Consider the following 128198-nt stretch of genomic DNA (forward strand, 5'->3'; position numbering starts at 1 on the left):
TATAACGAATATATAGGTACATATGTATGTACACATATCGCACCCAAACAGGGGTTTGGCTGTTGTTCAGATATTTTCCTCAGTGTAGCCGGGATTGCACCTACACCTACAGACGCCTTGCCAGTGTCGCCGGGGCCCCAGTTATTGTTGCAATTAATAAGGATGTCGCCAGCGGGCAAAAAGCAAGCGGCGTCTGCCGTGCGTTGCCACTTGGTCGGGCGGCAGGCAGCCACTCGTCGGGGGGCTGCCCCACTGACTGACCCCAGTATTTCTCCTGCCACACAAGAGGAGGGGGGAGGGAAAGACCGTGAAATGTCCTTTGCACATTACATTTGCATTGCAGTTACAAGAATTTCGCATTTATCGCTGCAGCAGCAGCAACAACAATAACGAGGCAAAAGATGAACATGCAACGCAGAGGAGATGCAGGAGCAGATGCAAAATAAAGGGGCATGGCCGGTAGGAGGAGCAGAAGCAGAAGCAGAAGAAGAACCAGAACCAAGAGGTTCTCAAGAGAATGCGACAACAATGGACACTGGGCCAGAAATCTCGTCGCCAGCGTCGCTAACAACTCGTGGCATTGCAGCTGCCAGATGTGGCAGGAATAGAGATGTGGCAGGCGGGGGGCGGGTGGCGAGGCGGGTGGTGAGGCGCAACATTTATTGTTTGCAAAGCCTTGTTTATTATTTTACGTGCAGTTCTCTCTGTTGCCATCTTCAGCTCCAACAGGAGCATGACGCAGGGGCAGAGGCAGGCAGCAAGGGCTGGAGATGCAAGGACTCTTTATGATTCACTCGGTGGCTCCTTTTTGGTCGAGGACATTTTGTAAATAGCAATGCCGTGCCCCGGCACAGAGGCTTGGCTTGGCTTGGCCTGTACTGGGATTTTCTCATCGTTCTCCAGGACTCCACCTCTTCCTCTCCCGCAGTCTCTGCCCCACCTACTAGCTGCGATTTTATTCACTCTCCGCGGTTTATGTGTGGCCCCTGCCCGTGCCTCTGCCGCATTCTCCTGACCCGGAACCTCCGTATAGCCCCCACACCCGGTTGCACCTCGTCCGTCACTCGTTGGAGGAGGCTGGTGCTGCTGCTGCGTCTTGGACTTGGGCCCTGGGTCCTGGGATGCGGTTTTCTTTATGTTTTTTAATGCCGTGCGCCAAAAGTCCTTTTGTTTGTACACTTGTACTTTATGTACCGAGCGAAATTTATGCGCCTCTAAGTGGATTCGTGGATTTCCATCGCTCCACCGCACCGCACAAAACCCCACCCCATTTCTCAGTTTCCTGTTCCTGCATTTGTGCCTGCCAAACAGGAAATGCAATCCTTAGCATCCATAAAACTTGTCCAAATTCTTGGGCCCCGGCCCAAGGCAAATGGGCAAAAGGGTCTCTCGGCCTTGTTCCCTCCAACGAACAAGCCCCAGTCTCTCCCTCAAGACGTCCCAGCATCCCACCATCGGACATCCAGCCAGGCCCTGCCGTCTTCTGGTTTCGTCCATCCATCGAATCCAACGATTATTCGGCGCGTGTAAAGGCCCTTGGCTGACTCCTCATCTGCACATTTAATCGAAGAAGTTTGCACGATATTAAAGATGCCCCAAGCCCCGGCCTACGCTCGTTGAAATCCCACTATGTTGCACAAAACGGACATACAAATGGAGGCCTGTTCAAATCCTCAATTAACACGAAAACAAAACGAAACCAATCGCAGGACAGACGCGGGTGGGGGATAAAAAAGGACGAAAAGGTAATTTCTGTTGCTAATTGGAAATCGAGGGGAGTAAACGGCAGAAAGACATCGCGGGCGAGTGCAGCCAGATGGAAATCAAGGGAAAGACTTGCGCCACAGGGAAACCGGAAGCAAAGACACTCCTCCCACCACCAGGAAAAGGCTCAACGTTGGTCAGTGCTCAGGAAAGCGTCGCAAAATGTTTGCCCATTTTGAAGGAAATTAATGCGAAACGTAACAATCGAATTAGGCTCCAAGGAACAGAGCCCAAGAACCCATCCGTACGAACCGCTCCGAAACCGATTCGCCACGAATCGTTACACGATTCAAAAGGTGGGGAAAACGAGAAGACCTCCCCCATGACCTTCACAGACTGGGCCATACTCAAAATTGATTTTAGGTATTCATTGGCAATGGGATGGGGGAGGATTTCAGGGCAGGGCAGATGCTGGGTACCAGCAAATTCTCATAAATTAAACATGGCCCCACACATAAACTAACGTGAAAAATGCCAGAGCAGTGCCGCATAAAAACGCCAATGGGGGGAAGGGGGCTTGGTGGTGGAAAAACTCAGCATTTAACTGTATATTTGAAATATTTTAAATATAAATTTCAATATTTAACTGCGTTCGCCGACAGGAAACGGTTGCCAGGCCAACAGCCAACAGCCAACGAGCGATGGTAGCAGCGGAAGAGGAAAACGGTGGCAGCCGGACGGGCGGGACGGGAAGGATGGGAAGGACGGGCAGGACGGGAAGGACGGGCAAGAGAGCGGAAATGATCCATCGACGCTCGTGTTGCTGTCCCAAAACGGTCCCATCCAGTTTTTGGGCATTGGTCATGGGTTGGACTCCCAAAAAAAAAAAAACAAGAACCAAAAAAAAGCACTAGCCGATGGTTGATATACACTTTAAAAATACACTGAAAATTGTCTGAAATTGAAGATGGAAATCCGCCGATTCCTGCTCATCAAAAATATCAAACCAGAATGAATAAATATCAATACTTTAGGAGCCTATGAGATGCTTCAATCGCTCTGCATTGCCAAGCCTTTTAGCAGAATAGGTTATACCCTCTGGAAGGGCATAAAAAGGTCTCTCGTTCGTTGTTGCTGCTGACTTTCGGCCACAAAAACGTTGAAAATATTTGTGTTTCCACTTATTTGCATTAATGCCACGAACCGATTTACTGTCTCTCCATCTGTCTGTCTATCTGTGGGTGGATTTCGGGGCACATAAGCCCGAGCAGACTGAACCAATTCCGCTGAGCGGGTGGGAGCAGAGTGCTCTCCCTCGAAGGGGTCAAGCCAATAAATAAATAAATACATACATACGAGTACGCGTACGAGTATGAATTTTGATTGGGGAACTGGGACAACAGTGCTTTTGCCTTCTTTTCGTTTGTACTTGTAATTCACACACATATTTTTGAAAAGGTAGGGGAATACACAGAAAAACCAGTCTAAATCGAGGAAAATGTATTTGGAATTGTATAAATTGAAATAATACTTAAGGCAGCGAAATGTGGCATCAACGAGAGTTGAAGAAACCCAATTGGGCGAAAATACTGGGGTCCAACCATGCCCTAAGGAAGTTCCTTTGTCCCACCCATCCAACCAGATCTGTGGCAGCCACTTCGAACTGCCCTAAGTCTAGTCTGCTCTCCAGAAAACCGATCAAGTCCGCAACTTCTAGTCTACAATCCAGAAAACCCGCACGTCCAGCGAAACTTAAGCTTAACAAGTGCTGGCAAATGGCCACAGATCCCGCCAATCTTTGTGCTTCCAGCCCAGAGGAGGCCGATAAGATAGATAAGGCCGAGCCTAAGGAGAAGTCCAAGACGAAGCCAAAGGATAAGCAGGAGCCCAAGTCGTGGGACGAGCTGGAGCGCAGGCCGAGCGATGATCTGGAGCCCAAGTCGCAGGATGAGCAGGAGTCCATTGGGGATGCAAAGCAAACTAAGAAGAAGCCCCTGGATAGGAACCGGCCGTCGAGGAGTCCATTCTCGGCACACCGAAGGCAGTCGCCCCGCAGGTCCATTGATTTCACGAAGATAAAATTCTTAGATGCCAGAACGGGGCTATGGGACACCCCAACGACACCCACCGACGAGGGGGATTCATGCTCGATGATCAAGCACAATCGTCGTCCGCGGCTGAAGATCGGGCCGGTCACATCGAGGAAGTGGTATGGGATTCCGCTGTGCGGTCGTCCCAGCCTGATCATGGGCATGCCCTGTCCGACGTCCAAGGAGACACAGCTGCGGCAGGAGCAGCTCTACCAGCAACCTGAATATCGGGATCAGCACGCACTCATGCTCCAGTCGCAGCTGCGCCAGCAAGAGGACTTTTATGACAAACAGACCATGCCCAGAACACTGCGGTTCGTACTCGGAACAGAGCCGTACGGGGTGCCCTCGAAAAAGCAGTTCCAGCGTGTGCAGAAGGGCCAGCGGTATTGCGGAAACTTTTACTACAACTAAATTCAAGGCTACTGAGCTGCAACTCAATAAATATTTGGCAATCGAAGGCTGTACATGTGCTGTACTTGAGTGGAAGAACTTTCAGGTATAGGGGGAATAACTGCTTGCCAGAATAAATTTAACAGCTTAATAGTTCAAAACGTCTTACGGATCTACGGTCGGTCAGATGGTTCTTCAAACTGCTTGCCTGACTGCTTTTCCTATTGCTTGTCATAGTAGGTTTCTGTTAACTGCTTGCCTGATGGCCATTGCTGTTTATTAAATTCTATCAGTAGGCTAAGGGATCTACTGCTTGCCAGATGGTTCTTACGTACTGCTTGTCCGACGCCAGCGGCTCTCCCACTGCTTTGAGCCAGCTGTTCTCTTCTCTCATTTATTCACCTGCTAGCCCACTGTTTTCCCCTGGGCCCGTAGCCCTTCAATGACCTGAGCGAACTTTTTGGTATTTAATATACCCCTGAAGTTGGGGTAGGGGCAACAGTGGGTAGGGAGGGGGGGGTGGGGGAGCAGGCCTCGCACGCAGACACAATTAAAATCGGGGGAAACGAGGGGCGGGGCAGCCAACACAAACACAGACCAAAAGGCGAAAACAGCGAAACAGCGCAATGGAAACGAGCAAATAATGAAGTGGATAAACTTTGCTGAAACATTGAGTTTTCGAACCGAAATCCAAATACAAAATTGAACAGTGGGAGAGGGAGGCAGAGAGAGGGAGACTGTTAGCCATGAGAATAGAGCAGAAGTAACGGAAAAGCAGTGGAATGAGGGGGGAATGCTATTTTCCTGTATTATTCAAAGGTATCATGGCATCGTGAGGCGTGCGTACACACACACACACACACACACACACAACCTTTTAGAAGGGCCAGGCAGACGGGAAAAGCGTGGCGGAGCAGCATGGGAAAACTTTTGTAATTACAATAAAATTTTCACAAATAACTTGCAATTGTTTGTGCCGTAACTGGGAGCCAGGGAGAGGACGGTCGAAGTTGTCTGAAAAGTGGGGAGGGACGTTAAGCAGCAGGTCCTTGAAGTCCCAATGCGAATGTGTTAATATTGTTGTGCCCTGCTCTTCCTTCCAACCACCGCCCCCCCCTTCCATCTATGATGCAAAAGTGACAAAAATACAAAAGAAAATGAAAAGAAAACACCGCAAAAATGTCTCCTTGAGTTTTCCCCATTTCGCCCGACCCCGAAATAAATTAAAATATAATTAAAAATAAGAGACACACACAGAGATAGATAGATACAGAAAGAGAGAGAGAGAGAGAAAGTTTATTCAAAAACGTGGACCGGAATCGAATGGAGTCGTCTCGGGACAGGGGAACCATATCCTACTGTACCCGTCCTCTGGTCAGTCCCACCGGAGATTGCGTGCCTGGCCAATCCTGGCTGAATCCTGGCTGAATCCTGAATTCTATACCGAACATTGTCTTGCAAATTAATCTTCCAAAAATGTCTAAGTGCCATGCGGGGAATGGGGATTTTTTGGGGCTGAGTTCTCTTGTTTTCCATCTTATTTATGAGCTCAAATTCGGACTGGCTCTCTTTGCATGCAAATATTTATGATACGATTGTATGGAAATATTTGTATTTAATTTTTTGAAAAGTGTTGCCCAAGAAGCAAGTGCTGCACTTTTAGGTACGAAGTGGTATGAAGTAGGGGCAACGGCAGCATAAGAACTCTGAAGAGAATCAACATCAACAATGTGTGCGAGAAAACTCTAGTTAAACCAGAAACGAAAACATCCTCAAGGAAATACGGAAACACCCACAACATCCCCATTCCCATCCCCATCCCCATCCCCATTCACACAACAAACACCATGGGGGGAGGAGAGCTCAAGGAGGGTGGGGGGAAGGCAAATGAATCTAAAGATTACGAATGTCTGGTACATCTTCAAAATAAGAGTACAATACATACTATGAACGCTACGCTTCGACTGTAGGATACCCTCTACTTGCACTCTGCGAATGAATCGCTCTCCTAAATTTCTCACTTCAAGATACCCTACAAGCCCCAGGAATATGCATATACCCTTTGCCACCCTGTACTATGTACTTAGTAAGGAAATAGACGAGCTGTGAGAGAGAGAGAGATGAAGGTGGTAGGAGCGTGGTCGGAGGTGCCTGGCAGACTCGATTCACGATTGATGTGGCGGATCCTGCGAGTGTGAATGGTCGCCCCAGAGGACGAGCGGAAGAGGCGCAGCATTGGAGCCTTGATGGATGGATGGATGGATGGATGGATGGATGGATGGTTGGAGGCTTAGTCTAGAAGCAATGTAGCTTAAGCTCGAAGCTTTCAATCGGACGGGGGTGAGGGCACATAGCTCTTGTTGTATTTTATTGATTTGTTTTGCCTTCAACAGCTTTCCCCAGCTGCCCAAGCGACAGGGGCAGGGGCAGATGCAGAGGAAGAGAGTGAAAAGAAGCGGCAGGATAGGCGAAAAGGGACTACCTCTAGGTGCCGACTAATAAAGTTCATCAAAGAGGAGAAGTTTTTTTTATTTGGGGGAAACTGTGGCTGTGGACTCGCTCACGTAGCTCCCTTCTGCTCCCGCCGCTCACGTTGCATCCGACGAACGAAAGAAAAGTTTCTCGAGGACACGGAATGATGGCCTAAATGAAATTAGAAAACGAATTTATCTTAGCCTCGGTTACGGTCTCTCGATGTCTTCCGTATTTTCCTTATTTGTTTCGATTTTTATGAAGAGCATTTAAATAAATTCTTGCATCCTGCAGTGTTTCCCGATAAACCTTTTTTTTTCCTGTTTATAAATAGATTTCACTCTCTACATCTGTTCGGTACAAACATCTGGAAATCGGAAATTGGTAGACTGATTCCTCGAGAATTAGGGCAAATGTTATGAAATGATTCGCGTGGGGCTCTGGGCCTGGAAGCGAGGGGGAATCGTTGAGTCTGTCTTCCTTTGAATTCGCACAATATTGTGCGGAATTAGATTTAATTACGCTTCTCGCTCTCAAGTATAATAAGGTCCCCTCCTTAGAGGAAAAAACAGGTAACGAGGAAGTTACAACGAAAAGGAATTCCTTAAAATTCACATTTTTCGCTCCCAATTGGCATTTACCTGGAAAATTGCAGGCCAAGCGACCCCAAGGGGATTCACAGTGTGGCGTGTAACAAGTGTTTGTGGCGCAACGGAGCTTCCACCCCCTGAGGGGCACATATGGAGTCTTTTAAAAGGTAATACTCTAAAAAAATTATATGGCGGAATGGTGCACACAGAAACAAGGATATGTAGATTTTTATTTGAACTGCGTTCTAAGTATGACGAAAGACATTTGGCCCAACATACCCCAAAATTACGGAATACATAGACGGAATCTGAAATTAAATTTTAAACAAAACAAACAAAAATGCTTCGAACCTTGGAGTTGGCTTCGAACTTATACACATAGTAGGAGGTGTATAACAGTTTCACTGAGAAACGCAGTATGAGCAACAAATAGAAGACTGATGATGGCACTTCTACTGCTGTGTGATTGCTTCTACCCAGTACTTATATTGTAGCAGTAGTAGTAGCGTACGCATACTGCTTGTAGTAGACTTGCTCTCGGCCACTATGTACGTATACGAACTTATACCATGCAGGCTGCTCTGCTTGGTATTTAGCTTGTACTTCTACCACGCGTTGTATGCGCTCTAGCATACCGTGAGAGATTATACTGTGAGAGAGTGACTCGCACTTATATCACCCCAACTTGGTATTCTTGCATTATTTCCACCCTACGTTGTATGCGCTACGTACGCTCTTTACTTCTACCACGCGTTGTATGCGCTCAGATCAACATTATACTCGCATATGAGTGTACTTATACTCTTACTTCTACAAGGCGTTGTGTGCGCTCTCACTCAATCTACATACGTATACTCCTACTAGCCAGCTTATACTTATACCTGAGCGCGTGAGAGAGCTTGTTCGCGTATAAGTAGGTCTTGGAGCCATCGAAAACCGGCTTTTGATCGACTGGGGGACTCCAGCCAACGCACCTGCAGCATTGAAGTGGCAAGTGGTAGCAGTACGACTGGCTGTAGTAGTAGCAGCAATAAACAATGTGCTCCAACTGTTTACAGACAGCCACATGGGCTCTCTCTCGCTCTCTCTCGCTGTCGCTCTCATACTCTCTATGTTGCCACATGCTGCATGCCACCGAACAGTGGGCATCGCATCGTTCTTTGTCTTCGTCTTTTGCCGTCGTCTGGTGTCGTTGTCGTCGTTTGGCTGCTGCGTTGCCGGAATCGAGGTTTTAGTTCGGTTTTAGCTCTGATTCCGTGTGGACGCTTCGCCCTCGACCAGCGTCTAGTATCCGTATCGGTCCGTTTCTTCGATTTGCGCGTCGCATGGAGCCCCGCATACATATATCCGAATACGCACACGCACACACGCACACCCGCACACAGATAGAGTGTATGCACAGTGGAGTCGGCAGCAGCAGCAGCAGCAGCAGCCGCGACAGCGACAGCGACAGCGACAGCGACAACAACGCCAAATTATCGAGTCTGCGCCAAAAGTGATGGCAATTGCGAATCTTAAAGAGGTTCCCGCTTATCCCTAAAAACCGCCCAAAAAAAAAAGTGGAAAGAACTGTCCCCGCCAGTGCTCGTGCCCCCCTCCGTCACACGCACACCATTTCGGTTACGGGTTCGGTGCCCCTCGTCGTCCGCTGTCGGTACCTCCATCGCCATCGTCGTCGTCGTCGTGGTCGTGGTCGTGGTCGTCGGGGGTCATGTCACATGTCCTGGTGGCTCCCGGTGCTGTCCTGTGCCTCTGACGCCGCCGCCACCGTTTCGGGGCGGCAGCCGGGATAATGCGGCGTTAGGCCCAGAGACTCTTGCGCGAGAATTGAAATTCGAAATTGTTGTGGCAAAGGCAAAGGCAAAGTGGTGCGAGGGTAACACGCCGAGAAACCAAAATAAATGTGTGGCAGAGGCAACAGCGGTGACTGCTGCTAGTTATAGCTTCTAGTTCCAAGTGCAACGCGACAACAGCAGCAACATCTGTAGAGACAACAACAGAAGCCATCACTAGTGTTAGAATAAATGGCCTGCAACATGGCTTTGAATCCGGTATTAACAAAAGAAGAGGAACACCAGCAACAGCAACAGCAACATCTGCAACACCAGGAGTTTCAACAACTTCAATTGCAGCAGGAGCAACAAACCAAATGGCAGCAACATGCAACGAAACGTCGACGATGCCATCAACATTGGATTAAAAATCTTCAAATTCTGGGAATGGGTAAGTCTTCAAGCAGTCAGGAGAGCGGCAGGACAACCATAGGAGGGTAACCATGGCAACAGCTGTTGCACCATTTCATATTGTATATTGCATGCCAGTTGCATGCGGCCCATTTCGAATTGACGAGCCTAAACATGCGCCTAATAGACGTTTGCGGTCCGAGATGTCCAAAAGGGATTGCATTGATGAGAGATCATTCGGCTCCCTCCCCCCCGGACCCCTGTCCACCAGCTAATGGGTGTGGTTACGTGGATGGCATCTGGAACTCCGCCCTCGGTGGTCAGCAGCCATTCGCTCTAGTAGGAACAGCCACAGCTTGCCTTAGGGCTGTCGTAGAATTGGAAACTAATTAATAATTATACAATACTATGAGGAGCAAGAACCCGGCACCACAAACCGGACACACGTACAGCAGTCCAGCAATCGGCCCCAGCGCTCGACTTCCGCTGCAATCAGACGCATTATCGCCGGACAGGTTGGAACTGGTATTGGAACTGGCATAGGGAACGGGAATTGGCTGGGACTGGGACTGGGACTGGGACTGAGAATCGGTTCTTGTGTGCATGTCATGCACTTGTGGTCTTATCGAGAGCTTCCGCCCCCCAATCCCCAATCCCCAATTCCCAATCCCCAATCTGCTGCTTTTTTGCCTCACAGCAAAACCAAAACCAAAACCCTGAGTAAATCCAAACGAAAAACCAACAATCAAAAATAATTTACAAAATACAAAATACTACCACTGTTCGGTTTTTTGTGGTTTTTTGCCTCGACATTTGTGGGCGTGTGCCAGAGAGAACGCCCATCATTAAAAGCTTCAGTGATAGGGCCCATCGAGGGAGGGCATCATAGGAGGGTTCTAGACCAATTAGTTGAAGAGGAAAGCACCTGCTGGAAAGCCCACAGCGGAATGGAACCACAAAAAAAGAAAGAAGGAAAACAAGTAAAGCAAAAAACAGAATCAAAATCAAAATCAGAAACGGAAGTCCATCTATATATGTATCTACATAGATCTATGTATAGGTGTCTGAGTGTGTGTGTATGCGTGGATGTGTTTGTGCGAAAAGGAAAAAGGAAAAGCATGTATTTGTCAGCACAAAATAATCAAGGATCATAATATGTCAACAAACAGACAGGCAGCGGCAGCGGCAGAGACACAGAATCCGAGTCTGAGGACAGGAGGACAACATAGGACCAGGACAGGACCAAAAAAAAAACAAGCACAAGGACACCCCAAACGCAGAAAAGTTGCGTACGTCAAAGTGTTTGTATCAGTGTGTGTGTGTGTGTCCATGTGTGTGGGTGAAAGCATAGAAATGTGTGCCACCAGAGCACCAGCAGCAGCAGCAGCAGCAGCAAACTGAAGCCAGAATCTGAGGCAGCGGCAGCAGCAGCAGCAGGAAAAGTGTAGGACAAACATTCCGTAATAGATATAGCGGACAGCCGTAGAGGAGGTGGTAGATATGGGGGCATGGGGGCATGGGGGCATGTGGGCCCCCCACCCCCCCTGGAAAAGTCGACGCGTCGCGACTTGTCGTTTTTGTGTCTTTGACAGTTGGGCAAATGTGCTGAAGTGCATTGACAATACCACGATCCAAGTACAGCGCTTGACCAACCAAAACCAATAGCAAAAGCGAAAAGGAACAGAAAGGATAAGGGCTGTGGGGGAGCGGGATGGGGCCACTTGCCACTTGAAGCGCAGAACCAGAGAAAGCGCACTGCTTGCCCCTCCATTCAAGGGGGCAAAGTGTTAGGCACACACAAAGAACGGAGAGAGCGAGTGCGAGTGCGGACTGGCAGCATATCTCGATAGATAATCTTGCCCCACACTCGAGTCCGGGGGCACAATCTGCAGGCAGTATCTTCAGGGCATTCTCCCTCTCTCACACTCTCTCTCTCTCTCTCTCTGTGCCACACTGACTGCAACTGACTTTGTGTGCGGTACGCTGTCATTCCCTGGTCTCTGGCTGGCAAAAGTTAATTGCGGATCCAGAGAGCCAGAAAGCGAATCTTTTGAGAGATTGCTCCACGGCTAAAACGCCCTCCATAGTGCGGCACTCTCTGTTTCCGTCTCTGTATCTGTGTGTGTGTGGTGTATCTGTGTGGGCAGCTGAAACTGAAAGAAACGCTTGGCAAAAAAACAAAAAAAAAAAGCAGTAAAAGAAACGCCCATGTTTGGCCAACACTGACTTGCAGCTACTACTTGTCGATGGCTTAACGAGTGCCAGAGCCAGAGCCAGAGCCAGAAACAAAAACAGAGCCATAGCCATAGCCAGAGGCAACGACAGTTTATAATTTTGTGCGGCCCCCCTTTGGCCGTGCAACGCCCCTGCGGGCACCTTGAGACGATGGCTCCAACCAGTTTAGCGGCAGCCAGCCACCCACGCGGTCTGCTCGAAGCCGATTGACACACTGGCCACAAGTGGAAGCCACCGCAAGTGGAAGCTCAGTCTCAAGTGGAGAACAGCGGGGAGGGGGGCTGGCCCAGAAGGAGCGTGGGCTTAAGACGCGTCTGATAACTTACGTAATTATAAACCAAATATCTAAAGCTGTTGCATGGGGGACACTGGAGCGGCAAAAGGGAATCGAATCCAGTTTCCGTATCAGATTTATCAGATCAAATTTGAAATCGAACAAGTCATCCACAACCGTTTGCAAATCAAAATCTGAGGCGCATGGCAATTCCATAGAGGGATTCCAGTTTTTTTAAGTTTTTGAGGTTTTTTCTGTAAGTCCAGATATGAATGATACCTTGTCTTAGGTCAGATTGTTGTTTTCCTAGTCCTTCTAAAACCCGTTTAAATACTGGAAACCATCTAATTTTCTCCCCCATTTCTAGTCCTATGATAAACCTCCTAAAATTGCTGCCTTATGCTTCAGTTTGAGATCATATTCATGCTCTTAGAATGTTTTATTTTCCGGTCTATAGTTCTAGGAACATTTTCTTTCCTTATGCCTGTTCTTTCTCGCAGTGTTGGCTGGACCCAAAAATAGACAGTTAGACATTGCATTGGCCAAAGAACCAAAAACAAACGAAAATATTTGTGGAAGGGGAAAGCTGACAACTGAAACTGAATCTTGTTTAGCATAGGCCATAAAAATACCCATATGTTTATAAATACAATCGCCAGCATGTGGCAAAGGTGCAGCAGTGCAGCCAGTGCCAGTGCCAGTGCCAGTGCCAGTGCCAGTGCCAGTGGCAGGGGCAGTTGTCATACAGTTGCACTTGAAGTCGCCACACCAAGTGGATGGCAGAGAAGTCCCTCCCGCTGCGTCCGCCCTCGGTCGCATATCGTAGCATGTGGTAATTGGCCCCGAGGCTGCGTCTTCTAGGTGCCCCTGCCACACCACAGATTTATGTGGTTCTCAACACATGCCACCATTAGATGGCCCCTTGCTACGGTTCAGCTCTCACACACGTGAAATTGTTGTAACTGTTTGTCTGTTTTCAAGAGCTGCAAACGGCAAACGGCAGGGAAAAACTATTCTCGATGAGAATTGGCTCAGAATTTCAATTATCGGGATATCAATTGTATACAGAGCGGCAGGGTAAGGGTCCAGGGGCAGCGGCCGTGGCAGGATATTAGCAATGTGCAGCCTGGCGTGCTTCCTACGCAGAATATCCGCAGACCCCAGAAGGATGGGGCTGCCACATAGATGATTGCTCCCTTCACTGCCGCCCGCCGATGACTGGCTTTGATGGGTTTGCCTCCGACATTGATGCGAATTGATTTGGTTAGTCAGATGTCGGACAGTCGTGGAGAGCAGGGGCGGCAGTGGTGGCAGTGGTGGCAGTGGCGGCAGGGGCAGCAGGCAGTTCAATGAATAAATAAAAATGGGGCAAATCAAGCAAGATGCCAAATGAGGCTCGTCATAGACAGAACCAATAGATGAAGGAGACAGACACAGACACAGAGACAGAGACAGAGTCTTCCTGCGGTTGATACGATGGTTGGCACTTTTCTTTTTTAGAGGGGAATAAATTTAATGGCCCTCCCATCCCTGCTGGGGTCCTGCTGCTTCGCCGGCTCTCTTCGGGCTCACTTCGGGCTCACTTCAGTTCCTTGCGGTTCAGTTGAGTAATTGAAAAACCATTTCAAGGTGAGAGACCCAATGGACGGATGGCTTCATCGCAGGCCATCTCCACGAGCCCTCTCCGGGTTGGCTGCTAATTTAAATTTATGAATTTTAGAAAAACATCTCAATATAAGAGGGATATATGTATATCAATCTATACATATACAGCCACAGCCGCAGCCACATCGATGCCGGGGAGCCGTCCTTCCACGCACTTTCACTTTTCTTGAGTATTTAATCAAGTGTGAATAATTGCATCATTCTGCCTCAAAGAGAGTCGATTTCCTTTTGTGTTTGTGCGCCAGCCAGCACTTTGTGTGTGTGTTTTTGTGCGGGAGGGGGGAGTGTGTGTGTGGCAAGACTGATACCGATATGTAGGCCAACAGAGGATGGGCCTGGGGAGAGCCTTCCCCAGTCCCAACAGTCCCAGTTTTACTTGAGACACTGTTTCGGTTTCAGCAAATCAAATTCAAAGAAAGTTTGGATGAATTTTCACTTCGGTAAGCGGCAAGTGGCTTCATTGTCTGTGTGGCGTGTGTGTAGTGGGTGTGGCACGGTTCATGTGGCAGGCAGGCAGAAAGACTTGCATATTTTGAGGCTGTTGATACAACGATATTGAAAAATGAATATTTGATCGGGCAAATGTTTATATTTACGAGCATGTTGAGAAGTAGTGCCAGTGCCTGCCAGAGCAGGCTTTTGTGGCATGCATCATTCATGCGGCACTTAATTGAAGTGTGTTCCTGGCAGCTGCTGCAGCACGAACAGGAACAGCAGCATCTCAGCATCTGCCTTGCCTAATTCTGGCCAAAATTCCCTTTCAAGTCAGTCGCGTGTTCAACCGGTTGGATGTGCCACTAGCTCGTGGCTGTGGCTGTGGCAGCGGCAGCTTCGACAGCTGCAACCTGTGCAACTGTCGCATCAAAGCCGCGTATCCGTATCTGTATTCTGTCTGTATGTGTGTCTGTATGTGTGTATTGTGTGTGTGTGTGTGTGTGTGTGTATGGCTGATGACTTCTTGGCTTTAACGTGTGAACCGTTCGCGGTCGGTCCATGTCCATTGCACGCTTCAGTAATCCCCGTTCTCTCTCTCTCTCTCTCTTCGACCAGCCAGGCGGCCCTCGTCTTGTCCGAGTCACTTGCACACCTTTTGTGTGGATGGGGATGGGGATAGGATTGGGGCACATTATGTGTGTGTGTATGTGTATGTGTGAGGGGGCGGGTTGTCCAGTTGTCCGGTTGACGTGTGGTTCCGCTTCGACGGTTCTTTCTCTCTCTTTCGCTCCCCCGTCGTGTGAGTGTGTGGAAATCTGTGACGCGGCATTTGGCTGGGAAAACTTTAACTTTAACGACTCCACTTCGTTTAATTGCGACAGAGAGAAAAATTCGTTTTCCCCTGCAACATTCTGCTGGGAACCATTCGTTGCGCTGCCTCACTCCCCTGCCCCACTCCCCTCACCGTAAAACCCCCTCAGCAGATCAGGTTTCATACGCAGACATGCCTCATTGGTTCAGGCCATCCCCCCGAGCCGCTGGAGCCTGTCCAATCCTCATCGCATTGTCATTCGATTGCGCAAACATTATTTCATGAACGAGAAAGCATTTTGCATTCCACATGCCCCAGGCCTCCAGCCTGCAGCATCCAGGCGGGAGGGTAGAGCAGGTTAGGGTAACACTTAACCCTTATCCAACCAGCAGCATCGAAGCATTGTTCACCCCCTCCTCGACGGCTACTTCTGGAAGGCTACCCCTGGCTGTACAATTTGGACGAACAATGCCTCACTCCCACTGCCAATGCGAATGCGAAAAGACTTGAGGCAGGAGCTGGAGATGAAGCTGAAGATCTGTGTGAACGAGTGTGTGTGCCCCACCACACACGCTTTTGCAGCACAAACGGCAATTAAGCCAAACAATAAGCTGACAAACACTAGGGGCTGGCAAAAGTGGATGGGGAGGAGGCTGCGGGATGTACAGGAGCCAGGAGCTGCCCATCCATGTCTCAGCTTCTAATTTGTTTTGGCTGTACTTTATTTACATTTATACAACACTCTCTACTCTACGAAAACCAGGGGTTACAAAGTGCGGGATTCATTCCGAAAATATATCGAATGAAAGGATCCTCCAGGGACATCTCACGATAGGGAAAACTAACGAAAAAGGATCCCCCTAAGTCCCGAAAACATAGCGAATGAAGAGACTGCATCTCAAGCAACGAAAAAGATCCAAAAATAACCATATTCTAAAGCCAAACTAGGCCTTGGAGGTCGACAAATTTAGGAAGAGATTTAAAATGATGTCCTCCCAGAGATTGGGGTTCGTTTTTTAGAAATCAAATGCACATAAAATAAGGGCAAAAAGATCTTTTGAAATGTACATTTTTGAAGCTTTATTTGGGGGATCTTTTAAGAAAAAAAAAAACTCCTCAGGTAATCCATTGAAATCTCTGTCTATCAATGGGCAAAATCAGAATTAAACATAACAATTAATTCAATTAATTAATATTCTATCGAAATTCGTTCCTATACATACATACATTGTTTGGATGAAATTGGGCAATTTCTGAATCAGAATGGATATATCTATTTCTCTCACACAAAAGGGGGGCAGCAAACGTCCATCCTCTGTTATTGGGGATACACATCATTTTATTGAATACAATAAAATATAGAATTTATTCGCTTTATTTTGTTTCTGATTCAAAGTATTGATGACGTTCAGGCAAACTGCATTTTCAAGTTGAATGCAACTTTATGTCTCCCGCCGCCCACTCACTCGTTTATCTGTGGGGCCATAACTTTGGGGCTTCCCAACCTCCCCATCCCCCTCCCCCTTATAAACAGTAATAGTTTGGCTTTATGCCTGAGTGTGCGTGTGCGTGTAATGAAGCAACTGTCGCATACTCGCACTCAGAGTCCGACATCAGAGAAACTTCCTATCTAGGAGGCAAACAAAAAAAAAAAAAAGAGGAAAATGCCAGAGAGAAGCCCAAGAAAATGTATGAATATGCGGGAGAAGAGTGGACGGATGGCAATTTTCTCTTCTGTGAATGTCAGATGCGGGAAAGCCGAATGGGAAAAGCCGGATTTTTTAGTGTCCAATGCTGGATACAGTGCTCAAAGAGATACCATTCGAGTAGCCGGATATTTGCTGCATCAGCGTATAGGAATTTTTGGTTTATGTCCTCCCACATACACGTACACATACACACATTCCCAGCACAGCACCCGCCGCTCGGCCAGAAGGACACCAGGACCAACCCACCTCAAGACTGGAGGACTGGAGGATCCACACTCGTATTAGCCATGTAGGTTTATTTTGGCCTTGGATATTTTTGGTCCTGGCCGGAATGTGGCCGCTTTCTGTGCGGTGTAGGGGGGGGGGCCTTCAAATATGAAATTTATTCAAGTCACTCTGGTTTAATGTTTGGAAATGGACAGCAAATAACTTTGGAGTTGAGCGTTTACAATAACAACACGGCAGGGGAATTGTCCCTGTGTCCCAGGACCTGCCTCTATTTCATAATGACCCTCCTGATGATGATGATGATGATGATGATGATGATGGTTTCCTTAACCATTTTGTAGCCCCTTCGGTCCAGTGATGGGTGGGATATGAATGCGTTGGCTACCTACCTACCATAAGAATGCCTTCCAATTACCTCCAGCTTCTCGGTCCCATTCTGACAGAACGAATCCTTTCCGTTCCGTTCCATTCCTTTCCTTTTTTTGTGTCTGTGTGTGCCATTTTCGCTTCAATTTCGATTTTTACTGAAATGATTTTTTAAAGATAATATTAGGAAAAACCCATCAAAGTAAAAGAAAATCCTGCCGAGCCATTCCCTGTCTCCACCTCCACCTCCAGCTCCTCCACCACTTCAGCCCCAGAGCCTCATCCTTTGCCCCACTTCCAATTATCCATTTTCCAATATCTAAACCCACTTGGGCCCGAAGCCTGCAGCCGCTGGAGGAGACAGCAGACAGGAGACAGTGCCGCATAAATTGATTGGATGATGTCGCTTTTTATGTCGTTTGTGCTCATCCCCCCCGTCCGACATTGTACCCCCATCTCTGGTTGGCGTTTCCTTGAGATTCTGTGAATTTCATAAGTTGATGCGATGCGTAGCATGTGTTATAAATAAATCAAGCATTCTGGGTGGCAATCTCTTAGAAATTCGCTGCCAGGGAAGCTCCATTCACCATAGTCCTCCCCCCTGAGTTTTTTATCTTTCTGTTTGGTTTTCTCTGGAATTCTCATTTAATTCAAATGGAGCTTAGAATTGATTGGAGCAGTGGACCGTCCCCTGGGTAACCAAGCAGTAGACTGGAGGGATGGTCACTTTTAAACAGTGTTGGAGAGCGTAATGCAGAGTTGGGGGTAGATGGGTGTAGATGGGTGTAGAACAATGACAAAATTATTGGAATGTGGTTAGGGAGGATTATATGTAGTCTTGAGCGGGTCTGTACGTGAGTAGTATTGGCGAGCGGAATGCAGTGTTGGATAGTGCAATGTAGTGTTGGACAGCCTGGGAATTCGTGATGTTTGATTATGGGTAATTCTTTGAGAATGGAAATGAATCTCTTGGGACAGTGGTAAGATGAAGGAGAACTGTGATGGAGAGCAAATCAGTTGGGGGACTGTCTGCATATTAAGTAAATTACATTGCAACATGCGTCCAAAGCATATCGAAATCTCTGTGTATCTTTGTGTGTTTGTGGGAGGTCGGGTCAACGGAGGTACAAACAAACAATGCCAGAAAGCTTCCCACCAGAAACCGCAAGTCAAGAGAGAGCGAAATCTCCCCCGAACGTTACAGCTAATTGCAACGCAACTGCACCACCTTTACCCCCATCCCTGTCCCCATCGCTATCGCTATTCCCAACCTGCCAGCAGCAGGCATTGCGTGCGGCTGCTGTGTGAGAACCCTCTGCCACAATTAGAGGCCAGAACAAGGGCCCTGCACCGAGCTCCCGACTTGCAACAGGTACAAACAGCACTGTCTAAAAAACCTAACGAGTCAACGCGATGACCACCAACAAAACCACTTGCCACTGCCACACGGCCACACTTCAACTCTTCAACAAGTTTCGCAGTAGTTCTCACAGCAATTTTTGAGCTCCCCACCGTAGCGCCTACAATTCGCCAATTAGAAGATGGAAGAGTAATCAATAGGAAGAGGGCCAAGGGCTTGCCAACGAATGGAATGGTTCGAATATATGGAATGTTGTGAGTAGCCAAAAGTTCTCCAGATTTGGCCAAATTTTTCGTGGATTTTCAAGGGTATTTCAAGCGTCGAACCTCTCTATATAGTGGGACTGCGGCTGCTGAAATATAGAGATAATCAAAAAGGTCCTTGGTGGGTACTTCCTTGCGATTATGGAAACAGTTTGGTGCCCAGAACAACCGCTTCCTGCGGGTGACTCTACGACAGTATCCAATTAAAACTTCTCCGAATACTATTCGTATTGGTCTTCTCTAAAGCCCAATTATCATTTTCATCTGTATGCCAAGTCTGCGCAAAGCTCAACTGATTTTGGTCATGATATAACCACTGGAAGATTGTTTTGTTATGGCGGAAAGTTTGTCAGCCGCGGATTTTGCACCACAGAACACGGAATCATATTTGAATTACGAAAAATAGCCCCACAGCCCCCCTCTCCAGCTGTACACGTGGCAGGTAATAAACACTCGCAAAACTGGGCTGCAGCATTATTAACAAAACTGTTGCCGCTCCACGCAGTAAGTTGCAAATTATCTGCCTCCACTCGTAATCCTACAACTGTTGTACATAGGTAGTTGTTTCTCGCTGGTCGCTGCTCCTGCTCGTGTCCTTGGGTGTCGCAGGGTCGAGAGGCTGCAGGTGCACGATCCACTGCGCTCGACCAGCAGGTGGCGCGTAGCTCCTTTTACTCACTTTTAATAAACGCTCCATCGTTGATGATGTTAATAATGCTCTTGCTGGTGGTGGCTCCTCCTCGTCCTGCCGCATTGTTAACGGTGATAAAGAGGGAAAGGGGGAGAGAGAGACCGAAGCCCGCTGCCTGCTGTGCGGCAAAGTGTTGCCAGTAATTGCAATTTGTTGCTTGCCAGTGCCGCCGCAGCAGTAGCAGTAACAGCAGTACAACTGAAAACAATCTAACTTGGATTTCCATTACGGCCCACAGACAAATCATTTCGAATCGCACCTTCTCCCTCTCTGTAACGCGATGCCGCAGCTCAACCCTCAATCGAGGAGGAGCCAAGTAGGATGCAGTTCCTGTCACTCTTGTCATTCAGAGACCACCCCGATTTAAGATCTTGAAAACAAGAAAAAGTCTACTCGAAATTAAGCAGACGAGAGGGGATTGATGGGGGATCTCCTTCGATCCGATGGACTTTAAACTCGATTCAAGATTCGATTCGCCTCTTGCCGCAATTGTCGTGCGGCAGGGAGATCGATGATGATGCTGATAGGGAGTGGCACGTTCCACGTAGCCAATGCTTTTGCTGGCATTGAGCAGAATGCGTCATGCAGCATGCAGCATGCAGCATGCACCATTAGAACGGAAATGTCGCTCCGTCTATTGTTATATCGTATTTGAACAAATGCGGCGCTGGAGCACGACTCCTTGTGCGACTTCCCATGCAAATGCCAAGCACGTTGCTGACAAGGGGGCGTGCCGCAAGCAGCCCCAAAGCCAAAAAGGAAGCGCCAGCCAAAAGGTGGCAACCCCCAAAAGACTCCGCAGCCACGCGGCTACGTTCGATTGATGATGGAGGAGCCAAGCGGATGTACTGCGACAATATGCTGAGGCAGCGCTATTATTTTTTTGTTGTATTTTTTCTTTTTGGCAGCCTACGTGTGGCCACGCCCACAGCGCACACAAGAAAAAGACCCGGAATGAGAGGGAATGTCTATAAAAATAAAGTCCATGGCTATGTCTATCTCTATCTCTATCTTTATCTGTTCTCTCCTCTCTCTGGGAAAATCATAATCGTCAAATTAATACGCGTCGGGAATTTTCGCCATGCTCCAAAACGGTGCTTGGCAACCCTCTAGGGTTGTCATCGTCATATCCACCAAAATCCGGCAAACGTGAGACCATTTAAAGCCAAACGCAAAAAGCAAGAAGCAAATAAAACTCAAGTGCTAAAATGAGTGAAAATGTGTGGCAGAGAGGCGGCTAAAGATCCCCGCGTGTGCCTCTGTGCGTGTGGCAACCGGATACGGTGCAAGGCCACTCAGGTGTCACTCTGGTTAATCCGATGCCGGGCGGCTTAATCAGCACAGGCCATGCCCAGATAACTGCCTGGAACGAATCTTATCAAGGGACCAGGATATATGTGGAGGGCTGGGTCCGTTCACACATCACTCTTGACTCGGGCTGGGGCTGGGGCTTGGGCTGGGGCCCAGAGAGTGGTTGGGGCCATCAAATTTCAGTCATAACAATAACACTGATAGTCCTTTGCTCGTAAAACAAGACCCAAGCCAGCAAACCCTTTTTTTGGGGGAACGGGAGGGGAATGGGGGCTCTGGCCGGGATTTGTCTTCGTCCAAGCGTGTGTGGCCCCATTCGTTCGCATGTGCTGTTGTTTTAGCCCCAGCCTGGGAAACAATCAAGAGAACGCGACACTAAAAACCACGCACGTCCTGCCCAAGCACCTCCCGCCCCCCACCATCACACACACACACAAACACACGCTCGAGAGTCAGAGAAATTCGACAATGGCACTTGACGTTACCCAGGAGAAGGAGGCAGCAGCAGCAGCAACAGAAACAGGAGGTGTCAGGGAGGCAGGTCAAAGGGCGGCGCCTAAAGCATTTAAATCCTTTTCGCACATTCGGCTGTCTGAAGCGTTCTTCTGGAGGCCACTCCTGCTCCTCCTCCTCCTACTCTTCCTTCTGGCTTGTTGCGTGCGAATTTCCATTTCGACTATTTCCGGGGGACAACACTGCGTATGACGTATGGAATGGTGTTGCATGGATAAATCAGGAGTTGGGGGGACCGTCTCGCTTTAATTTCAAGTTTATGGTGGGGAATGGCAGCTCTTCTTTTAGAGGGGCACAAGGCCGTAAAATAGGAATTTGCTTTATTAAAATATTTCGCTTGAAAAATATGAGAGACAATGACGACGCAGAAGAAAGCCAAAATAAGGAGCGTAGCAAATTCGCACTCACGGACCCAAGGGCGCCATGGAACAATGTTTGGTGCGGTGGTGCTGGTGGGGGAAGGGGCCAGGGGGGGTTGGGAAGTATTCTGCCAAGAACGAGGTAAAAATTTACTCAACTATGAACTCTCGCTCCCCCCTCTCATGTGTGTGTGTGTCTGTGAAATAGGCAAAAATTTGCGACAGGCCAAAGGTTATGTTGATCCTTGTCTGCCGCTGTTGCTGCTTCTGGGAAGGGTTCCCGGGTCCTTCAGTTTGCTCTCTGTCTGTGTTTGACATACCTCCCGCCCACCGCCCTCCTCTGCAACACCCATTCGTAGAAAATTTATATAAATTGCCCGTAATGCTGCTGGCTGGTTCGACAACATCTATCGTGGGGCACAGACTCGTGCGGCGGTCTTGAGCGTGGGGGTGGGGTGGGGATGGGGCGAAAGTTGTTGTTGATTCCCCGAACTTGTTCTTGCCACATTCTTTTGCCAAACAAATTATGTTGGGCGGGGAGGGAGTGAAAAAAGGGAAAATAATGAAATCGTAAAGAGGTTGGCAACGAACGAGGGGAGTTGGGGTAACGTCAGACTACGGGTGGGTGGGGGGAGGCCTGACGTCCTGGAAGATATTTTCCTTATTTAAAATTCATTTATGTCCGCTCTCCGCTCTCTGCCCTCCACTCTCCAGTGGTAACTCATCACTGTCTCTCCCACGCACACACACACACCCTCTCTCTCTCTCTCTCTCTCTCTCTGTCTCTCTGGGTTCCCTCCTCCTCCCAGACAAACCCACCATTCAGACATGATGCGTATGCAAATTGTGAACCATATTAATCATTGCCAGAGTTTAGTTTTTTTTCCCCCCCTCTGAGGGGCCTGCCAGATGGTGGGAAGGCATAGTAGGCGAAGGGGGGGAAGTACTAGAGTGTTGGCCAGATTTAATAGTACTGCATTTTGTAGCTTATAAATAAACAAAGAAAGAGATGGCCAGAGACACAGCGAACGGGAGAGAGCAAGACAGAAAACTATGGTCTCTGCTGGAAAATTTATGAAAACGCGAATGAAATGCTCGCTCCAAAGAATGGCTTACGGGTTCCCACCAGCCAGTCCCCTGTAGGAATATGGCCAGGAAAAGTGGGTGCTGACAGGGGGTGGGTAGTGGGCAGCGTCGTTTTAGCGGACTTTTTGTCAGGACACTAAAAACAACTGCCACTGCAGCGTCAGGCCCGGCGTTAAATGCTTTTGTTGACTCTAGATGCGCGACTAGAACCGCAATCCTGCACCTGCCCCTGCCCCTGCCCCTGCCCCTCCCTCATGCTGCAACCCTGCCCCGCGCACAATTTAATAGTTTCGGCGGCGGCCAGAAGAAATGAACTCCAAAACTGCAGACTGCAATGTGTCTTGGCAAACAGACAACGGACACGGACGCGGACACAGACCACACCCACAATTGGCTTTTGTGGAACGTCAAACGGTTTTTGTGTTTGTTTTTCATTAAAAAAAAACGGACCCCGGGACCCCCTGTCCGTGGGGCGATAGAGGAAAAACTTCACCATTGCGGGAAAATGGTCAAAGTTCGGCTGAGGCTGAGGCTGGGGCTGGGGCTAGGGCTGGGGCCTCGGGACTTTTGGGAGAGTGTAAGCGCTGAATAGGGTATGTGGTGCAGGGGGTTGGGCCTTCGTGGTCTTGTCTGCGGGAGGACAGAGGAATATCCCGTTTTATTGCGGTCAGGATACGCTTTGAGCGGGACTCCATTGCCTGGCCTGGCCTGGGCTGGTCTCGTTCTTTGAGTAAACATATATTTCATAATTCATCAGGCGACGGAGTCGTCGTGATAGAAAGTCACGTTTTTAATAGAGCACAGAACGGAACCCAGTCCGGACCGGAGTCCTGAATAGCCGACCACGGACCAAAGACAACAAATGACCCCAAGGACAATTAATTAACTGCATCTCTAATGAATCTCTCTCTCTCTCTTGCTCTCTGTGTGCGTTTCAGCTGTCATCGCCCTGTCCCTGACCGGCCCCGGCCCCGCCCCCTGCCATGCCCAGCAGCAAAAGTTCCGCACCACGCCCCACGATCTGCAAGTACTGGAGGGCGCCGAGGCCATGATGCGTTGCGAGGTGACCAATGTGGCCGGAGCCGTGCAATGGACAAAAGACGGCTTCGCCCTGGGCTTCTCCGCCGTGATCCCGGGCTTTCCGCGCTACTCTGTGCTCGGCGACCGGAAGCAGGGCGTCTACAATCTCCGCATCTCGAATGCCTCCATCAACGACGACGCGGAGTACCAGTGCCAGGTGGGACCCGCGCGCCTCAACTCCGCCATCAGAGCGAATGCCAAGCTGACTGTCATATGTAAGTACGCTAATTGCCTTCTACACTGAGGAAAAACTTTCCAAAACATCGAGGCCGTGAAGGAAGGCCTCCAGATCACTCGGGCTACGCGTTTATCCTGATTGTCCCATGAAAGATCCAAAAGTGGTCACAATCCGAACATTTTTCAGCACTGGCTTATTCTGGAAAGTAAATTCCTTTTCGGTACGATAGGTATCCTTCCACTCCTGTTTGTTAGAGGGTTGCCTGATCTCACCTAATTCGTAGATTTCAGGTATTTTAACATCCAAAATTAATTTCAATAAAGATGAGAGCTCGCAGCAACAGAGTCCGTAACTTTTCTTTCTGGGTCACTCTTTACATCTCTCTCTCTTTTTCTCTCTCTCTCTGTCACTCTCTGTCCCGTTCCATTCGACTGTTTTCTGGATCTGCAATTAATTTAAGTAATAAATACAAATGAATTTGTCACCAGGGGGCGCCACACCAGCACACACACACACACACACGCGCGCGTGTCGTGCTCTTTCCTGCTCATTGCACCTAGAGAGAATTGTCGCTTGTGAAATTTAAATGCGATGCTCTGCTCCCTTTTCCACCTTTCCCGCTCCAGCACTCGGCGCTGTTGCTGGCTGCGATGCCAGCAGCATTTATTGTCAGCAATTTGCGAAAGCAACAGCAACAACGGCACGGGAGGAGAGGAGACGAGAGGAATGGAATTTAGCGCAGTTTATTGCTCCAAGGAGCTAACGAATCGAGGAGGAAAGGGAAGACGAAAACTGTACGGAACAGAACTGAGGTGCGGTGAGGTGAGCGCGTGAGAGAGTACCAGCAAGATAGCGCTCTCTGGCTGCAGGCAAGGTACATCTAATAGAAGGTAAGGCAGTTGCGTAGCCCAGCTAGATGGCAGGCCGGCCGTGAACACTACACCTCAAGGATATGTGGTTTTGCACCAGAGATAAGGCGGAAATTGAGAGGAATGGAGACACAGATGGAGTTGTATTAAACGACCCGCCAGCAGTCCTTCTTCTTTTCGTCCTTGTTCTTTACCTTCTGTTGTCTGGAAGCTTCCGCACTTCCCAAATTCTGAAACGTAATTGAAGAAATACAGGATTGCCTTACCTTTTATTTAAGAAGCCTTGAATGCAATCGCGAAACTGAATTGAAATTAATTTTCATGTTTTTGGGTGTTCTGTCTCGCTGTCTCGCTGTCTCGCTGTTCCTGTTTCATTTTGTTTGTTAGTTTTTTTGGGCCTTGTTGTTGCATTGTCGAGTAATCACTTGGAATGTACACATCCCCACCTGTCTTGGTGTTGTTGTTATTGCTGCGCTGTTGTTGTAATCACTCAAGAAATTGCGCTACATTTGATGACAGCGATACTCATTTGCTGCGCCTCGTTTGTCTTATTCTAAAGAATTTCTTTGACAGACAGGGAGAGAGTAAGAGAGAGAGAGGTGACACATGTACTACGAGAACGTATCCAGCCCAAGGCTCGCTAGCACACAACACACTCGACCTAACAGTCACCCAGCCACCCACTCACGCATACAGGCGCATGCCTAATGACGTTTGTTTAGTTAATTACGCGCCATGAGCTGTGACAATGTGTGTGTGTGTAATAGCAGCACAAGAAGCCTCGAAGGTGAGTAAAAGAAATCAAGAAAAACGTTACTCACATTTATCTCGATTGCACCGAAGTTCGTACACCCTTCCCTTGAATATCTGTACAACGAAAACCGAATGTCTACCAAATGACCAGAAAAGTAGTGCCCCTCTGCTAGGGTATACTCCCTTCGTAGACGATGGGAAGAGGAAGTTTGGGTGTCGTTGGTTGATGTGTCTTGGGCTTGTTAGTAATTGTGCTGCTGGTGTTGTTGCGGCAAAAGGTCGCCTCCTCCTGCATCCTCACACGGAATTTTTGTCATAATTGTGGATACTTGTGCCCCGGCAACCCCTCCCTTTGCCACACCCTTTCGCCTTTGCTTTGTAATGGAAGGAATGCTTGTCTGGCTCTGGCTCTGGCTCCAGCCCTTGCTCCTGGGTCACAGTGGAGATGACATGAGTCTGTCCTCCCCTCCCGGGGAGGGCATTCGGTCCTACAAAGTAGGCGAATATGTGGCATGGGGCACGTGCTACATTATTGCAGCAATTAGCCAAAGGGAAATGGGGACAAATGCGTAATAATTCAATTAAGTTCGAATTACATTTATTTGATTTATCCCCAAAGGTGATTTTCATTCATTTCTGTAACCGAACGGGGTGGTCTGGTGGGGAGTCTAAGTGAATTCCCTCCGGCCACACGAAGTAACCGCAAGAATTTTTCATTCCATCGAGTCCGCAATGCAGTTCTGAGACTAGACTCTGAGTTTTATATGGGAACATATTCCATTTATTGTAGAAAAAGTGCCCAACAAGGTGACCGAGAAATGCAAAAAATATTTGTAAAATATTATGTGGATGGAAAGTGTGTTTAGAAAATGTGCAGAAGCTCCGATTGATTTATACCAATTAGAGAGAATTTCGAATTTATTTGTTCTGCTATTACCCATATTCGGTTCCCATAATTAGTCAATTCATTCTTTTTTTCATTACAACTTTTGCCCAGATGCTGCATTAATATTTAAATTCATTCACCTTTTGTCCCTGACCAAAATTTAATTTGTGGACGAAGTTCTAAAGCTACTGTGGGAGCCAATTTGGATGTAACCTGGTCCCGTGCTTATGTAAAAGTTTTGAAATTATTCTGCCCACGCACACACACACATATGTACATGGTATATATAGTGTATATGTATGTATGTACGTGAGGGTGCAATTAGATTATAAGTTTGGCAAAGTAAAGAACTTTTGCACACAAAAGTCCACCTGCAAATTTATGGAAATTTACAGAACATTTTCGCATGCCATTAATTTTAAAATAAAAAATTCAAAAAATAACAGAAGACACACAAAAAAAGAAAAAGGATAAAAAGCCAGTGGAATAATGGAGCCAAAAACACATATGCCGCAAGGCTCTCCTCTCTACGGCCCAGGTCCATGTCCATGTCCAGTGCGAGGAGACCTGTAGTCCAGGGAAGAGTTTAAACTTTTTACTGCAGCGGGAGGTACGGGTGGCAGGGGTGGCAGGGGTGGGCTCCGGGCCACACAATGGCAATACGAAATCCAGGCAAAGAATGGATACTTCTACGAGATCCAGAGCCACCTCCCCGATTCAAACCGCTCTCGGCCTCTTGAAAGTTATATATTTTTGAATACAAAGCTGCACAAATTTAAGACCCACTCGGAGGAGTTCTACCGAATGCGGATTTTGGCCAATAGACGCACTTCATTGATTCTCAAATGTCTGCACATTTTTCACACACACACACACTCTCTCCCTCCTGCCTGCCCTCCGAGGGCTGTCCCCTGTCTTGTAATTGAAGTGCAAATGAGGAAAGTTTTCATCTCTCAGCTTTCCCCAAGAAATATCGCCCGGCATTTGTTATGTGAAGCTGACCTTAAAGCCAGTCCACTCCACGGACCCAGCCGTCTTGGGGCCCGCACTTCGGGTGTGACTGTGTCCCGCAATGGCTCAAGCATTGGCTAGCCACCCGCCCTTCCGCCACCCGCCACACGCCACCCACCTCCCACCTCCTGCCTCCCGCCTCAAGCTGTTGCCTTCAAAAGTTGACGTCAAACGAAAAAAATGGCCAGCTCTGGCTTTCGTTTCGGGCGATGGACTGGGACCGGGTTAAACGTGGATTGGCGGAGGACATGGAGCAGGGCTTGGAAAGTATTTCAGCGCATAAAACTTTTATGAGGCGTACTATTAGTGGGTTAGCGCTGGTGTGTCCTCCCCCTGGAGGAGAGGGTAGAGTGAGAGTCCAATGTTCATGGCAAATTGCACTTTGTGTACCTCCTTCCCAGGCAGGAACCCGGCGGAGATGGTGCTCTAGTAGCTAGAAGCTAGAAGCGCTCTTGCATCCATTGTTGCATAAATTATTTGATGCCCTGCCAAAGAAACTTAGTCACTGAGAGGCTGTCTGGACTGCCCACTGGCGATCCAATAGGAGGGCACAAAGGCTCAATGGTTTCGATGTGTGCCACTATCTAATAGCACGTAAGCTCGGATTGAATAAAAGGCCATCACAGCCGGGCGACACTAGAGTCTCCATTGCCTTGCCACCTGGGCAACAATCAAGACCAGAGGCAGAGCCAGTAGCAGAGGCGGTGCTGGCAAGCCCTGGCACTGCCATTAGCAATGGGCCGTGACTTAGCGAGCCTTAGGGAGTCTCTGGACCTGCCCACATCCGATCAAATATAAACAAAGGATCCCACCTTAGCAGCCATCAAAGACCGGAAACAAAGGCTGACTAAAAAAACAGCTACCTGGAGCCAATAGCATGCACTACTGGCTAATAGGATCTGGGGAAGCTACAACTGGACTCCTCCAGTGCATTGCCTCGGGGCAGGCACAAGTTCTCCATCGAATGATTGTCTGCAGAGGGTAGATAGCACCTACGTATTGTCCATTTTTTTATCTCTATTGTCCTTTGGCAAAACTCCTAACAGTCCTGTTCCACACTGCACCGCAGCCCCGCCCCGCCACGCACCCAAACACACCCCAGCCGTAGTCATGCATATGTCAATAATCAAATACAATTTGCATACCAATCAAAAATGCACACACACCAATGTGTTTGTATATCCGTGACCCTGCCACAGGTTTTGTTACCTTGCAGCGCCTCCTCAGGAGTGCAGGACACGCTCCCTGGCATAAATCGAGTTGCATTTGCCGGGACTAGGTGCACGGAAAAATCATATATTGTGCATACATTTTGCTTTTTAACTATGCAACACACACCGCTGTACCGCCGCATCCTCCTTCACCCCTTCGCCGATGTGCCAAATATGAATTTTCAATGCACGTAACCCCATCCCACGCCCGCGAGGGTTGGTATCCGTACCCATACCCGTACCCGTACCCGTACTCTGGTGAGGCGACACCAATTTTGGTGGCACAAAGCCTTTAGTCAGGGCTGCCTGGAGATGCCTGGAGATGCCTGCCTGATGATCTCATGTTGCCACTGGCATTACCTCAGGCAGACAGCAGAATAACCAGAGAAGTGCATCCCCATATCCTGCTGAACTCTGCAGCAGGGATGCAGGAGTACTTGCAAGGGAGTGCCAGATAATTTGAAATGAAAGCTGGCTTTCCTGTACATAAGAAAAGCGTGTGAGGAATGCTTCAAAATAAAGAGAAACTTTCTTGCTTTCGATGCTGAAAGATATATATTTTTGGTAAGATTGAAAAGTTCCTTCATCTAGTGATAGAGCTAATTTTATTAGAGAAACTTTAATCAAATCAATCAACTTCCTTTGCCCCTTCCCCCGCACAATTCCTTCGTAAACAAAACTGTCTTTAGGCGCCGCCAAAAGTTGTGCAGCAGCCGCAGATGGCCGCCCCTTGAACGGAAAACTATGTAAAGCTTATTAAATATATACATTCCACCTTTTGGGTGTCCTCAAGGGACACTCTCGTGCGGTGCGGTACGGTATGTGAGTGTACAATCAGCAAACAGTCCTCGGAAAAGGACCCCAAAAACCACGGTAGAGCGACACAAATTATGCTTATGAGAGCGGAATGTTGTGCTCCAAGAATCTGCCTTTGTCTATGTGTGTGTGTGTGTGGGGGTTCCTTGATTGCGGAATTTCATTTATCTATTTGATTTGTGCATAATAATTTTGTGCACAAAAGCCGCCGATGGCGATCCGAAAACAAATCAAAGGCATACGGCTGGTCCCTTTTGGCGGTGTTGATTTCATTTGCGGCTCCCACAAAAGCAATTACCTCAACGCATGGCAACGCTTCAGACACCAGACCGAGTAAAGCACCCTACACTCTCTATTCCCATGCTCCAAGCCCCATTCCCAGCCAGTAGTACAGTCTTCCCTACCCACTCCTTGTGCGACATTAAGCATTCATCTAGCATGCAACAACTTCTCGAGCGGAGTTCGCGGAGGCAACAGACGGCAACATATGTTGCATGTCAAATGCAGGACTTGCTTCACTTGAGGCAAACAGCAGCAGCCTGGCTTGCTTTACACTGAGCGAAGCTAAAAAATGCTCCAAAAACAACGTTTCTGTGGCTGCCAGTGTACGAGCTGCTGGAAGGAGGAGTGTGGGGGCGGCGGCGGCGGCGTAGGCCCTTGCTTAGTGCTGCACAAGGAAATGCAATGGCAATGGCCAGGTCCTGAGTCCTGCGTCCTGCGTCCTGCGTCCTGGTACCCAAAACTCCTTCAGGTGGCATTAAAATAATGCACACGTGCACTTAACTTTATCCACGTTCCCTCCGTGTTTGTGTTTCCATCCCCCCATCCCGCCACCACCTCACCCCCTCGTTCATTCGTTCGTTTGTTTGTTTCTGGATCTGTGCTGCATTCGTACGCGTGCAACCACCCACTCTCCGAGCCAACGACTCGACTCGGGGCATTGTTTCGCTGCCTCGTCGCCTCGTCGCCTCGTCGTGTATATTTCAACAGTTTGCCAAGGCTCCCACTCGGGGACCCCACTCCTCTTCGGGTGTGCAAATATTGAAACTCATATTTGAACACATTAACGAGGAGGCCAGGGGAGGAGGGCAGGGCAGAGCATGGCAGAGCATGGCAGAGCGAGACTTGGCTGGCTTTTCTCTGGGTCCTCCATGACATGTTCCAGTCACAGGCTGCCACACGGCCATTCAACCTGGGCTTTCAACAACAATGTCGTCTATGTTCCCGCAACACACACACATACACAGACAATGCATTAGGCACTGCCACGCCCATGCCCATTCCCATTGCCATTCCCGTGGCAATGCCATTGTGACCATAATAAGCAAAGCTCTGTAGTCCTTTGTTTTGGTTCCAATACATATACAATACTCTTACACATACACACTCTTATATACTCGGTACAGCCTGTTGTTGCAACCTCTAATTGTTCTCACTCCCACTCTCTCTTTCCGCTTGCAGCTGCACCCGCCTCGATCGAGATCAAAGGTTACGCCCATAATTCCAAGGTGGAGGTGCGTGAGAATCAGGACCTGCAGCTCAAGTGTATTGTGGCCAATGCAAAGCCGGCGGCTCAAATTGTCTGGTATCGCGGCAATGTGGAATACAAGCCAGGTTAGTACTAGTCCCCGATGGTGTCCCCACGGGGACAACTAATAGAATGTGTCTACGCCAGAAATGCGAAAGACTGGACTCCGCGGCAAGGGCTGCGGCTCTACCTTTAGATCCGCTGCTCAGTAAAAAAAATATATATATTTTATAAGTAATCGCACCGGAAGCCGCATCGGAGCCGATGATAGCCGATTATCGAGTAGATAATATATATCTTAAATCTTAAAGATATATTCCTACGATTTTTCCTCTACCACGCAGTTTCTAAGAATAAGGGATTATGCTTAAAATTAAGTGGAAAATGAAATTTAATCGGACAACAACAATGGCATTGTTCCGGATGCTAATTTCGCACCGAACACGGAAAACAAGGGGCAGGATTATATGTGTGGCGTGGGAGGGGGCAACTTCTATTAGCGCAGGCAGGGATATAGAATATGGAATACAGAATACGAAATGTGTAAATGGGTTTTTGGGGCATTCCCTGCCCCTTTCTCCACCCTGTCCGCCATCTGTTAGGTATAAGTGCGGATGAACCGCATTCCCCGTGAAGGTGGGGCAAATGCTGTCAGGCTGTCAACCGCTCGGCCATGCCACATGTGGAGGCGATGAGGGTAGGGTCTGACAGGGGCAGAGAGTCAGGGAAATGGACGTTGACTTTCGGCTTGATGACGGTGCTTAAATAATAATTTTATACTCCAACAAAGCGTCGACTGTCGATGTTTTGCCCTTATCTGCTGTGCGGCTCTGCGGCTGTACGGCTGTACGGCTGTGCGGCTCTGTGGCATGGGGATACCCGTGTTTTCTTGCCTTGTCATTTAGCCGCTGCCGGGCAGTTGGCAAATTGGAAAACAGAGAGCCTGGCTGCCTCGGAAAATATGGAAAAATGCAAATGTCAGCATGGCTGAAGGATCCGCCGCCGACGCCACCGACGCCACCAGTGTTTGGGGCACCATCACACGGCGTTTAGCCGCCGCCTTCACGACTTTTAATTTTCATAATGATTATGGGTATGTGGCCCCCTACATGTGGTTGCTGCCCCTTTTTGCGGGTGGCTGGAGGCGGAGGTGGAGGCCAGGGGCGACTGTCATTTGGCGACTAACGAAATCATTTTAGCACAACTGGCGCGTTAAAAACGCTCCAAAATGTGAAGCGTAGACAACGATGGCCGCCATAAGAGGATGATGATGATGATGGAATTTTCTTCTTCTTTTTTTTTTGGGCAAAACATATAAAAAACAAAGGGCCCGGACATAACAACAACAAAATAAAAGAAGAAAATTCGCAAAACGGCGTTAAAATGTAGGAAAATCCGCAAGGAAATGTGGGCAGCGGAAGGAAGCCGAGGAAGCTGCATGATGAATTATGTTTATGACGCAATATGTTGCGGCAGGCAGGCAGGCAGGCAGGATCTCCAACCGGACCGGACCGTACTGAACCCGAGTCCTGCAACAGGACTCCATTCTCCCGCTACGCAAACGAGGGTTTACGACAATGGGCAGTTTTGTAATGTGGGGGGTTCTGGTTCTTGTATCATTTGCAAGCTGTCAGAGAATGGTGGGTCATGTGCCTCTGGGTGGGTGGGTGTGCGTGTGTGTGTGTGTGTGTGTGTGTGTGTGTGGCAGGGAGACGCGTAAATGGCGGTTAATGTGGGCAGACGGCCATCTTTGTGGTGATTACCCCCAGACAGGGGCACGGACAGTGGCACATCCACGACGATAGTTTGGTTGGGGACACACTCATTTTTGAGGGCCAATATTTTCCAGCGCAGATGCGGCCCACATTCACAATTTATAACTGAAATGAAAAAAATGATGTCAGAAATATTGTATGTACTCGTATGTTAAGCCGCAAACCCAAAGGGGGGCAGCCCTGATGATGATCTGTGACTTAAAAATTGTCTCTTGTGTCTTGTGCTTGCAGAAAAACGCGACGATCTGGTGGAGGAAGCCATACCGAAACGTTGGACAACTACGTCCAGCCTGAAGCTGAAGCCGGGACCCGATGATGACTACACGGAGTACACGTGCCAGGCCAAGCACAAGGCCCTCTCCCCGGACATGCCCATGCGTGCCACCGTTCAACTGTCCGTGTTGTGTGAGTAGCCGCCACAGCTTCCGCATCTAACGATTTGGGTGGGGTTGGAGTGGAGTCCTGGAGTGTCCTGGGGTTGCGACCTCATTAGCTGTCTCGATTTGAAATACAATTGAACAAACGTGCATGCCTATGCTTGTGTGTGTGTGTGTGGCAGCGGCAGGCTGTGCTCCATGGTGATTTTTTGCTCCACCTCGGGCCTGACGCGGACACGGTACCCCATGCGGCTGCCATTTTGCCATCAAGGCCGCTAATTGCGCAATTGGCACGCGTATTAATTAGTTTTTAAATTCTAATGTGCCTCACAGCTGTGCCACAGCACGGCACACATACACACACACACAATCTCACGCATTGTGGGGCTGCCAGGAGTTCTCTTATTGATTGTTGCCTCCACCTGCACAGCCCGCCCAAACGTACATTCAAATTAATTATGTTTTGTTATTTATGCATAGCCAGCTGGCAAATGGCAAATGGCACTGCTGACCCCCCCCCCCCCCCCCATTCCACTCCTGCCATCCTTTCGGCCGTTTCGAATGTGCCTCGTGCCACCGTGCGTCGCACGTTGTAATTGGAGGGGGGAAAAAAACCCCGGGAAGAAATCGCTTCACGCTATCTGCATCGCCTGGTGGAGTGGGGGCGCAGGGTGTACAGCAGAGCTTTATATTCTCTCTCTCTCTCTCTCGTTTTGGGCCTTAATTATGCCGCTATTATTGCATCTCTCGGACCGGTCTGGTTTGGTCTGGTCTGGTGTGGTCTGCTTTCCTTGCTGCCCATCCTTCCTGTCCTTCCCTTCCGTCCTGCAATATTTCAAGTGATTTTAATTTCATTTTCCGCTGCATAACTGCATCTGCCCCATGTGTCCGCCTCTACGCGGGTGTGTAATTGTGTGGCAGCTTATATGCCTCACCTGATTGCTGCTGCTGCTGTTTGGGCTTCTGCTGTTGATTCAACACGGTTGACCGCCTGTCAAATTCTGATAAAGGACACCTGTAGCGAAAAATATGTATTAAGAGAATTGTGCGGAAAGCTGATTGCCATTTTCCGTAAAACGCCGGATAAGAGCTGGCAGTTTTGGGAAAATATTCGACCCCACGGAGCGTATTGATAACGGAATTTATCTCCGTAGAATTTCCCTGTGACACACACAAATTTCCCTTCGGCCAGATACAGCCTGCTGCTCCCGCCAACTGTCCGTCCGTCCCCCTGTCGGTGTCCCTGTATTACTGCACTGTTTTGCGGCATTTTACACTATTATTAACCGCCCAGCGTGACGCCCCCACTACAAGTGAAATTACAGACGACGCCCCCCCCCCCCCCCTCCCCCCCCCCCCCCCCCGGAACAAAGAAAAAACCACAGAGAAAAAGACAACCATTCAATGGCCGAAGCTTTTGATGCTCTTACGCAAAGAGTGATTTCTTCGAGTCTCGAAGCAAGCCCCCTGCAGATTACAATCAGATAAATTCCTTTATTCATTCACTCAAAGAACATTCAATGCATGCGAATCTAAAGAGAAATCTGCATGTGCACGACTGCAGAGGTGAGAGACGGCGAAGAGCAAACAATGAAAAGTTGTTTGCTTGTTCAAGCAACTCAACTCCAAGAAACGAAGTCGAGCAAAAGGGAATCGGAAGATCAGGCGAGCGACGGTCCGAATGCAAAAAGCGAAGGCATTGCTGTATTCGTAGGCAGCTGCGGTTTAGGCAATGCATGCGAGAGCTTTACAGTTAGTTTTCGGACGGCAATAACAACACAATTGTGAGCATAAAAATAGGTGCTTCTGCATGCAAGTACTAAGATGTACATATGAATAGGAGTGAGAGTATGAAAACTATTCAAGTATATTCGGATTGTTGGAGTATTTTCGAGGCTCCGTTTTGCCAAAATCTTCCACAAATCGTAGGACTCTTTTATCAAGAGTGAAATATAAACGAGGGAAATCGGAATATAATGCATATGACCGCACAAGCGGATTACATGCAAACACAGCAATTAAAAATTGCACACAAATTCTGTTCTCTCTCGCCTCTGACCACATTTTGCTTTTTACATTTGGTGTAAATTGAATTTATTTGCGGGACAGCAGCAGCAGCAGCAGCAGTTGCAATTAAATATGCCAACTGTAAACACAGCAATCCATTTCGATTTCGATTTCGACTTTGTAGATCCCCCTGGGCCGCCCTACATCGAGGGCTATTCGCAGGGCGACACACTGAGGCGTGGCCAGAGCGTGGAGCTTATGTGCCGCAGTCGCGGTGGCAATCCGCCCGCACAGCTCATTTGGTACAAGAACGGATCCCAGATACGCATGGCCTACAGGTGAGTAGCAGGAATTCCCTGCGATGTAGATATCTATATATGTGGTATGTACGTAAATCCCCCCTCTCCTAGAACCGCTGGCCGATTGTCGGAGAATATATATGCGTTTACCGCTGAGGCTGGCGATAACAAGGCCCGTTTCCGTTGCGAGGCGAGCAACGTCATGTCGCAGACGCCGCTCAAGGCGGAAGTGGATCTCTCTGTTTTGTGTAAGTAGAGCCCCGCGTAACGCTGTAATGGAGCCATCAAAGGATGTCGTCTCCTGCAGGCGGCTACGGGGTTAAATGCCTAATTGCACATGGGGCTCGGCTCATATTTATACGCACAGAAAACGCGAAGCGAGGCGGGGGAGGCAATCAAATACCAGGGGATCGTGTACACAGGATATCTGATAGTTCACAGGCTCTCAAAGCTCCCCACCCCACTCTTCATGCATATTTGTACAGACCGACAGGAAAGGAGGACTCGCCTGTGTGTGTGTGTGTGTCTGTCAACAGCCTGGGATGACTGCAACATCCTCTAAATTCCACAAGAGCCCAAGCACAAGACCCCGTACAGCATTTTGGCACGCGACACACACACACACACACACACAAAGAGAGGCAAGCAGGAGAGGTGGATGGATGACTGAAATAAGCCTGGCAACAGCCTGCACCACTCCGCTCCGTTCCGCTGTTGCTTTCTTTTGCAATTAAGCTTAAGTTTGCACTTTGAAAGCCTCTCTCTCCCTCTCTCTCTGTCCCCCTTCGCCACTTGGCTTTGTCAAATCAAGCAATGCAAATTCTTTTCAAGTGCCAAATAGCGTTGGCAACCCTGGCTGCTCCAGCAGCTTGTTAGAGTTACAACAATTGCAATCAGGCGACACAAAGCCAGGCAATGGGTAGAGTGGGGTGGTGGGGTGGTGGGAAGACGCGTTGCCAAAGTCGTTAGCGACACTTCGGACAGACAAAAGTCCCTCCGACCCATGCATGCATTTGCATGCCCCGTCCTCAAGCACATATGCATCTGCATCTTCTTCCTGCTACTGCTGCTGCTGCTGCTGCTGCTGCTGCTGCTGCTACTTCTGCTTATGCATATGTATGCGCGTGTGTGTGAGTGCTTTCTAACATGTAAATGAATGAGGAGACTGAAGACCGAAGACTGGAGGCACTTGGGGGCCTAAGCAACCGCTCAACGGGTGCCGCGATATTCAAATCTCAAGTATCTCCGGCAGTCGCCACTGAAATTGGCATCTTTTACCTGAAGAACAGGGTCTTTAAGCACATGCGGCATGTGGCATATGGCATATGGCATATGGCATATGTGTGTGCTTCGCTTATCAACGCTACCCTTCTTTAAGTGGCCAACTCGAGGGAAGCGAAAACTTGTCCAGTTTCTGTTTATGCGCATACCAATCAGAGTGTGGAAGCAGGTCAGGCCTCCCCCATCTTGCCCCAATAAGTATGCCACATTTGGTGGCAGAGATCCGGTAGCCAGCATCAGATAGCGGATGGCTCACTTCTGGCTTCTAGCGCACACACACGCATTATTTATGTATAACGAATGTGGCACACAACTCCTCGACAAAAGAACAAAAAACCGAAGACGTGGCAGCAAGACACACACATTCGGCATCAGCAATCCTGCTGCCACACCTCCCACTAGCGGCCCCTACCCCACACGATATCTCTGTCTAGAATGAAGATGTATGGAGCATCGCGGACTGACGAAGGATGCGAGAAGTTAAGAATTCATAATGTTTATTTATATGCGGAACATCTATCGAGAGTCCAGGAGGAACCTCCCCACCATCTCCCTCTTTGAAGACAACGAACGGCAAACGCTGCGTATGCGTAATATATGCACTTATCCATCAAGAGCGGAGGCAGCAGCAGATGCTGCAGCTGGCACTTCTCCATTTCGAGACTGGCATTAGGTAATAGCTGCTCGACGCAAACCGGCGCGGCACAGCAGGGTAGGGACACGGAAACACTCCCGCAGTACGGACGGACGGAAGGACGGACACCTGTCAGTCACTCAGTCATAATTTGCATACAGGAGAGGTAGCAGCATCCGCAGCAGCAGCAATCTCCCTGCCCCTTCAAAAGCTATTAGAGAAACAGCAAAGAAAGGCTTAGTGGTACGAAAGTAACGAAGTGTTGCCTACCCTTGATATTTAATACAGAGATAAAGTTATAGAGATACTGGGCCTGACCTCAAAAGATATACAAAAAGTGGGCTGGGAAGAGGTCTGTCTGTGCAGCACCAGAGTTAGTTGTCTCCGAAGAGGCACTGAAAACATGCTTATAGTTAGGTTCATAATACCCTCAGGAAGTATATAGAGCTCTAAGGGGCGTCTGATTTGCCAAGGATACTCTCCATAAGTAGAAGTGTCTGAGGCAGCGCTTCTGTGGCACATCTACTTGTGAAATATTTATGCGACGCGTTGTGGAAGCCTTCTTCATTATCCCATTCTCCCATCCCACACACACACACACAGTTGCACCCACCCATGTCACCGTGATGGGACCCACAGAGGCGCGCGTCGGCGATATTGTGCCACTAACATGCACCACGGCACCATCGAATCCACCCGCTGAGATCAAATGGATGGTGGGCGGACGGCAGGTGCGCAACACCACCTTCAGCAAGACTATCAGCCCCGAAGGTAAGTGGCAACAGCTGGCCCCCCTGTTCTCATATAACCATTCATCTACATCTCTGTATCTGTCTCTGTCTCTGTCGTTGTCGCTGTCGCTCTCTGTCATTGCAGGCGGCTGGACGAGCACCTCCAACATCACCGCCATCGTGGAGCCCCATAAGCGGTCCCTGGTCGTCATCTGCCACGGCCTCAATATGCAGCTGACGGAAAACGTGGTTTCCACCCACACGATCAATGTTCTGTGTAAGTCCCCCCCACAAAAATCCCCAGCTTACAGCCAAACTATCTGCATTTCTAGTCGTGTTGCTGTTATTGTTGTTTTGTCCTGTTTAATGCCTTTCAACAGGATGAAATCAGATTGTGTTTTCCCCACACTTCACTTTTATTCGTGTAACTTTTTTGGCGTAAACTTTTCTTTCGTTTAGTTGTTCTTTTTTGCTATTTTGAGTTTTGTTTCGATTTTTTGCAATGACATCAGAGCATCCGCAATATTCCGAGTTTCCGCTCTGCTTGTCCGACTCGACACGGGAGCTGATGAAAATGACCCAGGAGGTGAAGCAGGCTGCCGATCTGGAGGCCAGCAAGAAGAAGAAGGCGGTCAGGAAGGCGGTGAAGGCGCAGCATGTGCCGCATGAATTGGCCATGCACAAGAAGATGTGGAGAACGCACCGGGAGCGGGTGAAGAATGCCATCAGCAAGCTGGACGCAGAGCCGCCCACGTTCCAGGCCGCCCGCGTCACCGGCATCAACGGACTGCGGGACGAGGCGTATGTGTTCATGAACCGCACCAAGCAGAATATCCAGCTGCTGGTGGAGATCTCGCGCATCATGCGCACCCACGGCGCCGTCAATCCCTTCCGCTACGAGAAGGTGTACGCCATGTCTGGCCTTCCGGTGGCCATTGCCAATTTGGAGCGTCTGGAGCGCGAGAACAAGGATCTTGGCAAGCGCCTGCTGGACGTGCATAGCATTGTGGACACGGGCCTCGGAACGGAGACGCGGCGCGGCCATAAGCGTAAGAAAATCGAAGAGATACCGCTGCAACTACCGGTGGAGGCGCTGGCCAAGTACAAGGACTTTGAGATCAAGCTGCCGGAAACGGATGCGGAACGCAAGCGCCTCTTCCGGCCACGCATCTACCTAGACATGTACCTGAAGGATGCCCGACCGCTGGGCAGGATCGTGGTGCAGCTGTACACGGAGGCCGCCCCCCTCGTGGTCCTCCAGATAGTGCGCTCCTGCATGTGCAATCAGCCGAACAAGTTCCTCGTGAGGCGTCTCTTTCCCAATCTCTGGCTGGAGGCGGAACTCCAGCTGACGGAGGACTCGCTGCTCCATCAGCCGATCGAGTACGACGCCAAGGTCATGGATCATGGCCAATACCATCATGTGCTGTCCTTCAGCAAAACGCACTGCTCGGGCTTTCCCGAGCGCCTGTCCTTTACCATATCCTTCAAGCCGCTCACGGTCGTAAATGGCACGCGCGTGGGGTTCGGACGCATTGTCAAGGGCAGCAAAATCTGTGAGTGCATCCAGAGCTACGGCACCAAGAACGGGAAGCTCAGCCGTGGTCTACTCTTCACCAACTGTGGGCTGCTTTAGGGCTGACTTTCGGGATCCCCCAAAATCTCTCTGTGTATGTCTTTCGCTCGTGTCGCTCTCTTTACGAAATTGTTTGTATAATAAATCCTTCAAGTGCACACACAAACATAGACACTCTTCATGCTTCGAAGGACACAAATAAAGGTCCAATTAGATGACAGGGCTCAAACCTGACATGGCCGTCGCCACGCAACAAATGCAAGTGTCCTGCGACTCCATTATCCAGTGTTCGACGTCAATCTTTATTTGGCTCAATTATGTGCGGCATTCGTAAAGGAAAACATACGGAAAAGAGATAGCAAATACGAGATGGAGTGAGGGATCAGAGGTTACCTGGAATGGGCGGGGTGAAAATCTGGTTGAAGGGGGAGTGGTACAGCGCTTATGGGCGGGGGGTGACGTGGCTTATTAATAATTGCGATTTCTAGTTTCGGCTTATCCAGTCAGCCAGTCATCCGAGTCCAGTCCCCCGCCCCGTGCCGTTGCTGGTCCCCGGCACAGCCTTTGTGAGCGCTCTCGGCCCTCCTGCAGCGCTAATTAATTTCACTGGCCAACATCACAGAGTGGCAGCAAGAAAGAGAGGGAGAGATTTACATTTATTGCCCATTCCCATACACAAAAGCACTGTGAAAATGACTAACAGGCCCCGAAGGTAATGAGCAAAGGACCCCATGGCCGAGCCTGTCCTGCCTCGGACAGCGTACTCACAAGGCACATTCAAGGACGCCTTGAGGATGCGGACACCCTGCAGATATTTGTACTTTATGCGCGGCAAATTAAATAATTTTAATTTTTATTGTTTGGCCGCTTGGCAATCCCCCCCCCCCCCCCCCCCCCCCCCCCCCCCCCCCCCCTTCAGCTTCAAGCACAAGCAGGACACAGCGGTGGTTCCTGGGCGCCTAGTCCTTTGCTCTTGTTGTAGGCCATAATTTTCTGGCCCCGTGGCCAAGTTTTTTTTTTCCGCGGACGGGGGTGTAGCCACAATTTGTTCGTTCCACCACATTCTGCTCTTTTGTTTGGCTTTTTGTCGCTGTGTCTCTCTTTCGGCGGCAGCAAACGTTTTTCTTATGTCACTTTTTTTTTGTGTTTGTCTTCTGCAGATCCTCCCGCACCGCCATTAATTTCCGGCTATATAGAGGGACAAATTATCCCGGCTGGCTCTGTGCAAAAACTCCTTTGCGTTTCATCAGGCGGCAATCCGTTGGCGACGCTCACGTGGTACAAAAACGACAAGAGGGTGAGTGTTATCCCTTTGTTTTCCCCCCTTTTACTGCAGCACACAAATATACACCCACACACTCACACACACGGAGCAGTCGCAGCAGCACGAAAGCACTATCAACACCAGGCCACAGCAAACATCCGCAAAACAATAATGGCGCTTTTGTTGACCATTTCCGCTTCCGCTTTATGGGCTTAAAGTGCTAATGAGGCCACCCTGCGACCGCGCCACATTCTATCTGTGGGCCCCTGGGCTCTTTGTACGGTTCTGTATGCCAGCAGAACCACGGCATCCATTGGGGGTTTCACACCTTCCATCTCTATCTCTATCCGTATCCAATGAAAGCGGGGCACAAACTATCAGGGCAAACTATCATGGTGTACGTATGTAGTTATCAGATACAAAGCGAGATAGAAAGAGAGAACAAGTCGAACCTTTAAATGCAGTCTGTTTCTAATACATAATATATATGAATCGATTTTGTATTAATCCAATCTTTATTCTTATCTAATGAGAATTGTGACCGAATAGCTATCCTGTAGGCTCCATCAAAGATTGAAGCTCGAGTTAAGCATCAATGTGCCGCGTCATGCACAGGACATGTATTTGTACCAATACCGAAATCTGTAAGCTTTGGTTGGTCTTTTGGTAGCTTAACAGAAATAAATCGATTTCCATGAGAATAATCGATTATTTCCACCTCAAACTGTGGCCTTAAGTGCTTCTTTACTCATATTTAATGAGAAAAATCATTTAAATATGCTGTGACTGGTTAAATCTTTATCAAAAATCGTTACACTTTTCATATCTTGTTATCATAGCTATCATGTCTGCCCCAAGTGCAGAGCATATCCATTCAAAGCACCAGCTGCTACTGCTGCTGCCGCATACTTTTGTATAATTTTGTGTGCGGCAGTTCCAGGTGCGGCTTCCTGTTTTTGTAAGCCGCCCTTGGGGATTCACCTGTGCCCAGTGTCCTGCTGTTTGCTGCTCTCGCAGACCACAGCCACAGATACGATTGTATTTTAGCCACAAAATGGAAAATGCATACCCCACAGAGAGACTCTGCCGTACCTGTACCGTTTTGCCCGTTTTGTCCGATTTGCAGATCAATTCCGTAATACGCGCGGCAGACAAGTCCGTTTCGGCCGAAATCACCATCCTGGCGAATGTGACGGACAATCAGGCGCAGTACCGATGCGAGGCCTCCAACAGCGCCACAGAAATTCCGCTCTTTCAGTCGACCACGCTAAGCGTTCATTGTGAGTAGATTGTGGGGCTCCCATGCCCATTCCATTATGCCGCTCCCATTATTATTCCTGTCTCCATATCCATCCCCTCTTGCAGTTGCCCCCGAGACGGTCAAAATACGCATTGAACCGGAAGAGCTGCGACCTGGCATGCAGGCGGCCATCATCTGTGACTCCAGTTCCAGCAATCCGCCTGCAAAGCTGTCCTGGTGGAAGGATGGCATACCCATTGAAGGTATGTACGATGCGCTGTGTACTATGGCGATTTTGGCAATTGGAAGTTTGCCCATTCGCCACGGACTTGGCGGCGCCTATAATGCACTTTCCACTCCCTGTCTGTCTGTTTTTGCTGCTTCTGCTGCCGCTGTGAGGCGTTGCCACGAGACAGCATCCGGTTCGCTTGCCAGTCACTAAAATTACGCCCATTTCTGTTCGCTTCTCGGTTGTAACAATGCGCCCTGTGCCCTCTGACCTGTGCCCGTGCTCTATCTGCCCATCCACCGACACACAGGCATTAATAACACGTCCAAGCCGGGCCTCTGGGGCGGCACAGTATCCACGCTGGAGTTCAGGGTAAACATCACACAGGAAATGAACGGCGTGGTCTACACTTGCCAGAGCGCCAACGAGGCGTTGCAGCGGAGCGTCCACGAGGCCGTCAGCCTGGATGTCCTGTGTAAGTTCGCTAATTAAGCAATTAGATGAGAGCGAGATCCAAATCTGACCCTCCCCCTAGATCGGCCCAAGTTCGTGCCGCCGCCCTCATCGACAGCCGTCGGCGTGGAGGGCGAGTCGCTGCAGGTGGCGCTCCAGACGAAGGCCAATCCGACGGCGGTGGAGTACAAGTGGACCAAAGATGGAGCCACGATCCCGCAGGGCGGCGAGCACCGCATCTTTGCGGACGGCGGCAGTCTCAATTTCTCGCGGCTGCATCGCGACGACGCGGGGGTCTACTCGTGCAGCGCCAGCAATACGCAGGGCAAGGCCACGCTGAACATCACCGTGGTGGTGGAATGTGAGTTGTCCGGCTCTCCAACGAGCGATTGGGGATGCCCCTCAATAATCGTGCTCTCCATTGTACCAACAGATGGCACCAGCATCAAGACGGTGTCGGAGAACATCATCGTGAATCCCGGCGAGGAGGCGATGCTGTCGTGCAGCGTCGAGGGCAAGCCGCTCACCGAGGAGCATGTCAAGTGGGAGCGCGTGGGCTATGACATGACCGTCAAGACATCGACGACCTTTGCCAACGGCACCTCCTACCTGCACCTCAAGGATGCCCAGCGCGAGGATGTGGGCAATTTTCGTTGTGTGGCCGACAATCGCGTGGCCAATCCCACCAACCGCGATGTCCTGCTCGTGGTCAAGTGTAAGTAGTGGTCGAATCAATGCCACCGGGTGCACTTTTCACTCCCCCCTCAATCTTGCGTTGCAGTTGCACCGGAGATTACCAAGTCACCGACCATGATGCGGGCGGCCAGCGGCACGGGGGAGCGGGGCAGGCTGCCGTGCCGTGCCCAGGCATCGCCAAAGCCGCAGTTCATCTGGCGGCAGGACAAGAAGGATCTGCCCATCAATCGCACCTACAAGTACGAGGTGGAGGAGCGAAAGATAGACTCCCTGACCTACGAGTCCACCCTCATCGTCGACAAGGTGGCCCCCGCCGACTATGGGGCCTACGAGTGCATTGCCCGCAACGAGCTGGGCGAGACCATCGAGACGGTGCGGCTGGAAATCACCTCCCAGCCGGATCCACCGCTCAGCCTCAACATACTGAATGTGACCCATGATGCCGTCACTGTGGCCTGGACGCCTGGCTTCGATGGCGGTCTAAAGGCCTCCTATCGTGTGCGCTATAGGTATGTGCCCAAATGAAATTGCGCTCTACTCTACATACCATCCATTCCGCATGCTGCAACTGCAACTGCAACTGCCACTGCAACAACATCTCATTTCTCATTTGCAGAATCGTCGACCGTGAGCAGTACAAGTACATTGATGGGCTGCCGAATAGCCACAAACTGACCATCGCAGGACTACGCATGGATACGCTCTATCTGTTCTCGGTGATGGCATGGAACGAGCTCGGCCAGAGCGCCTACCTGCCGGACCTGACGCGGGCCCAAACCAAAGGTAAGCGCCGCCCCACTGGGACTACGAGGAGTGCTATTCAAATTAGCCGCGAGTCCTGTGCTCGAAGTCCTGTCCTGATGCTGACATTGATTTATGCAAGTCCGCCATTCGGCTTTTATGGCAGCTGATTTTCGCTGGCTCTAGGCTCTAGGAATAGGCCACCGCACGGTTATCCCATGGTTTAGGTCTGGTCTGTTGTCATGAAATGGTTCACCAGATTCAGCCGAGGAATCAGTTAGGTATCCCACAAGGGAGATAGTCAGCAATCAGCCTAATTAGTTGCCAGGAAGCATACATATTTATGTGTTAGCCCCTGGAATTGTGTTATCTGAGAATGACAATAGGATGCCACAGAACTCCCCTAATTTGATTGAAATGTGAATAGATGCTGGCCGTCTAACATGTAAAACCAGAAGGAACCAACAAGCCAATATACAAGTTAGAACTATCGCAAGCTTAAAGCGAAGCCAGGCCACTTTATAATATATCTGCCATAGTAAAGAAATATGGATGGTAAATATCAGCAATCAGCTTTCTGAAAAAACAAACATGATTGATCGATCAAAGCTGAGCTGATTTCAGCGAGCTTTTTAAGCTTTCAGCTTTCAGCTTGCACCGCTGCAGTGTATTTGTTTTTTCAGAGCTCCGATTTCAGCAACAGTAGGCGCGAGCCCTAAATTCGCGATGTGTCAGTGGAAGAAGAATTTCTTGAGCAGCAGAACCGAATAATAGTCGTCTAAACGAACGACGCTGGAGACGCTGCAGCTAGCAGAAAGCAACCGAAATATAGAGAGAGCTAGAGCGCGAGAGCGAACGAAAGCTGCTGCCAGCAGAAAGCAAGCGAAAAGGGCGAGGTAGACAGACGAAAAGAACGGTACAGATTAGACTGCTTAGACCACGTACATAATATGTACATATGTACATATATATGTATATAATATGTAAAAATGTTTGTAAGCTAATATTTAGGGTCAATTAAGCTCAGAGAATGAAACCAATTCCTCAAATGAAAACAGAAAACAATTCACAAGAGATGCAACCTCTGAATGAAAGGAAGTTCTTAGAATCAAATGAATACAGTTCTTAGAATGAGCTCAAAGGGACCTCACAGAATGGAACATTATCCCACCCGTATAATTGTAGGGACTCGTGATTCTTTGCCTTGCTATTTTTTGCCATTATTCCCGCATTGTACTCAACGAACGATCTCCATTTAACCCATTTGCTGCACTTAATTGTAATCTACAACAACAACAACGACGACAACATCCGATGGTCACCGCTGGAAACTGGAAAATGGACATCAACGAGCAGAGGCGCCACCGCCCTCACAGCCAGCATCCTCGTTGGGTGGCGGGCCGCCTACCACCAGTCAGACCCCATTGGGCGGTACATCGGCCATGCTGCTGGTCGGAGTTGGTGCCGGCATTGTTGTTGTGCTGCTCAACGTGTTTGTCATCGGCTGTTGTCTGCACAAACGGAACGAGAAGCGGCTCAAACGTGGTATGCGGATGAACAGAGGAGTAGCCTGCTCCTTGCTGCTGTTGTTGCTGTTTTTTCTGTTCTGGAGGACAGGGTTAGGGGAAATTAGAATTTACAATAGCCGCGACCCGATGCCGCTCCTTTGTCGGTGCACGGGCACTCCTTTTAATTTTGTGGGCGTTGCCCGGGACGCGTACACGTGCGCCCCCTCGTGGTCAAACGTTGGCCCGGCCATTGCGATGACGATGGCGATGGCGATGGCGTCGCTAATTTCATTTGCCATCACATGTACGGAAGAGGATGGGGGAGGGGGGGCATCTACTACGTGATTTGCGTCACTCGTGGACTTCTTTATTTGATTTCGCTGCCGCTGCCGCTGCTTGCGCCTCGCCATGGCAACCAGATCCCAAATCCGAGATGGGGGAAATGGAAGTCCGATGGGCATCCATTTGAAACTATGTACGATGTCGCATTCATTTCTTTTTTTATTCCCTTTCATATACTATTATATTTTTCTCTTTTATTTACTTTTTTTGTTTTCTGTATTACAATTTTTCATTATGTAATTATTTATTGTTTTATTTTATTTTTGCAAGCATCTCTTTTATTTGTTTTTTGTACTTTTGATTATTTTCATGGTTTTTTGTTTGGTCCCAAGGACTTGAACTGATGCCAGCGGAGTTAACCGAGGACTCGGCGACGGGCAATATACCGAACCTGGTCATAATTGGCATCTCTCTGGCGGCCTTTGGGTTTCTTCTGGTGAACGCCGCACTGGTTGCCTGGTTCTTTGTGCACCAGCGTCGCAAGAAAGGTTCGTTTCATTCCTCTTTCTTATATAATTTATGTTATTTATATATGTATTTGCTGTTGCCTGTTGTTGCCTCTTGATTATATTATATTCCGTTTAATTTGGGTTCCTACGAAAGAGAGAGACAATGAGAGAGGAGAGGCACTTGCCACTTGGGCTTCGCTGAAACATCATCCATGCCATGTTGCAGCTTCCCCGGCAGACGGCAGCAGTTCCGTGACACCGCCGGATGCGGATGAGATGGGAATGCGAGCGCGTTGTGCAGCTTCCGATGGCCGACTAAGGATACGCAGATATGCATGCACTAAACAATTTCCTGCACACAATCCTTTCTGCTGAGGGTCAAAGGGATAAGGCTCATACCCGCTCATACCGCCGCATATGCCAGAGAGAAGTCTTGTAATTTCCGTGGGGGAAACCATGGCCGAGAACGTGGCAAGAAGTCTGCTCTGCTTTGCTCTGCTCCTTCGAACAGACAACGCAAGACAAGAATATAATGATGACAGAAAATAATGATGCATCCTGGTCCCCCAGACAGACAAGGAAAGGAGGTTTGAACAGTAGCTCAGACCGAAGAAGTTCCTTGCCACTCCACTGTTTCACTCCGGGAGCAAGACAAATGTGCATCGTTTTCTTAGCTGAATGCACAATCTTTCGGAAATCAGATTGCTTTCTCTGCAGACAGCAGGACAGACAGACAGAGAAAGAGTGAGCGGTGGGGCAAAGACCGTACAGCAAGGAGCACGTGTCGACAAGTGTTGGACATGTTTGGCCAGGCTCCACAAGCCCCGGAACCTAGTCTTGAGTTGAGGATTGTTTATTAATATGAAATTATATTTCAAGCGGGCCAATGCCAATCCCTTAAAGCAGAGGCACACACCAAATTCGACCCAATTCTTTGGCTGATGTGGCATGCCTGGCGTATACGCGATATGCCAGGCTACGATCCGGTAAGACGTGCCGCATGCCAGCACCCAACATCGCTAACCAAATTATTTCCCCAGCCAGAAAGTGGCAAGACGCACAAAGAATGAGGCAACATTATGCACATGCACGTGTTCGTTTAGTATACATATGTGTGCGTTGCAGCTGCAAATGAAAGTCCTTTCCACCAAAATTTTGTTAGTTTTTGTGTGTCTTTCCCGCTTGAGATAAGATACATACATATTTGTCACCCCCAAAGACATAGAGTTTATGCAAACGTTTGACTTTTAGTCAAACTTTTGATTCATTAAGTGGGGAGAGAGGAGTGGTACAGAGGGGTGGCAAGCCCCAACCCGAAATAGACTTAATCGTAGGCAGCAGTGGAAAATGTGGGCCAACAATTTTTTGACATTTACAAACGAATAGGCAACGCACGAGAGAGAGTGCTGCAGTTGCAGCTGAGGCTGCAGGGCATAAATAAGATATTTTCCCTAAGAATCCCCAAGCACAGCACAGCCCAGCTCTTCTTCTCCCGCTCAGACGAGAACCAGTACCAGGCATAGACTCCATTATTTCTGTCTTTCATTTCCAGTAGCGTCAGTGTGTGTGTGGCACAATGGAAATGTTGCTGCTGCAGCTGCTGAGGGGCACGAATGCACACTCCCGACAATCCAGAGAAAAGGAAAATTCATATTTCACAAATGCTACAAAAACAAAACATGAAAGGAACTAGCCGAGGCTTTAGATGCCCTTTAAGGGTATCCAAAGAATTAAAAGTGGAAGAAAAAGAGACATTCGACTCTGTTTTTGTTTCGTTTTCTTTTCGATCACTCTCAGCTTTTGCGTAAGCCTGTGTGTGCTTGTGCTTGAGAGAAAAGCTCTGCAAAGAGATAAAGCTGGTTTGATCGAGCGGCTTGTGTATCTCTCTCGCTCAGACACACATGCATCTGTTTAAGTTGTTGTTGTGAGACTAGGCACATTCGGGTGTGCGCTCGGCCCAATCAGCCGAAAGAGAGTGCACATGTTCGTGCATGCTTGGTTTTTTTTCGTCTACTTTATCAGTGTGCACTATCAGTCGACTCTGTAAGCTCTGCAATATAATAATAATCCTACTGATGTAAGGGTATACAAACGGAGGGGGTTTCTCCTCCCAACAAACATTTTTGTGACAATGCACGAAGAGTTGAGTAGTGGCGCTCAACCCCTAGGCAGAGCCCAGATCCCACAACCCTCTCTCTCTCGCTGTCTCTCTCAAAAGCCGATAACTGACAATGCCCAAAAGGATTTTTTTTACTTTTCCCTGTTCCAGTTTTGTCATATTTTTTGTATATTCTGTGGAGCTGTCAGAGAGAAAACTGTTGGTGCGTTGGCCAGCCAGCCAGCCATCGGGTGTGGGCGGCGAAGGCAAGGTCTTTCGTTGAGAATATTTCTCTTTGCATATTTCAATGTATTATTCGCTGGCGAAAAACTTGACTGGTGTTTGCATCCCCTTGGATGTGCATTTTTAATGTGCATTCGTGCTTTTGTGTCGAAAATTCATCCTCCTACTCCAGCTCCAGCTACGGCTCTTCTTTGGTCCAATCTCATCTCATCTGGGGGGCGGCCTCAGGCCATCTCCAAACGACCAAACGACCAAACGACTGACCGCAATGGCTGCCTAGGCTAAGAAGCCTTTCACTGTACTTGTCGCTCTCTCTTCCATCTCTCTCACTCTCTCTCGTCGTGTCCCGATAAACTATGCCAAAAGTCTGCGGTTGGCAGCTGGTCCAGTGGTCCGGTCATCGACCACTGCCACCGCGCCATGGCCGCCGCGAACAAGTGAACACACGCTGCCACACTGCCACACAGCCACAGCCTCCCAATCGGAGTTAGTGTCGGTGTCGGTGTCAGTGTCGGTGCCGCTGCCGGTGCCCACTGCCACATATTTCATTTTCGAATGTGCTGGACCCTGATCCTGAGCCTGAGCATGAGCCTGGCCCATCCTGAATAGCGTCATTTCTAATGTTTATGGCCATTCGCGGGGCCTCTCAAATCTATAGGCATCTGCACTGGCAGAAACGGGAGGTTCTAAGATTATTTAGCTAGACAAAAAAAGGGCCCTCTTCAGTGCAGAATGCTGACCTATATTTGGGAAAAAATTCAGGATGAAAGATGCTCGTCAGACCCGGAATATGTTCAAGTCAAGCCTCTTTGGTGTGCCTATTCCTGCCTGGTGTAAGCTAATCAAACTAAAAAATTGTCCGAGTACTCGAATTTCCACCCAGCTTCGAGTTCGAGTATTATCTTTGGGAAAACTCACTTTCTTTTAGAGTTTTTGGCTGCGCAAAAAGGTAAAAAGCCCCATTTGGCGGAGAGTGTCGGTTGAGTGGCGCAAAAATAAAATTGCAAACAACCCGATCCGTGGATTTTGAGAGTTTGGGAAAGTGTGCGACACTTTTACGACTTGGCGAGTCGAAACTTTTATGCCAACGTTGCTCCTAGCGATAAGGCATCCCTCAGCCCCAACTTCGAAACTCTATTCAATCCGATGGACCGCCCCAAAGTCCAGCACTGGAAAGCACTTGACTTTGACACTCTTTAAACAATTGACGGGGGGGCTTGGGGAGCGGAAGTGGAAGTGGGTTTGGGGCGTGCGTAAGAGAGAGAGAGAGAGCTGTGACATCGAATCTGAAGAGATAAGCGCTCGGGCCGAGAGCACAGCAAAAGCAAAAGCACAAGCAGAGGGCTGGGTCAGCAATGTCGAAAAGTTTGCCGCTTAGGACATTGTCCGTGGACACCTTCTGCACGGAGGAGCCACCTCCACCGCCACCTTCAAGGCGGCATTCTCCATTCCATCCATTCGAGGAGGGAAATCATAAATTTCTGAAGAGCAGAGACAAAAGCAAGAAATAACTCAAGTCGATTGCAATGCACTCTGCCATTCAAATGACCGAATGGAAAATGGCAGAAGAGCAAAACAGCGAATAATAGAAGTTTCTGCGAGGACTTCTGGCGACTGCTGGCGACTGCTTCCAAGGACGAACACGAGATTAAATGAAAAGACCTTCAAAGCAGACGTTTTCCTGCCGCTGACGGCGGCGTCATTAGCAACCACAGGATCTTCCGTAAGCCGTGGCCCACACACACATACAAAAACAGTGCAACAACAAGTGCAAAATATGTAATCTCTATGCGGGCGGTGTGCAGCGGGCCAGTGTTCCCAGACGCTGATGCGGATGCGGATTATTTGGCACATCTGTGCGCGCCGCTTTACCAATGTGCTGGGCCGTTTGTCCTCCCAGAGGATTTGCAGAGGTCTGCACACATCTGTCTGTCCGTCTGTCACATCTGGGATTTACCTGTAAAGAGGACCTATCAGCCAGGGTACACTCGCGGGGATGTACCTCAATCGTTCGACGGCTTAAAGAATTATGATAGCAAATATTCTGGCTAGTGCTTAGCTTCCGTAAAGAACAAAGTTTTGTAACCCATAAACGAATAGAGCAACTCCTTACAGGGTATCCGCCTGGTCGTATGCCTACAGTTACTACAGTATTTATATTCAAAAAGGGAGCTTAGCAACCATTCGGCTTTTGTTGTTTTATGTTGTTGATTCGTTATATCTCTCTCTCTCTCTCACCCACCTTCTCTCTGGGGCCAAGGTAAGCGGTTTTTGGCTTTAATTGCATTAATTGATTAAAGCCAGGTCTATTGTTTTTCCCTTCCCTTCAGGAAACCGCACGTTTCACCATCATAAATAGAATACACAAAATACATATGTATTTATACATATGTCGGTTTTAAATGGTCATTTGTCAGTATTCAGTTTGAAGTTTCAACCGTTATTGGTTTTCCTTTATACAGAGAAAGCAAAGAGTGAGTTCCTCCCTGGTGTTGCTCTCTCGCGGTTGAGAGAAGGACGGAGAGAGATGCTCAGTTGCGCTTCGGCTATGTTCGGCTGCCTTCCTCTCTCTCTCTCTCTCGGCTCTTCTGGGATCGGTACCGAGATAGAGCTATATATTATTATAAAGAATAACGGCCATCAAAGTAACGGATATACAAGAAAATACTATGCACAATCAGGGAACCGAAGATCATCTATATTAACATCTGCGTTAGGCAAGGATTCTATATCTTTTAATTTATAACAAATTTCTCCCAAAACGTTTAGTAGGTTTCAGAATAGGCTATTAAGTATTTTTCAATGTTTCCTTCCCATTTTTTAATCGGGATTTTAGTATTTTTTGTATGAACAATATCCAAACAACCCACACAAAACCCTTACATACCGATTTTCATCAGTACCTGCTAGTAGTATTTAATTTATAGTACACCTAAAGACGGTATAGTTAGACGATTCTTTATGCATCAGATCTTTGAAGGAAAAACTTGTTAGCTTCTGAAGATAAGCCTTATCCACTATAAACAATCCACAAGCAATATCAATATCGACTATAGCTACTACAGCACGAAGGGTATTCGTCAAAAGTTTTTTTCCGCAGATAGTTTTCCTGCGGCATATAGTTTTTCCTTTGTTATACATTTCCATATACTCGTATATGTACGTATGTATGTATGTACATTTGTACATAATTCAATGCAGGCCAACGTTGTTAAAATCATAAAAAATGCAGATGAAAGCCGCCAACAAATAACCAAAAACGGGTAACTGGAGAGGGGGGAAAACAGCTCTATGGAAAATGCGATATGTGTATGTACATATGTGCAAATGTCATGGGATTTGGTAAACTGAAACACAACTGAAAAAAAACACTGAACAAACAAAGCAAAACGAATTTCATTTTCAATTTGTTAAATATTTATTACACTCGTGCAACACACGTGTAGCCGAAATGGCTCTCCTCTCTGTGGTGCCTAGTGCTCTCAAATTAACAAAATACCTAAAACAATTCCGGACGAGATGGGCCTAATAGTCCCCGAATGTCACGTAAACGGAAAAGGGAGAAGGGAGAACGTGTGCCCTCTCCCTCGCGCCGGAGAATGTATTATTAAGAAACCATTTGGCTATAATCTTTGCCGGGAATGGCCAGGACAACGACAACGATGATGCTAATGATGATGCTGATGATGGCGATAGGCGACAGAGTAGTGTCCATTTACCTATCGGCAGCACAGTGGGGCCTCTACCTTACATTGGGGCATGTAGTATGGGGCACACGTGTCAATGGCTTTCTCTCGGAATTGAAAAACAGCAGGAACAGCAAATAGCAGCAACAATGGCAGTTTCCAAATGAAAATTGTTAATAATATTTACTATATCATATGAATTTCTTACAACTCTTTTTCATATCCTGCAACGCTGTAATGGAATGGAACAATAACAACACAATCTGTGGCATGTGGCACACACACACACACACACAAAAATTGTTAATCATTGCGGAAATTGTGTCATAAATGATTTAATTGGAAATTTACTCTTTTCGTCGAAATGCCGCCTGGATCTCATCACGATGTTATTTTTTTGGCCCACTCGCTCTTTTTATACCCTTCATCTCTGTTCTCATTTCTGGCTCTCTCTCTCATCGAACTGCAACGAAATGCACAACAAATGTGAATAATTTAAAACAATGCCCTCACTCCATGCCTGCACCACACCACACCCGCCCCCACCACCCCATCAATCCCTGTCCCACGGCACTGCTCCCATTAACCCGATTGAACCCCCTTTAAACCACTCTCATCCCCTCGACTCGTCTGGTTCAATGGCATTCTTGGCTATTTGCATTTGATTTGCATTGCCTGGAACCAACATACAATTGGCCCCAACGCCCCCTCAAAACTCCATCGCCTTTCAATTGGACCTGGACTCTGGACTCTGGACCTGGACCCGGCACTGGCTCTGTCTCTGTCTCTGGACGGTGTTCCACCTTTGCTTTTGTTACCTCCATTGCTCCATGATGTCGTTCCCAATCATCAATTTTCGGAATGTCACTGCCAATTACACCTTTTCAATATTTGTGCACTGCCGCCGCCGCCGTCGCCGTCGCCGCCGCCATCAACGGTTGAACTTTTTGCTTCACGTTTTTTCCAACCTTTTTTCGCCCGAATTTTTGCTGCTGGCAGTGTCGGAAACTACAAATCAACCAGGAAAAACGGCAACCATCGAGATGTACGCGCCCAGCTCGTATAATGACACCGTCACCGGCGAGACGCTGTCCAGCGTTTCGGAGAAGAGCGAGTCCTACTCGAATGAGGGCGGCAGCCAGCCGGAATATATTGTGAGTACACCACCGGAGTCCCCTCCACCGTATACATACATATATATAGACCCAGACCCAGCCCACAAAACTATTTTTTAGTTCCATTTTTTCCAAGGGGCGGGGGGGGAGGGGATGCATGAATATGCAATTTGTGAATGGAACAAAAAAAGGGGAAAAGCAAAATATGAAAAAGAATTCTGTCATTTTTAGGCAGTTTCTCCATGATGCCGAAATGGATGTCCTGCTGAGAGGCAGGAGCGTGCCTTAAAAGGGGTTAAAGGAGTGCCATCTTTCGAGTTGGTTGCGCCACTGGCTTTTAAGCTATTACCAATGCTCGAGATGAAAGATTCAAGGACCAACGGCAGGAAGTGGCAGGCCAGAGAGCCACAGAAGGAGAGCCCAGCGAGCCGGAAACGGAAGCGGCATGCCTCGACGTCGTCGGCGCTAAGACGTCGTGATTAATTACGCGACGTTGATGATGATGATAATGATGAGCCCCCCGAGAGTGGACCAACTCCGTGAAGAACCAGACAACGACGCAGCTTTCGGCTGCTCCAAACAAATCGTTTCAAATTATTAAAATCATTTATTATCGCCCGTAATCTTGCAGCGGCAGGAAAACCGCAGAAACTGCCTCGAAAACCCACCGCCAAAAGCTAAAGCAAAAGAGCTTGAAACTGGGGGTCTGGCGGAATGGGGGTCCACGATTTGGGCCCGATTTGGCGCCTGAAAAGTATGCAAACTGCGTTAACTGCGACCGCGCATGTTATAAATCAGACAGATCCCGGCCGAATGCCATGCCCGATCCCTTAGTATCCTCCGCCGTCGTCCTTGCTGCTGTTCCGTGTGTCGCCGCTGTCATTGCGGCTGTCAATTACGGGCCAACGACTTTCAACGCCTTTTTGCCCAGAAACTAAATGCCACAAGGCAAAATGTGTGGAGTAATTACGGGGCATTACTCAAACGGGGAATGGGAATATAATATATCTATATACCACGCATACAATACATCTCTCACACTCTATATTTCTCTTCTCTCCACCCTCTCTCTCTGTGCTCAGGATGAGGCACGCAAGAAGGCTGCATCAACGTATCTGGTGGAGGGTGCGGATATGCCACCGCCCAGATATCAAAAGGATGGCACACTGCCAGTATTATATCCGAACAATATTGGTAAGTCAATGGAAATACCGCCAGCGAAAAAAAATACGCTGTAGATAATTAACTTTTGAGCAAAACAAAGTTCGTGAGTTGTGCACATCAATGCAGAGCCCCTGACCCCTGACCCCTCCTACCACCCCCCGCTCATTCCGACCGACCACTCGTTTCGGCTTGATTTTTATGCCACGATTGCAGCGCAATCAAAGCAAATGTAAGAGAGTGAAAAAAGGGGCAGGATGGGAGCGGCGATGGCCAGATGCCCTTTGCCGAAGTATTGAAAAAGAGCAGGAATCAAAGGATCTAGTTCTTAGAATTCCTCCATATACATAGGAGACATGCACTGAGAGAAAAAGGGCATGGTAACAAGAAACATACCCATATTTCTCTTAAACATTCGGTTTTTAAATATAAATGTATTTAAAAGTCTTTTTAATGTGGGAAATATGAAAGGCTTAAACTTAAAATAATCGGCAATCGGAGCCGTATCTCCTTTTTCTTCAGATTTAAGCTCGAAGGACACATGGACTGCATTCCGAGGATCCGAAATATATATTTCTTGAGTGTTACCTTCAGACAAAGCGCACAACTTTTCGAAAGGGTATCCGACTGAAACGAAAATCGCAAAAACTGAATAGGATGAAATACCAAAATACCAAAAAAAATACAGATAAATAAACCGAAACCGAAACAGGACCGAGGAATCGAAGAAAGAGTTGGCCCAGAGTGTGTGGGGAGGGGAAGGGGATGGGGAAAGGGGGTATGATGAAAATTCAATTTCAGCACAGCATCTCCATCTTAATTGTAATTGAGCAGCAAAGTTTTTGTCAGAGTCTTGATTTTCAATTGATGTATGCCTCTTCTCTCTCTCTCTCTCGCTCTCTCTGAGAGTGTGTGTGTGTGTGGGTCTCGGCCACATGCCTCGCAGGCAGATGCTACCAAATCACGTTCATGTCTGCGCTAATTTAAGGAAAAAGCAACACACATCTTTCAAAGTTCGGGAATTTAAGAAAAGCACAAATGGAAATGAAAGAATAATAGCCGAAGAGCCAGCAGACAGACACCTACCCATCGAAGAAAGATCCCCCCACATTCTGCATGTAAAATCAATGGAAAAGCTGAGGGCCAGGGGCAGGGAGCAGAGCAAAAGACGACGGAAAGTAAAGACAAAGATAGACATCTCGGCGGGTGCCACAAGAAGTAGCAAGAATTGAATGCATTTGAAATGCAAAAGCGTAGAAATAATAAAAATACATTAGCTGCAGAAAAACTTATCCCCAACGGGAGACCCCATGCCGTAAGCCAAGGGGGGATGAGTTTAGGGCGGGGTGGCGTACAAAACACAATTACCTTATGTCAACGAAATGGAAAAGAAATTTCCCTGGCCAGAGAACGGTACAACTGGAGGAGAATAAGAGAGATACTCTACGAGCAGTCGCTAGGAAATTCCCGCAAATAGATAGCCGAAGTGCGTGCGGTACACCTCTTCTCACGAAAACTTTCTGAGGCGACACGCATAATTATGTATGTGTATGTATGTGTGTGCGCTCTTTCTTCTTGCAAGAGAGAAAAACAGGGCAGGCGAAGAACAGAAAGAAAGGAAAACACGCCATAGGAGAAATCAGACTCACACACACACACACACACACGCACAAAAAAGGAAAGCAAAATAGAACAAGGGAGAAAGTACGAGAGCAACTTTTTTTGTGTCCTCGATGCATTTGATACCCTTGCAAGCTCCAATGTCTCTTTGATGGATATCTATGTACATACATGTGTACTTAGATGAGCTTCATTCCTGTGCTATGTATTTGATATACATATGTATGTAGCTTCTCATCCTTGATATGTTCACATATGCATTGCTGATTGATCAGGTTCTTCGAAATTTCCCATAAGCGAAGGGATACATAAGTATGTACCATGTATTGGCCGCTAGATTTACAGAACAATGCTTAAATATATCAATTCAGTGGTAAAACAGCGATTCGAATGTTTCTTTACATCTGTGTCAATAAATATGAATACTATGAATATATCTACATAGATACTATGAATATGAAATATTTACTAACCAAAGAACGTTACGTTTACATTCTCTTTGAATAATTTAATTTTTTACAATGGAAAAAAATACCCACAAGCCTGGCGAACACTTTTAAAAAATATACACAAAAAATTGGGGTTTAGAAGATATATTTCGCAGAAAAATACAACTGATTGGTAAAATTGAGAGTCACGCGTGTTCATGGTGGCTGGAACAGGGAATTGTGATATTACTGATATTGAATCGTGAATAGTCAACCTAAGACTGGACTATGGAGGCCCGATTTCAATCAGATCTCTACAAATTATAACCACAAAATCGATAGAAATCGGATTTTGTGTTGGTAAAAAGCATAATACTCTTTGCGAGGGTATAAACCACTGCAAAAACAAAACAGAATGAAAGAAAGAAGCATAAAAAGCACCAAAAAAGGCAGATAGACAGAGGGGGAGATAGAGAGAGAGAGAGAGGGACAAAGGGGGGTGGAGGATAGCGAGGGAAGTGCAAAAGAATCCCCCACGTGGCACAAAAAATTAAAATGCTTGCCGGAAGCTGAATCTCAAACAAGAGAGCGCCCAAGGCTGTTGTTTCAAGCGTGCAGATTGGGGAGCGGGAAAAAGAGGGTACAGGAGTAGGAGGGGGAGGAAGAGCAGGAGCTGCCGCTGTGGCATGCCAGGCACATAAGCTTAAGGGGGCGTGCCGGTCGGTCGGTGGCTGGCTGGGTGTGGGCGGGGGGGCAAGCGGAAATTGTTTTTGTTAGTTGGCGTCAAATATCTTTTTTTTTTTATCTGCCATCGTTGTTTTTGTTGGATGGGATATTTTTGTGAATATAAATTTTGGGAAGCCGCTGAGCGGCTGCCCCCGCCCTCCTCTCCTCTCCTCCTTTGCCCCAGAAACGGGGAGCTGCAAATGCATTTATCCAAAAACAAAACAAAAAGGGAAGAGAAAATGGAAAACCGAGGCAGTTGCACCGCACTTTTAATGAGATACTTTTCCACGCGCTGCCTTGTTAATGAGCAGACACGAACGTGCCGTCAGATGTGGCAACGAGAACGGGGGTAGGGGGTGGGTGGTGTTGGGCGAGGCAACAAGTCAACTAAATCTGTGACTCCGTTGTGACCTTGCGCCTTCCGCCTCGCTATCTCTAAGGAGTGCCTCTGCTTTTGTTTTTCTGGGTTTTCTGGGTTTTCTGGGTTTTCTGGGTTTTCTGGTTTTCCCCGAATGTTATTAATAACAAATGAACGAAAAGAATGAAATGTGGGGCTATTCCCCATCGCGTCCCTGACCCTCGCAACAATTATCCAACAAAAGCTGGCATCTTGGGGGAAAAGAAGAGATCCATTGCTTTGTTTCGTATTCGTTTGTTTTGCGCTGATCGAAAAATCAATAATTCATGGCTCACACATACACGCACACATGCACATATGCAAAAGTAAGCAAGCCACAAGATGAACATGGCCCAAAAGGAGCTTACGGTCGGGTCCTCCCTTCGATTTGTCGCCGCCACCGCAGCTTCTGCTCGAACTTTTGGCAAACGAAATTATTGTTGCCTACTTTTGCGGGCAGCCCGAACAACAGGAAATTCAGCTCCCTATCTACAGGAGTCCATCCTCCCCCCCGTCTGTCTTTGGAAGTGGAGTGTGCCTTGTTCTATTTTGGAAAATTACAATCAAATTTGTTACGTTTGCGGGTTAAACGCCCATCCGTATGACAGCATCTCACTTGCGGTGGCAGGCAGGCAGCAGCAGCATCTCCGTGATGTGGCTACAACTCCTAGTGGAACGATGTGTTGTGCGGCAGGGCGACGTGGGAATATGTGTGTATGTCGGAGCAATTTGTCACGCCCCAGAAAAAGGTGGCAGCAGCCGCCACAGCAGCCAGCAGTCATGGCCAGCCAGAAAGACTCCATTGACATTTGCATATTTATTGGGAAGGCTTATCAGGCAGTGGCCTACACCCATGCACCCACACTCGCAGCCCCCACTCGTATCCATTGCAATTAATGGCCTTCGCTTTCAGTTTCTTTCCAAACGTTTGCACATGAAATCGGGCAGAACCAAGCAGCAAAGTGTTGCATCTACATTGAATATGTGTACACTGCTGTGCTAAAGTACGACTACGATGGAGCATCTTGCCATTGAAAGAAATTTTTGAATTCAATGGGTAAGCCTCGCACATGACACGGCTCGTTGGTTCTGGACTCGAGACACACAAGCGAATGCACTATGGTCCGAACGACCACTTTTGTTGGCCAAAATTAATAACTCCCGAACGGAACAAGATTTTTTCATTTAGTTTTTTGTATTGGATATATATAATCAATAAGAAATGGATTTAAGAAAAAAAATGGGTGTGGCAACGCCCCTTTTTTTAATAATGCATATTTAAATTTTTAGTTATAGTGAAAAAAAGTATTAAGCATATTTTATTTAAGAAAACGGCGTTGCACGACTAAAAAAAATTTTGATTTAAATAAAAATAAAATCGTTTAAAGGTTTCCGTAAATTATTGCCGAAATCCTTGTCTAGAAGCAAGGTTAACGCCTCGTTAAGTGAGATATGTGCCGGCTTTCCGACTGGGTCCTGTACAGCCTTACGAACTTAGTTAGCATATTTGGACATAAAGATAAATGTATTGAAAAAAAGGCTTGTGGCCAATCCACATATTTTCGTTCAAACATCTTTGAATTTTACCGGCATTTGTTCCGGTATGTTGCCAAACGGTAACAAATTTTCTTGCTGGTATCTTCAAAAGCTTTATTAATTTCATATGATATGTCGCGTTAAGATCCGTTTTCAAATAATTGATAATTTTACCCTTCTCTGAATTCCATTCGGCAAACAAATCTGCATTTTCGAATTTGAGGTTATGCTCTATTAATGCAAATTCCAAGAATTGTGGTAAAAAGTGGCATATCTAACTATATACATTTCAAAAAGAATTTATTAATCTACGACACAGAAAAGGTTTCAGGGTGGGACTAGGTAGGACTCACTTTGTACACCTTTTCAAAAATTAGTTTTCATTACAAGTTGGCACATGTTGAAGGCCTCACTTTAACCTTCAATTACGAAGACATCACAACTACTAGAGACAGTTAAAAACTCAAAACACGTAGTAAGAACCCGACAGATTAAGATTCATCAAAAAAATTTAATCACGTCTTGGCGTTTTTCAATTTTTGAGATATCTAAAGTGGTTATTAATTTGCCACTTTTTCCCTTCACGTGCTTTACTATAAAAACAGTTGGGTTGCACAGCTGATTTTGCGAATGTGGCGCCATCTATGGAAATTTCTGGTACGCAGATTTAATGGTCGATCTTTTTCTAATGCAGAGCGATCAAAACCAGGTTTCAGTTTTGACTTTGAAAAATTAGGTTTTGGCCAACAAAAGTGGTCGTTCGGACCATAGTGGAATGCTTCGAAAGCGAAAGCTCAATAGTTTCAAAAACAACATACATTGCGTGTGAATGAATTTTTCTTAGCGGTTCCTTAGTACTAAAAAAGCCTGCTCACCGCTGATCTATGTAAATCTATTAGTTTTTAAGGGAAATTAATGAAAAAGAGAACATTTTGAGGCAGATCTCAATCTCAAGTTCTTATAATCCGAATTTATAATGATTATAACCTCTTAGAACCGATAATAAGTGCCGCATTTGATACATTTTCACCTCAAATGAAATTTCGATTGATATTACCCATCCTTTCTGAGCGTTTCTTCACTATTTGAGGGTTTAGAAACATTTTTTCACTCAGTGTAGATATTTACGAGTACGAGTACGTGCCGGGGTGTACTTTTGAATGTGGAATCTTCCGGCACATCTCCTCCGAATGCCAATACATAAAATCTGTCATTGGCAGTTTTAAAAATTCGAAATTGAATTTTCGTTTTGCCTCTTGCCACCATTTGCGGTCCAGAGATAGAGAGGGTCCGTGCACCGCTTAAGGCCGCAATCAAAGCTTAAGTACTCGGCCAGCAAAAACGATGTGGGGGGGGGAGGAAAATATACAAAAAATAATCAACAGCCCCATTCGAGGGGGGGTTGAAATGCTCCCTTCGACAAGTGGAGTACAAAAAACTGACAGAAATGAATTTTAAAGGTAGCTTTTAAGCCCTATATTAACTGGAAATACATTCTCTTTATCCCTTTACTCTGTGTTTTTCTGTTTCCAGTGAATGCCTGCACTTTGCCACATCCGAGGCACAACAATGGGAACGCCACCGCCATCCACATGAGCCGGGATGATCAGATGCTAATCAGCAAGGGCATTTATATACCGTCCCCGTCGCCAGCGCTGCCGCCAGATGGCTCCTACTATAACATGAACAGCGACAGATATCTGTCCTATCCGCCGATGGTGAGTGCCACAGAACCTATGCTCCTCCTACTCCCCCTCGATACAGGGATCAATGAACCGCCCATGGGGCGGAGTGGCACCCCAAACGGGGTGGGGCTGGTAGGAGTTGGCTAAGACCCAAGCTTAACCAAACAGCTGCTGCAGTGGCAGTGGCAGTGGCATCAGCAGCGGAAAGCTTAATTGCCCGCATCTGCAGCTACCTTCTATGATCCGTGGCCATCTTCCCCCCACCACGCCCCACCCGTGGATTATTTCGCTCAATTAACCCAAGTTTTATAGAGGAAGACTTGGCATTTTGCATCCTGCCATGCGATGCCTTGCGAAGGGGGTGGGGGTGTCCATAAATACATGGTATCGATCAGGGAGTGTGCCACTGCTGTGGCATGGGGAGGCATCTGCCACACCATATCGCTTGCTGTGGCATTTAACGCGCTTCGACTTTTATAATCCCCAGCTTCAGATTCATCTTCTCTGCAACAGCAACAGCAGCAGCAGCAGCAGCAGCAACAGAGTAAAGACAAATGACAAACTTAAAAGCATTATAAGTAAGCTCCTCCCAGCCGGAGTTCAGCTCCAGCCCACGACGGCCAAAAAGTAAACAGCATTTCCCAAAGATAATTTAATATTGCGCATACGCAGCGTGTGGCAGTCAAAGGATAAGGCATGCCATAGAGGGCCAGCGGTATGTCAGCAACCATCAGCCAAAGGGACACGAACACCCACATGTTATGTCCACACATTCGATACCTTCTTTGGGTCCTGCTGTCGCATTGCAAGCCAATATAAATTCCACAGAAAATTTCACAATAAACATGAGAAAATCAATTTTAGGAATTTATGTATTGACTTTTCCTGGCCCCAAGATTTCTACTTCGCCCGCCGCCCATTTTTCTCTCATGATGATGACTTCTGGCACTAAAGGGGTGCAAATGCGACAGCATAAGACGACACGCGATGGGGGGATGACAGTCAGCCGCTGTCCTGCGATGTCCTGGGATGTCCTGCTATGTCCTGCGTGGTCGTTTCCATTTATGTGTCGTATCAACTGTGGCACTGTCTCTGTCGCTGTCGCTGGCTCTGGCGCTCAATAATTGTATAAATTAGATGACGGAGAAGCAGAGGGGGAAAACTGCAGATGCCACATGGCAGATGGCAGCAGTGGCATGCCACATGGGACACACACATTACACACGCTTTAACTTGGCTAATATAATAATATTTATGCTTTAGCAGTCGACCACACTCGAATTTATGGGCCTTCTACGATTTGTTATTCAATTGTGTCCCAGTTTCAGTTTCAATTCCCATTCGGGATCCCCCTGCCCCCATCCTGTCCCAGAGCGAGAGATCGCACTATTAAATGATGTGGCCAAAAGTGTCCTTTCAGTGGTCCTTCCTTTTCGGCCAACGGACTTGCGGGACTGTATGGGGACTCTAAACCTTTTGTTTGCGGTTTTTAGTCAACGAGGGAGAAAAATTCAATTTCGGTTTAGTTTGGTCAACAATGACACTCCACTATATATATATATATATATATATTTCTCTGTGTGTGGGCCACTTCACATAGCTGGAAGGTCCTTCCGCACATAAGAAATGCTTTGTGTGGAAGCCAAATTGAATTATTTGATAAACATCATTAGAAAAATTACAAAATATACTAGAGAGGGAGAGAGAGAGTGGCAGCATGGTGCCGAGAGGGTGGGGCAGCCAGCCAGCGGTTTGGCCAAAAACATTTGGCCCAGCACTAAATTACTTTTCGAAGAGCAGCTGTCTTCTCTGTGTGTATCCCTGTCGTATGGCCAGTAAATGAATAAGGACAATTTATAACAGTAAATCAAATTAAATTTCAATTGGAAAACTTGACAAAATACACCCCCCCCCCACACACACACAGAGAGCGGGAAAAACAAAAGAAAAGCCCCCCAAATGGCAATCCAACAAAAGTTTTGAGAATTGTTTTCCACACGACAAGGGGGAGGGAGGGAGGCAGCTGGGAGCCGTGCCCATCCATTGCCCGGGAGACCGCAATCGAATTATTCGTATCAATCGTATCAATTTCATCGTTTGATTGAGAGCGTCCTCCTTTCAACTGAATTTTCCATTTATGATGGCCAAATGAATGAACGAATGAACGGGTCCTAAAGCAAGTGAGTCCTTAATTAACTGTCGAAGAATGCCACTGACTACTGACTGCTGACAGAGATTGAATTACCAATGAAACATTGCATAGATATTCAAAGACTGTGCCAATCGATCAATGCTAAACTTTACACTTCCTGGCAGCATAGTCCATTCCCATAGGCACTGAGCAAAAAATGGCATAGTAAAAAGTAGCCCTATATTCGGTTTATAAATAATAACATAGTGGCATTAAATAGAATTAACTTTGATTTAAATAAACAGTCCCTTAAATATGGTCCATCTTTGAAGTGAGGTCAAGACCCCACAGATCACTTGGGCCTGCTGTTGGTCCCTTGTGGTGCCACTCCTTTCCTCTGCCTGTCCCGTGGGGATCAACTTATTGCGGTTTAGGGGCCATCCCCACCAGTGGTTTGAATGTAACATATTTTGACACAATCCCTGGTTTGGTTTCGGATAGATCCGAAATATCTGTGTTCCAAGGGCCGGGACGTCCCGGTCATATCGATCGCGAGAATTTGCAGGTGATCGTTTGCCGCCATTGCCGGTTAACAACCTGCACGTAGCCAAAGGCATTAAACCATCTAAATATGAAACACTTTAAAAAATAATTAATAAATAATAAAGTACATATTTTTTTGGAAATTTATATAATTAATACGCACAAAATAATCAATTTTAATACGAAATATATTTGTTTTAAATTTGTATTATATTTCGATAAAATATTTTCCCTCTCGTTGCAAAATTAAATGGCATAAATATTTTATTCTGGGCGTTTACATTTTCCATCTTTCGTCTTAGTTTCCATTTGAACCCCACAATCAGACAGCAACAGGGCGAGAGAGGTCACAAAAATTGGCCCCCGAAACTAAATGCAATTTAAAACAAGTTGTGGTCACACCCCCCCGTCTTTCAGGGCACCCCCTGGACACCCATCCAGTTGTTGGGAGGAGTATTGTGTTTCAAACCATCTTGTAACTATTTAAGCGGCAATTTGTGGACGTGGACTTCATCTGTAGTAGTACGTAGTACGTGCATTCACATGTGGAGGAGCACACAGCCGCTGTCGGGGTACGGGGAGTACGAGCAGCAAGGATGAGCAGCACGGGTCAGCACCCTGAAGGGTGCGGGTCTGTGTCCGGGTCTGGGCTCTGTCCCTGACTCTCGTTGGACAACTTAACTACGGTTCACTTTGTTAAGTTGAGTTTTGCACAGTTTTAAATTCAATTAGTTGTTGCGTGCCACTCCCCGACCCGCCCCTGCCAGACAGCACCCATTGTCTGAAATTCTGTGACTGTGGAATCTGGGAAATGTCAGCTACAGCAGCAGCAGTAGCAGCAGTAGCAGCAGCAGTTTCCAACCAACCATCCGACATTCGTCAGATACTTTACGCATTCGAGATACAAAATTGTTTGGGTTCTTTTTTTTTCTGCTTTAAAATTCATGGAGGAGCGAGTAAGTGGCACAGCAGCTGATGCGACGATTAAATAAATAAGGGGATCCCACATCCACTTCCCTAGCAGGGCTCTCTGTACCATAATTTAATTTCCACCCAACGCCGCACACCCGCTCCGCATTTGTAACTGTAGCTGGAGCTGGAGCTGTATCTGTGGATATTCTTCATAGAGTTTGGCGCCGCTCGAGTTTAGGGGCTTAATGCGGAAAGTTTTGCGCTCTTTTTATGTGGCGCTTGTGCTCGAGAGTGTGTCGAGTGCCCCCGATGCCAATTGGTTATTCTATTTACACAAAATGAACTTCTCGCCAGAGCCCACAATAGCAACAGCAATAATGAGGCACGGACACGGACACAAACCACCCCGGAGCCTGGCAGCCGACCTACAAACATGGAGAATTAGCGAACGCGGCATACAAAAGCCTTTAAATGGCCAAAAGTTTCGGCCAAAACCCCTTTACAGTGGCAGGGTCCCTGTCCCCAAACTACCCACAGGACATAAGAAAACCCGTCCTCCCAACTCCAGCCTCGGCTCAAAGTTTTGGTTAAAGACAATTTAACTTTGCAAACTGATACAAAATGTCCGCCCGTAGGTCCCTCCAGCCCTGCGCCATGTTAATCAGTGCTGAATGTGGCTCTAATGTGTTGTTCAGAGCGCAGCACCGCGGTATCGCTGCTCCTCCCTCCAGGATAATCCTTGTCCTGGCGGCTGGTGGCTGGTGGCTGGCGGCTGGCGGCTAGCGGCATCCGTTCTTCAATAGATACTACAATTGAAGGTGCCACGCAAGGGTGTTCGATTCACTTTGCTCTTGTTAATATTCCAATTAGGTGCACAAGTTGAGAGAGTTTTGCAACTGGAAACTTGAAAACTGCTACGTGGCCTCGCGTGGGGGTAAACTTCTTGCACGGCTGCTCGTCGGTCAGGGTCCTGGAGGAAGGTGCTGCTGCCAACATGACAAAGTGTCATGTCAATTGAACTAGAAATCCACTCGTAGACAGTTCATTTCTATCTTTTTCATGCTTCTGCCCCTCTCCCGCGCACAGCCAAACAGGCAAGCCAACAAGCAGCAGCAATGAAATACTAGTCTCCTAGTTTTTCCTCGGAAAAGTTTGCAGGAAGTTATGCTTTCCACAATTCTTTGTGTTGGGCTGAAAAGCTGTCATAATTATGGCATCGTTAGAGTCAATTTTTGCCTGAGTTCACGGACTTTTGAATCATACAAAAGCAAACAAAATAGCACGGGGCAAGCACTAGTCAGAGGATGGATACTCTAACGATAGAAAGAATTGTGTGCTCCCATAGCTCGTGCACATTACAGACGTAGCTGGACTGACTCCAGTCCGATCACTCGCTGCTCTCTTCGTTTTCTGGTGCTCTCCCGGCACTCTTAGAACCCTCGCAGCTTGTGCTCTCAGCAAGAGGTGGTCCGCCCCCGCAAAAAACTCTCTTTTATGGTCTAATTTTTCTCAGCTCAACAGAATACTTCGTTCTTTCTCTCATCAAACACCTAAAAGCGCTCGTAGTAGAACTGAGCGTAAAATAACACCCGAAGGAGAGTTGGCGGACCACCGCTTATCTCTACTCGATCTTTGACTTAAAAGCACAAACAAAATTTACCTTGTTTTCTTGCACAAGAAAACTTGAACAAATCTTTATGATACCTTCAATAGCAAAATCATTTTGATGCAATAACGAAAAATCAATTAAAACCAGAAGCTCTCGTCTCTCTTTTTCCATAGCCGCTTTGATTCAATGGGGGAAGAGCATTTGGGTTCTATTTATGATAGAAATTGAAAGCATCTGCATAAAATTATAATAATTTCGAAAAGTCTAATATTATTTATTCAAATTGATTAATTTATGGCAGCCATTAATAGATTAAAATACACAAATATTCACATGGTAATGTTAGTGCATAAGTGGTTTTATTTTCAACATACGTATTTTCCGCTTTAGAGAATATGTTTTGTTTACTCATTTCGATACACTCCGAGTATTGCAACGTATTTCAGCTCCTACTTAGGCGGAAAAACTGTTCTTGTTTGCGCTTTTCATTGTTTCATATCTCGGGCGACAGTTTAATGGGAAAACTTTTGCCCTCTCACTCTATCTCTCTCTCTCTGTCTCTTCCTCCACTCCTTTCGCAAGCCGTTAAGCCAACAAGGAGAGAGAGAAAGAGAGAGCGTTGCGCCCTAAGCCTAAGTCCCCCCCTTGTGCCACACTTAATGCATCCTAGCTAAAGCTGTGCTTTGTTAATTTTTTTGTAGGAATATCCAGCAGCCCTGGACTTCAGCGCCGCCCCACCGATGTCCATGGCCCATCTGCAGCCCATTACAGTGACGTCACAGGCGGCGGCGCTCCTGGCCAGCAATGGCGGAGCGACGCTCATCGGTAACGGAACGGCCGGAGGCTCGGGCACTCTGAGACGGGGCATACTGCGCGGTGTACCACAGCCGGATGTCACCCACCACACGACGGCGGTCAGTGGCAGTCCCATGCAGATGCTGCACGACCTGCATCCTGTCAATCTGAGCGCCACCACCCTCACCACGAGCACCATGCTCAACGGCAGCATGACGACGGCTGCGGCCACGAGCACGCTGCCCCGCCAGCCCCACGGCATCCTCAAGGATCCGAACCGCAGCAAGCAGCATCAGCATCAGCAGCAGCAGCAGCAGCAGCTCCAGCAGCAGCACCATCTGCAGCAGCAACATCAACAGCACCAGCATCAGCAGCTTCTGAACGCCAGCCTAGTGGGCGTGGGTGTGCCCGTCTCCGCGCCCATGGGCAGCCTGCAGATACTCAATCTGCCAGCGCAGGGCGGTGGAATGGGCAGCAACCTGCTGATGACCACCAGCGCCACCTACGACCCCACGGGAGCGGCCATGAGCAGCTTCAACGGGGGAGCCGCCGTCTCTGCTGCCTCCGCCAGTGGCATCCCAGTGGCCTACACGGATGCGGACGGGCATCTCGTATAGCTGTAGGCTGGGGCTGGTGTCACAATCGCCACCAGCAGGAGCGGCAGCGGCAGTCCGCCTGAGTCCCGGTACTAGTGCCCCAAACGAGGAACGGGGGCACGGGCACACAGCTTTGAAGTTAACCTATCGTCAACCTACCTAACATATACAGAATATATATCTAAGCGATGTAGTTTAGGAGCTTTCTCTTCGGGTGGGGTCCAGTGTCTCCGCGTAGTCCCTGGCTCCAGGCAGCGGTTGTCCATCCCTGTCCATCCTAGAGGCCAGGACAGCTCTAACGTTCCTTCCATTACCTTATTCAAATCAGCCAACGAATTAGTTTATGTAAATTTTATCCAAATTTTTGTTACTCTCTTTTTTCGTTAAAGCCCCAGCAGCCCAGACCAGCCCCAACACCCCGCCCACTCAATGGTTGGGTGTTTATTTAGATAAGGAAAGCGGCGGCAGCATGGGTGGGGGTGGCATTTGGGAGTGAGCATAATTTTGCAGAGAGTTTTACTAATTAGCCGGCAGCAGGAATAACAAAAACGCTCAACAGAGAGGCGCAAAGGCAGTGGCAGTGGTAGTGGCAGCACCAAAGGGGCAGGAGGGAAGTGAAAATAATTTGAAATTTTCTTTAGTGGAACGCGAAACGGTCCAAAGCCGTTTGACAGCTCCCTGGGGCGTGCTCGGGGCTCAAGTCGACTGGGCACGTGATTGCCCTGGACGAACGGCAAACAGTAGAAGCAGAAGCAGCATCGGCATCGGCATCGGCACCGGTGCCGGCCATGGTCGCCAAAAGTTGAAGGTTGACAGCCGCTAGCTGGGCTGCTCCCCTGCTCCTGAAAAATATTGACAGGCCGCCTCTCTTGACTAGACGGACACCCTGGCGAAACAGGATTCACAGAGTTCACAGAGTTGAACAGGAATGTTGTTTGTAGTAAAAGTTTCTGGTTCAAAATCCTAGACAACAAGGCGGCTTCCCTCTATTCATCTTCTGAAATATAAAGAAAAATAAAGATTTAATATCTTTCTCTATATTTTGATATTACATTATTATCAGTTCATATATAAAAGGTAAAAGGTATATTCCCCTTTTATCCAATTGCCGTTGAAGAAATGTTGAAGAAGGTTGTAGGAGTGTAGGAGCCTTGAAATTCATTATTCAGACTCTTCTGTAAACACATTCATGGCAAAAGATACTTATATCCCAGATACCCAGATGGAAAGGCTCCTCTGCCACGCCTTCAGTCACACACAGAAGCATTCTCTGGGTCTATCCTTCAGAAGGCATTCATCGAGTACTAGTCGGAGTGGAGTGGAGTGGCTTTTGCAGCACATAAACAGTTTTCATTTGCCACTCGTCGCAGTTCAGCGAGCGTGACATGGGGAGAATCCTTGGATGTGGATGTGGGAGTGGAAGTGGGAAGTGGGAAGTGGAATTGGGAATGGGAATGGGGAAGGGGAAACTAGAATTAGAACTGAGAATCGGAATCGGAATGGGAATGTGCACAACGACGCCCATTAGCTGTGGCATTGAAGACAATCTGAGAATTTCTTGGACCCGTTTGGAGCCTTGTTGAGGCGAAAGCATAAAACACACGCTGTCTGCTCTTCCTTCTTGAATGCCAGTTGCTTTGGCTTTGACTTTGGCTTTGGCTTTGTAGCTCTCGAGATCTCCAAGCATCGGGGATAATTGCTTCAGCTCCAGCTCCAGCTCCAGTTCCAATTACAACTCCTTGAAACATAGAGATAGAGCGAGTGTGTGTGGATTTTAATATTCATTTAGATGTAATTGCTGGAGCGGGATCTCAATGCAGCTCCTCCCACTTCTGCGGTGGATTAGCACAAATGAATAACTGCTCTCTGTTCTGATTTGGGGGAATTTTAAGATGGTGGGCCAGAAGAGAAGAAGGAGACCCAAGGAAAACTCGCTTGAGTGTGTAATCAAAAGTGAAATTATCTTTGAAATTAACGCATAGACAAAGGGAAAAGAAAACCCCCACAAAGACAAAGGGGGAATCTTCCAAAAGTTGTTGAAAAACGAAAGAAAAAGAGACCCAGAAAAAGAAATGAAGAAAAATGTGCGAAATGCAGAAAATGGAATTAAGAATTAAAATGAAGCCGCTATTGTATGAGTCTCTCTGTGTGCGTGTGTGTGTATCTGTGTATCCACCACGCCCACACATTGTACGTATCTTCATTTCTGGTGGGGACTTCCGCTATTGAATAATTGTGATTGCAGTTGCCGCAGATAAAAGTTAAATGAGCAGGAAAATTCGGGGAATTATAATGGTGGGTGGGTGAGGTCATTACCTGTTGTTAAGGTCAGGAATTCAATTTTTGAGCACAAGGAAGAATGAAGGAAACCATATGCTGCCGCCAACCAGAGACAGAGACAGACCCAGAGCCAGGGGCATGGGAGGACTTGGGACATCGCCACTCTCTCTACAACTTATAGATACGTGTATTGTATAGCTTATTACCCATCTCTTAGTGCGGCCAAAATTGCATTAACAATTAGCATTTACTCGCAACTCGTGTACGTGTGTGTGAAACGTTTAGGATTTAGATACATATATCTAAGTAGCTAAGAACCGCAGAAGAAACCGAATTCAATGTCCGAACTACTCTCATCCAATCAGTAAGCCAAAAACACGACAACAAAAAAAGAAAAAAAGAACACATTTTTCCAATTGTAACATACTACGAGCGATTAACGATTAAATATAAACGATTAACGATTAACTATAAACGATTAACGATAAAGAAAGGATAAATGCAGGTATATCAATACACACACACACATACAAAAAGAACCGATTTCACAGATGTAAAACGTAGAATAGAATCTCGACTCGAAACTCTCAAGAATGTATCTCTTAGAAATCCGCTCTCAACCCGAACCTAAAGTTTTGGTGCTTGACAGGCAATATATGTACTTTAGGACGTACGACAGAACACACTATATAATATATATTTAGATATATAGCTATAACTAATACCGCAGCTCCACTAGCAGCACTTCCCGAATCGTGGCATTCGAAACAAATGTGTCCGTTCGCTTATGGGAAACTTGTGCAGCGAATGTTGTGCCCGTGTGCCCTAGTGGAACAGGTCGAATAACGCGCTGTTTTCTTAGGGATAACTCAATGCAATTACTGAATGGAAAGTATCTGGTAAAAGTATATATATCTTTATCTATTTGCATTCTTGCCGCCCGGGGCGCCCGAATCTTGTATGTCTTCCCCCGCCAGCTTCTGAAGGAGAGTAACTCTGACGATTGTGTTTCTGTGTTTTTCATTGATTTCGATCTGAATACGTATTTATATTTATAGTACCTATGTATAGTTTAGGACTTACATTTAACGAAATAAGACTTATTGTAGATAATTATTATGTTAAAAACAATTAACGAAAATCAAGTTGTTCGATTTGTACGTTTTTGCCAAAGAGATATATTTGTTAAACAAAGAAAAAACATCGATGTGCTGCTTGTTTGCTGATTGTTTCACTCTCTTTCTCTCTCACTCTTTAAATAATTAAATCAATTTTCAATTGTTGTACGCGTACGATTAAGCCCATCTATTTTATCCCCAATTTATCGTTTAATATACAACAGAGTAACAGAGTAAACGGAGAGTTAAATTCGAACAGAAGACACACAAGACTTGAAATACCAGAATCTAGATTAAAGATGAATGATTAATGATTAATGCTAAATGTTAATTCAACCTTGAACTTAAATAGTTACAGGTGAATAAAGATGAATAAGTAATGTTTAATTCTAAATGTTAATTCGAACTTAAACTTAAAGAGTAACAGGTGAATGTGAAACGAGTGGTTATTGAGTTTTACTTAGTCTGTATTTGTGTATGTATGTATGTATGTATGTATGTCTAAGCTCTGAGATTAAAAATATACAAAGGCTAAAGCATTGTACAGTAGCCGCCAGGGGGCAAAACAATAATTAAAAAAAGCGTAAGATCCATAAGAAATGACACACAAAATGCATAGTTTGTAGACGCAATCGCCATCTCTGATAAATTGTATAAAAAAGAAAAAGAAAAACACTCTCGTAAGGGAAAATACCGAGAAAAATATGGAATGTAATGCATATGAAACCTATTGCATTTTTAAACCAAGATCTGTTAATAAATGAATAATATAAAAAACGAAAAACGAACAATGAATACCAAAAATAATCCAAAATGCATTTCCTTTTGTTGTCTCCAGAAGGAGATACATACCTACTCCCGACTGCGTGGGACAAAAGACAGAGCCGATTACGGTTCACAAAAGACAATTTAATGGCAAAACTTTCCATTGACAGGCAGGACTTCGTCTCCAATAACGGCAGAGCAGAGCAGAACCACACCACTATCAGTCTTGCTATCCGGTGTGGCAGAAAAAAAAAGAAAAAATTGAATTCCTTGTAAAACTTACGAGCTGGCATTAATTTTAACAGCATCTCAGCCGGTGGCAGGACGCCGTCCGTCGTCCGCCGTCCGTCGTTCGCCTCCTTCAAATTACGTATACGGCCCATTGAGCGGACATGTGGGTGCGTGGTGCGTGAAGGAAAGACCACCGGGTGGGGATGGGTGGTCCATTATTCTCTCCTGACTGACTTTATGACGCTCATTCGATGGGCTGCACAAATAGCAGCTCGTTTTTCATTTAAATGGAAGTTAATTAGTTCCGCCAAACAAAAAAAAAACAATAGAATGAAGCCCGAATAAAGGGAAAATAAAATGTACCTCTGCCGAAACAGGGCGTGGTCAAAAGTATTCTGCGGCTGAAATTGATTGATTTATTCCCTTTCGACATCCACTTGCCAGGCTTCCTGTTCTGCTTGGGACTTCCACGAAAACTTTGGCTTTCATTGCCACCTCCAATTCAGTTTCTACTTCCGCTACTGCTGCTACTACTGCTCCATCAGTTGTTGCCGCAAATTGATTCAACAAACGGGGGCAAACAAGCGAAGCCTGCCTGTGATGGGCCTTCAATTAATAGGTGGGATGGTCGGCGAACCGACCTTGCAAGTAAGTACGAATAAAACCTGCAGGACACGAAACTTCTGGCAGCTCACAAGGCAGCTACCGTGTGGCATACACAAATACTCTTCAAACTAGAGACAGCACGAATAAGTTTTTTTATTGGCGAAGGAGTTTCAGTCACTTTGCAGCCATTAAAGTGTTGTCTGCCGTGAGGCTATAAAAGATTTCGTAAAGCTAACCGCTGTGAAACTGGAAAAACTGTTTGCGATGAAACCCATAATATCATTTGTTTAACACGAAAGTTTTAATGCTGTCTGAATTGAACCTTTTAGGCTGATTGCTATGAAACTCCCAAAGGTGTTTGCTATGTGACCCCTAGAGCTGTTTGCTATGAGACACCTAAAGCTGTGTGCTATGAAACTATAGAAGCTGCTTGCTTTTATTATTATTATATTTTATATTCAGAAAACTAATCTTTTTTTACCACATTATAAAATTTTAAAATATGGCTGACTTCAATTTGTATCATTCATTTATTTATACGTTTCGCTGTGGCGCACATTTTGATGCACGGACAATAAATAAGGATAACCCCATTGATTGTTTCGCCCATTGTTTTTACGTCCATATCAGTTGCATCTTCGCCACCTATGGTTGAGATTAAAAAAGAAATACAAAAAATCTATTTTGTTCGCTTTTCTCAAAGTTTTCTTTTGTAAAAATAATTTCCTGGCAAATACGAACAACTGAATTTGAGACAAATCTCCCCAGCCGTTGTCAATTGATGAAATGTTCACTCCATTCTACAATTTTTACATAAAATTCATACAAAATCAAATTGTCAATCATTTAGACATTCCCATTGCATTTCAAGGGTATTCGAACTTCGACCAATGATAGTCCATTCCATTTGTTCGACATTCTTTTTTAGCTTTCTTTATGAATGCAGGTGACACAAGTACCCCCCTCCGGGCCGTACCTGAGAGAGACGAGACTGTTCTTTCCAGATGGCAGCGATGGCCGTCAAAAGGAACAAACCTCAATGGCGACAGCGTGGAAATGCACGTCACAAGTACTCGAACAGTTCATCTGGCCGAGTAAATGGAAAAGTTTTGTTTGCTAAACTTTTGGGGCAGCACGACAGCGGATGGAGAGGAAGGTGCAAGTCTGAAGTCCACAGTCCAGAGTCCGCAGAGTCACTAAGGAAACAATGACGACCGAAAAACTTTTTGTCGGTGGCATAATCATTGTCATGGCCATTGACGCAAGGATTTGCAAATTATCAGGGAAACAACTTGGACCCGGGACCCATGTGCGACGACATGGCAACCACGTGGGCCAATAGCTGCCGTGGGAGAACAACTGTGAAATTCCATCATTTAATTTAATATTCGGCTGGGTCAGAGGGCAGGGAAACCGGAGAGAAGGTAGCCCCAGTGTCTGGACCGCAGCAATGGGCCGGAGGCTGAGGTGGCGGCTGGGGCTGGAGCTGGCATAGAAAGCAATTACGCCTTTGGTGGAATAGCCAGCTGACAATCAAAGAAGCCGCACCCATAAACAGCCCGGAGAGCTGAGGTCGAAGCCGCAGGCATTACGGATTCCGCTCCATAGGAACCGCAAATGGCAGCTGGGGGAGCGCCCGTGCCCGTGCCCGTGCCCGTGCCCTATCGCTCTCCCCGTCCATCGTAATGAATTGTGGCGAACCCGAAAACCCATAATGCCAAAACACACTTAGAGAGATACACAGAGAGTCACAGTTGGAAATGATGGGAGGCAGTTTGCATACGAGTACGGGTACGGGTACGAGTGCGAGTACAAGTATATCTTCCCATTTCCGGTTGCCTGCACAATTCTTTGGATCCTTCCTTGCAAGGATCACGCATGCAGTTGCATCAACATCCTTTTTGTTGCGGCTTCAATGCACCAGAAAGCTCAGATTTCTGCTCATCCGTATTGTTTTTCATAAAACCCATTCGGGAGGGCGTGCCAGTTTTATCTTTGAACAGCAGAAACAGCAGAAACAGTAGCAGGAAGGAGCCTTACACTTGGCTAATTTGGGGCCTAGCCCCCATCTGGCTGTGCCTCTGCCCTGCTAGTGGCTCAAGTGCATGCCTTGGAAGGAACTGCAATGAAATGCGCAATAATTCAAATTACGCATCCGCCGCATGGAACAGATAGCAAGAGCTCTAACCAAACCCTTTTCCAAGCCCCCCTACTATTATAAATAGAAAAAGGCAAGAATGCAAGAACTAGAACTAGGCAGCTTGGGAGCTATCTTCCCAATCGTCTGTCAAACCGAATGCTGTTTTGATACCCCGTAGACGAAAGTCTAAAATTGTTCCGCCTGAACGCATCGCTGTCAAGCCAAAAAGAGACTCGAAGAACGAATGAGTTTGGCCACAAAAATATGATTTCATTCATTAAAAGCTGACAAGTTCAAGTTGAATGAGTGTATACGATAGATGCACGAATATAGTCGACATATGATTTATTTTTAGCACAACTATTACAGCATCATCATCATCAACGACTCGGCGTCTTGGCAGGCCGTCGTTTAGCAGCGAGGAAGCGGTGGCCCACACAGAGGAGACGCCAAAGACAGCGATGCGCTGACAATTATACAAGAAAACCGAAAAACCTTTTAAAAATGTGTTTTTATTTTGTTTTCTCGGTGGGGTGCGGGAGGGCACTCGTCTTCGGCATTTCCTCGAGCCTCCAACAGCTGATTCCTAGCCCCAAAGCATCAAAATACCAGAGAGCAATTGCAGCGAAATAAAGAGTGTACGTGCGAGTGTGGTGTGTGTGAGTGTGTGTGTGTGCAGCAGCAAACAAGCAACAAGCGATGAGGCGAACAAAATCACGGCCAAAACGGCAAAGCCGGCGAGAAAGTGCTTCGGGCGAATATCTTGCACAGTGGGGCAAAACATAGAAGTGCCCGTTATCAATCGATCTAGGACAGAGCAGGGCATATACGCTTTTTGTCTATAGATAGTCGGGTTTTTAATGTAATATGCCATTTTCCACAAATTGCACATGGAAATTACAGCATCCCATTTATAATTAATTGAAATTCACATACTCGACCCACTGTTTCGCTCTGCCTCCCGACTGCGGAGGCTGGCTGCGTGTTGCGTGCCGCAGTCCGTTCGTTCGTTCGTCTTCAGCATTCTGCACTCGTAGTCGCCGTCGTTTGGGGCTCGTCGTCAGTCTAGAGAGTAATATCGACACGAAAAGTAAGTTCGCCGTGGTTCTGCTGTCCCCGTACTGGGCCCCCAGCATCGAGTATAGAATCTATATGTGCGTTCTGTGTGGTGCTGTGAAACTGTGGGAAAAACGTGGAAAATCCATGCTTTCCTTTCGCCTGGCCCCTGCGCATCCGTTTGCCGCATGCCAGAGCCGGTCTCCAGTGCGGACGTTCGATTGATTCCAATTGCATAAGCTTTGCAATTATAATTTTTCCGTATCGAATAAGTAAAAATATGAAAATTTGAGGAAAATTCTGAAAAGTGTTCTAGTTTTTTGCGCTGCCCAGGCCTTTGCGTGTGATATTTTTGGACATGTGTGCGCTCCTCGTCGGCTCTGTGCGCCTTCGGGCGGTGTTCGTGTGGCGGTGAAACCAAAAATAAACACACGACACCGCTGAACGCGAACAATTCGTTGGGAAAATTCAAATTCTACAAGAAAACTAAAGAATCTTTTCTGAAAAACAAAAAAAAAAACCCCTCCTATAACGAAATCCCAAGTGGCGCGCCGGGTTGGGACGTGGGTGTGGGAGCCGCCGGTCTGGCAAAATGGCGGCAGCTGTTTCGGGGCTCCGCGTTCACTGCGTTGTCATCCGGACCCTTGGATTACCAATGGCCACGCAGTGGGGGCGTCCCGACGCGTATGTCGTATCGTCGCGTTTCGTCTTGCAGACACTGTGTCGCCATTAAAGCGAGTGAAAGAAAGTCCTTGGCCCAAGGATAAAACAGCCCACGCACAATCAAGCAATTATTTATGATATACCCCCAAGCCCCATCGTCATGTCAGTCGGGAATTCGATGTTAGAATAGTTGTCAAACGGCAACATGTTGCACAAATAACAAGCACCTGAACAAAATACATATATCTAAAGATTAGCCATGTCGACCACGCCATTCCGACAAAGTAACTTTGGCACTTACCCAAAAAGTAAAAACACTAGATGGAATGGATTTCGATTAGCCGCAGCTAATATACACTGTACATGTTTAATTTCCGGACACACTTTTCATTTTTGAAAACATCTCGCGATTTCGCGGACACCTGATCGCACCACCTGCTTGTGAAGGCGCTATCGATAAGAGTGGAGCTTTTGATTATTACAGAATTATTGTTGTAGTACTAGTAGCTTAAAAAACAAATCGGTTGTACATATTTATCAGCATATTGTGTATTTAGAAACACTTTATCAGCATATTGTGTATTTAGAAACACTTTTTAGTTTTTGGATCACTAACGATTCCTTATTTGGCTGAATCTATCGATACACTGAGCTTTGAATATCGTTTAGTCGAAGAAATTAGTCAAAATAACACGATCGGCAATAAAGTAAAGTCTCAATTGCTACAATGGCATATCTTACCCTAAATTCATACATATTTACATATGTTCGTCTTTCTGAAATCGTGACACACACACACATAACGGTAAAAGTGAGACACGAGGAAAAACTGCGGCGAAAAAATGCAAAGAGAGCAGAGCGAGAACATCAGCTGTTCGTGGAGCGAAACCAAAACAAAGTATCGAAGAGCCGACTAGTGGTTGCGGGAGCGAGTGAGAAAAAAAACGAAAGAGAGAGCTCTCTGCTTTTACAATAGACATTGCGTGTATGCGTATGTGTAGGTGTGTATGTGTGAGTGCAAAAACGAAGCGGGAGAAAGTAACAAACTATGAAAAACATAAAAATGTGCGCGCACGTTTCACTCAAATCCTGACATCCCATGCAAAAATCCACACAACGAATTCTTCGGCGGCGTCATGACGAGAGTGTTTAAATAATGCAACGAGAGAGTAACTAACAAAACAAAACAAACTCAATTTTAATTTTCTTCAAGGAAAAGAAAAGCGATACGAGTGGCTGAAAGGGAAATTCCCAACCAAATTAAATACACTACGCTGCTGGGTTGAACTTGTTTGCCTGGAGGCGCTGCAGTCGTTGGCGTTAACCAAACGAAATGGCTGAAGCGGAAGGTGGCTCCGAGCAGGATGATGTCTCATTCCTTAGAACGGTAAGTAACGGGGCGGGGAGGCGATTGGGCATCCGGAGGTTATGCGGACACTGCCACTGACAGACAATCTGGCCTTAAGGGAGATCATCTAAAATCAATTACGTCCACTCAATAAAATCCATGGGGATTTTTCACAATTGGTATCATAAAATATACGCCAAAGCGGCGGCGTCATCGGCGGAAGGGAGGAAGGAGTGCCGACCGATGGGCCAATCCATAAAAGATGTTCCGACCCTCAGTGTATCTGTAATGCATATTTATGGGCGCCCCTAACTTTTGTTTATGGCACGCAATAAATACAAAACTCGAGTCACAAATTCAATCACAGTCACCAAAAGGGGGCCTCAATTTCGGATGTAGCTTTCGTTGGGGCTCATTCTCCACTTTACATAGATTTCTCCGCAGATGTCGGGAGGAGCCGGAGGCCGGAGACTGGCGATGAACACATCTTCAGCTGACAAATGCTCCTATATATCAATGCCCACAGCTGGTGCTCCAAATGACAGTCATTATGGGGTATAAGTAAATAGTGATACTTCCTGTTCCTGCTCCCCCTGTCGTAGTAGCAGAGCTGCCCACCCCCTTCTGTAAGGGTCAGCAGAAGCGACGACACCTTGCCGCAATAAATAAATATGTTTAAGGGCAAAAGTTGTTGAGATGAAAGTATCCGCAGACACACATTTCCGTATATCAGCCCCTGAATCCCAGACCCACAGCAGTAATTCAATAAATATGGATGCCAGGGGAATGGTGTCCCTAAGATGTGTTTGTGTCCGCCTCCTTGTTGTTGGAGACAATTTGCGGTTCCACAAAACCATTGACCGGAAAAGTGCAAGGTTGCAAAAACATTTCTCGGAATCGAAATGAAGTCAAATGCAAATTTCGTCAATGAGCTGCAGTTTTTGGGGCCAAGTCCTTCGCTGTGGGCATTGTGGGCGTGTGTGGATGTGGTAAAGTTTAAATTTTAAACAGTTTTATCATCCCGATCAGGGAGGACAGGGGACACAGGACAGTAGTGGAAGCTGCTGTGTCAGGGACTCGCTCGGCAGGCACTTCATTCGGATTTAAATTATGCAAATTGCTCGATTCGAAATCCATTACCGTTCATTTAACTTCGACTACTACACACAACATCACATCCACACATCACATAACCCAAGAGCAACGCAAATCACATCCAAGGGGGTCCGTGGTTCAGGGAACATCCGTGTCCATGTCCGGAGTCCGTAGTCCGGGAGTCCGGGAGTCCTGTCGCTCCCTGCCCTGTCCATTCATTTGCACATTCAGTGCCCTGTAACAATTCCCTCAATTTGCGTGTGCATTGCCTTTGCTTGATCTGGCATTGGAACTTGTCCCTAAAGGGCTCACGTGTATGTGTGTGTGAGGGAGAAAATACCAATTGGTATTGTGGTTGCTTGCCGGTTGGAATTGCTGCCAAAGTCTCATTAAAATTGGATCAGAACTTTAGGCCTCTTAACGACTTAATTGTTACCTAGCAACCGCCAGCATCCAGCCTTCCATTCTCCATTCTTCCCTTTTCCAAGTTTCCATTATTTTCTGCACTTACATCTGAATACAATTACAGGAGGACATGGTCACACTCTCGTGCACAGCGACGGGAGAACGTGTCTGCTTGGCCGCCGAGGGATTTGGTAACCGGCATTGTTTCCTCGAGAACATTGCCGATAAGAATGTGCCGCCGGATCTATCCCAGTGTGTGTTCGTCATCGAACAGGCCCTGTCGGTGCGTGCCCTGCAGGAGCTGGTGACGGCGGCGGGATCCGAGACTGTAAGTAAACATCCATCCATTTGTACGCGGTGTATACAGATATTTCATTAGGGACTCTTCCACAATAAACCTCCAAATTTTTACTTTATCCGAACTTATTTTATGTTGTGCTCAGAGATTCATGTCGCTTGTTCTCCTACCTGTTCCACCCCCCCACACATTATGATATAATACTTTGGTGTATTACGGAAATATCCTATTGCATGCTCTCCCTCTCTCTCTCTCTGTTCCCTATTCTACCTATTCTTCTACACATTTGTAACCTATCAATTTTTCGTTGTTTTTTCAAAATTTGTTCTAAAAAAACCCCACAAAAACAGGATAGTCAAGTTGTAAGTATACCGTTAAATTCTCCTTCTTCTTTCGCGCTTCTTTTTCTTTCTTTTCTCTGACTCTCTCTCTCTGTTTGACTTTCTATCTGTGTCACTTTTGTCCGTGTAATGTCTGTAGTGCTATTATCGCTCGCTGCTACTGCTTCTCTTTACGAGAATAATCATTAAGCGCTCTGTCTGTCTTTTTCACTCTCTATAAGAAACATGAATATGTAGATCATGTAGTAGCACATTTCCTTTAGCAATACAATTCACAACTGTACCACCCCGAAGCGTTCGTGGTGAATGGTTAAACGTGTCCGTAAAGCGCAACATTCGTATCATTCGACGAATGTCGCTACTGCTATTGCAAATGTGGTACGATAAGAAATAGATCATGTTGAAGAGTAATACCCGAGAAAGATGGTATCATTTCTCTGCTTGTACTACCACGTGTTTCGCTAACCCCGTAACCCCACTAGGCAATCACATCCTTAATACCCAGTCTAACCCACGAGTAAACGCCTTTGGAATGGCCCTTACCCCTTGCTCACTGTTGTGCTGTAGAAAATAGAAGGCAGATTGTATTTTCGGCCAAACCCTCAAGCTATACCCATATACGAGAGGATCTTCAGTCATTAATCAATCATTTCCGATATTCGATAGGGCAAAGGTACCGGATCGGGACATAGGACATTGCTCTACGGCAATGCCATTTTGCTCCGACATCACAACAGTGATATGGTAAGTGCCGCCAGTGCGATGCCATTCCTGGTTAAAGCATACCCATGGTAACCTTTGAATACTTCCAGTACTTGGCCTGTCTGTCGACCTCGTCGTCCAACGATAAGCTATCCTTCGATGTGGGTCTGCAGGAGCACAGCCAAGGCGAGGCCTGCTGGTGGACAGTGCATCCGGCGAGCAAACAGCGCTCCGAGGGTGAGAAGGTGCGCGTCGGTGATGATCTGATCCTGGTGTCCGTAGCCACGGAGCGGTACCTGCACACGACCAAGGAGAACGAGCAGTCGATTGTGAATGCCAGCTTCCATGTCACCCACTGGTCCGTCCAGCCCTACGGCACTGGCATCTCCCGCATGAAGTACGTCGGCTATGTCTTTGGCGGCGACGTGTTGCGCTTCTTTCACGGCGGCGACGAGTGCCTGACCATACCAAGCACTTGGGGTCGTGAAGCGGGTCAAAAGTAAGGATCTAATCACAAGATATGCGTAGACTACCAGACTTTAATTATACCCCTTGTCCTCCAGCATTGTCGTTTACGAGGGCGGCGTGGTCATGGCCCAGGCCCGTTCGTTGTGGCGCCTAGAATTGGCGCGTACCAAGTGGACGGGCGGCTTTATCAACTGGTACCATCCCATGCGCATCCGCCACATCACCACTGGACGCTACTTGGGCGTCAACGATAGCAACGAACTGATTCTAGTGAAGAAGGAGGAGGCTTCGATTGCCACGACGACTTTCTGCCTCAGGCAGGAAAAGGACGACGAGAAGAAGGTGCTCGAGGACAAGGATCTGGAGGTGATCGGGTCGCCGATCATCAAGTACGGTGACACCACCGTCATTGTCCAGCACTGCGAGACGAGCCTGTGGCTCAGCTACAAGAGCTACGAGACGAAGAAGAAGGGCGTCGGCAAAGTCGAGGAGAAGCAGGCCATTCTCCACGAGGAGGGCAAAATGGACGATTGCCTGGACTTTTCGCGCTCCCAAGAGGAGGAGTCGAAAACGGCGCGTGTCATCCGCAAGTGCAGCAGTCTATTCACTCAGTTTATTACGTAAATATCCCAAGAATATCAGAGAATGCTCTTGAAGTCAATATAATTGCCTGTTTAATCATTTGCTTAGGGCATTGGAGACGCTGCAATCGAATCGCCGGCACTCGGTATTCTTCCAGAAGGTGAACCTCAACGAAATGGTCATGTGCCTGGAGGATTTGATCAATTATTTCTCCCAACCAGAGGACGATATGGGTATGTTGAACCGTTTTTTAGCTGATGGCTCCCCTAATCTCTCCGATTACCCCTAGAACACGAGGAGAAGCAGAATCGCTTCCGTGCCTTGCGCAATCGTCAGGATCTGTTCCAAGAGGAGGGCGTTCTCAATCTTATACTGGAGGCCATTGACAAGATCAATATCATCACGTCGCAGGGCTTCCTGGCCAGCTTTCTCGCTGGCGACGAGACCGGCCAAAGCTGGGACCTCATCTCCACGTACCTCTATCAACTGCTGGCCGCCATCATCAAGGGCAATCACACGAATTGCGCTCAGTTCGCGAATAGCAACCGCCTGAACTGGTTGTTCTCGCGTCTGGGCTCCCAGGCCTCCAGCGAGGGCTCTGGAATGCTGGATGTGCTGCACTGTGTGCTCATTGATTCGCCCGAGGCGCTGAATATGATGCGGGATGAGCACATTAAGGTGATTATATCCCTGCTGGAGAAGCACGGACGGGACCCCAAGGTCCTGGATGTCCTCTGCTCCCTGTGCGTCGGCAATGGCGTGGCCGTACGCTCCTCCCAGAACAACATCTGCGACTTCCTGCTGCCAGGCAAGAACCTGCTGCTGCAGACGCTACTGGTGGACCATGTGGCCAGCATTCGGCCGAACATCTTTGTCGGACGCGTGGACGGGTCGTCCATGTACCAGAAGTGGTACTTTGAGATCACCATGGACCACATTGAGCAAACGACCCATATGATGCCCCATCTGCGGATTGGGTGGGCCAACACCTCAGGCTATGTGCCGTATCCGGGCGGTGGCAAGAAGTGGGGCGGCAACGGAGTGGGCGATGATCTGTACTCGTTTGGCTTCGATGGCGCCTACTTGTGGACCGGCGGGCGCAAGTCTTTGGTGGTGGATGCCATAACCGAGGAGCCGTACATCCGAAAGGGCGATGTCATTGGCGTGGCCATAGATCTGTCAGTGCCCGTCATCACGTTCACTTTCAATGGAGTCAAGGTGCGCGGCTGCTTCCGGGACTTCAATCTGGACGGCATGTTCTTTCCGGTGATGAGCTGCTCCTCGAAGCTGAGCTGTCGCTTCCTGTTTGGCGGCGATCATGGCCGCCTGAAGTATGCTCCACCCATGGGCTTCTCAGCGCTGGTGCAGTGTCTGATGCCGCACCAGATCCTCAGCCTGGATCCGTGCTTCTACTTTGGAAATCTCAACAAGAACGTCTTGGCCGGTCCTTGGCTCATCGAGGACGACACGGCGTTTGTGCCCAAGCCCGTGGACACCTCGGGCGTGACCCTGCCCAGCTCTGTGGACCAAATCAAAGAGAAACTGGCGGAGAACATTCACGAAATGTGGGCCCTCAACAAGATCGAAGCGGGGTGGTCGTGGGGCGAACATCGCGACGACTACCATCGCATTCACCCGTGCCTTACGCAGTTCGAGAAGCTGCCGGCAGCCGAGAAGCGTTACGACAATCAATTGGCTGTTCAAACACTCAAGTAAGGAAGAAATCACTACAGAGATGGTCGACCTTCGCTAACAGTTTGCTTTATTTCCCCCCCGCAGGACAATCATTTCGTTGGGCTACTACATAACCATGGATAAGCCACCCGCCCGCATTCGTCCGGTGCGTCTGCCCAACGAGATCTTCATGCAGGGCAATGGCTACAAGCCAGCACCGCTGGACCTCAGTGCCGTCACCCTCACGCCTAAGCTGGAGGAGCTCGTCGATCAGCTGGCCGAGAATACGCACAACCTTTGGGCCAGGGAGCGCATCCAGCAGGGCTGGACGTATGGCCTCAACGAGGACTCGGACAACCATCGCAGCCCCCATCTGGTGCCGTACGGCAAGGTGGACGAGGCCATCAAGAAGGCCAATCGGGACACCGCCTCGGAGACGGTGCGCACTCTGCTCGTCTACGGCTATGTGTTGGATCCGCCCACAGGCGAGGGCACCGAAGCCCTGCTGGCCGAGGCTCAGCGCCTGAAGTTTTCCGCCTTCCGGACGTACCGCGTGGAGCGCAACTATGCCGTGACCTCTGGCAAGTGGTATTTCGAGTTTGAGGTCCTCACCGCGGGACCTATGCGCGTGGGATGGGCGCGGGCCGACTGCTATCCGGGTGCCATGCTGGGCAGCGAGGACACCAGCTGGGCCTTCGATGGACACAATGTGAGTATGGCCCATCCCCCAGTGGGGGGATCAGGATCGGGACGGCATCGATGTAAGCTTGTTTTTAGGGCAGGATGCAGGGATCTGCTGCGGGTTAATGCGGGATGCGGGCATTAATGCAATGATCGATTCAAAACCCTCCTCTGAAACCCCCACATAATTATAGGTGACTAAAATGCACGCCGGATCCATTGAGCACTTCGGGGTGCGGTATGAGGCTGGCGATGTCATTGGTTGTTTTATCGATGTCAAGGAGCAAACCATCAGTAAGGACCCATAGACGCACTGCCAACGTGTGCGCGTGCGCATATCCAACGTTGATTTATTTTTTCGCATTTTGTTTAACTCTATTTTCTTACTTAATCGAAGACTCTTACGTTCTCTTCTTAATTTTGTTCATTTAGCGACACTCTCACATTTGATCATTAACTAAAACCCAACATTCAAACAGGGAAAACAATCACCTATGAAGATTCTATTCTGAAATTGATTCCGAAACCTTTTTAGGAAGAGAAAGTCTATGGTGGCAACAGTGAATCCTTTGGTAAACAGTGCGGACCCGGTGACATAGTTGGGGTCTTTCTCGACCTAGCCGATCACACAATTAGTAAGAACCGAACCACTAAGGCTCTCTCTCTTTCCCTCTGTCTGTACTTTTGTAATGTGAAAGAAACCTCCCACACCCGACTCCCACTTTCTAAAGAATGTATTATGTACTATTCCGTGCTTTTGATATCTACTAAACGTGAAACAGAACGTGCAACCAGAACAAGAAACAGAACGAGCCGAGTGCTGTCGGCCGCAGCACGTTGCCAGCGATGTGGAAGGACAATCAATAGCCTATCCCCCCTTTGCCCCTAGCAAAACCCCTGCAATTAGCTCCATTAGATCAACATTGAAATCATTAAAGAACAGGTGACCCCCACACACCACATCAGAGCTCGCAAATAACCTCCAAAACATTTTTTTTACCCGCTACTCATAGAATATATAGTTTTGTGAGGATGTGTTTCCGACCCCATAAGTCCGAAACGCCCCGTTCGATATGGCTGTGTCTGTTTATCCGTCCGCATGTCCGGCTTCATGAGCGCCTAGTTCTCAGATACTATAGAGGCTGGAGCAACCAAATTCTGTATCTAGACTCCTGTGATATCAAATTTTTACTAGTATATTTCCCCCACAAAGTGCGAGAATCCACAATTCCTACCACAATTTCGAAGATAGAGTAAACATATCTACATAATCTTGCAGAATCTGGATCAGATCGGATCATTATTATGGGAAGAATGAACGTATAAATGTACCGCTATCTCTTTCCATCTCTTTTCTCTCTTAAACACTCTTCCTTGTGCAGTGTACGCCCCGTAGCGAAGGGAAGTAGGCCAATGGGTAGAAAGAGGATTAATGAAGTGAATAGTTAACAAAATAAATCATAGGATCAAATATACACTGATTCAGCATCGGGTATATATGTAAGTAGAGCGGCGTCCCTTGCCGCGGCTCACAACGGACCAACTGGTAAAAAAACAGAATCAAAGATGTCTTCCCATTTTGTCCGTTAAAGAATGGTTTTTTTCTAACATCCTGAAAGTGTTATTGGTTATTTGCTGGAGCTCTGCCCTCAATGCATTAGTTCATTACCTTTTATAGGCAGCGCTTTTTTATAGTACATATTTTTGATCCCAGAAAAGCAAACCCAAGCTCTAACGTTCAGTACATACATATGAAAAGAATGTTGTTACCTTTGAACACCAGAAACGCAAAGCGTGAGAGGAAAGGGCCTGAGTGGCCGAAGGCCTGAAAAGAAGGTGACGACACATCAGCCCATCTAAAGCTTTTTACTCACTCGTCTCTCTCTCTCTCAATTAAACTGCCTGTAATTACTAATCAAAAATTAAATGTACAATATGAATTTAGCATGAGAGCTAACACCGTAATACTCACTCGTACATTTATCATATAGTATAGCCTGCTTGTGATTTTATATATTGTACTACTACTAGCTTTAATCCAAAACAAACGTTAACCCAAGCTAAACGCATCAGTCCAGACGTACATAACATTTGAATACTGCAAGGCAAGTCCAAACCCAAATCCAAATGCAAATGCAAATTAATCCGCACGAATATGCTAGAGGAATTTTAATTGCTTGATGGATTCCATTCCCCCTTGGAATTCGAAATAGAACGCTGCCTGCTTCTTGGCTTAGATACGTTTAGATATGCTATCCCCCTGCATCCATCCATTATTTAAAATCAATCTGTGTGCTGTGCAGGCTTCTCGCTGAACGGAGAGCTCCTCATGGACGCCCTGGGTGGGGAGACAACCTTTGCCGAGGTCACCGCCGAGGGGGTGGGCTTTGTGCCCGCCTGCACACTGGGCGTGGGCCAGAAGGCGCGCCTCATCTATGGCCAGGACGTGGACTCCCTGAAGTTCTTCACAACGTGCGGTCTCCAAGAGGGCTATGAGCCATTCTGTGTGTGAGTAAAGTCGAACCCTGCATTTACATTTTCACATTCCATACATTCAAACAGTAACATGCGGCGGCCAGTGACCCATTGGTATACGAAGGACCAGCCCATTTTCGAGAACACCGAGGAGATGCCCGACTGCCGCATCGATGTGACGCGTATTCCTGGAGGGGCAGACACCCCACCGCACCTGAAAATCTCTCACAACACGTTCGAGACCATGGAGAAGGCCAACTGGGAGTTTTTGCGCCTCTCCCTGCCCGTCACCTGCATGGGGGAGTTCATCAGCGAGCAGGAGAAGGCGCGCCGGTGGGAGGAGATTAAGATCCGTCAGTATCGCTTGATGCGCGAGGCCCAGGCGGCGGCTGCCCAGGCGCAAAACGCCCAAACGGCCGCCCACATGGACCACATGCTCACAGGCGGTTTCAACATGAACGACATCAAAGGGCTGACGCGGGGGAACTTTGACGATCACGCGGAAGCCGAGGCAGAGCACATGATGCGTCCACCCCGGACGCCGCGCAAGGGCAGCCTCACTCGCAACATCACCTTCGAGAGCGACATGTCAGCCGCCCTAGACGAAATGCAGCGATCGACATCGGTGCTGGATATGAACGGATTGAGCGAGGAGATCGACGACAAGAAGAAGCGCGGCCGCAGTCCTTTTAAGTTCTTCTCCAAGAAGTCGCGCGATCAGAGCCGCGAGAAAATGGGCTCCAGAACGTTGGACACTTCGCTGGAGCGTCGCAACACGGTGGCCCATGGCCGGAATGTGGTCAACCAGCAAATGACAACCCGCGCCCCAACCCTGCGGCTGAACAATGTGAGTATCGAGAATGGAATGTAAGGATAAAGACAATCTGAAGGAATTCCCTTTTAGGCGGAGATCCCATCCAGTCCGGTCCAGCAACAGGCCCAGCAGGGACCCAAGCAGTTGAGCTCCTCGAATCTGGGACAACCGCCGGTGGAGTCGTCGGGCAACGAGATGTTCGACGCCGATTGCCTCAAACTGATCAACGAATACTTTTACGGCGTACGCATATTCCCCGGCCAGGACCCCACGCACGTGTACGTTGGCTGGGTGACGACGCAGTATCATCTGCACAGCCGGGAGTTCAACAAGAACAAGGTGCGCCGGGGATCCGTCTACATTGAGGACGATTACGAGGTGCCCATCGAGCGAATCGATCGCCAGAGCTGCTATGTGGTGCGAGCCGATGAACTGTTCAACGAGGTGACCCAAGACGCCTCCGGCAAGGGTGCCTCCCAGGGTATGTTCGTGGGTTGCTTCGTGGACACGGCCACGGGCATTATTCGGTTCACGTGCGAGGGCAAGGAAACCTCGCACCGCTGGATGATGGAGCCGGACACCAAGCTCTTTCCGGCCATTTTTGTGGAGGCCACCAGTAAGGAGATCCTACAGATCGAGCTGGGTCGCACACCCACCACCCTGCCACTGTCGGCAGCCGTGCTGCCGACCAGCGACAAGCACATCAATCCCCAGTCGCCGCCGCGCCTCAAGGTGCAGTGCCTGCGACCGCATCAGTGGGCCCGAGTGCCCAACACTTCGCTGCAGGTGCACGCCCTGAAGTTGTCCGATATCCGCGGCTGGTCGATGCTGTGCGAGGACCCTGTATCCATGCTGGCTCTGCACATACCCGAGGAGGATCGCTGCATCGACATACTGGAGCTGATCGAGATGGACAAGCTGCTCTCCTTCCATGCGCACACCCTCACCCTGTATGCGGCGTTGTGCTATCAGTCCAACTACCGTGCAGCGCATGCCCTCTGCCAGCACGTGGACCAGAAGCAGCTGCTCTATGCCATCCGGTCGGAGTACATGAGCGGTCCACTGCGGCAGGGCTTCTACGATCTGCTGATCGCCCTGCATTTGGAGTCGCATGCCACTACGATGGAGGTGTGCAAGAATGAGTATATCACGCCCTTGGGTACCGAACTGAAGGAGCTTTATGCCGATGAAGAGATGCAGCACTCGCTGCGATCCTTGGTCACAGAGTCGGTGCGTCCCCAGCTGCGTATGACGGAAATCACGTGAGTTCTTACCCGTAGTTGCTCCCTGCCCATAGAATATACCTTGCATTGCATTCGATTTTTTTCATGCCTCATTCAACTTTGCATCAAACATTCTTCTTTCAATCAACAAAATATCCTGCTCCTGCATCCAACACACTCTGCACCAACGAACCACTACAATCACTACAAAACCAACAACAACAACAACAACAAAATCCGTGCATCTGATCCGATCCGTCCAGACCCCCTGTGATTGCAACATCTAGTATGCCAAGTGTTTCCAGCGAACCGATCCCCGACATCGACCAATTGTACTCCCCGAAGTTCCCCCTAGAAGTAGTCAGGCAGTTCGTGATGGAGGCCCTCAAAGACGCCGTGGAGATCAATCAGGTGCACAATCGTGATCCGATCGGTTGGACCAACGAGAACCTGTTCCTGTAAGTATATCCCCCATAGAAGCTGCCATAGCTCCAGATACGAACTGCCTCATGAAACGATTGCTTCTGATGATTGTAGACCCCTCATTAAGCTCACAGATCGCTTGCTCTTGGTCGGTGTCCTCACCGACGAAGATGTACAGAAACTGTTGGTAATGGTCGATCCCGAGACATGGGATGCTAAATTCGAGAAAGGTAAGACAACGTTCCGGAACGTCTATTCGTTTCGACTTGATCATTTATAATACGAGTATGATCTGATCCGATATGATCCCTTTCAGAGGGCAAAGACGAACACCGCAAGGGACTGCTGACCATGAAGATGGCCGAGGGTGCCAAGCTGCAGATGTGCTATCTGCTGCATCATCTGTACGATACCCAGCTACGGCATCGGGTGGAAAGCATCATTGCATTCTCGCACGACTTTGTGGGCGATCTGCAAACCGATCAGTTGCGTCGTTATATCGAGATCAAACAATCGGATCTTCCCAGTGCTGTGGCGGCCAAAAAGACCAAGGAGTTCCGGTGTCCGCCGCGCGAGCAAATGAATCAGATACTGTGCTTCAAGAACCTCGAGTCCGATGACCAGGACAACTGCACCTGTGGCCTTGAGTTGCGCGGCCGACTGGGCGACTTTCACGACAGCCTCATGCAGAAGGTGTCGCTCAATGCGCTGCAGGAGCCCGACGGTACCGAGAGCGGTACAGCGATCGAGGAGATCAAAACAGGGCCCATCACGAAGATCTATAACTTCATCAATACGGTCAAGGAGCTGGAGGAGGGGCCCAAGGAGGTAGAGGAGCCGGAAAAGAAGACACCCGAGGAGGTGTTCCGCAAGGTTCTCATCAAGCAAATCGTCAGCTGGGCAGAGGAGTCGCCCATCGAGAACCCCAAGTTGGTTCGTGAAATGTTCAGCCTCCTGCTGCGCCAATACGATACCGTTGGTGAGTTGGTGCGGGCGCTGGAGAAGACATATGTGATCAACAATCGAGCGCGCGAGGATGTGGCCGAAATGTGGGTGGGGCTCAGCCAGATACGCGCCCTGCTGCCCGTCCAAATGAGCCAGGAAGAGGAGGAACTGATGCGCAAACGTCTCTGGAAGCTGGTGAACAACGCTACCTTCTTCCAGCACCCCGATCTGATACGCATCTTGCGCGTACACGAGAACGTCATGGCCGTGATGATGAACACGCTTGGACGGCGGGCCCAGGCACAGAGCGACGCACCCGCCCAGCCCGAGGGAGGCGAGGGTGTGCCCTCGAAGGAAAAGGACACATCCCACGAGATGGTCGTGGCCTGCTGTCGCTTCCTCTGCTACTTCTGCCGCACCGGCCGCCAGAACCAGAAGGCCATGTTCGATCATTTTGACTTCCTGCTGGACAACGCCAACATTCTGCTGGCACGGCCGAGTCTGCGAGGCTCCACACCCCTGGACGTGGCATATTCGAGTCTGATGGAGAACACAGAATTAGCTCTGGCGCTTAGGGAACACTACCTGGAGAAGATCGCCGTGTATCTGTCCAGGTGCGGCCTGCAGAGCAATTCGGAACTGATCGAGAAGGGGTATCCCGATCTCGGCTGGGATCCCGTTGAGGGCGAGCGTTACCTGGACTTTTTGCGCTATTGCGTGTGGGTCAATGGCGAGAGTGTCGAGGAGAATGCAAACCTTGTCATTCGTCTTCTTATCCGTCGTCCAGAGTGCTTGGGACCGGCTCTAAGAGGAGAAGGGGAAGGTCTTTTCCGGGCCATCGTTGAGGCCAATCGCATGTCGGAGCGCATCTCGGATCGCTGTAAAATGCAGGACGAGGCCGAGGGCACCACCATAGCCGGTCTGAATTTTACGCATCCGCTGCCCGAGAGCGAAGAGGACGAGGACTACATCGACACGGGTGCCGCCATACTCAATTTCTATTGTACGCTCGTCGACCTGCTGGGCCGCTGTGCCCCTGACGCCTCTGTCATCGAGCAGGGCAAGAACGAGTCGCTGAGAGCTAGAGCTATTTTGAGATCTCTGGTGCCGCTGGAGGACCTGCAGGGTGTGCTCAGCCTTAAGTTCACTCTCACCCAGATGGGGCCCGGCGAGGAGAAGGCCAAAACGGACATGCCCTCCGGCCTACTGCCCAACAACAAGCAGAGCATTGTGCTCTTCCTGGAGCGCGTATACGGCATCGAGACACAGGATCTGTTCTATCGCCTGCTGGAGGACGCCTTCCTGCCCGATCTGCGCACTGCCACCATTCTCGATAAGAGCGACGGCTCCGAGAGCGACATGGCCCTGGCCATGAATCGCTACATCGGCAACTCCATTCTACCCCTCCTCATTAAGCACTCCAAGTTCTACAACGAGGCCGAGAACTACGCCAGCCTCTTGGATGCCACTCTGCACACGGTCTACCGGCTATCGAAGAACCGTATGCTAACCAAGGGGCAGCGGGAGGCCGTCTCCGACTTTCTGGTGGCCCTCACATCCCAAATGCAACCTGCCATGCTGCTCAAGCTGCTGCGCAAGTTGACTGTGGATGTGTCCAAGCTGTCCGAGTACACCACTGTGGCACTGAGGGTAGGTTCAGGACTTGGTTCGGTAAATAGAGATATCCCATATGCTCATACGGTTTCCCTCTGCCTTTACAGCTGCTCACCCTTCACTTCGATCGCTGCGCCAAGTACTATGGGTCGACTCAAGGCCAGGGTTCGTACGGGGCGTCGTCGGACGAGGAGAAGCGCCTGACCATGCTCCTGTTCTCCAACATTTTTGACTCGCTCAGCAACATGGACTATGACCCGGAACTGTTCGGTAAAGCACTGCCCTGCCTCATCGCCATCGGCTGCGCCCTACCGCCCGACTACAGTCTGTCCAAGAACACGGACGAGGACTACTACGGCCGCCAGATGGGTGCCCCGGACCAGCCGCAATACGTGCCCCATCCCATCGACACGAACAGCGTCCATTTGGACAACGATCTGAACTCTCTGGTACAGAAGTTCAGCGAGCACTATCACGACGCCTGGGCCAGTCGCCGCCTGGAGGGTAGCTGGACCTATGGCGAAATCCGCTCCGAGAACGATCGCAAGCATCCCCGCCTCAAGCCCTACAACATGCTCACCGAATATGTACGTGTTGGAAACGAATTAAATCAAATCTATTGACTATTCATTATCATCTGAACTGTCGATCCACTGATCGATTCTATTAATCATCTAAAAACTCATATAATATATATAAATAGATCCGATCTATAATCATCTAATAATCTAATCTCTAATATATATTTATATAATCATGTAATACTTTCACAGACTTCTTTAAAATCCATTTTTTCCTGTGTAGAAATATTGAATAATGAAATAATCTGCTTTCGCAGGAACGGGAGCGTTACCGTGATCCAGTGCGTGAGTGCCTGAAGGGTCTATTGGCCATTGGCTGGACCGTGGAACACTCGGAGGTGGATGTCCCACTCAATCATCGTGGATCGACGCGTCGCCAATCGAAGCCTCAGATTGTATGTAGCAGTTTGTCAGCGTTTACCCGACTAATCCATTCGCCCATCTGGCTCCAATCCAACTCCAATCTATCTAACGCCTTTTCCATATTTCCAATATTTCATCATTTATTTCGAATCTGCAACATCAACCCCGCCCCCTCTGCTGACCACTCCGTTAACATCGATAGCACGATTTTCAGAACGAGGGCAGTCCCTTCAACTACAATCCCCATCCGGTGGATATGAGCAACCTAACGCTCAGCAGGGAGATGCAGAATATGGCCGAACGTCTAGCGGAGAACTCCCACGACATTTGGGCCAAGAAGAAGAACGAGGAGCTCAATGGCTGCGGAGGTGTCATCCATCCACAGCTGGTGCCGTACGATCTGCTCACGGACAAGGAGAAAAAGAAGGATCGCGAACGATCGCAGGAGTTCCTCAAGTACATGCAGTACCAGGGATACAAGCTGCACAAGTGAGTCACCACCAGCAGGAGATCCATTCAGATTACCATAATACCAGCCACAATCCCTAACCTCGTTGTAGACCATCCAAGGGCGGCGCTGTGGAGGAGGGTGGAGCCACACAGGCGGCCGTTGAGCTGAGATTCTCGTACTCGCTGCTCGAGAAGCTCATCGCATATCTGGATAGGGCCACCATTAACATGAAGCTGCTGAAGCCATCGACCACCTTTAGTCGTCGCACCTCCTTCAAGACGGCCACGCGCGACATCAAGTTCTTCTCGAAGGTGGTCCTGCCACTGATGGAGAAGTACTTCTCGACGCACCGCAACTACTTCATTGCCATTGCCACGGCCACGAACAACATTGGAGCGGCCTCGCTCAAGGAGAAGGAAATGGTTGCCTCCATATTCTGTAAACTAGCGGCCCTGCTGCGTAACCGCCTGAGCGCCTTCGGGCCGGATGTGCGCATCACTGTGCGCTGCCTCCAGGTGCTGGTCAAGGGCATCGATGCCAGGACGCTGACCAAGAACTGCCCCGAATTCATACGCACCTCCATGCTGACGTTCTTCAACCAGACGTCCGACGATCTGGGCAACACCATCCTCAATCTGCAGGACGGAAAGTACAGCCACCTGAGAGGCACGCACCTGAAGACCTCCACGTCGCTGGGCTATGTCAATCAGGTGGTGCTGCCCGTGCTGACGGCGATGTTCGATCACCTGGCGGCCTGCGATTACGGCAGCGATCTGCTGCTCGACGAGATCCAGGTGGCCTCATACAAGATACTGGCCGCACTCTACCACCTGGGCACGGACGGGACGCTCACGCACGACCGGAAGTATCTGAAGACAGAGATCGAGCGGCACCGTCCGGCCCTGGGCTCGTGCCTGGGCGCTTACAGCTCCTGCTTCCCTGTGGCCTATCTGGAGCCTCACCTGAACAAGCACAACCAGTACTCGCTGCTAAACCGCATCGCGGACCACTCGCTAGAGGCGCAGGACATCATGGTGAAGATGGAGCAGTGCATGCCCAATCTGGAGACCATTCTCAGCGAGGTGGACCAGTTCGTGGAGTCGGACAAGACGTACAACGATGCACCACACATTATCGACGTCATCCTGCCGCTGCTGTGCGCCTACCTCCCCTTCTGGTGGTCCCAGGGCCCGGACAATGTGAGTCCCACCAGTGGCAATCATGTGACCATGGTCACGGCGGATCACATGAACCCCTTGCTGCGCAATGTGCTCAAGATGATCAAGAAGAACATTGGCAACGACAATGCCCCCTGGATGACCCGCATTGCGGCCTACACGCAGCAGATAATCATCAACACGTCCGAGGAGCTACTGAAGGATCCGTTCCTGCCTCTGGCGGAGCGCGTGAAGAAGCGCACCGAGAACATGCTCCACAAGGAGGACAGCATGCGGGGCTTCATCAAGTCGGCCACCGACGACACCTCCCAGGTGGAGACGCAACTGCAGGAGGACTGGAATCTGCTCGTGCGCGACATTTACTCGTTCTATCCGTTGCTCATCAAGTACGTGGATCTGCAGCGCAACCACTGGCTGAAGGACAACATCCCCGAGGCCGAGGAGCTCTACAACCATGTGGCCGAGATCTTCAACATCTGGTCCAAGAGCCAGTACTTCCTCAAGGAGGAGCAGAACTTTATCTCTGCGAATGAGATCGACAACATGGCCCTGATCATGCCCACGGCCACGCGTCGCTCCGCCATATCGGAGGGCGCTCCCGCAGTCGGTGGCAAGGTGAAGAAGAAGAAGAAGAACAGGGACAAGAAGCGCGACAAGGACAAGGAGGTGCAGGCGAGTCTGATGGTGGCGTGTTTGAAGCGCCTGCTGCCCGTCGGCCTCAATCTGTTTGCTGGACGGGAGCAGGAGCTGGTGCAGCACTGCAAGGATCGGTATCTGAAGAAGATGACCGAGTACGATGTGATCGAGTTTGCGCGCAACCAGCTGACGCTGCCCGACAAGCTGGATCCCTCCGACGAGATGTCCTGGCAGCACTATCTCTACTCGAAGCTGGGCAAGAGCGAGGAGACCGTGGACGAGCAGGCACTGGAGAAGGCGAACGTCAACTCAAACGAGAAGGGCAAAGACAAGACCCAGGAGACAGTGGATCGCATAGTGGCCATGGCCAAGGTTCTGTTTGGCCTTCATATGGTAAGTGCAGGTCCATTAGGCTCTCCAGTATATCTCATTCTTGGTCTCTTGAAATCCCTCTCTCTCTCTCTCAACGACAAACTTTTAATCATTCTATTTTTATTTTCCTTTCGCAACATCAACTACAAAATCAATCTCTCTCTCTCATTTAACCCAAATGATGACCGTATCCGTGTACGAATCGACATTTACAGATCGACCATCCGCAACAGCAGAGCAAGAATGTGTACAGGAGCGTTGTGTCGATCCAAAGGAAGCGTGCCGTAATCGCATGTTTCCGTCAGACATCGCTACACTCTCTACCCAGGTTAATGCCCAGGCGATAAATGGCCGATTGCCGATTGATTAACTCCTTGAATGCTCGACTCGCGAGACTGTTGCTACATGTCTCTATATATTATAATAGTACTAACCAGAGCCTTGAGTTGGATCTGTCCAAAGCCCTACGCTACCTACCATCATGCATTCGTCTATCATCCTCAATCATCTTTTTGTTTCGTACTGTTTTTACACCACTAACAATAACAACTTGACTAATGTGTACGCGCTGCTCTTCTCTAAAATCCATTTGTATTATTGTATATTTTTATGAAAAATGCTTGACCAAATGCTTGTCAAAAAAAAAAAAATCAAACCAAACGCTCGCTCCAACCACTCCTCCGCTCCACTCTGCACGTTTAGGCAGCCGCCTCCAAGAACAGAACCAAACGCTGGAGTTCAAAGATTTCGGTGGCGCGTCGCCAGGCGGTCATTTCAAGCTTACGCGCCAAGCATCTATATCGCATGAGCAGGTGGTAGACTAGTCGCACATCAAAATAAGTGTTTCATTTATTTCGATCTTTCTCTCTCTATCTTTTCAATATCTATAATTTCCTTTCCCTACATTCCCAGAGATCTGCTAAGAGCAGAGGCAGAGGATCACTTGTTCCGTTCTTCCGTTCTTCGGTTCTTCTTTTATTGGTTTACTTGTTCTTTATTTGTCGTTCGTTTACTAATTTGATTTCATTAAAGGCATGCATGTTTGGTCCATCCATGATTGATTGATCCACCCAACTAATGAGCTTTATATTTCGGCAGACATCGCGCTTGCAACATCTTTGCCCGCACCTATCACGAGCAATGGCTGAACGAGGAAAATGTCGGCCAGGAGGTGATGGTGGAGGATCTGACGCAGTCATTCGAGGACTCGGAGAAGTCCAAAAAGGATGAGGAGGAGACCGACAGCAAGCCCGATCCACTCACCCAATTGGTGACCACATTCTGTCGCGGTGCCATGACCGAACGCAGTGGCGCTCTGCAGGAAGATCTGCTCTATATGTCGTATGCCCAGATTACGGCCAAGTCCTGTGGCGAGGAGGAGGAGGAGGGCGGCGACGAGGAGGGCGGTGAGGGTGCCGAAGAGGGGGAGGGCACCAGCATCCATGTAAGTACTAACTAACCAATCCTCTTCACTAACAATAAAACTAACCCCTTGGGACATGTCTAACCAAGTGGCGAATGCGAGAATTAATGGTAAGGGAATGGGAATGGGGAGATCTTACTAACACCACAACTTTTGTTGTTTGGGCTAATCTCTTTGCTTCGATAACCATCATTCGATAGGAACAAGAGATGGAAAAGCAGAAGCTGCTCTTCCATCAGGCCCGCCTCTCGAATCGTGGCGTTGCCGAAATGGTGCTGTTGCACATTTCCGCCTCCAAAGGTATACCTTCGGAGATGGTAATGACGACACTCAATCTCGGCATCGCCATATTGCGCGGCGGCAACATCGACATCCAAATGGGCATGCTCAATCATCTGAAGGAGAAAAAGGATGTGGGCTTTTTCACGTCGATTGCTGGCCTGATGAACTCGTGCAGTGTCCTCGATCTGGACGCCTTTGAGCGCAACACCAAAGCAGAGGGTAAGTTCCCCAGCATCTGGCCTGCCTCCTGCCATCCTTCCTCCTCTTTCGCCTGCTCATTCTGTGACTTTTGTTTTACTGCTGGGATCGCCGCTCTCGCTGGTGCCACCACATATTCTTCTTAGTTTTCGATATTGATTTGTGTCTACTCTACTTCCTTTCAACCAACTATTCCCCCACCCACCACCATGTTTCGCATGCCAACCACAACCACAACCAAAATCAAAACCAAACCATCCCGATATATCCCCGAATCGTGTATCGTTGTACAAAACACAAAAAAACAAAGAGTATATTCCGAGTGCGGGTGCAGGTCTTGGTGTAGGTTCCGAGGGGGCGGCCGGCGAGAAGAACATGCACGATGCCGAGTTCACGTGCGCACTCTTCCGGTTCATCCAGCTCACCTGCGAGGGCCACAATTTGGGTGAGTCCACAACCATTTACCCCCAGGCCATACCCCGAACCTTTATCTCCTTGCAGAATGGCAGAACTATCTGAGGACACAGGCCGGCAACACGACAACCGTCAACGTGGTCATCTGCACTGTGGACTATCTGCTGCGGCTGCAGGAGTCCATCATGGACTTCTACTGGCACTACTCCAGCAAGGAGATCATCGATCCCGCCGGCAAGGCAAACTTCTTCAAGGCCATCGGTGTGGCCAGCCAGGTGTTTAACACGCTCACCGAGGTCATCCAGGGTCCCTGCACCCTCAATCAGCAGGCTCTGGCCCACTCTCGTCTGTGGGATGCAGTCGGAGGCTTCCTCTTTCTCTTTTCCCACATGCAGGACAAGCTATCGAAGCACTCCAGTCAGGTGGATCTGCTGAAGGAGCTGCTCAATTTGCAAAAGGATATGATCACCATGATGCTGTCTATGCTGGAAGGAAATGTCGTCAATGGTACTGTCGCATCAAAAGGGGACTCAAGTCAAAGTCGATCCACTCTTAAATAATATTTCTTTCACTTTCAGGTACTATTGGCAAACAGATGGTGGACACTCTGGTGGAGTCCGCATCGAATGTGGAGCTGATCCTCAAGTACTTTGATATGTTCCTTAAACTGGCCGACCTCATTGAATCGCCCAGTTTCCATGAGATCGACATAAAGAACGAAGGCTGGGTCACGCCCAAGGACTTTAGGGAGAAAATGGAGCAATCCAAGAACTACTCACTGTAAGGAGAGGGAATCCTTGACTAACTATCGAATTAATGTCTTTCCCAATTGAAATTTTGCAGGGAAGAAATGGATTTCCTTTTGGCTTGTTGCGAACGCAATCACGAGGGAAAGATCGACTACAGAGCCTTCGTGGAACGCTTCCACGAACCATCAAAGGAGATCGGTTTCAACCTGGCCGTTCTGCTGACCAACCTAAGCGAGCATATGCCGAATGAGCCGCGCCTGGCGCGCTTCCTGGAGACGGCCGGCTCGGTGCTGAACTACTTCGAGCCGTTCCTGGGTCGCATCGAGATCTTGGGCAGCTCGAAGCGCATCGAGCGGGTCTACTTCGAGATCAAGGACTCGAACATCGAGCAGTGGGAGAAGCCGCAGATCCGCGAATCGAAGCGTGCCTTCTTCTATTCCATCGTCACCGAGGGCGGGGACAAAGAGAAGCTCGAGGCCTTTGTCAACTTCTGCGAGGATGCCATCTTTGAGATGACCCATGCCTCTGGCCTGATGGCCACCGACGACGGCGGCGGCAACGTGAGGCGCGACACCGCCTACAGTTCGTACATGAGCGAGGAGGAGGAAGAGCGCGCCGCTAGGGACCCCATTAGACGCACCATCACCGCCGTCAAGGAGGGTCTCAAGTTCGGCATCCACATGTTGAGTCCGGCGAACATCAAGCACCAGATTGGCGTCATGCAGACCAAGTCCATCCCAGAGCTGATTGTCGGCTTCTTCAAGATGATCTTCTACATGTTCTACTACACTGGCTATGCCCACTTCTGCGTGGTGCGCTACATTTTTGGCATACTCCTGAACCTGATGCGCGGACCCGCCCCTGAGCAGGAGGATCAGCTGCCGGTGGTCGAGGAGGAGACGTTTGGCAGAGCACTGCCGCCGCTACCGTTGGAAGAGCCGCCTGGGACCGTTCAGGCATTTGGCTTGGACATAAACAAAGAGGACAACGGCGTGTACAAGGTGGTGGTTCATGAATCCCCTGGCAACTCCTCGGTGGAGGAAGGTGGCGAATCTAGCCCCGAGGATGGTGCAGCCATTGCCGGGGAACTGGCCGAGGGCGAGCCCTACCAGGAGCCAATCAGCATTGTCGATCTGCTGGGCGGAGATGCGGCCAAGAAGGCGGCTCAGGAGCGACAGGAGGCGCAAAAGGCCCAAGAGGCGGCGATGGCATCCATTGAGGCCGAGGCCAAGAAGTCTTCGGCAGCCCCACAGGAAACACCCGCGGTGCACCAGATCGACTTTTCGCAGTACACGCACAGGGCCGTCAGCTTCCTGGCGAGGAACTTCTACAATCTGAAATATGTCGCCTTGGTGCTTGCCTTCAGCATTAACTTTATGCTGCTCTTCTACAAGGTCACCTCATTCGAGAGTGAATCCGAGGGCTCTGCCGAGGAGGAGCTGATTCTGGGCTCCGGTTCGGGGGCAGGTGTGGACATGAATGGATCTGGATTTGGAGGCTCTGGCGACGGCGGATCCGGGGACGGGGAAATGGAGGATGAGATACCAGAGCTTGTGCACGTGAACGAGGACTTCTTCTATATGGCGCACGTACTGCGCATTGCCGCGTGTCTCCACTCGCTCGTGTCGCTGGCCATGCTGATCGCCTATTACCACCTGAAGGTGCCGCTGGCTATTTTCAAGCGTGAGAAGGAGATCGCCCGACGACTGGAGTTCGATGGCCTCTTCATTGCCGAGCAGCCGGAGGACGATGACTTCAAGTCGCACTGGGACAAGCTGGTCATATCGGCCAAGAGCTTCCCGGTCAACTATTGGGACAAGTTCGTCAAGAAGAAGGTGCGACAAAAGTACAGCGAGACGTACGAATTCGACTCCATCTCGAATCTGCTGGGCATGGAGAAGAGCGCATTCACGGCGCAGGAGAGCGAGGAGACGGGCATCTTTAAGTACATCATGAACATTGACTGGCGCTACCAGGTGTGGAAGGCGGGCGTCACATTCACGGACAACGCCTTCCTCTACTCGCTGTGGTACTTTAGCTTCTCGGTTATGGGCAACTTCAACAACTTCTTCTTCGCTGCCCATCTTCTGGATGTGGCCGTCGGCTTCAAGACACTGCGCACGATCCTCCAGTCGGTCACGCACAACGGCAAGCAGCTGGTCCTGACCGTGATGCTGCTGACCATTATCGTCTACATCTATACGGTAATAGCGTTTAACTTCTTCCGCAAATTCTACATCCAGGAGGAGGACGAGATGGTGGACAAGAAGTGCCACGACATGCTGACCTGCTTCGTCTTCCATTTGTACAAGGGAGTGCGAGCGGGCGGAGGTATTGGAGACGAGATTGGCGATCCTGTCGGGGACGAGTACGAGGTGTATCGCATCATCTTTGACATCACCTTCTTCTTCTTCGTCATCATTATCCTGCTGGCCATCATCCAGGGTCTGATCATTGACGCCTTCGGCGAGCTCCGTGACCAGCTGGAGTCGGTCAAGGACAACATGGAGTCCAACTGCTTTATATGTGGCATGGGAAAGGACTTCTTCGACATAGTGCCGCATGGCTTCGACACCCACGTCCAGAAGGAACACAACCTGGCCAACTACATGTTCTTCCTGATGCATTTGATCAACAAACCGGATACCGAGTACACCGGCCAGGAGACGTACGTGTGGAATATGTACCAGCAGCGCAGCTGGGACTTCTTTCCGGTGGGTGACTGTTTCCGCAAGCAATACGAGGACGAATTATCTGGCGGCGGCGGTGGCGGTTAGCCGCTGTCGCCAGCATTCCTACCAACTATCTAACTTTCTGGGCCCAAGTCGGTCCAAGGACTCGGCATCTAATTTGTATCTACTACTTACTACTCTACTGATTCGTTTGGTACTTTGATATCATCTGGAATTTGTTACCTAGTCAACTTTATAGATGTAATTTAAGACTTGCATACACATATGCGCATATGCAATGTACCCCCACACAATTATTTGAACATACGAGTAATACATAAATGTACAACTATCTATGTCTACGTATGTAGGTGGGAGACGACCTTTTTTCCAAAAGATAATGATGACGATTCTAGCACGTATAAAACAACATGTTCTTAACTCATTTTAAAATAAATCTATTCATTTTTAACGAATACAATACCCTTCTTGGCAGAAATGTTTTTATTCGCATTAACAATATGCAGAACCCAGGTTTGGTAAGTCAAGTTATTTATTTTATTTCCAACACTTAAAAATAACAAACAAACAAAAAAAAACAATTGCATTTAGAGTTCCCACAAAATATGGACTGGTATTAAATTACAACAATTACATACATATTAAATATATTCGTATTCGTATAATATATAATACGAATTGTATTTGATAAAAAAAATCACAGCTACATACACACATATATTCCTACAATATACATGTGGACAGATGTTGGCTTATAAAAATTAACTGATTTACAATTAAAATTTATCATATTCATTTTCCTATTATGTTTTGTGAGCATACTTATGTATATGTAGACATATACTATATATATGATGTATATTTTGCTAAAGATTTCGTATCTAAAGACAGCTTCCGTAGGTCATGTGATAAAAATAGGTTTCCCGTGCCGTATGGAACTGGGACCGGGACTGGGGGCCGGGGACCTGTGACTAGCGAAAATTGTACAACTGAAAATAATACAATACCAGAACAATCAAAACGGCGGCAAAATATCAGTAATCGAGACGTTTCTTTAAGCGGAAGAAATCGGCATTGTCGATGCTCGTCATGTTGTCCATATTGAGGTTACGCAGCGTGTGTACGCCGGACAAACGCTCCTCGATGTCCGCGTACATGCTGCGGCAACGGTAGACGGACAAAGTCTGCAAACCAGTGCAGTTAACGATGATGGCGTCGAGGGTGTGCTCCGTCAGCTGGCTGCAGCCACTGATATGTAGCGCGCGCAGGCGAGGCAATTTGCCTGTGACCACCTGCATAGTCCTATCTGTGATGTTGTAGCAATCGGACAGATCCAGCTCTTCAATGGAGGGGCAGCTATTGACCAGAGCCTCCATGCCCAGCAAGGATATTTGCTGACAATTCGAGAGCAGTAGTCGCCGAAGCTCGACATGCTTCAGGCCGTACTTCAGGGAGACATCGCTGATCCTGTTGCATCCACGCAAATTCAGGGAGCGCAGACCTCGCAGCTGCTGAATGTTATGCCCCTCGAAGTCCTCCTTATGTATCAGGTTCATTTCGTAGGCAGCCAGCATGACCTGCTTGCGTCTGGCGTCGCGCACGATCTCGTCCTCGGCTTTGCTCCTCAGCGATATCTTAATGGACTGCAGCGAGCTGTCCCGCTCCCCCAGGCTGTGGCTATACGGCGGGTAGAAGTTCTCCATCGTAGACGCTTGAGAGCCCGATTGCTTTCGACTCAGCTCCAGCTTAGATATGTTCAAGCCGGTGAGAGCTGCATCTGTCAACTACATAGGTTCAAAAGATAAAGATTCAGATTTCAGCATGAGATTGGGAATATAGAACTGGACTTACGGCAGAGCAGTGCTCGAGGGACAGGTCGCGCAGCCAACGCAGCTGACCAATCACGAACTGTATAGCTTCATCCGTGACCCCATTGACACAGTTGTTCAGATGAAGCGATCGCAGGGAGCGCAAATTGCTTGCAATGGACTTGATGCACTCCTCGCAGATTTGCAAGTGCGACACATTTAGCTCCAGCAGCACGTGGTTCTCTTCGCTTGCCACCCCCCCGGTGATGCCATCGCTGGTTATGCCATCACAGCTGGAGAGGTCCAGGCTTTTCAGGCGCCGCAGCTTGTGGAGATGGATCGCTCCAGCGTTGGTGACGCCCGTGCATCCGTTAATCCTCAAATGCTCTAGCTGGGAATTAGTCTGCGCAATGCAGGCCAAGTTATCATCTGTCACGCACGTAGTCGCCGACAAGTCCAAAGCTGTCAAAAGCGGTTGAGTGGCGAGGAAGGTTTTCACAGTCATGGCATTTAGCTGTCTGCAGCCGCCCAGATAGAGGCGTTGCAGCTGGAGATCTAGATCGCACAGAGACAGCAGAGATTGCCCGATCAGGGTGTGGCTAAAGTCCAACTCGCGCAGCGTTCTGCGCTGTAGGTTGAGAATGGTGAGAATAAAGTTGAATGTAAGCACCGATTCGCTGGGCAGCAGACTGTCCGAAGCGTTCGCATTGGGGTAGAAGCGTCGCTGCAGCGCGTTGTGGAAGGCTATTTGACAGCCAGACATATTGATCACCTTCAGGCGAGGCATGAACGACGTAAGTCGCATAAGAATGGCGTCAGTGAGATATTGGTTATCGCATAGCGCCAGCTCCCGCAAGCCTGCCAAGTTATTGGCCAATTCGTTGAGATTTGAGCAGGAATTGGTATAGCTTTCGAGGAAGGAGCCAGACATAAACAACGGGAGGCAACGCTTCAGGGAAAGCGAATGGAGGTGCGGCAGCACCCCCAACATGCCGTAGAACTGCTTGTCGTTAAGATCGACATTATCCAGAGCCAGAGACTGGGCCGTTTGACCTATGAACTTCAGAAGCTCCCTCACCTGGCCTAGCGTCACATCTTCGAGCATAAAGTGGTTGAAGCGTCTTTCGCATCTCAGCAAATCGACGGCTGGACTCTGCTGATCCGAGAGCAATACTTTCGAAAAACAGACCCGGGTGCGCGCTTTAAACTCAGGTTGATCTAAAGCAGAATGCCATCTGCTGCAGGTCGATCCAGCTACCAGCAGATCCGAGTATTCCAGATAGCTAAATATTTTCAAAACAATCTGCGGAAAGAAAGGGAAATGTAACCAATCAGGTGACTGTTTTGTCGCCCATAACAACCATAAAAGGAGGAGATACGAATCTAATTGGAACGACAGTCACGGGACCACCAGTAGCAGTTGACTTACCTCTAACGGTAGCTCGTCATATCTAGCGGAAGAATATTCCAAAGACGACATTATATTTATGCAGATACTAGCAAGAATCTATAACTGAAATTTGACCAGCCTGCAGCAATTCACCACCCACACAACAACTGCCACCCCCCCTGAAACTAGTGCTGTCTAATTTTAATGGGTCTTTAAGGGCTGTCCCTCTCTAGGACATACACCTTGCAAGATAGTAGTATTTTTAGAGTTCTGATTAGTATTTTAGTATTTTCCAGAATGCAGCTACAATTTGGGAACACTGCCACACTGTTTATGACATCAGATTTTTGCAAAAACTATTTTTCGCTGAAAAACATTAAATTTCCTTGCGCCAGGAAACCAGGAGATTGTTGTCCCCGTACCCACAGCTATGGCCGATCCAAAGTTTCAAAACCTTCCAGGAATCGTAAGTTTAGCAAAAGCGCTGGCCTCCAAATCGTCACCTGCACATTTGTCCCTTTCACAGGCCTATGATCAACCTGATGTCTACGAAACGCCCGACGATCCTGAGACGGACACCTCTGATTATTATGAAGAAGAGCCCGAGAATGAGGCCATAGAGCGAATGCACATTTCGGCAAGCGCTGCCCATAAACGCTTTAGCGGAGCAACACTCGAGGGAAGCGTGGACTTCACGGACCGCATTGGCCGCCGCGCTGGCCGAGGTTACGATATGCGAGGCGCTGGCGAATATGAGCTTGTGGGGCAGGGTGAAAAGGAGACTCCTGTGCAGAAGTGTCAGCGGCTGCAGATTGAAATGAACGAACTTTTGAATGAGGTGGCCGCTCTGCAAGTGGATCGCAAAATTGCTGACGAGGAGAAGCAATCTTACGATGCTGTGGCCACTGTTATAAGCACAGCAAAGAAAGTATTGGACACTTTGAAGCTGGAACAGGTTCTTGGCAAAGAGCAGGTGCCCAATAGCAAGCAAGTGAAAGCACTCATCAGTCAAGTGGAGGAATTCAAGCAGTCCGGCGTGCTTACGGCCATACCAACGCCAGGCACCGATTTGGCATCCACAGCTCGTGTGGCTAGTCTCGAACAACGGCTATACCAATTGGAGAAGACTGTGGGAGCGCAACCAGAAAAGCTAAGCCGTCTGAACGCTGCCACCAACACGACCAATGTCCTGGAAGCCGTCCGACAACTCAGCACCAAGGCTGCACTGCTGCAGCCAGAAAAGCTGGACACCATTGAGCAGCGCCTAACGACTCTGGCCGGAAAAATGGACTCTATTGCCGAGAAATCCAGCGGAAGCTCTCAGGACGCCAAACGCGACCAGAAAATTTCGGAGCTCTATGATATTGCTAAGCGTACGGAGCCTGTGGTTGAAATACTGCCGCATGTCATTGAGCGTATGCAAGCCCTAGAGTCCCTACATAAATATGGTAAAGTAGACATTAGTTTCATAATTAACATTTCATTAATTGCCATCAATGCATTTCAGCGAACAACTTTGCTAAGATTATAGCCGAAATTGAGCAGAAGCAGGGTACTATAACAACCAGTCTGGTCAATAACAAGGAACTGCTGCACTCCGTACAGGAGACGTTTGCTCAAAATCTGGAGACCATCACCAACAAAGTGGCTAAAGTTGAGCAGCGCGTTACGGCGATTTCGACAGCTAAATAAGCGAATGCACAGCACACGAAATATGTATTTCCATTATAATATACCTTATATTTATTAATCAACAATAAACATTCAAGTCTTTTTTAAAAAGTAATCAAAATGCATCAGATTAGGGTCCCAGTCGATGTGGATTTGAAAACGCATTGAAAGTAGTGGTCTTCTTACAGAGACAAAGAATTGATATCGCGACCAGGATATATATACAAGAAACTAATCAAACACATGAATAAATCTAAAACATATTCTATGGGAAGATGTATTTATTAATTACTTTTTAAAACAGTATGGAAAAATAGGGTATAAAAATGGCCATACTCAGTTGATAAGCAACAAGTCTTCAAATACCAGCAACATTGACTTGACAACATTTCGACTGTTCTTTTGTTGAAATAAAATAAATGGGAGTACTTAAAACTAATTAATCTTGTAATCAATTTATCTATCTATATTCGACGGAATATCAAAAACGAGGAATATATATATATCAATATATATACTATCATATAAAATTAACAAAATAGGGTATACAAAGGCCTATATACGGCTTACACGCAATATAGCGACTCTTGTTGAACTTTTTCGTTTAAACCTTTTTTTACAATAAATACAATAAAAGCAAGGATTAAAAACTAACCAATCTTGTAGAAAATTGATTCATCAATGGAATAAAACTGTGTGGGCATTGCTGAGAGATTTAGTTAGTCAGCATTATTCAATGGAATATCAAAATTGAGCAATATGAACGAATTTCCCTTTTCGATTGTTTTGATTGACCTACTTCGCTACTTGTTTTTTGTTTGACTTATTTCGCTAAAACCTCTTTTTACGCAAAATGCAATAAAAACAAGTATTTAAAATAAGCCAGTCAAGTTCAGAATAGTTTAATTAATCGGATAAAATTATGTGGGCATGGCTGAATATTCTATATAGCTAGTAATATTCAACGGAAGAAAGAAAACGAGGAATATGTAAAATATAACTTTAATTCGTTAGTATATTTACGGTATATTTTTCAAATGAGACGGTTTTTCGGTATAATTCTGAGGGTCGGACGGTATATTTTATTGATAAATCCGCGGTCACACTGTCTTAAACGTATCCACAGTTCCAATTAAAAACTAAAAAAAATTTAAATTGGTTAAAGTGTTAGCGAATGTTGATTGTATCTACAAGTCTAAGTGAGTTTCGGCTTTTACAAAATTTGATGCTGTCCAGAGTCCAGTCGAGTTGCAACCGCATCGGCAGCGGAGATGCCTAAAAAAAAAGTGATGACGGGGCGCACTCCAATTGGACGTGACACAATTACATTTGCAGCAGTCCAAGAAAAGACAAAAATCTAGCGAAATATTTATTGTTATTTCTGTTACAGCACTAAAAACATTTGCAACATGAAAATCAAGGAACTGCAGAAGACGGTTAACATTGCTTGGTCACCGGCACAGCAGCAGCAAATATTCTTGGCTGCCGGCACGGCTGCCCAGCAGTTTGATTCAAATGCAAGCTCCACCTTGGAAATATACTCGCCAAACTTCAGTGATGCAACCTACGACCTGGAGCTTAAGGCCAGCGTGGCCAGTCAGTACAAGTGAGTTTTGGATATATTCATGCATGGGATCGGATTCAATTTAATCCCTTTTCGTTTGCAGGTTCCAGAAACTTATATGGAGCCCCATAGGTCCTCACCCAAGCGGCCTCATCGTGGGCGGATGTGAGGCGGGCCAAATCAATATATATTCGGCTGCCAAGCTACTCGCCAATGGCAACGAGGAGCCCCTGCTGGCTCGGCAGGATAAGCACACTGGGGCTGTCAGCGGACTGGACTTCAATCCATTCCAAAACAATCTTCTCGCCTCGTGTGCTTCCGAATCGGAGATTTTTATTTGGGACCTCAACAACCCAGCCACGCACATGAACCCGGGCGCCAAGACCCAGCCGCTGGAGGACGTCAAAAATGTGGCCTGGAATCGACAAGTGCAGCACATTCTGGCCTCTGTTTTCAGCACCCGCTGCGTTATCTGGGATCTGCGCAAGAGCCAGCAGATTATTAAGCTCTCTGATTCGCAATCCCGTGTGCGGTGGCACGCCATCGAGTGGCATCCAGAGGCAGCGACGCAGGTGTGGCTGGCCTCGGAAGATGACCAGGCGCCGGTTGTGCAGCTGTGGGACCTGAGGTATGCCACCGCTCCGGCGAAAACATATCAAATCCATGAGCGCGGAGTACTGGGCATGTCGTGGTGCCTTCAGGACAACGACCTGATGGTGTCCTGCGGCAAGGACAATCGCATTTACTGCTGGAATCCCAATACTAAAATACCCGAAGGTGAAATTCTCTCGGAAGTGGCCACCACTTCATCCTGGTACTCCGATGTGCAGTTCTGTCCACGCAACCCGGCACTAATTGCCAGTGCCAGCTTGGAAGGGGCTGTGTCTATATACTCCCTCCACGGAGGCACCCACCATCTGGTGCAGACGGCAAACAAGATTGCAGACTCCTTCCCGGGAATGGATCAGTTCGCCCAAGAGCCGATTCCTCAGCAGGCCACGCAGGTGGTTTACCATGACCTGACGCACGCACCCAAGTGGATGAAGCGCCCCTGTGGCGTTGCCTTTGGGGTAAGTTTCGCTTCAACAAACAGTGTAGAAATTTTCTATACAAATGAGTGGTCTTTTCCTTTCAACAGTTTGGTGGGAAGCTGATCAGCTTTGATGGTACCTCCAAAAGAGTGAAGGTATCTCAGTTAACCACAGAAGCAGCTCTCGTGGAACGTGCCAATGCCCTGGAGCGTTCGCTGGCCGATGCCAACTATGCAGATTATTGCCGACAGAGAGCAGATGACACACCGGATCAGCACGGTCGCTACCTTTGGTACTTCATCAAGGCCAACTTTGAGCTGAACCCAAAGGAGGAAATGCTCAATCTCTTGGGTATGTTAGGCCACGTAGCCTATCGATGACACAAATAGTTCCTGTTAATTTTGAATTTCTCCCTCTTTAGGCTATAACAAAGATGATATTGATATCAAGTTCAGCAAGTTTATCAAGGAAACTGAGACGAACTCGCAATCAGATGTGGATACACTCACGACCCGCATTTCCACACTCACCCATGTAAGTTTCCGCCCCGCTGTGACGCGACAAGAAGCCCTTATCAGTTCAACGCCATTTCCAAAAGCAACATTGAGCCACGCACTATCAATTCCGACCCACCATCTCCACGTACATACATACATATGCTCATCTTGCTTTGTGTACTTATTTCTATTCGATAACATACTCCATGCATTGCCAAACATCGTGGGGCTATGCTGTTTCTGTTGCTGTGGCTGTAGAGCGACTCTTCTGAAGTTGAGTGCGATCAGAGTACAAATTATAGCACCGATAATTCGGTAAGACTAGAGATTTAAGATTAGCAAAGAATAGAAAAGATTAGACAGAATCTGAAACAGAAAGAGAAAATGCAGCTAAATAGTGAACATCTTCGATGAAATCGTAGAAGCCTCATCTAAATTTTCTTATTGTTTGTGTGTATAGGCAACATTGGACAACAAATTTGATGGAAATGGAACCGATTCTCAAAATCACGACTATGCCACGCTTTCGAGGCCACAGTTTAAAGTTCCCAGCGGAGAACGTAAGTAGAACCAACTAATTTAGCCAGTGACTAGATGCCTGCTAACTGATTTGATATTTGCAGACTCTGATAGTTTAATTGCCGAGGCAATACTCACCGGCAACGTAGAGGCTGCCGTGGAGCTGTGTCTTGAAGCCCAGCGCATACCAGAGGCCCTCATCATAGCCTCGACAGCCGGCATTGAGACCCTTACTCGAACCCAAACCCGTTACCTAGTGCAGCAGAAGAGCGAGCTGTCGCACGTGATCTCGGCCTTGGTTACCCGGGATTGGCTTGACTTCGTCAACCGCTGCACTGTGGATTCCTGGAAGGAAGCCCTGGTGGCTGCCCTCAAGCACAGCGAGCGCAAAGTGGTCGATATCTGTGAGCGCCTGGGGGATCGCTTGTTGACCGAGTGCGCCAACAGCGTAGAGTTTACGCGCAACGCCATGCTGTGCTACATCTGTGCGGGGAGCATTGACAAGTTAGTGAGCGCTTGGTATCAGCTGAAGCAGCTGGAGCAGCAGAGCCAGAGCTACAAGCTGAACACCACCGAGCTGCAGGACCTGGCCGAGGTTGTGATGCTTATGTGCAAGTCCCTCGAGCAGCAGGGAATCTCCGTAGACTTGGCTGGTCGATTTGCTGGCTTTCTCACTGAATATGGCGGCCTCTTAGCCTCCCAAGGAGCCCTCACGGCAGCTCTCCAATACATAACCACGTTAGGTGGTGGAGCAGCGTGTGAAAATGAAATTTTGCATGGTTTGCGAGATCGAATCAACAACGCCGTGAATTTGGAACATACCCAGCCGACAGCAGCTGCAGCTCCAGCTCCATTTGGCTACCCAGGGACTGGCCCACAGCAACGGGGTAGAGGCTCGTTCTCACAGCAGCATCCTGTGGCTCCAATGTCCTATGGCCAACCAGCCAATCAGTATGGAAACCCCGCCAACACTGGCTGGCCTACGCCTGCGCCACCCGCACCAGCAACGTATCCAGTGTCCCAGCCGGCTCCACAGATATTTAATCCGCAGCCAGTTAAGCAAGAACCTCTGAATCACCCACCCCGGCCTCTCAGCAACGCCAGCTCCACAGGAGGGCCTCCACCATCATCAAGTGGCCCGTCTGGTGGATTAGGGCTACATGCTCGCTCAAAATATCTATTGGATCCATCTGTAGCAGCTCCCACCAGTGCCTATGGCATGCCATACAATCCAGTTCCTGCCCCAGCCCCATCCGCGACGCCGTTCACGGGAGGAGCAGGACCTGGAGCTCTTCCACAAGCGGCCAGCGTGCCCACATACAACAGTAATGCATTCAATACCAATCCTCTGTCGTCAGCCCAAGGGTACAATCCAACACCCTTCTCCGGAGCACCGCAAAACTCTTACTTACCGGGGGTTAATCCCATTGAGACCATGCCACAAGCTGCTCAGCCACCTATTATTCAGAATGTACAACGCAATCCCACACCGCCACCGGGCTGGAACGATCCACCCGCATTGAAGTCATCACGTGCGGTAAAAGCCATAATCATAGTCAGCCACTCGGAAGGAAATGTCTTAATAACGTTATTTTTCATTTTTCCAGCCAAAGCCAAAGCCAGTCGCAGATAATAGTGCTGCGCCCATATTTCATCCGATTTTCCCTGTTGACCCCAATCAAAACCCGAACGGTTATATGGATCCTGCTCAATATCAGGTATAATGCAGCAAAGTAACCAAATGAAGCTTTATTGTAATTTTAAAACACATTTTTAGAATGCACCACCCGCTGGCGGGGCAACCAATGCCTACTATAATCCAGCTGCATTCAACAACAATCCACAACAGCAACAGCAGTCGTACCTCCAGCCCCAGCAACAGGCGATTCCCAATCAGGGACCACCTCAGCAGCAAAACTGGCAGGGGCAACAGCAGCAGCAGCAGCAGACCATTGGGTACACCGAACAGCCAGCACCGATTCAGCAACAGCGCCAGCCGGAAGTGCCAAAGGAGAAGCCACCACTTCCAGAGGAATACATCTACTTGCAGACGGTACTGGAGGAGCTGAAGAACCGTTGCTTGAGCGCAACCAATGATCCGGTAAGTAGACATGGAATCTGCACTTATTTTATGGCCTACCCTATTAATATTCGTCCCAATAACAGCGCACCAAACGCAAGTTTGTGGATGTCGTCAAACGGTTGGAAAATCTCTACGATTGCTTGCGCGATGGAAAGGTAAGACTCGGCCATGGATCAGATCATTCCCATTTGTTAATAACTTTACGTTTCTCACATCAGCTCACACCCACGACCGTACAATATCTTAATCAAATAATACAGTACATTCAAATATCCGACTACGCCAATGCTCTGGAAATACACACACGAATCGCATTCGGCACGGACTTTGCTCAGTGTGCAGGCTTCATGCAGGGATTGAAGGTCCTGTTGCAGTCGGCATCCGAGATGCAGCTGGTCTTGCGCTAAACCTTATACTACATACGTTACGTGTTCGAAAGTACCCGCCTCAGTCGGGCCGCTTCAACGTCTACTTATTGTGTCTTTAAATGTCTACTATCGTTTCTGTATCTGTTTTCTGTCAATGTATTCCTGGATTCTGTCTGGTACATATATGTCAAACGTGTAATGAATTATATTTCCGCACAAGACGAAGAATGGACATGTGCATGCATAACAAAAGAGAATTGCGTTACAAATGACAATTGCATTGATCTTCGGCCTATAGCAGCTTTGGCTGATTCCTAATATTATCCAGATCAAGCTGCATCTGCGGCGAAGCGGAAGCCGCACGCCCACCCTTGAAGGGCGGTGGGTTGCGTTCTTGTTCATGAGCTCCATAGTCCAATTGCTCTTCCGGTAATAGGCGATATTTTTTAAGATACTTGTAAGATGCATTCGACATGTCGTTGGGACTCTGCGAGTGGACTACATTTATATTGTCGATCTGCCGAAGCGGTTCCGCTTGCGGGGATTTTTGAATGCAAGTAACATCCGCAGGCGACGGGGACAAGCTCATTTCTTGCATCAGATCGTCCACGGGCTGTCGCAAGTATTTTAGGGCGAGCTCCTTCATGACCATGCTCTTCTCCGTATTCGGCTTGGACACGACACCGGCACTTGGCATTCGGGTAGTTTTCGGTGTGTTGGCGCGGTATTCAGTCGACTGGGCTCTTGGTGGTGTGTCCCGAGGCGACTGGAATTGTACGAGGCCTCGCGAACGTGGTGCAGGCGATGGCTCATCCTCTTCCACTATGTAATCATGAATAACAGGTGCTACCCGCTTTGCTGTAGGTGATTTGGACGGGTTTTTAGTTTAGGGTTTAATTTCTTTTCGTTTGGTTTACTTACTGTTGTTGGTCGCTAAAATATCACACTGGGAGGCAACTGTCCTACAAGGCATTGCGCTGGACCCTACCTTTGCTTGTTGGTTCTTCAATAACGCCTCGCAGAGGCTCCTCAGCTGTTGCTGCTCCTGATGCATGGACTCTAAAAGATCAACTACTGCTGCCAAGTCGTTCTTATTGACCAAGTTGCTTATGTCGATGTCGGAGTACACAACGGACGGCAAAGACGTTTTAGAGGGCGGTATATGTACAGCTTCTGTTTGCGTTCCAGCACAAATCGTCAGCACATCCGTTGCTACCTGGACGGGTGGGCGCATCGACTGATGGTAGTGCCTCACGGGCTCTGCGTAACCAGAACCAGAATGTCTGGGTGACTGGTATTTACTCGATGGTGCCTCATTCGCGTAAACCCGCTCTCGAGGAGTAATATAATAATCATTGGATGAAGCGGAGGGGCTGCTCGGAAAATTGGCGCTGGCTGGCACAGACCGCGGGCCAAGTTCTGTTGCCAGAATCGGGGAAAAGTTCACTCGGGGCAGCATTTGCTTCTTCCATGAAGCAAAGCTGGGCCGACTGTCGGACTCTGGCGCTGGTTGCTGCGGGATCGGCTCCGGCTGCGGTTGCGATGGAGGTTGTCCAAACAATATTGAAACTTCAGGCACTGTTGGCCTGACAATTTGATCGGCGGCAAGACCCAATGGTGCCGATGCACTGGGTCTAGGCGCTGAGCGCGGCAGCATGTCCTCCGTTTCAGGCGCAAACATTTTAAATGTTATTTTATTTACGGTTTACGGTTTGCTTACAAAATTAAATTCGAGCGGGAGATTTTGTTTGAGCACAAACACAGTGCTGCCAGATGTACACAATAAAATAGATAAATATAAATAAAATAATAAATAATAATAGATACTCCCTATGCTAACACACCTTGCTAATTCTTTTAGTAACAGAATTTTAAAGATACTAATGTAAATAGGGTATACAAATGCCCATACTCCGGGTGACATGCAATTTGTCTTCAAATACCAGCAACATTGCGACTCTTTTTTGTTGAACTTTTTCGTTTAAACCTTTTTTCACGCAAAATCCAATAAAAGCAAGTATTTCGAATAAGCCAATCATGTATAGAATTGATTGATATATAGATAGTATTATTCAACGGAATATCAAAATCGAGGAATATGGTTTCCAATCCTTGACGGAGAACGATTAACCCATTACAAGCCAAGGGGGTATTGCAATTTTCCACTGAAAATATAGAAAATTGAATCATCTTAGCGCAGTTCAGCTGAAAAATATCGTGGTTTTTTTTAAGTTCATAGGAGAGATGGCATGAATCCTCAAGAAGAATTTACAATCAGTAATATTTTCCGCCATTTACCTCAAGTAGTTCAACTATTTAAATAGAGGGGGCTTTAGTGGGATATCGACAGGGTTGCATTTGCCAATATTTTTAATTTTTTTATTGTAAATAAAAACAAAAATATTTTGCGACAAAATCCGAGAGCTGAATCGAAGGAAAAACTTTCAACTTAAGGTCGGATTACGAGGTGAGCAATCAAAACCAAGTTAATTAAGTGCAAAAACCTAAACCAGTGCAAACAATTGTAGCAAAAAGTGCAACAACCATTACAACCGCGTGAGTCATCCGTAAGAAGCAAAAGTTGTTCTTTTACGAAAGTATGCCCGGTTTGGAACACATTGAGGCCATGGCTTCAACCCCAGCACCCGCTGCCACCTCGATGGCAACCGAAACAGACGATCCACACCCACACCAGGCCGCCCGTGAATTGACCCAAACGGATCATCTGAACAGACGTCTCTTGAAATCTCTTTTGGACACGATGCAGATGCAAATGCAGTCTACGGACGATGCAATAAGGGGTAACGAAGACGGCAGCAACGATGAGTCTAGCAACGAATTTGATGAATAAATTCTATAATACTATGCTTACCCCTTGAATCTTTTATTTTGAGTTCGAATTCAATGCACTTCAATTACGGCGGCGCTTGTGCCTCTCCACCAGCCCATGACAAGGTGAACCCAGGATTTCTCGAAGGAAAAGGAAAGCTTAAATGATTCGATAGCGTTAACAAGACCGAAGGGTCATGTCCCTCTGATGCTGTGACGTCCGTCAATACGATGTTTCATGATCACCTCGTCTTTAAAAAAAGGTGTGTTTTCATTGGATCTCATACGATTTAACCCATCCTACAAATACGGATCGGATTGTACTTTACTGCCACAATAAGAACTCCTCAGCAACTTCGTAGTGGTTGGATGTGTTTAAGAGTATGAGCAAGTCGCGATAGCCAGGCAGTGCACCACGTTGAATAATTGCTTCACGAAGGCCTTCAGTTTTGATCAGAGGATTCTATCACATTTACAATTCTTGGGACCTAACCGATGTGAACCCAGATCAGAATTTCGTCGTTAGCCTGGTGCCGCGTTCTGAAATTTCTTCGTCGTTCGCCCGTTTGCAAGGTGATTTATTTCAAGTTATATTTTGGTTACATATCGGCCGATTGAGACGAGGAATGTCTTTCAGTGTCAGTGTGGAAAATCTCCATTATCCATTGCAACCCAAAAGTATGCAACGATTTATGTGCTATATTGTGGAGGCATATGTATTGAAAGTATGTATCGTGTAGAATTGCCTTTAAATTTCGTTTCAAGCCTTTAGTAAAAGATCATTTTTGTGGATTGAATCGAAATCCTAACATCCTAAAATGTACATTGTACATATGTGTAGATGCCATGTAGCAGAGATTTCAGATAGAATATTGTTAAATAGTTGATCTCTATATAACGATCCATTTTGAACAGTTTTATTAATGGCCATTCTCTACCGATCTGCCCGTAGTCTCGGGGATTATAGGTAGATCTTCAATGGTTTTATTGTAAACTGGAATGTGTTCTTTTCTTGTCTTGTCTGAGTGTAATACATTTCTGATAATACTTAATTAACTTTAGCTTTAGTTATGCAATAATCCTATTTCTAAGCCTATCAACATTGAGGGTTATATGTCAACTTGTGGATTGGGGCGGGTCCGCCACTATTTACAGGTGAACTCCTCGTAGCTCTCGTCGCACAGCTCGCACTCCACCTGGCAGCACCATCGGAACTGACAGCGGCACTGCTTGCTGCGTCGGATGTGCTGCGTGTTATGGCCACGCCCGCAGCACAACAGGTCACAGCTCTGGGGTCCGCGTTCATTCCGATGGCAGAGACGACCCGCCGTGCCAAGCGTGCCCGACTGGAGGCTGCGCTCGCAGTAGTTAGGCGACGCCTCCAGGTAGATCAGCTCCATGCGCTTTGGCCATACCAAAGCAGGCTTCGGTGGGCGGGCTCCGGCACTGCCATGCTTTTTTCTGGTCGGGATGGAGAAGAATGAATGAGTTCGTTGGATTAGTTTTCATTCCAATGGGCTTTAAGTCCTTCGTCTGATCAGATCAGAGGGCTCACTCACTCACCTGCTTATTACTAATCTCAGTCCACGTTTGCCTCGAACGGCTTGAACAGTTTTGGCTTTATGATATTTCTGCATGAGCTTGTCGCCGATCAGGCGGAACGGTGGCAGGCTCTTCCAGCAGGTCTTCATCACGCAGGACCCGCTCACGCCATGGCACTTGCAGTCCGTGCGAAGCAGTTTCTTCACCAGCTGATAGGGAAGAGAACGGAGATTCAAGAACAGGGAACACATGGATGATAATACGCACCGTTCGCCCGGCTCGATTGTTGTGGAGATTCATCAGCGTGCGGGAGTCGCGCTCCAGCTCTCGGGCATCGAGGAACTTGCGCGCATATCGCATGCCAAAGTCCACATCCGCAGAACAGCCGCCCCATTTCCAGGGCTCTGCCGGAGCACCATCGGAGGAGGGGCTAGCTTTGTGGCGCACATCGCAGCCGCAGGTGGAGATGTTGCCGCGGGCACAGGCAGCGGTGACTGCATAGGCGGCCCCAGCGCTAGCTATGGCATACGTAAACGCGGCCTCCCGCGATGCTGAGAAACGAATAGAAGCCGTGATTAGAGGGCTATCAAAGGGGGTTTCGTGGACGCTCACCTATGGGTATGACATGGGCGAAGACGTTGCGCTGCCACACCTCCGAGCAGTTCCAGCGGTGGCCTCGAAACTGCTGCTGGCACTCCTGGGCCCCCAGCTGATGGCCCTCGCCCAGGGCGATCAGGGCGTCCGGCATCTCCCCGCACAGCTGGCGCTGCGGCAAGGTCAGGCCCGGTATGCGGCCGCAGAGCATGGCGGATGTAAAGCTGGACACTAATCTGACGAGAAATCAAAGCAAACAGAACCATAAATAACACCCTGTAGACCACCAAGCGACATCGAATAAAATATTACAAACAAACGCCGATCGATCGTTGGACAGTTGGACCGTTGGATCGTTGGATCGTTCAATCGATCGCTGCTGGGATCGTTCGATTGGCAATGGCTGAAAAGTCGTGCACAGAAAACGCCGCCAGCACTGGAGCTGCGGCTCGATTTTCATTTTCATTTTCCATTTCGTTTGCCATTGGAGACTTCAGCCCCACATCTCGGCCAATCGAAGACAAACGTATTAAAGCCAGGCCAAGTCGAGTCTGGCCAAGATTAATGCGTTGCAGTTGTTTGCTGACTCTGTCAGGTGGCTGTGGGAGGGCTGGCAGTGCAGAGGGGGCTAACGGGGCGTTATTCTGTCAGTTTTAGTCAAATCTTTGCCGCCAGCTGTATTATTAGCCATAATTACATGGATATGGAGATGGCGATGGAGAAGCTCGGGCAGGCAGCCATCGTGGCTCGATGGAGTGTCCAATCAACTCCGTTCGAGCCACGTTGATCTCAGCAGAGCTGATCTCAGTTGTTGAGTTAAATGGCCAAATTAATGCTAACAGTCAAAAATGGCAAATGGGATTAATGAGTTTTGACAATGAGTTGCAAATTGCCAGAGCCAGAGCCAGAGCCAGGCGGGGGCGTCTCCCGTTCTCTCTCCTTTCATGCGGCCCACTCTCCGGCCCACTCTTGAGACGTGTCCGACTGTCTAACCTGTCGATTTGCGGCTGCCAAACCAATCAGCATCAAACAGCTGGTTCCATAATCAAGTCGTAGATCGATCGCCTTTTGTCCGCACCAGACGGGGGTGGGGAGGGTGGCTGAAACTGGGACTGTTGCCGTGCCAAACACATCCTCGGGCCAAAAAACAATTGGGTGGGCAAATCCAACTCCAGCTCCGACTCCAACTCCGACTGGTTGCCACATGGCCATGCCACGTCTGTAGACAAATGTAAATTGCTTTCGCTGCCACTCCAGCTTGAGTTCCAACTCTTTCAAGACATTTTTAATTGCGGCAATTAAATCAATTTACAGAAATTACACATTTTACCAACCGCAGAAGAGCACGGAGTCGCTCCTCCCCAATATCTGAGCGAACCTTCGGCCGATCGATTGTGAACGATGATCGTCGCAGGTTGATATGCGATCGGAGTCGTTGATGCTATACCCTCCCAAAGGTATACCTCACGAGTATACACCATTCTCAGTAGTTTCCAATGCCTGTTCCATAAAATCCTATAAAATGTATACTTATTGGTATACTGTAATCCCATCTCTTCACATGCCGTATGGCTGTCCTATAAACGATCCGCTTTTGGTATAATATACCAGGGTACTTTAGTAGTCGACCCTCGTGGCTGTCCTTTCTTTCTGGTTCATGCTGATGTTGATGTTGTTGTTGGCTTGTTAAACATGCTGTTAACATGACTTGAGCGATCCGGGACGATCGATGAACGATGAAAATTGGTGGCAAAACTAATAATTAGGCCCGTTTAAAAGGCACGACCTGGCAACTGGTAACTGGCGACTGACTAAGGGCTCAACCACAAACCTTCAACTTTTTAGTTGGCCCAAAAACAAGCTGATCAATCTGTCGGTGGTGCATCCGTTCTGACAGTCAGTCAGTCAGTCAGCCAGTCAGTCTGTCAATAGCTTTTACGTGCGTTCGTTCAGCGTGACCGTCGTGCCCCCTGCCCCGGGCCCTGCCCTTCTTCTATAGCAACTCCAACCTCCAGCCGAACAATCAAGGCAACCATCTCTCCTCAACCCTTTTGTTTTTAGCTGCTTTATTTGCCTGCCTCTGCGGCTGCCTCCGCCTGTTGCATGTCAACGCCGACAATTTCATCATCATCATCATCGCCATTACCTTCCGCCGTGCCCAGGCCCTGCCCAGCCCATCTCCATCTCCATCTCCATTCCCATCCCCAACGCCATCCCCTTTAATGATCTCCATCCTCTTGAAGAGTCCAAGTCACGTGTGTGCTTGATTTGTGCTTTGTTTCGGATCCCTTTTTCTGTTTTGTCCTTAGACTGCTTCACTTTTTGTTGTGTGGTTCACTCGTAGTGGAGTTTTATCTCTGGTTCTATATCGAGAACGGTTCGGTTTGGTTTCGTGACCCTTTCTGCTGCGTGAGAGCAAGGACCTGTCATGAACTTGATACCATTTCCGCCTCCGCCTCAGCCTCAGCCTCAACCACTGCCTTGCCCTCTCATCTACGAGTATCCCAAATAGAGTTTCGCATTAAGAAAAACAAAACTAGTTCCATTGACAGTCTTATGGCTTCTGCTCTGCAACAAATTGGTGATTCCTCAGCCACTAATTTGCACAAAAATATTTGCCACGACAACGCGGAATCATTAAAAATGGATTAAGCCAGGGGCATAACTCAACGCCGGCAGCTTGACCAGGCCGGGGAATGGGGGACAGGCCACTTATATGCTGACCAAAGCATAAATGCCCGAACCCAGACCGAGTCAATACTCGCCACAAGCCGCAGCAGCAACAGGCAAGTCCGAGAGAGGCCGACTTAATGCGCACTTTGGAGCCTCATAAAAATATGACTTTAATATTTTCACGCGCAGGCGTAGAAGCCCGAACCGAAACCGAACCCGCACCCGAACCCGAACCCGATCTCCTCTTCCCTCTGGTCACCACGGCACTGCACAGGCCAGACACTGGCTGTGGCCCGGCGATCCTCGACTCCTCGACTGCCGCATACGCTGGGCCCGATCTGCGCCCGATCTGGTTAGGGCCCTGTCATAATTGTGCGAATCTAGTCCGCCGCATAGTTTCGACCCACCGCTGTGTCGAGACCTGGGAGTGGGACAGGGACTGCGACTCCAGCGAAGGCGGTTGTGGTGCGAGTACTACACCAGTAGCGCCTCCAAGAGCAGGCAGAAATATATGACTGGCGCTCTCGCCGGTAATTACATGGCTTGCTGACATGTTCATGGCTCTCCCTGGACCTGCCTGCCCCTGTCCCTGTCCACCCCCATCTCCTATGGCTCTTTTAGCACCAATTGGAGGCGGAAGCAACAAAGGCGCTTTAATCCAGACAAAACAATGCAATGCCTTGGGTCCGCAGTCTTCCCTCTGTCTCTATCTCTCCCTCTCTCTGTTGGGGCATTTGAAAGTTTTGTGGCGCTGATAAAAGCCACAACTTTGCTCTACAGCTGCATGTAAAGTGGGCGGTGCCGGGAGGGAGTGGTCAACGGAGGAGCCCAATGAGGACGGAGGGGAGCAGCGAACAAACCGAAAACCCATAAAGGCTGTTCAACATGCCATCAATAAAATACAAATATTCCAAGACCACGGAGCGGATGGGTGGCTGCAGGGGCCGCTGCAGAGAGGAGGGAGCGTGGCGAGCGGCCCAAAGGAGCATTGAAGCGAAGCAGACCATGGTCATGGCCAAGAAAAATGTCGCTGCCACGGTCAGACAAACGGCCAGCAACAATTGCAGCCCCATCCTGGCCACAAAAACGACGACGTAATTGACCAGAGAAAGACATATGTACCATAGATGCACTGAGAGAAAAAAGGCAGTCCAAAGAGTTGCAAGAAAGCAAGAAATCTTAGGCAGAGTCCTACAGAATTTGGAGAATAAATTCAAATCCATCCATTTTGATTTCACAATAATACGTTATAGAAAATGTAAAGAGGTATTGGTAGTACAATAAATATAGCTATAGGAAATCTAGAAAGCAGAGAGAAGAACATAAACCCAATATATCCAAAGGGTAACGTAACCCGAGCTTGGAGCACTTTGAAGTGGCATCGCCATCAGCGAACCACTCTCTTTGTTTGCCGACGATTGTTTCGCTCAGTGTATGTTTGCCGTGTCCATGTAACAGGTAAAAGCCAAAACGGATCGTTCGTCATGGACAATTGGCAGAGACCAAGTGGTCGAATGGCCACTCAGCCATCCGCCTGGCTCTCCCTGTGGCTCTTGGCTCCGCCCGCCCTTGCCATCACGGCCAGACAAACAGATCAACGGCAGATAGTTTTGTTTGTGCTTTGAGGTTTGCAGTCGATCACTCATCCATAGCTGGAGCTACGACTCCACGAGTAGTAAAAGAACCCCACCAATGACTGCCGCAGCCACAGAAAAGATTCCTCGACCACCGTTGCCGCTGCCACTGCCGCCGACGGCTCCCGCACAGCTCTGCAGGTTGGCCTGGGAAATTGGCAACAGGCAAAAAGCAACAGTCAACCGACAACCGACAACCGACAACCGACAACTGGGAACTGGGAACTTGCAACAAGAGTTTATGCCATTTTGGGCTTGTAAATGCAGCGGGTTGGCCAACAAGTCTCGGCACAGAGTGATCTTGATCGCAATTTGAGCGTTTGTCTGCACGTTCATGCGTTCCAATTGTCCATGTACGCTAGCAGAGCAGAGCAGAGAAGAGCAGGAGATGTGGCCGCGGAGGGGGAGCTGCAGCTGGAAGTTGTTTCCTGCTTGGTGCGGAGGCATGCGCCTTAAAATTGCAGTAACCTCAATTACATGAGCTAAGCATTTCTGGGTTAAGACCCTTTTTTCGTTGCTCTCTTGGTCCGATCTCTGGGCCATGGCCCGGTCGGAGATGCTCTCTGGCTGTGGCATGCATTGTGTGCACAGGCTCGGCATCGGGTCGGCCCACCAGTCCAGTTCAGCCCACTGCCGCAAGGATGGAGAAGAGAGAGAGAGTGGGGGAGAGAGGAACCGAGTGGGGCCGCGTATCTTAAAGATACACTCCACTCATTGCAACTGCAACTGCATCGGGGCAATTAGATAGCAGTCGAAACAGCCACAGATACGGACGGACACACGGCACACGGACAAGGCAACGTTGATGAGTTTATGGCAAAAATTGATTTCAAGTTGTCGTTGGTGCTCCTCCTCCTTCTCCTTCTCCTCCTCCTTCTGCATCCCCATCCCCTCAGTCCCGCCTTCCGTACCGCGAATAGAGCTGCTCCTCGCTGTATTCGCTTTGGGTACAAATGGCAGTCGCCTTGATGACGAGTCGGCTGTCTTTCTGTCAGTTTTGTGTTTTAGTTGCTGCCTGCCATTTAATTGCCAATTTTAATGAGATTTTTTCCAGCGCCTTTTCCTCCAGTCGTCCGACCGATTTATGGCAACGCCTGCCGACATTTCCCAACCATAGAATGGGATGCTATCCGAACACGGGTCTCTCGAGGATTGAGGCGTCGCACACTGTTTGGGCGTTCGATAAGGAATAACAATTTACATACATCTCGCGGTGGTTTTTGCAGATAAAAATTAGCGATCGTGTCCAGCGATGTGCGCGATAGGAGGACGCCACGAGAGAGTTGTCAACCCGAGCAGATCTGTCAGCGATAAAAGGAAAACCCCAACCAACTGGCACTCTCCTCTCCCCTGGCAAACGACACGACACGGCCCGGCACGAAACCTAAACCTAAACCGAATTCTTTGGCACTACATGCTAATGGCACACCGATTATGGGAGCTACTATACCTTATTTCCATAATCCAGAGTATGTAGATTAAGAGCTTGTTATGTGTTTTCCACATGACGATGCAGATCCGAGGCGGCACACAACACGAATACAGGCGCAACAATTGCCACTATCATCATATCCCATTCGCACTGAGAGGCGGGAGTCCCGTTCGCTGATGCGGCTGTTATTCGAGCGACGCGACCCTTTCCTATGGCTCCACTGCCATAGGAAACCGAGCGGATACAGAACTTCTATGGGATGTAAGCCAATGCCTCAATGTCTGGTTGTTATTAATGATCCGAAAACGCAGACGGCAGCAGTCAATAATACTACACAAATACACACTTGTATTAGGAGGAGGACCAGCCAATGACCAATACCGAATCGGAGTCCGAAAGCCGAAAGCCGAAAATCGAAACACAAAATACACAAGACCGCCGTCTTTTTTGTCCAGTTGTTCATATGCTAATTAACACCTTCTGCTTCTGCCAGCGGCGTTTCAATTAAGTCATCGCGAGAGCACCAAGATCGGATCACAAAACAGTTTTCGAGATGATGCTGGGACTGGGAGTGGGACTGCGACTGGAGCCGGGGCTGGGGCTGGGGCCGGCACTGATGGTGCTGTTGTGGCCAGCAGCTCGTTTATCAGCGCGTGCGTTTCATTCATGCAAATCTCCGCCTTGGCCCGGCCATAACTCAGAGCCGAAACTGGCATCAGCGGCGGCACCATCATCCATCAGTTGGGCCGCGGGACGGGCCGGGTGTCCCGGGGTCCGGGCTCTGTCCGACTACACGATTTTTTAATTTATGATAAAGCGCCTCCGACTGTCACAACGGAATTGCGGCAATAACCATAAACGGCTCAGCAGGTGAAAACTACCAAAAATTAAAAGAAAAGAAGAGAAGAAGTGCCGAATGCTGGATCGCTCGATCGCTGGATCTTGGATCCCTGAGTGTCGCTTGAAATGCTTAGACGTCCCGGGTGCAGAGATTAACATAAATGCAGCTCATTAGTGACGCAATTAAAGACCCGAGCCGACAAACGACAAACGGAGCCAGGAACACCGATCGATTGTCCGCGAGAAGGAGGATGGAGGCACTGATGGCTGATGGCAGATCGCTGCACGAACCCGATCTGCCAGAATGCGCTATATCGCTATATACGTATGGAGTCGTATCCCGCTCGACCGACCGTCGCGCGCGAGCTATGGTTTGAGTTTGAGCGGCCCGAAAAATATTCAGACACCACCGAAACAGCGGGCAGCCAACATGTTCGAGTCCGATGTGAGGCTTGAATAATGAATGAACGAATGAATAGTCAGTCGGAAAATACTGAGTCATTCTTGGGCTATGATCCATGAGCTATGAGCTAGTTCAACCCCCTCTCAGGTGTATAGATAACTAGATAAAAGAATGGATTCGTATCTGTGACTCGATTCGGTGTGGATCGATTCACGTACAGCTTGCATTAAGCTCTGAGGCTCTTCCTTAGTGTTCCTTCTTGTTTTTTCACTGTAATTGATCAATTGATCACGAATTGCATCGAACCTGGCTCGCTTCAAACATGCCGCAAGACCCAACTGGAGTTTAAGCCCTGTTCGATGAAGCTGCAGGCGCAACATGCTCGTTCCCCAATTGAGACTGCGATTGGCTGCCGATCCTGCACGCGACTGCGGTCTCTCTTGCCATTTTAAAAAAGATAATGACGAAGGCCTCGATTTAATGATTGTTGGGGGAAAAACTTTCTTCGGCAATCAATTCAATTATGCGGTTAAAAGTCGTGTTTTCGCGTCTGAGAATTTTCGGGACAGGCTAAACGGCTGGTCTGGGCTCCCCTTCGACAATTGATCGAATCTGAATGCCGCATGCTCTGGCCATGCCCCCCCTGCGTCTCCCCCTAACAACCTGCCTGGGCTATTTGTCAGCGTGTCGAACAAAACACAAATCATGTTCATCAAAGTGTGGCTACAAATGTGTATTTTACAGATTTTTCCCAGATTTTGTTGCTGCTTTTCCCCGCGAAAATTTATAACTTGTGTTGACTCCGACTCCGACTTCAGCTTCAGCTTCAGCAGCGATCTCTGCAGTCTGCAGTTTTACAAATTGTTTTTGAACATTTGTTCAAAGTGATTTATTGTCGGTTATTTGCAGGCCGCCTCTCGGTTACGTTGGGAAATGTTTTAAGCCTCGATATTTTATTTTTCACGCGCCTCTTCAATGACAACTGCAGGCGTACGGTAGCCGGGAGGAGGGTCTCTGGGACAGTGGCTGTGCAGGAGCTGCAGCATCTAATGCATTTCTCGGATACTTGTGTCGTCTTAATTGATATGTCATTTATGCTAATTCCTGCCCAGGCCTGGGGCCCAGCGGCGGCCTGGACCCGGAGCAGTCGCCACAGACGTACGACTATATACATATATCTCTTTCGCTGTTGACGCTCTTGATGACTGGATCTGGATACAAGACGTGTTCTGCTGGCAGCCTATTAAATGCAATTAAGTTAATTTAAACAGTTTGGTGGAAAGCCAGCCGTTGACAGGTAACAGCCAAGAGCCAGCAGGTGCCCGCTGTTCCAGCTCGAAAAAAAACAATTGAAAATCCATTGTTGTTTACTTGACTTTAGTTAGCCGCCGCCTGAGTCACCATCCCCGTCGTCATCCTCATTCTGATGATTAGAATGATGATGATGATGAGCTGTTAATCCCAATAATAGTTGACGTCAATTACTGCCAATCTCTGCCCCAATGCATTGTCAGCACCTGGCTCTGGGTCTGTCTGCGACTCTGAGGTAAAAACCCCGTGTGTGAGCACAATCAGAGTCTTGGCTGACCCAGATACCGGGACAGGGACAGCCAGTAGTGTCTTGCCCAAGTACCCGTACCCACAGAGCACTCGTAGTTTATTGTGTGCCAAGACTTTTAATTTTTAGCTTGAGGTAATTGTTTTATGGAGCCTCAGCCACTCTTTATGGCCGGCAATCGATTGTTGATTAGCTGCAACTCAAAAATGTCGCTGCAACATTGTTGTGCCTCACCGGATCTCGAGGATCGAGTACTGGGCTGGCTAATCCATATCGATCCATTGTCTGGGCTTTATTGAGACTGCTCTGAGCCAAGTCTTATGTTTGGCAACAGTTGAAGAGCAGAATCTGTCCTTTTTAGATGACTTCTACTGTATCCAATTGGATTCCATTGAAATTTCGTAGCTCAAAGTTCCCTTCTCCATCAGAATAATTGGCTACCTTTGCCCCAAAGCCAGCGTGTATCGCTCCACTGCCAGCTGACCATAAAACAATATATAAACACACAAAAAACAAGGCACAGCAGCCATGAAATAATCATGAATAGCCCGAAAAGTTCCATTTTAACAACAGCATTACCAAAAAATAAAAAATAAAAACACACAAAAAGCTGGAGTTAGAGAGGGAGAGAGAGAATTGCTTTCGGTTTATTGTTATTTGCTATGGCTCAACGCTCGGTTTCACATTTCCCCACGGAGCAGAGCAGCTTCCGCTGCCCGTCGAACGCCCAACGAGGAAGGGTGGGGAGGGGGCATGGCAGCCAGTGAAGCGATCAGGTCCGAGGAGTAGAAGTGCGGAAAATCGCATTGGGAAAATGCTGTTTCGGGCTAAACAGCGATTGCCCATAAACAAGTGTAAACTGAGCTGGAAAAGCGGCGGCAGGAAGACTCTGCTCTGGCGATGGCCAACGCATCCGATTTCATCCGCTGGCAAAAGGTCGAGGCGGAGCGAGTGAATGAGTGGAGCGATGAGGAGGAGCGATTTATTAACAAGAGACTGCGAGTGCTGTGGCATTTTGCATTGTGCTCGTAATTACGAAACAACGGCCGACACCTCCGAGAAGATACAGATGTATCTACGCCCCATTAGCTCATCCTCAGCCCCGTCCCATCCCGCTGCGAGGCAGCAGCACCACCGGCAAGTGTTAATTGAGCTCAACCAAAAAGAGGAAAAAAAAGAAGAGATAGAAAAGGAAATGCTGCTGACCCAGGCAGCTGCCAGGAGAAGGTCTTTCGTTTCGTTTCGTTTCGTTTAGGGTTTGGTGTTTTTTCGTCTCTTTTACCTGCAGATAACCGACACTTTCCCTGGGACCGAGCCGGGGCCGGGCTGATAGGGTTAGGGCCAAGGACAAGCCATTGATAATGACTGGCGCCAGTTGGACAAATTGATCGCTAATTGGTATGTCGGACGGATGTCAGGCCGGTCGGCGGATCGTGGGAGGATTAAAGTGTTGAATTAAACTTTATTGAATTAATTACAATTTTACAGAAACTGGAAAGTCGTTATACAATTTATAAATTTGTGTATATATAACTCTATGTTTTGTGTTCTTTTGTGTGTGTGTGTGTATCAGTGTCTGTGTCTGTACATACATGTATGTATATGTATATGTATATATATGTATAATACGTTGATTCGTTAAAGATTTGTTTAGTTTGCATATATTACTTGCATGTAGATATAGTATGTATACATATATGTACTATAGTTCATGATGAATATCCCATACAAGTAGGTATAATATTTAAAAAGAGCGTACACTCTATGTATACAATAATTTACTTAAAAGTTTAGTTAACAGTTTCACATTACCCTCCCCTCCAATATTTGCCCTACTAAGCAGAAACAAACAATTCAGATTTCGATTTCGATTAGTTAGGGACTAGGATTAGGTGTAGGATTACTTAATTGGAGAAGAATGTTTGCCTGGTACATGCGCCGCACTTTGGAAGTGAAGTTCTATTAGGACGAAGATAGGTAGAAATTATCTAACAGATATGTGAGTACCAAATATCCAATTATATTAGCTACAATATGCTCTATACTGTATATATGTATATATTTTTTGTGTTTTTTTTTTGGTTTTTTGGTTTTCGGTTGTATAAAGTTTTCGTTAAATATCAACAATTTTGGTGTTGCATTAGAATTAGTTCAGTTGAAAGAAAAAACGCTTCAAACGAAACTAGGCGAGGGCGAAATGCCTATATCCTACGATCTGTTCGATAGAAGATATACATAGTGTGGTATTGGTATTGCGTTTTAGACATACATATGTTTGTATATAATTTGTTGTTAGATTTTAGTTTAGTTTAGATTAGTTTCTAGTTTTTTTAGTTTTAGTGCCAATTGGCTTAAGGTACTTAAGTTTTTCTTTGCCCTTTGGCCGCTCCTTCTCTACCTAAAAAGACTTTTTTCCATTTAAACACACTCAGGTTTCGTCTACATGTGTGTGTGTGTGTGTGTTGGTGTAGGTGTGTTGGTGAGAGTTTAAGAGTGTATGTGTGTAAGTGCAAATATTGCAT

The 128198-nt window shown here is 48.1% G+C and overlaps 10 protein-coding genes across 21 annotated transcripts; 7 read left to right on the forward strand and 3 right to left on the reverse strand.

The window, feature by feature from the left end:
- The first annotated feature begins 3190 nt into the window (after window positions 1–3190).
- On the forward strand, window positions 3191–4261 carry LOC6592475. Its single transcript, XM_002017745.2, has one exon. It carries the CDS (start codon window positions 3249–3251, stop codon window positions 4206–4208), a length of 960 nt encoding a protein of 319 aa, XP_002017781.1. The 5' UTR covers window positions 3191–3248; the 3' UTR covers window positions 4209–4261.
- Window positions 4262–8536: 4275 nt separating this feature from the next.
- Window positions 8537–69377, forward strand: LOC6592474 (nephrin). 3 transcript variants are annotated; one of them, XM_026986405.1, is made up of 22 exons: window positions 8537–9472; window positions 23677–24033; window positions 31004–31156; window positions 33077–33250; window positions 35414–35567; window positions 35640–35776; window positions 38047–38214; window positions 38320–38451; window positions 40911–41047; window positions 42141–42294; window positions 42380–42517; window positions 42794–42958; window positions 43019–43297; window positions 43370–43651; window positions 43718–44141; window positions 44249–44415; window positions 45730–45918; window positions 46556–46711; window positions 53699–53853; window positions 54897–55008; window positions 61216–61400; window positions 67264–69377. In XM_026986405.1, the coding sequence occupies exons 1-22, from the start codon at window positions 9274–9276 to the stop codon at window positions 67972–67974; spliced, it is 4728 nt and encodes a 1575-aa protein (XP_026842206.1). In that variant the 5' UTR covers window positions 8537–9273; the 3' UTR covers window positions 67975–69377. The 3 variants fall into 3 exon arrangements, with proteins under 3 accessions (XP_026842206.1, XP_026842207.1, XP_026842208.1); XM_026986406.1 differs by lacking the exon at window positions 46556–46711; XM_026986407.1 differs by lacking the exon at window positions 45730–45918.
- On the forward strand, window positions 38667–39835 carry LOC113565170. The gene has a single exon (XM_026986404.1). It carries the CDS (start codon window positions 38677–38679, stop codon window positions 39808–39810), a length of 1134 nt encoding a protein of 377 aa, XP_026842205.1. The 5' UTR covers window positions 38667–38676; the 3' UTR covers window positions 39811–39835.
- A 6788-nt stretch (window positions 69378–76165) lies between the features above and the next one.
- On the forward strand, window positions 76166–101324 carry LOC6592470 (ryanodine receptor). 9 transcript variants are annotated; one of them, XM_026985088.1, is made up of 28 exons: window positions 76166–76183; window positions 78026–78199; window positions 79785–79988; window positions 80309–80320; window positions 80966–81043; window positions 81112–81500; window positions 81565–82089; window positions 82160–82284; window positions 82341–83763; window positions 83831–84434; window positions 84601–84700; window positions 86710–86914; window positions 86969–87728; window positions 87786–88957; window positions 89224–89376; window positions 89456–89571; window positions 89658–91936; window positions 92008–92487; window positions 92739–92876; window positions 93059–93333; window positions 93405–95502; window positions 95697–95809; window positions 96580–96925; window positions 97105–97405; window positions 97719–97829; window positions 97886–98305; window positions 98377–98578; window positions 98642–101324. In XM_026985088.1, the coding sequence occupies exons 2-28, from the start codon at window positions 78146–78148 to the stop codon at window positions 101322–101324; spliced, it is 15366 nt and encodes a 5121-aa protein (XP_026840889.1). In that variant the 5' UTR covers window positions 76166–76183; window positions 78026–78145. The 9 variants fall into 9 exon arrangements, with proteins under 9 accessions (XP_026840889.1, XP_026840881.1, XP_026840885.1 ...); XM_026985080.1 differs by lacking the exons at window positions 76166–76183; window positions 95697–95809 and adding an exon at window positions 96184–96293 and having other exon boundaries at window positions 78146–78199; window positions 89182–89376; window positions 93047–93333; XM_026985084.1 differs by lacking the exons at window positions 76166–76183; window positions 84601–84700 and adding an exon at window positions 84942–85041 and having other exon boundaries at window positions 78146–78199; window positions 93047–93333.
- A 620-nt stretch (window positions 101325–101944) lies between these two features.
- LOC6592214 (SCF E3 ubiquitin ligase complex F-box protein pof2) lies at window positions 101945–104547 on the reverse strand. The gene is made up of 3 exons (XM_026985732.1): window positions 104478–104547; window positions 103092–104351; window positions 101945–103024 (listed from the first exon to the last, which is right to left on the reverse strand). The coding sequence occupies exons 1-3, from the start codon at window positions 104526–104528 to the stop codon at window positions 102275–102277; spliced, it is 2061 nt and encodes a 686-aa protein (XP_026841533.1). The 5' UTR covers window positions 104529–104547; the 3' UTR covers window positions 101945–102274.
- A 235-nt stretch (window positions 104548–104782) lies between these two features.
- Window positions 104783–106199, forward strand: LOC6592213 (dynactin subunit 2). Its single transcript, XM_002017737.2, has 3 exons — window positions 104783–104904; window positions 104965–105886; window positions 105946–106199. Exons 1-3 carry the CDS (start codon window positions 104869–104871, stop codon window positions 106128–106130), a joined length of 1143 nt encoding a protein of 380 aa, XP_002017773.1. The 5' UTR covers window positions 104783–104868; the 3' UTR covers window positions 106131–106199.
- A 1300-nt stretch (window positions 106200–107499) lies between these two features.
- Window positions 107500–112426, forward strand: LOC6592212 (protein transport protein Sec31A). 2 transcript variants are annotated; one of them, XM_026984971.1, is made up of 11 exons: window positions 107500–107715; window positions 107777–108743; window positions 108812–109055; window positions 109126–109238; window positions 109460–109516; window positions 109662–109761; window positions 109825–111257; window positions 111328–111438; window positions 111498–111821; window positions 111887–111958; window positions 112022–112426. In XM_026984971.1, exons 1-11 carry the CDS (start codon window positions 107519–107521, stop codon window positions 112208–112210), a joined length of 3807 nt encoding a protein of 1268 aa, XP_026840772.1. In that variant the 5' UTR covers window positions 107500–107518; the 3' UTR covers window positions 112211–112426. The 2 variants fall into 2 exon arrangements, with proteins under 2 accessions (XP_026840772.1, XP_026840773.1); XM_026984972.1 differs by lacking the exon at window positions 109460–109516 and having other exon boundaries at window positions 112022–112425.
- Window positions 112359–114087, reverse strand: LOC6592211. The gene is made up of 3 exons (XM_002017735.2): window positions 114016–114087; window positions 113093–113937; window positions 112359–113029 (listed from the first exon to the last, which is right to left on the reverse strand). The coding sequence occupies exons 2-3, from the start codon at window positions 113850–113852 to the stop codon at window positions 112464–112466; spliced, it is 1326 nt and encodes a 441-aa protein (XP_002017771.2). The 5' UTR covers window positions 113853–113937; window positions 114016–114087; the 3' UTR covers window positions 112359–112463.
- A 475-nt stretch (window positions 114088–114562) lies between these two features.
- On the forward strand, window positions 114563–115042 carry LOC6592210. The gene is made up of 2 exons (XM_002017734.2): window positions 114563–114638; window positions 114700–115042. The coding sequence occupies exon 2, from the start codon at window positions 114771–114773 to the stop codon at window positions 115020–115022; it is 252 nt and encodes an 83-aa protein (XP_002017770.1). The 5' UTR covers window positions 114563–114638; window positions 114700–114770; the 3' UTR covers window positions 115023–115042.
- Window positions 115043–115917: 875 nt separating this feature from the next.
- On the reverse strand, window positions 115918–124069 carry LOC6592209 (protein Wnt-2). Its single transcript, XM_026985873.1, has 5 exons — window positions 122894–124069; window positions 117155–117372; window positions 116810–117093; window positions 116564–116751; window positions 115918–116461 (listed from the first exon to the last, which is right to left on the reverse strand). The coding sequence occupies exons 1-5, from the start codon at window positions 122947–122949 to the stop codon at window positions 116146–116148; spliced, it is 1062 nt and encodes a 353-aa protein (XP_026841674.1). The 5' UTR covers window positions 122950–124069; the 3' UTR covers window positions 115918–116145.
- Window positions 124070–128198: the final 4129 nt, after the last annotated feature.

The sequence above is a fragment of the Drosophila persimilis genome, unplaced genomic scaffold (assembly GCF_003286085.1).
Source record: "Drosophila persimilis strain 14011-0111.01,24,50 unplaced genomic scaffold, DperRS2 tig00000002-arrow-pilon, whole genome shotgun sequence".
In the NCBI taxonomy this organism is placed as follows: Eukaryota; Metazoa; Arthropoda; class Insecta; order Diptera; family Drosophilidae; genus Drosophila; species Drosophila persimilis.

Coding starts and splice junctions, on each gene's coding strand:
- LOC6592475 (XM_002017745.2), top strand. CDS start 3,249: ATGTGGCATCAACGAGAGTTGAAGAAACCCAATTGGGCGAAAATACTG.
- LOC6592211 (XM_002017735.2), bottom strand. CDS start 113,852: ATGTTTGCGCCTGAAACGGAGGACATGCTGCCGCGCTCAGCGCCTAGA. Junction 113,030..113,092: donor TATTTTAGCGACCAACAACA/GTAAGTAAACCA, acceptor AATCACCTACAG/CAAAGCGGGTAGCACCTGTT.
- LOC6592470 (XM_026985080.1), top strand. CDS start 78,146: ATGGCTGAAGCGGAAGGTGGCTCCGAGCAGGATGATGTCTCATTCCTT. Junction 86,915..86,968: donor GGCTATGAGCCATTCTGTGT/GTGAGTAAAGTC, acceptor ACATTCAAACAG/TAACATGCGGCGGCCAGTGA. Junction 92,488..92,738: donor ACAACATGCTCACCGAATAT/GTACGTGTTGGA, acceptor CTGCTTTCGCAG/GAACGGGAGCGTTACCGTGA.
- LOC6592209 (XM_026985873.1), bottom strand. CDS start 122,949: ATGTGGAAAACACATAACAAGCTCTTAATCTACATACTCTGGATTATG. Junction 117,094..117,154: donor CGCCCATGTCATACCCATAG/GTGAGCGTCCAC, acceptor TTCGTTTCTCAG/CATCGCGGGAGGCCGCGTTT. Junction 116,462..116,563: donor CTGAGATTAGTAATAAGCAG/GTGAGTGAGTGA, acceptor CATCCCGACCAG/AAAAAAGCATGGCAGTGCCG.
- LOC6592210 (XM_002017734.2), top strand. CDS start 114,771: ATGCCCGGTTTGGAACACATTGAGGCCATGGCTTCAACCCCAGCACCC.
- LOC113565170 (XM_026986404.1), top strand. CDS start 38,677: ATGACATCAGAGCATCCGCAATATTCCGAGTTTCCGCTCTGCTTGTCC.
- LOC6592213 (XM_002017737.2), top strand. CDS start 104,869: ATGGCCGATCCAAAGTTTCAAAACCTTCCAGGAATC. Junction 104,905..104,964: donor TTCAAAACCTTCCAGGAATC/GTAAGTTTAGCA, acceptor TCCCTTTCACAG/GCCTATGATCAACCTGATGT. Junction 105,887..105,945: donor AGAGTCCCTACATAAATATG/GTAAAGTAGACA, acceptor AATGCATTTCAG/CGAACAACTTTGCTAAGATT.
- LOC6592214 (XM_026985732.1), bottom strand. CDS start 104,528: ATGTCGTCTTTGGAATATTCTTCCGCTAGATATGACGAGCTACCGTTA. Junction 104,352..104,477: donor ATGACGAGCTACCGTTAGAG/GTAAGTCAACTG, acceptor TTCTTTCCGCAG/ATTGTTTTGAAAATATTTAG. Junction 103,025..103,091: donor CCCTCGAGCACTGCTCTGCC/GTAAGTCCAGTT, acceptor GAACCTATGTAG/TTGACAGATGCAGCTCTCAC.
- LOC6592474 (XM_026986405.1), top strand. CDS start 9,274: ATGGCCTGCAACATGGCTTTGAATCCGGTATTAACAAAAGAAGAGGAA. Junction 9,473..23,676: donor TCTTCAAATTCTGGGAATGG/GTAAGTCTTCAA, acceptor TGTGCGTTTCAG/CTGTCATCGCCCTGTCCCTG. Junction 44,142..44,248: donor TCCTATCGTGTGCGCTATAG/GTATGTGCCCAA, acceptor TCTCATTTGCAG/AATCGTCGACCGTGAGCAGT.
- LOC6592212 (XM_026984971.1), top strand. CDS start 107,519: ATGAAAATCAAGGAACTGCAGAAGACGGTTAACATTGCTTGGTCACCG. Junction 109,517..109,661: donor ATTATAGCACCGATAATTCG/GTAAGACTAGAG, acceptor TTGTGTGTATAG/GCAACATTGGACAACAAATT. Junction 111,439..111,497: donor TGGATCCTGCTCAATATCAG/GTATAATGCAGC, acceptor ACACATTTTTAG/AATGCACCACCCGCTGGCGG.